Source organism: Canis aureus, chromosome 16, assembly GCF_053574225.1.
Source record: "Canis aureus isolate CA01 chromosome 16, VMU_Caureus_v.1.0, whole genome shotgun sequence".
In the NCBI taxonomy this organism is placed as follows: Eukaryota; Metazoa; Chordata; class Mammalia; order Carnivora; family Canidae; genus Canis; species Canis aureus.
The window spans coordinates 36,867,408-36,973,603 of NC_135626.1; the positions used below are offsets into that span (position 1 = coordinate 36,867,408).

Sequence of the window (106,196 nt, forward strand, 5' to 3'; positions counted from 1 at the left end):
GCGGGCTGCGGGGCCTCCGGGAGCGGGGGAGGGGAGGGGATCTGATTAGGAGCCCGGCCGTATGGCGAACGCCGCCGAGATGGAGGTAATCACTGAGCGGGCGAGACAGCGTGCTCGGCGACAGCAGGCGGCCCGGCCGTCGCCATGGCAACCGCGGCCTCCGGGGCGCGCGGCTCCGCGCAGCTCCGCGTCCGCGGCGGAACATCTGCTTTGCACGGGGCTGCTGGGAGCCGGGGGGCGCGGGCGCGGCTGCTCCCCCCACCCCGCAAAAAAGAAACAAATTAGGCCAACTGTCCAATGAGGGGCCGCAAATGTATTTATTAATGCGAGGGAAAGGTTGTTCCGGAGCGCAGTTTGATTAATGTTTGAGTCTTCAGCTTGTCAGTCTGGTTTTGTCTCCCGCGAAAGGGGGAAGGGGAGGGGGTGGGTGGGGGCTGGAAGGGGAGGGGGGAGGAGAGAGACAACAAAGCGGGAGGGGATGTTAATAGCCAAATAGGCTCTTTTTCATGTTTCCCTCAGCCTGCCACCCTTGATGGATGGCTCAGACAGAGACCGGAGCGCATCGGGGAGACGCGAGCCCCTCCAGAGAGCTGGGGGGGGGGGGGGGCGGATGGAGGAGAGGGGGGTGGCTGGAGCCTGGCTGGGGTCTGCGGGGAGGGAGCTCCCCGAGGGCGGCGGGGAAAGGAATGGCCCCCGGGAGGCCGGCGGCTCCCCGGGAAAGCAGAGGAGAATTGCACAAACTGTTCGCAAGCCTCCCCTGTCTGCGACCTCTGGGCCCGGAGACAGCACCGGCAGTCGGAGGGTGAGGGTCTGTGTCCCCTCTGGATGACAGGGAGGGGCAAGAGGCCCTCACCCGTGGGGTTAGGGATGAGGGAAGGGAGGTGGGCATAGGGCGATGGCTTCCAATTGTCCCTCTTTCTGTCCTCCACTATTCCCTTTGCTCTCACCCCTCTGCCCTTCACTCTTTGCTCCTCTTCCCTCCCTTCTCTTTGTCTTTTCTTCCATTGTTTCTTTCCTCCATCTTCCTCTCCTCTCTTGGTGACATCAGCTGGCTGTGCTAGGGTCTGCCTTGCTGAGATGTCTTCTGTGAACACAGGCTGAACACATGTAATGCTTCCTATTTTCGGTGTCTTCTTTTCTGGACTCATGGGAAATTGAGGGCTCCACTGGAACCCCAAACTTGACCTTCATGAGGAAAAAACACAACCTTACCCCTTTTCCACCATCCTCACCAAATTCGCCTAAGCCCCGGATAATGAGGAATTGGGAGAGGTGGTTGGTGGAGGCTGAATATGATAGATTTCTGGCCAGGCCTGGGATTCAGGAACACAGGAGAGGGTCTGTAAACTTAAACTGTTCCGAGGTTAGAGTCTTTCTCATTACTATCCCCTGTCAAAACACAAAGTAAAAAAGAAGAAAGTAGCCTTTAAAGACCAGGCAAAATTCTAATGTTACTTTGCAGCTCATTTTATCTTCTCAAACAAAAAAAGATCGAATTTGTAATTCCGAAGAGCTTTGTGAGAGCGAAGTCATTAAACACTGGATAAGCCACTTGAACAGATCAGAGCCCTACTTTCCTCGGAAAAAATTTATTTATTATCATCAGCATCACAATTATTATTATTTAAACTCTTGGGGGTGGGAGGATTGTCTTCTCCATTGGCATTTGGTTAAGAGCAGGGGCTCTGGAATCAGACCATTTGGGTGGAATCCTGGTTTTTCGACTCACTAGCTGGCTGATCATGGGCAAATTCCTTAGCCTTCCTGAGCCTCAGTTTCCTCATCAGTAAAATGGGGACTAAAATTATCCCTAGATCACTGGGTTGTGGGAGGAGCAAATGATATAGTCCACATAAAGTGTATGGCATTGTGTCTAATGGTTATGTGCTCAATACATGTTGTCTGTTATTGTTTCTCAGTTATAAACCCTTTTCAAAGAAATCCCATGGTCAGCAGCACTGGATGTGCATTGTGCTCCAACTCTATAAATTGCATTACATTAATATAAGATGGGAAGAGATACAAACATGATATCTGCTCTTGAAGGATTTATAGTCTTTCTTACAAGAAAGACTAGATGCATTAACATTACAAATTATCTAAGGAGTCATGCGCCAAGTGCCAAATAAGTAGTAGAGATGTCAAATGCTTTCAACACTCAGCTGGAAGGGAAGGGCTGCAGGACTTGGAGCTACGAGCCCCCCCAGAAGGAGCCCTGGGAACCAGATCTCTAAGGTAGTGAGAGATGGAGTGGGGTGGACAGGGGAAGGGTTAGGGCAAGAGCAAAGGCCCAGAAGGTAGCTTGCTTATGGATGAGTGACTGTGGCTGGATCTAAAATGGAAACTTAAGGAGAATATCAAACACAGACATGGAGAGAGTAGATAGCTAGATATAGATATTTTTAAAGGGAAACTTAATCTAGTGGTAGTACATAGAATGACTTGATAGAAGAAAGACCAGAGACCAGGGAGACAGTAAAGTAGGACGTGGACCAGAAAGGCGAGGAAAGAATAAGTGTGAGAAACATGAAAAGGTATGGTGACTCACGGATGTCAAGAAGAGGGAGAAAGGAGAGCAGTTAAGTACTGAGCACTAATCTAAGGCTTGGAACCTGGGGAGAGGAACGAGATCTACAGAAACATCGTTTGGTCATCACTAACTTGAGTTCTGGCTGGAGCCTGCATTGAGCAGATCACTGCACAGCCTGCTGCCATGTGCTTGCTGATGTGTTTTCGTGTTTTTTTTTGTGTGTCCATAATGGAATGAGTATGGTGGGAAGTCAATGTTATCCATCTTCCATCAGCCTGACACGTGTTGTGAGTTGTGGGAAACTTCTTGCCTTGTACATCTTCTCTTGCCCACCTCCCTCCCTCACGACTGATCTTAGAGGGGAAGGGTTCATTCTCTGGCAAGTAAGAATAGCCCTTGTGGGGGGCTAACCCTGGGGCTTAGCTCCAGCAGCCCAATACCTCAACAAACGAACTGAGAGGGATGCACCTGTCATACGGGCCCTGTTCTCCAGAAGCTGAGACTCTAAGATGGTGTGCAGTTTGATCATGATGAAATGAGGCAAATTTATAAGCAAATGCCCTGGGAGTCCTAGCTCTCTTTGAAGATATTCCCTCCACAGTGATCTCATCAGGCGGCAGCACTTGTTCTAGATGTTTCCATGGCTCAAAACATTGGCAAAAAGCTTCACAGGAAGTACCAACAGAGTCTGCACCACATTTTGTTTTATTGTTCTCAGAGGTACTGGATCTTCATCCTTGGAAGGTGCAATGGTTTCACCATTTTTCATTGGTTGGTGTTCTTCAAAAAAGTTTCCAAACTACTTTTAAGCCAAGTGTTGAAATAAAGCCATAACCTCCTACTAAAGAGCTTGACTACTGAATGCCGTGCATGATTCTGGATCAGAGCCCGGATCAGGGGCAGTGGGAAGTGGAGGGAGATGAGGATGGGAACAGCTATAAAGGACTTTCCTGGGAAAGTTGATGGAATTTGAACATGGACCATGAGGTACATAGTGATCTTACAGCAACATTAATTTGCTGGATTTTGATCATCATGCTGAGATTGTTTGCGTAAAAGAATGCCTTTGTTGTTTTTAGGAACTAAATACTAAAGGGACATTAGGTCTCCAACTTTCAGAAAGTTCAGGGAAAAAAAATACATATGTAAACATGTGGACAGAGAAGAATAAAGCAAATGGAGCTAACTGTAAACAGTGGATAAATTTGGGTAAAAGGCACATGGGAGTTCGTTGTACTGTTTTTGATATTCTTCTGTGTTAGAAATTTACCAAAATCAAAAGTTATTTAAAAACCCAACTACTGCCTCCATTTGAAGGAGAGAGACTCATTTAGACCTCAATTCTTACAAAATAGTCCTCTCAGAAGTACACAGTACCCTTCAACACCTTATGAGTGGTTGGATGAGGGCATCAGACCTGGGGATGGAACAGAGCTGGTTCATATTTGGGTGACGGGCTCAGGATCTAAGACCTTGGTAGGATGGGCACATTGGCCCAAATCAGACATGGCAAAACATACTGACGCTATATCAGTGTTAGTTAACTTGAGTTGAGCGAGATGAAATTGAAAAGAGTTAAATTATATGTTTGATATTTAGCATTAAAAGCATTAACTCGGGCAGCCCGGGTGGCTCAGCGGTTTAGCGCCGCCTTCAGTCCAGGGTGTGATCCTGGAGACCCCGGGTCAAGTCCCATGTCGGGCTCCCTGCATGGAGCCGGCTTCTCCCTCTGCCTGTGTCTCTGCCTCTCTCCCTCTCTCTGTGTCTCTCAAGAATAAATAAATTAAATCTTTAAAAAAAAAAAAAAAAAGCATTAACTCAGAAACACATGACCTAAAGGTGGCATATTCCCAAATAAGTTTGGTTGACTGTAACCTCAATGTGCCAATATATATAGAAGCTACTGTGATCTATGGTTGCCATAGAACAATGATAGATTCTGAGCTGCATTAATACAGATACAGTCTCTAGAACAGGGGAGGTGATAGTCTTTCTCTGTCCTCTACCTATCAGACTTAATCTAAAGCATTCATTTTAGGCCTGGGCAGTATTAACAAAGAAAGACATTGCTAATGAAAAGAGGCACAAAAAAGAGAATAGTGAGATTTTGAAATGAGAGCATTTGAGGAATGGCCGAAGGAACTAGGGATGGTTCAACTCTCCGGGATTCCTGTTGGTCACCGTCTAGACACTGGATTCACCTCTAAAACTAGAGAAAAGGTTTATACATTCTCCATCACTTCACAAGGTGAAAATAGGACAGAAGGATGGGAATTACAGGGAGATGATACGAGAAATAATTTTCTAATTATTAAACCAGTCTTAAAATAAAAAGGGGATACCTAGTGAGATAGTGAGTTCCCTGTCACTGGAAGAATTCAAAGAAGGATATTTTCAAGGCTACTGTAATAAGAATTCTTGCGTAAGAAAGACCCTGGGTTGAATAGACCTTGCTGGTCCCTTGAACTCTGAAGTTCTAGGCAATCATGTGTCTGCTTGGAAAAAAACAACCCGCCAGCCTCATTACTCTGTGGTCCTTATTATGTCATGTTTACAGAAACTTTCCACAAACCCACTGCTTTCATAAGTCTTGGGAAGCCTGAACCAGGAACCTTCTTTTGAGTATCCCCTGCTTCTCTGCCTTGCCCCTATTCCAATCTCCCATCTGGGTCTTGGTTGCCTCTGCTCAGAACTTTCTGCATATACCTGCAGGGTGGGACTTCTCTTGAGAGATTTCTGAGGATGAAAATTCTAGGTGATGTACTAGTCTTTCTATCCAAGCTGACTCGAGCCCATATTTGGAATTTTTTTTTTTAACAAACATTTTTTAAAAAGATTTTATTTATTTATTCATGAGAAACAGAGAGGCAGAGAGACAGAGACACAGGCAGAGGGAAAAGCAGGCTCCATGCAGGGAGCTGGACGTGGGACTCTATCCTGAGTCTCCAGGATCATGCCCTGGGCCGAAGGCGGCGCTAAACCGCTCAGCCACCCAGGCTGCCCCGTATTTGGAATTTCTTTCGGAGCACTACCTGCATTGGAGGAATTTAGCTGGGATCCCGGCATTCCAGCTGAAGCTGGCAGAAAGCAGGGTGGAGGTGGAGGGTGGGTGCTACCCCAAGTGAAACCAACCTCTGAGGAAGGACCACAAATCTTTTTATTTTAATTTTTTTTTTAATTTATTTATGATAGTCACAGAGAGAGAGAGAGGCAGAGACACAGGCAGAGGGAGAAGCAGGCTCCATGCACCGGGAGCCCGACGTGGGATTCGATCCCGGGTCTCCAGGATCGCGCCCTGGGCCAAAGGCAGGCGCCAAACCGCTGCGCCACCCAGGGATCCCAAGGACCACAAATCTTAAGTGCAGAGGAAGATAGAAAACAGAGATAAGAAATGGGCTCCCCTTCTTTGCTATAGTCTTCCCCCCAATTCTTTTCTGTTTTAATCACAGGAAGAATGATTAGTCAGCTGAGGAAGTACGGGGGAAGAAAGCAGATGAGTTTTATCTGGCTGGGGTCTGCCTGAACCGCAGCCATGTGACTACCTGGCTGACCTGGGGTCTCCATCATGTTCCTGCCTGTCCACAAGACGGATCAGGCTGCCCTTCTCCCCGCCCTCCCCCTCTCATTCCAGGGGAGGGTTGCTAGGATAATTATAGCCTACTTGTTTCTCTCCTTCTCTCCTACTCCTTGGGGTCCTAATTTTTTTTCTTTTTTTTTTTTTTCTTTTCTTTTTCTTTTTTTTTTTTAATGGCTCAGCAGACAGAGGAACTTCTTCAACACTCTTGCAAAGTAGAATCTGGAAGTTTCCCTCCAGCAGAATAGGGAGGTTAGATTCTCAAAAATCATCCCGGATTTCCATCCCCTGTTAACTGGGGACCTACTGCTTTGCGCTGCGTCTCGGCAATGCAGGGCCTTTCCCCAAACACTCAGGCCCTCTCTAGTATCTGCAGAGCTGCTCCCATCCTGTGATCTCACCCACGGTGCAGAATCTCTCAAAGTGTCAGTTATTCCACTTGGAAGATGGGGAGAATTATACCTACATCCCAGAATTTTGGTAAAGATTCAACAAAATAAAATGCGTGAAGTTCTTGGCCAGTGGCTGGCAAAAGACAGGCTCAAAACATGGCAGCTGTTATTTCCTTGGACTCCTATTTGTATCTTGTGGACGAAACTATAGGAGATGATGAAAGTTAGGGAGAGATAGCAGAGACTCAGAGGGCAGCCCCAGTGGCCCAGCGGTTTAGCGCCGCCTTCAGCCCAGGGTGTGATCCTGTGGACCAGGGATGAGTCCTGCGTCGGGCTCCCTGCATGGAGCCTGCTTCTTCCTCTGCCTGTGTCTCTGCCTCTGTGTGTGTGTGTCTCTCATGAATGGATAAATAAAAAATCTTAAAAAAAGAAAAAAAGAGGAGACTCAGAGAAGACGGTTGAAGGGGTATGTTTGGTTAAATGCAGAAGGGATGCATAGGGGTGCCTGGGGTGGGGGCTCAGTCGGTGGAGCATCCAACTCTTGGTTTTGGCTCAGGTCCTGATCTCAGGGTCAGGAAATTGAGCCTCATGTTGGGGCTCTGAGCTAGGTATGGAGGCTGCTTAGGATTCTCCCTCTCTCCTTCTCTAAAAGAAAGAAAGAAAGAAGGGCAGGAGGGATGCAGAGCAAGAGAAAGAAGACTGGAAGAAGAAGGGGAACAGGTGCACTCCTTGGAGACCAGCCTGCAGAAAGGACAGAGGCTGAAATGGACGGACGGAGCCAGAGCCAGGGCAAAGGGACAGACAGACAGCAGATGGGAAAGGAAGGTGGGATGGCAGAGCCAGGGGCAACCCCAGCTGGTGTGAGACAGACAAGAGGTGCTGGAGAAGACAGGCGGGAGGGAAAGAACAAAGTGATGGGGCGGGGGTGGGGTGGTCAAAACCGGAGGGGGAGCAGGGCGGGCCGGACAGACTGACAGGGAGCGGAGAAAGCATAGACGGACAGACAGATGGCAGGGACAAGAGGGTGCCCTGGGTTGCCTGCATTCTGCTGTGTTTACCAGCTAATTGAGTTAAATTGTTGTCAGAGATGTAATTAAAGGGTAGAGAGAGCTCTCTGGCAGGCCCGAAACAGATGGAGGGGGCTTTAATTGGTAATTAAATTCTTCCCTGGCAGCTGAGGAAGGAGCTCGTGCTTCAGCCTCACAAGGCCACGGGTGGCCTTCCCCCCTCTCTTGGCCCCTCTCAGGGGCTCTTTGGGGAGGGGGCTGGGCTCCGCGCACCAGCAGCCTGGCAGGCGGGGAGGCCTGGTAACTGCAGGAGAATGCCAAAGCAAGCCTTCCTCCCGCCTGGCTGGCTCAGCTCCCATGGGCTGATCCGAGCAAACCCACCCCCACCCCCGTGCCTGCCCCTTCCTGACCTCCCCGCTCCCACCCACCCCGCTAGCATTGACCAGTGAATTCCTTCGTGGACCTTATTACGTCACTTGGGATCCCAGGGAAGAATAATGGTTCCTGCCCCCCACCCCCACCCCACGGGCTGGCTGGGGAAGGGTTAGCTGGTTTAGTCAGGGACCCAGGCAGACCCATCTGTTGGCATGGCTCCCATGGGCCCCTCAGCATCTGCACCCTCCCCGCCGCCCTCCCCTCCAGGAGCCACTGTGCGCAGATTCCATTCTGCTTGGCCCATCACTGTCTGGCGCTGACTCTGCACTCGTCCTCCCTGCCCCCCGCCCCCCAGCAGCGAATAAGACAGGATGGGATCAGCAGCCTTGATGGGCAGATTAGTTAGACTCCTCTAAGATGTGAGCATTTACACTCATCAGCTTTCAACTCCAAATCTCGGTTTGACCTGCATTTCATTGCAGAAGGACCCCGGGGACAGCAGATTTCCCCGAAACCCGCACATTCTCCACTTGTTCCACTTCAGAAGGAGATGAGTACAAAGACAGCAAAGAGGCGAGGCTTTTAAAAAGAAAGCTGAAAGGGAAGTTAGGCAGAAATAAAATCCAAGACAGACGTTGTGGAATTATTGTCAAATGCACGGCTGCCTGTGAGCCAGTAATCCGGTGCTGCCCTTACAACAGCAAACTCCACGCTGGATGCATGAATAAGAGTCCCGGGGATCATTCTCTCATTATAGCTCAGCTGATCAGACAAAAGTTCTTTGTCTTGCTGTGGGCTCCATGGGGCCCAGAGAGTCATGGAGGCGCTTAGAGGGGTTTCTGGGAAGGGCCATAGGGATGATAGAAAGGTTCAGGAGGGACAATGCTCGGCTGTATGGATTTTCTTCCTCTTGGTTCTTGGAGGTTCGCTCTGCTGTTTCACTTCAGCGCCACATATGCTGTTCTATCTCCCAGAAACTGAGATCCCTGCCCTCCCATCCTCCTTCCCCAGACTATCCTGAGGCCACAGGCATGTCCTCCTCTCTTCAGGACGCTAACCCTCCCCCCACGTCCCCTGTCCCAGCATGCCCGGGTTGCTAGGTGAATTCTGACCCCCTCTCCTTCAGAGGCCAAGGACGTGTGCACTTCACTCACCACTGTCTCCCCAACACCTAATGTAGGACCTGGCAATTCGTAGGTCCCGAGTTCATATTTGTGACTGAAGTAATAAAACCCAGAACACTCAGCATGGAGGCCAACTCTGAAAGCCATCAATAAAGTTATGCAGATGAGACGGTTAGAAATGCAGCAGGGATTGGGGTTAGCTGCAGGGAAGAACTTCAAAAATTTTTTTCTATATTTGCTAAGGGAGAAGGAGGCAATCTCTTTTAGAAATAGAAGACAGGGGAGCCTGAGTGGCTCAGCAGTTTAGTGCCGCCTTCAGCTCGGGGTGTGATCCTGGAGACCTGGGATCGAGTCCCATGTCAGGCTCCCTGCATGGAGCCTGCTTCTCCTTCTGCCTGTGTCTCTGCCTCTCTCTCTCTCTCTCTCTCTCCCCCTCTCTCTCCCTCTCTGTATCTCTCATGAATAAATAAAATCTTAAAAAAAAAAAATAGAAGACAAAGCCAGGGGCGCCTGGGTGGCTTAGTGAGCAGAGTGTGCAACTCTTGATCTTGGGGTTGTGAATTTGAGCCCTCTGCTGGGCATGGAGATGACTTAAAAAAAGAGGAAAATAATTTTAAAAATTTTTTGAAAGGAAGAAGACAAAGTCGAATTAATGGCCTCCATCTCCACTGCGGGCAGCCCGGAGAGTGAATTTCATGGCTCCCAAACACCAGAACCCCTCCCCCACTGGAGATTTTTAAATCAGTAAATGTAGGGGCAGGGGCAAGAAATTGTATTTTTAAAATCCTCCTAGTGATCCTAAGGATTGGCAGATTTAGAAACCACTAGATTAAATGTCAGGATTCTCTCAGCTACAAACGTTTGTTTTTCTTTTCTTTTGCTTGGTGCACCACCTCCTCTCCACCCCTGCAAGAATGAATCAGTCTGGCTGATTCTAATAAACCTGAAAGCAAGCAAGCTTCGGGAATATTGACTTCTGTATTCTTCAGAGAACCTGGGCAAATGTAGGCGTGAAACATGCTTTGCTGAGTGGGTTCTTTCAACCCAAGCTGAAGAGGTTATGATCCCTGGTGACCATACTCTACTTTCCCTGTTAAAAAGACCAAATTGAAAATGAATATCATTTTGGGACACCTGGGTGGCTCAGTGGTTGAGTGTCTGCCTTTGGCCCAGGGCATGATGCCGGGGTCCCAGGATCAAGTCCCACATCAGGCTCCCTGCATTGAGCCTGCTTCTCTCTCTGCCTGTGTCTCTACCTCTCTCTCTCTCTGTCTCTCATGAATAAATAAGTAAAATCTTAAAAAAAAAAAAAAAAAGAAAGAAAATGAATACGATTTTAACCCTGGTTTAGCAGCCCCATCCCACAAAACATTACTGGAATACAAAAATTGTCAAGGTCAGAGGGCGCCTGGCTGACTCAGTCGGAGCAACAAACGACTCTTGATGTTGATGTTGTGAGTTGGAGCCTCATATTGACTATAGAGCTTACTTAACTAACTAACTAACTAACTAAATAAATAAATAAATAAATAAACAAAATTGTCCAGACGCCTGGGTAGCTCAGTCGGTGGGGTATCCAAAGCTCTTGATCTCAGCTTGGGTCATGATCTCGGGGTCATAGGATCAAGCCCTGCATTGGGCTCTGAGCTCTGCGAGGTGTCTGCTTGACGATTCTTTCTCTCTCTCTCCTGCTGCCCCTCAACCTTTCTAAAATAAATAAATAAATCTTTAAAAAAATAAAATAAGACAAAACAAAACAGAAATTGTCAAGGTCATGGAGTACTGAAGCTGAAGGCTGAGTCTTGCATTTGATTTCTGGTGTCTGCTATTTGGTATCTGCCCCACTACAGATGGATGAAGTCCACTGGGCTTCCCCCAGATGGCTCCGGCTCTCTCTCTGCCTAAGTCACATCCTTCACCCAGGAGGTTGGGGGACAGTTGTGGGTGGGGAGGCCAGGAGAGGAGATGAGTAGCATTCCTCTCCCCCAGCCCCCCACCCAGCAGCCCTGAGGAAGCTCATCCTCCTCCTGCCTCTCAGTGGAGAGCCCTCCTGGTGTGAGCCTGCTCTGAGGACTCTGCCTTCAGAGGCCACCCCAAGGCCCTGGGGCCTGCAGGGTTAAGCAACTGTCCTGGCTCATCAGAGCTGACTTGCTGCAAGACTAGGCTGAAAACAGTGGTAAAACCCAAGCCTCTTCACTGCTCTGTGTTTCCTTTCTTGTGGCCTGTGATTGAGACTCGCAGAATTTAGAGCTGGAACAAATCTCAGCCTTCTTCTGCTATGACAGTTTTCAAGTCCTGGATTTGGACAAAGCTTGGTGATGTGGTAGGGGCACTCCTGCTTCAACCAAAGAAGTTCTGCTTTTTTCTGTGTGTGTATTTTTTTTTTTTTTTTTTTTTTTAGGATTTATTTATGGGATCCCTGGGTGGCGCAGCGGTTTGGCGCCTGCCTTTGGCCCAGGGCGCCATCCTGGAGACCCGGGATCGAGTCCCGCATCGGGCTCCCGGTGCATGGAGCCTGCTTCTCCCTCTGCCTGTGTCTCTGCCTCTCTCTCCTCTCTCTCTGTGGCTATCATAAATAAATTTTAAAAAAAGAAAAAAAAGGATTTATTTATTTGAGAGAGGGGGTGGGGGAGGGACAGAGAGAGGGAGTCTTATTTTTTATTTATTTATTTTATTCATGAGAGATGCAGAGAGAGAGAATGAGAGAGAGAGAGAGAGAGAGAGAGAAAGGCAGAGACACAGGCAGAGGGAGAAGCAGGCTCCACGCAGGGAGCCTGATGCGGGACTCAATCCCGGGTCTCCAGGATCACGCCCTGGGCTGAAGGAAGCGCTAAAGGGCTGAGCCACCCAGGGATCCCCAAGGAGAGAGAGTCTTTTTTTTTTTTTTTTTTTTTTTAAGGGAGAGAGAGTCTTAAGCAGATTCTCCACTGAGCGCAGAGCCCCACACGGGGTTGGATCTCACAACCCATGAGATCATGACCTGAGCTGAAACCAAAAGTCAGATGCTTAAAAAAAGTATGAAGAAGGGTGCCTGGCTGGCTCAGTCAGTAGAACATGCAACTCTTGATCTTGGTGTCATGTGTTTGAGCCCCATGTTGGGCATAAAGTTTACTTTAGATAAAAGAAGTGTGAAGACCATTGTTGAGCACTGCTTTTAAATATAAGGCAATTGGGGCACCTGGGTGGCTCAGATGGGGAAGCATCTGCCTTCGGCTCAGGTTATGATCCCAGGATCCTGGGAGGGATTGAGCCCCATATTGGGCTCCATTCTCCATGGGGAACCTGCTTCTCCCTCTCCCCCCTGCTTATTCTCTTTCTCTTTCTCTCAAATTAAAAAAAAATGTATATTTTTGGGATCCCTGGGTGGCACAGCAGTTTAGCACCTGCTTTTGGCCCAGGGTGTGATCCTGGAGACCCGGGATCAAGTCCCACATCGGGCTCCCGATGCATGGAGTCTGCTTCTCCCTCTGCCTGTGTCTCTGCCTCTCTCTCTCTCTCTCTGTGTGTGTGTGTATGACTACCATAAATAAATAAATAAAATCCTTTAAAAGTGTATATTTTTAATAAAACAAACAAATAAATAGATAAATATAAGGCAACTGTGAGCCACCTGGGTGGCTCAGTCGGTTGAGCTGCTGACTCTTGATTTTGGCTCGGGTCAGGATCTCAGGGCTGTGGGATCAAGCCCCATGTTGAGCCTCTGGGGGCCCAGCGTGGAGTCTCTCCCTCTTCCTCTGCCTCTGCAAGCACATTCTCTCTCTTAAACAAACAAACTTAAATATAAGGTAACTGAGGCCCACTGAGGCCCCTTTAAACTGAGGCCCCTTTAAACTGAGGTTTAAAAGGATGGCTGAGGGTCACATAGCTAACCAGGACCAGAATCCTTCTGACCCTCCAACCTCTAGACACCACACTATGAATCCTCCTCAGCCTGCCCCAGGCAGCTGGGGGAGAAGGGAAACCAGAAATCATCACTGGGAGAGAGCCAAGGCCATGGCTCTGGGGATGGACTGGCAGTGGGTAATGTCCAAATAAAGCATCAAAGGGTCTTGCACCCAACCTTTGCTGGGCACCCACTTGGTGCTTATCCTTACTCTTCATGGAAGAAGAAGAAAAAACAAATCATAAAACTTCAAACTCAAACTCAAAGAGCCCTGTTTTCAACCAACCTCATTCACATGGTCAGGAGAGTGATGGTTCCTCAGTCTTAGCCCTATAGCTAGGATCTCATGAGCCCCCTCTCCTGCCCTCCCCTAGTCTGTCTCCCAGACCTGGTGGAAGCCCTGGGGCAAATGCACTCTCCCTTGTGGAGGGAGGCAGGAAGGAGGTGGGGAAGAAGAGCCCTTTCCGATGGAGTCCAAGAACAATGATTTCAGCAGTTGTTAAATTTTCTTCCTGGATAAGAAGCAAGAAGAGCCAAGTAAATGAGCTTGATCTTCTAGGACCCTGGATCCTGGCTCTGGCTCTGCCACTAATTGGGTAGGCCTCTTCCCCTCCCCAGGCATCAGTTTCTCCATCTGGACAATGAAAGGTTAGAATTGATGCTTTCCAGCATCTCTTCCTTTTAAAAGTCCACGGATCACCAAGACAGAACGTGTAGGTGACCATCCAATAACGTTTTCCCCTCACTCCTGCATCCCACTCTTTTTCCTCCTTCAAACAGACCCTTCCCTTGCTCTTCTGAAGATGCTCCCCACTCTATAGACCACACCCCACAACCCCCTCCCCCGATTTCTCTGCACATGGAGAGGAGATGCGAAGTCTCCCGGGACTGCCTTGAGGCTGCCCCTGGCCAGGCAGTGGTCCCCTCCTTCCTAGTGATTCTTTGTGTCTGTGTTTCTTCCCAAGGAGCTGGGGTCACAGTGCCAAGGAGAAGGAATGAAAGGTGGTGGTGGGGGTCATCTTTTTTCCCCTCGCCTCTGCCCATCTCTCCCTGCTCCAGTCTGGTTTGTCAGTAAAGGGGAGGGAGGATGGAGGGAGGTGGTCCCCGAGCCTGTCCCACAGCTCCTCACTCTACTGTCTGCCCCTCCACAGAAGCAAAATGGGTCATGCTCAACAAGGGCCGTTATTGCCAACCTGGCCCTGCTGCTGCCTGAGAGAGCCCAGCCCTCCCCCGCCAGATCTCATTAAGGGGTCGCCACTTATGCTTCCCAGCCGCCCCCCATCCATCTTTGGCCACGGATGACAGACTGGGCCCGGGGGCTGATGTCCGGCAGGTGACAGGGTTAATGGCAGAAGAGGGCAGAGGGCAGAGGCCAGCCAACTCACAGTGGCAGGAGGGCAGCCTGGGGAGGCCCCGGGTCCATTCCAGCTGGGCAGCGCCTCAAATTATAGCACCTGGGGGAGGGATGAGTCCTGGACCCATCCATCCCCAGGGAAGTAAGGTGGGCAATATCAGTCATCTTGGGAGCAGATGGTAGGATGTTAGCCTGGGAAGAAGAGGAGAGAAGAAGCTCCGGGGGGTGGGGAGGGGGTGGCGCACAGGCTGAAAAGAGAAGAGAAAAAAAATCCCTAGAGTATAAAGTATAAAGTATATAGTATATAAAAAGCCACTATGTATGTGGGCTCAGGGAAAACAATTACCTCTGGGATCCCCGGATGCTCTTTGGCAAGAAACACATATCTTGCTGATGTGTAGGAAGCCAGGTGAGTGTTTCGCAGTGTGTGCCCGTCAGTCACTCCTTTTGTTTTCCCTTCCAGCTGCCTGTTAACTGTGGCCTGGCACTGTGGTTAGGAGTAAGGGTCTAGAGTCAAACAGTGTGGGTCCAGATCCTGTTCAGATCCTCCCTGTGTGAGCCCAGGGAACTTACTTAACCTCTCTGAGCCTGATTTTCTCCCTCTGTGTAATAGAACTCCAGAAGCACTGGCTCCCAGGAGGCTGCAATTACACGATGCGTGGACACAGGTCTGCTGTGTGCATGCAGTAAAAGCTAGGAGCTCCTGGGAGGAGCAGGGGCTAGGTGCTCCTGGGAGGAGCAGCATTGTTGCACTATTGCATCACCTTTGCTGCTTCCCATCTAGCCCCAGGCTTTTCCCAGGCTTTCTGCCTCAGGACCTCCCCTCGTTTGACCTCCTACATGCTTATGATCACCTCCAGCCTGCTCTGCTCACTCCCAGGAAGCTGCTGAATGCTGCTTTGGGGGCAGCTGCCCCTCTCACTGCTCCAGAGAGAAGGCCCCACAGTGGCAAGGGTTAGTCCCTCTGGGCCTTTGAAGCCTGGAAAGGGGAGGGGCTGCCCTGTGCTCCTGACCTGGGGGACCAGGCTCAGCCCCCCACCTCCCACCGTGGGAGGAGAGCCAGGAACAATGGCAGTGGAGGGCTGGCTCTACCGCTGGCCAGCTGGCAGTCAGGCGAGGGGGTGGGGTGGAGGTGGGAGCATGTCTTCTCTGAAGCCAGCAGGAAGTCCTTGTGAGAGCAGATAGTGGCTGGGGTCTGTCCATGGGGGCCCCAGATATTGAGGGTATCCTATGGAGAGGAAGAGAGAGAACCTTACGAAGTCATCCAGAGGCCTCCCAGAGGGGTTGCAGGGAGTCACCTCTTTGGTCCCAAGGACCCCCTCTCAAAGTGCACCCTGATCTCAGGATAGGTAAAGGAGGCAACTAGCACTACCCTGCCCTCCCTCCCTGCCTGGTTGGAGTGGTTCCCCCGGGTGCTGATCACCTCCATTAGGTCCTCAATCTTGCGAGGATAATGCATGGCCCAGGCTGGGCTAAGGGAGGAGGCCCCACCGGCAGGGAGCCGGGAGGCAGGACACAGGGGCCTGAGCAGAATACCAAGCAGCCGGCCTGGGCCTGAGGCTGCCCCTTGTGCCCAGCAAACCTGGGCCAGGCCAGAAAAGACATGGGGGGGCCTGTCCCCACCATCCACAACTCCTGCCCACCTCTGTGCCCTCTTGCCAACTCTACCACTCCCTACTATGGCTGAGCTTGTCTTTAGAAGGTCTCCCCTCCCCAAGGGCATCAGCCCAGTGTGGTGCCAGGGTCCTGGGTAGCAGGAAAAAGCAGTATCTGATCTACCCAACTGGACCAAAGAGCCTCTGAGGATGACCCAGCAAGACCAAAAACAAAAAAACAAAAAAACAAAAAAACAAACCTTTGGTGGGAGTGGAAAGACCCAGAACATAAGAATGTTCTCCCTTTCATTGTCTGTCCACAAATGTCAAATGAAATCAACTATAATGCATTCTTCCAAAGTGAGTATTGCTATGATGTGGCCATGTTCATCGCTAAATCCAGTCCCCTTGGGGAGGTTGCTGTCTTTGGCAGCTCTGATCTCAGTTCACCCCAGCCCAACCTCTTCTTTTGCCTTCTGCTGGGAAAGCCTTTTATGCACCATGTGTGTGAGCGCCCTGGGTGGTTGACAGAGCCCCTGCACTCCTGTGGGCACATCTGACTGCCCCCACCCTGCCAGGTAGGAGGACAGGTGTTACTGCCCCTGGAAGGCAGTGTAGCCTAACAGCTGTGGGCTTGGACCCTGGAGTCAGACAACATCCCTGCCTACCAGCTGTGTGACCTTGGGCAAGCTTCTAAATTTCTGGCCTGAGATTCCTTATCTATTAAGTGGAAATTAAACTAGTAGTATCATATACATTGCTTAGGAGACTTTGTTAAATGAGAAAAGCATTTAGCACAATGCCTGGCACATCATAAATACTTAAAAATGGCAGAGGGGAAAAGAATTTTTAAAAATTTCTATTTCGGGGATCCCTGGGTGGCACAGCAGTTTGGCGCCTGCCTTTGGCCCAGGGCGTGATCCTGGAGACCCGAGATCGAATCCCACGTCGGGCTCCCGGTACATGGAGCCTGCTTCTCCCTCTGCCTGTGTCTCTGCCTCTCTCTCTCTGTGTGTGTGACTATCATTAAAAAAATAAATTAATTAATTAAAAAAAATTTCTATTTCGTAGGAGGAAAAAATGAGCTCCTGGAAGGTAAGAGGTTGGGCTGGGTTATGGAATTAGAGGCATGATCTAGCTCTTTCTCCACCAACACACCTGACGGGCAACCCCCTGCCCCACCTTCACTGGTTCTTTCTCACTCTCCTGCCTCATCTGTTAGCCTTGCTCCCCAGAGCTGGGGTAGCTGCCGGGGCTCCAGTCTCTGAGTTCCCCCCGAATGTGAAAGGCTGGTTCTCTCTTCCTGTCAGGACCGGGCAGAGATGTTTTCAGTAATGGGAACAGCAATCAGAATTCAAAGTTCATAACTCACCAGTGATCAGATAGATGTAGGGGAGGTGCTGGGACAGTAATATTAATAACTGTACCATTAAAAACTAGTAAGTGGGGACACCTGGGTGGCTCAGCGGTTGAGTGTCTGCCTTTGGTCCAGGGCGTGACCCTGGAGCCTCGGGATCAAGTCCCGCATCGGGCTCCCTGCACGGAGCCTGCTTCTCCCTCTGCCTGTGTCTCTGCCCCTCTCTCTGTGTCTCTCATGAATAAATAGATAATATCTTTAAACAAAACTAGTAAGTGATGTCTTCATAAAGCATGTGTTGTTTGGGGTGCTTGGGTTTGTTTATTTATTTTTCCCTTCAGGAGCACATAGGGCCACAGAGGGAGAACATTAAATTATCTCTTGAAATGATTCCAGTAATAAGTTGGGCAGGTTAGGAGAGCTGTTGGCAGCTCCTGCCAGACCTCCCTCGACCTTTCTGAACTCCTATCTTTCACTTGGCCCTGTTTTAGAAGAGGGCAATTACTCCCTTCTGGGTTAGCTGTGTCCCTTGTTTAGAGCTGCTGTCTATATGGACAAAATGTGTGGTTTTTCATCAGCCAACCAAGTAAGAGTGATCATATATTATTCCTTGCCAGAAATCAGAATGTGTTGCATGACATGGAAGAGAGGGGGCTTGTAGGAACAAAGCCTTTGAATATTTGAAATATGCCCTGTTGTGGAAACCAGGCCCACAGAGCCCCAACCACCATGACATCGATAATAATCACAACTGTTTATGTCATGTGGACAACAAGCCAGGTTCCCTTCTGAGCACTTCACGTGTTAACATACGAGATCTTCATAAGAACCTTTGCAGTGGATACTATCATCGTTCCCATTGTAGGTGGGAGGAAAGGGAGGTGTCATAGCCGGTAGGTGGTGAAGCTGGGATTGAGTCCCAGCCATTCTGACTTTCCAGTCTGGGTTCCCACCAGCTACCCTGCCTTGAATATTCTTCACTGGGGGTGGTGCCTTCCTTGTCTTTAACTCTGAGATAGGGATGCCCTGGCCTGAGCTAAGGAGCTGATTCCTGATGCCTGCGAATTCCCTCCTGCTAAAATGGTCACAGCTATGCTATCCTGAGTACTTTCCAGGAGCCAGGCGCTATGCGAAGAAACACGTTGCGTGCATGATCTCACTTGCTATGTTCCCCACCCGTGAGTTGGGTGCTATTACCATTCCCACTCTGCAGATGAGCATAGCAAGGCCCGGAGGTGTCTAGAAGCCGACCACAGCAAGCAAGTTACTGGAGTCTCAAAACCAGGGCTGACTGCCTGCCCTGCTGCCCTACAACAGCTTCGCCCACTTCCCACGCCAGGATTTTTTGTGGTTCTAATACTCTGGGATCAGGTTTGAGTGAGCCCCACTGCCAATTTAACCCATTTCTAAGACGCCCCAATTTCCAAGGGGGTCCGAGGCCAGGCGACCCAGCGGGGAGACTCGCACAGACAGGAAGGCACAGGGAGTCTTTCAATTTTACATTAAAAGAGAAAGTCCCCTCCCCCTCCCCCCTCCCCCTGCTGCAGCAACCTTCCAATCGCATCAGAGACCCGAGAAGGGGCTTGACCTCTGTCCCTGGGGGAGGTCAGCCGGGGTGACCCTGCCTGTGTGCAGGATCCCGTGAGAGAGGCCCAGCTGCAGGCCCCGGAGGGCTGGAAGCGCACCCGGAAGCGGGCCGGGGTCACGGAGGGCGGCCGGGCGGAGGGAGGGGCTTCCCTGGTCTTTTGTGAGCTGATGGGCAGAGGGAGATTAGTTCCACAGGCAGCCCCTGTGTCTCCAGAGAAAGGGGCTATTGTGGAGCGACTCAAAATACGGGGCACAGCCCACCCCACCTCCCCTTTTATCGCCATGGTGATGGGAGGGGGCGGTTGAGGGAGCAAAGGAGGGAGGGAAAATGCAGGGCAGGTGAAGGGTGGGGGGAGTGGGCAGGAGGGGGTGGCAGTGGAAGCCAGCCAGAGCAAGAGGGGGAGAGGAGAGCTCTGCGCCTTTCTCACCCAGAGGGGCTCTCGGCTTCCCTCTCTCCTCCTCTCTGCGTCCTGCCCGAGGGCTCCCAGAGCGAAGAAGGGCTGGCCCACTCCCCTGCAGCTGGCCCTGTGACCTCGGAGGGTGAGGGGTCTGACCATCTGGGAATAAACTGCAAGATGGCCACATGGAAGGCAGCTGGGGAACAGCTGCTAGGCCTTGTCCTGCTTCTGGATATACCAAGTGCCCCAAACCATTGAATCTCAGAATCACGGACCCAGTCTCCCAACCTCGGCAGCGGCCCCCCCAGATACTGATCCAGTGTCAGCCCGAGGTCCTCAGTGATGGTGACTTTCTCACCTGGGCCCTCTGGGGACCTCTAGTTGTCAGAAAGGGCTTCCTTATACTAGGTAGAAACCTGTCTTCCTCTTACGTCCACACACAGGCCTATTAGTTCTGCTCTCTGGGGCTGTACCACGAAATAAGGCAGGCTTTTAATAAATAGTGGGGTGGCGGGTGGAGATAACAATCTGACACTTCTTGACTTGAGATATTTGGAGAAAGCTGTCAAGAAGGTAATTCTGTTGGAAAGAACAGTCCATAGTTCAAAAGCTACTCAAAGCTAAGTGGAAGAACTGGATGGGAAGCAATTCTGGCCATTGCACGCTGTCTGGGAGACAGGACATCTCAAGATGCCAAGGTCCTGGGCGCCACCTTGATGCCAACAGAGGAGGTCACAGACAAGGCCTTCGGCGTGTTTCAGCAAACTACCCAGCCCAGCAGACAGAGGCCAGAGTCAGAATTTGCCAAGGGAATGTGCCTGGTCCTGGTGTGTATGGCTCTGCCGCAAGCTAGAAAAACCCCCACCATCAAACAGGATCCTCTTGAGGGGAAGGGTCCAGTCATGTGTTCTTATCAAATATATAGAGAGGAAGAGGCCGCCTCGTTTTGGGGCTAGCCCCCATAGTCTGGGGAGACTCAAGGGTTCAGGGCTGACTGGGCTCCTCCAATTAGCAAGGTTACAAGTTCCAGCCTACATTCTGGGAAGGCCACCAGGAAGGCCTCAGGGCTGCTTCTGGCCTTCCAGCATAGCTCTTCTTACCAAGGTGGGTCAGCCCCAAGGTTTCATAGGACAGGAAAGGTAAGAGACGGGTGGGAGGCAAACTCTACCACGGAGGAAGGAGGTAGAATTTAGGGCTCCCTTGCTACCCTGTTGTTCCTCCCACCACCACCCCGCCTGGGGAGGCCCAGGGGGCAGGCTGCTAGGGCAGGCACTTCGAACAGGTGCGGTTTAAGCACACCAGGCCCCAGAGATAAGCGGAGGCTTGCGGTCATGCTAATGAAGGCCACATCCTACGCTCAAGAGCAGTTGTTTCAAAATGCTGGGGCCCTGGCGAGTGTTGAAGAGGGCCTTGCTTCTTGTGTGGGAGAGAAAAGGGAGATTAGTCCAAGGCTCCCTGTTTGAACGGTGCCAAAGCCTCAGCTGTCAGGGAAGGCAGGCATACCTGCTGTTGTCTCTTCCCATTCAGCACCAGGGCTCCTGCCCAAATGCTCATGTCCAGATTGTATTTATGACTGTTTTAAGAAGGAGTGACAGAGCCTTTTAATATCCCTGACAGCCCGGGATGTTTTAATAGATGGTGGAGCTGGGCTGCAGGAGGTAAGGAAAAGGAGCCGAGTCGCTGAGCGAGCTGTCAGGCCTGGTTTCTATGACAGACCCGCTGATCCACTCTCCGACAAAATAAAATACGGGGCCGCGTCTCTCCTCGGCCCCGTCAAGTTGACAGACAGTCTGTCACCATTGTATGTCATCTTTCACCTTCTAATCACTTGGGCTTAGGGGACCTGCATTTAACGGGGAGTCCCTACAGGATTTCCAACCCACCCTGCCTCTGGAGCATCAAGGCCTCTGCTTCAACTGCCCCAGAGTTCCAGCTGGGGTTCTCCAATATTTTTCAATTTTGAGCACTACTTCCCTATCTTCAGAGTTCCGCTTCACTTGTTGCTGGTTGTTAGAGGTGATTATAGGTCTTACAGAAGACTCAATCACCTGTAAAAACAGATGGGATAGGTGGTAGGGATGATTGCACAACAATGTGGAAGTATTTAGTGCCGATGAATTGTATGCTCAGAAAGGGTTAAAGTGGTCAACTGTGTGTTATGAGCTGGGTCACATTATCTTTTTTTTTTTTAATAATTTATTTATTCATGACAGAGAGAGAGAGAGAGAGAGGCAGAGACACAGGCAGAGGGAGCAGCAGGCCCAACGCAGAGAGCCCGATGTGGGACTCGATCCCGGGACTCCAGGATCACTCCCTGGGCCACAGGCAGGAGCTAAACCCCTGAGCCACCCAGGGATCCCCACATTATCTTAACCACACACAGAGTAAGAAACAGATACTTTGGGGGCACCTAGGTGGTTCAGTGGTTGAGTGTCTGCCTTTGGTTCAGGGTGTGATTCCAGGATCCTGGGGTCAAGTCCTGCATCAAGCTCCCTGCCAGGGAGCCTGCTTCTCCCTCTGCCTGTGTGTCTGCCTCTCTGTGTGTCTCTCATGAATAAATAAATAATATCTTAAAAAAAAAAAAACAGATACTGTCGATCTCTGATGCCTTCTAATGTGGGTGTCCCACAGTGTATGCCTATAACCTGTATAACCTGTTGTCCGACTATTCCCAAGTTTCTATTCCCATGAAAATGCTCTGCCCCCACCTCCTGCTTCTTTACCTCTTCCCCCATTCTCTAGGGCTAATCAGCCTCAAGGTCAGTTTTGGAGTTGAACATCTGGAGGTTCCTTTTACATGCTTTTCTGGGACTAGGTTTGTGGCTAAAGCCTCTTTGGTCCTAACAGTATATCCTGACAGGTGAGGCCTAAGGGATTCTCTCGCCGCCCCCCCCTTTTTTTTTTGGTGGTGGCGGGGAAAGGACAGCAAATCTCAGTGTCACCACCTGTTCTTTCTGGAGTGGCTGAAAAAAAACTCCAGAGGGACCACAAAGTCCTCCTTCCTCACATATCATCTGCTCCCCCTCATCAGGGCTTCGTCCTTCCGGCCCCACCGACAAATGCCCACTGTGCCGAATGTTAAGGGGCAGCATTCCTGCTCCACTGTCCCAGTCCCGAGGGCTGCAGCTACAGAGCAGAGCCTCCCTCCAGCCTTGCCAGTCCCCGGCTCTGCGTTCGAGTCCTCTGCCAGGAGAGAGTTAAGGGCTTGGGTTTAATTTGCCCGTTAATCACAGTTAAAAGAAGTAATGAGCGTCTCCCCAAAGCCTGGGTGTTTCTCTGCAGATTAAGCAGCAATTTGCATAGCCCCTTTATTCATTCCCACCTTCCCCTGTGGGGCGGCTTGTCCTTTCAGACACAGCCAAGCGCAGCCCGCGGCGGGAGCGCTGTGACAAATGGCTTTGCTGCACGTGGTTTGGGCGAGAGGGAGGGAGGGGCAGGCTGGGAGGAGAGGGCAGCTCCCGACAGTAATGGATAGCTGGGCCGTTAAATAGTGCAGAACTTTTTATTAGACACACAGGAGAAGTTTAAATATTCAAACCGGTTTTCTTTGAAGCCTGGGGAATGAGGGGAGGGTGGCAGGCAGGATAAGTAAGAGTTTACTCAGGGCCAATTTACCCAGGGAGGCCGGGCTCATCAGCGCAGAGGAAGGGCACCTGGAGGACAGGCGTGGGTCTGCGGTCAGCTGGCACCCGGCCTCCGTGGCCCCAGAGCAGCCCTGACCCCCCCGATGGGCTGCGGGATCCTCCAGGCGGGACGGCAACCTGGGGCCTGATCCCACAGCACGCAGAGCAGTCTGCTCGGAGCCCAGCATCGGAGCGGCACTCCATCGTGGGGACTGACCTCAGCTTCAGAGCAGAAGCAACGGTGTCTCCCAAAGGATAGGACAACAGCCCTACTCCTCTGCTCTCCAGGAGAGTCCTCCACTAAACAGGGAGAGAGGACGGAGGGAGCCCGGGACACGTACAGGGCAGGTGCTCCCACTGGAAAGCATGTAGAAAGGATTTCAGGTTGACCACCGGTCCATCGTAAAAGCCTAGTTAAACCCAATTTCCTTCCCAACTTCCCGTGTTTGCGGGATTCTTCAATTTTGCTAACTCATGGGCCCCACGACAGTAATATTTTAGAGGTCAAAGTCACTTTAGAGATCATTAAGACAACTGAAGTTTGGAGAAGTTAATTTTGAGATTCCAAAGGGCACACAAAAGTGAGTGAGAGCCGGTTCCTATCCTCAGGCAGCTCAGGGTGGAGCACAGGTGCCAGGATTGCACTGTGACGCCGTGACAGACAGGTGAAGGGCATCTCCACATGGCTTCGGGATGCTGCTGAGGAAGAGGGGCTCATCCTGTCGAGGCCTGGAAATGTCCACAGAGATGTATTTGGGCCTTGTCTGAGGTGGGGCAGGAAGGCTAGGAGGGGGCCAGGAAGTTGGTTGGGGCTTGAGGACACATGTGGGTTTGGTGTCATGGGTGGATGCTGAGGCTGGAAAGGAGATAGAGATCCAATTACCAAGGCTGGCCTGCTACTCTAGGAGCTTAGGGAGCTAAGGGGGCGTCAGAGTGTCTAAGCAGGGGAATGATGAGGGTGAGAAAGCTGGGCCGGGAGCCTGCTGCTTGACCTATAGGAAATATCAGATAGGGATGAAGAGTGGAATGGAGAAAGCAATGGGTTTGGTTCAGGATATTTAGGGATACCTGGGACACACAGAGCCGATACCCAAACACAAGTTTCTGACTTTAAGTCCAGGTTCTTTCGGGTCCATCCCCTCTCACAACAGCTTACTATGGAGTCTTACTGGGCCAGTGGCCATCTAGGCACTGTACACTCTTGCCATGGCTCCCTACTCTGAGGCCAGTAGTATCATTTTATACGGGAAGGAAAGAAGGCCCAGAGAGGTCCAGAGACTTGCCCAAGATCACATGGTGGCAAGAAGAGAGCCAGGATTTGACCCAGGCGGTCCAGATCTAGAGAATGTGCTAATCATCATGATGCTTTGCCTGTTTCCTTCCTAACCTACTACAATTATCAGGTTTCGTATGTGCATGTACAGGAATGTGGAGAGAATGGGTGGCAATTAAATGAAATAAAAATTAGTGACAAGACAAGCAGATGCAGATGAGGAGTCAGGGAAGAGCCACAGGACCTGTGTTTCTAGGGGGGAGACTGAAGCAACATCTGGGAATTAAGGAGAGAGACAGAAAGGGGAGCAGGGAGGTACATGTGAGGGAACAAGCAGGACTGCAGCCCCCCCCTCCCCGCCATGGTGGGGGTGCTTTGCTTTGGTCCTTGGCTCTAGGCCATTCTCTCAGTGAGATTTCCCTTCTGCACGACAGAGAGAATCCCTGCCCACACTGGCCATGGGGAGCTAGTTTTAGATGGGTAGGACCCGATCTCCTCGGCAAGCCCTTAGTGGGCAGCCAGAAGCCAGATGAACAGCTGTCAGCACTCCGCTTAGCTCCTGGTCGTGGCCGCCATCACAAGCTGCGGTGCAAAGGAATCCTACTTCTGTGGACTCTGACAGAGCAGCACTTGGAGAAGACGTGGGAAGAAAGGCTTCACGTGAGCAGAGAGACGGTAATGGGGCTTGGGCAGCTGGATTTAGCAGGGAGAGAGGATCTAGGAAAACTGACTCTGCCCCATTGTCTGAAGGAAGGTGACAAGTGAGCTGAGTGGTGAGAGACTGAAATCTTCCCTGGAAAAAGGTGGCATAAAAGTGAACATGAGGGCAGGTGGCTCAGCGGTTTAGCACCACCTTCGGCCCAGGGCGTGATCCTAGGGACCCGGGATTGGGTCCCATGTCAGGCTCCCTGCCTGGAGTCTGCTTCTCCCTCTGCCTGTGTCTCTGCCTCTGTGTGTGTGTGTGTGTGTATCTTTCATGAATAAATAAATAAAATCTTAAAAAAAAAAAAGTGAACGTGAAAGTAGGATGTGCACTTGGCAATACGATTCACACCAAACTAAGGATAAATCTTGGCCCGCCTCCTCCTCCTCTCCCAGAATATTTTCTCGAAGCCCCAGAAATCTGACTGCTCAGAACTTGGTCTTCAAGCTCCACAAAGAACCTCCCACCATTCCCTTCCTGGAAGGCAAGTTAGACCGGGATGAAGAGTCCCTAACCACTGTTTCACAAACCAAAACTAAGAGCTCACATTTGTCCAGGAGTGCTTTCTCTGTGCCAGACAGCATTCTGAGAACTCTGTGTGTGTTAACTCGTTTAATCCTCACAATGAATTGTCAGGCAATTCAGAGAAAAGCAAGTGGGGACCCAACTGCAATCAGAGCAATGCTAAGGGGAATCTGGGAGCAGATCTGCAAGACACAGTGCTGTTCTCCCATGGGGTAAAGGAGCCGGGTGGGATCTCCAATGTCTCAGTGTGGCCGGGAAAGTGGGTTCCAGGAAGTGAAGCCCAGGCCAAAAGGCTAGGAGCTAAAGGTTCTGGACAAGACTAATGTTATAGGCTTAGAGACTTTTAAGAGACAATTGACATTGGGGTGCCTGGGTGGCTCAGTCGGTTGGGCACGTACCTTCAGCTCATGTCATGATCTTGGGGTCCTGGGATCGAGCCCCGTGTCGGGGCTCCCTGTTTGCTTCTCCCCCGACCCCGCCCTGCTCATGCATTCTCTTTTTCAGATGAATAAATATAATCTTTAAAAAACAAAACAAAACAAACCCAATTGACATCAGAGTAGAGTAGGCCTTCATTTTACCAGCTAAGCAGTGGACGAGGTCTGATCCCTGTGAGAGAGAACAGTCCCCTAACCACACCACTTAACAAGGTGCCCCAAATCTGCTGAGAGAACCTTATCTAAACCCACTTCCCCTCCTGTGAAGATGGCCACACCTCAGCCTGTATGACTCCCTGCCATCAACCCCAGGCAGAGCAGAGCAGGCAGGCAGGCAAGGTGCTCCTCCGACAGGGCAGGAGCAGGAAATTTTAAGGCCTGAAACTGGTCCACCGTGGTCACATGGTTCACAGGGCTTCTCCCTGCAGCTAGGTGCCTGGAAGCGACAGCATCCATCCATGTAGCAGCTGGTGATTGGACGAGAGACACTGACCAGGCGAGGGTAGCAATGCCTTGGTGAGCGGATGGCTGCCGCAAGAGGCAGGCCAGAAGGCCGGTGGAGCCAGCAGCCGAACAGGTGGGGCAGGAGGTAGCAGCCACCCTCTTAGAGGGAAAGGGCCTAAGAGATTCAGCTCCCTAGGCCGTACATGTCCACAACGACGGAGGGCAGGGTACAGCCCACCCGGTCCCTGTTACATCCTTCGATTCTAAGGACATTCTCAACATTCCGCACGGGTTGTTTTTCCTTTTCCAATTCCTAGAGTAATTTCAGCCCCCGATACCTCCAAAAGGAGGTGAACAGGCAAAGATTGGGGGGAAGCGATGGGCTGACATTAATTGATAGGAGCGGCTCTGAGCAGTTCATGCTGCCTTATCTCTCTCTCCTTTGGATAGCGTGTGTCCGCCGGAGTCCGCGGGGTCGGTGATTAATAGGGGCCATCACTCACTGTCCAGGACGGCTGAAAGGCAGCAGGGAGGGGGCGGCCCTCCCCAGAACTGAGATAACAAGCAGCAGGAATAATGAGTGGTGTCACTCCACTTTTCATTTTGATGGAAAGTCATTACGGGAGTCAACGCCAGCGACAAAGAGCCATGAATCAACTGCTCTGCTATGAAATTAAAATCGAATTGCCGGCCACCCCCAACCCCTACCCTTCCTGGGAAATGGGGATGGGTAGGTGGCTGGGGAGAGGGGTGCTATCCTGGGGTGGCCTCTACCCAATCACGGTGCTGGCAGTTATGGGGAGGAAGTGAACAGGCAGCTAGCTAGCAAAGGTGACAACTCCTGTCTCCACCTTGTTTATCAGACCCTTCCTCCCAAACCACATCTTCCCTCTGCCTGGAGGTAAACTGTGATTAAAAGGAAAATACAGCTTTGCTTGGCTCCAACAAGGCTGCCACTTGACTACTACCCTTGGGCTTCTGGCCTGAGCAGGGCAGTCTAGCCTGGCCACGGACAGAAAAAGGGGCCCAGCCAATGGAGATCCCCAAGAGCCCCCTGTGGAACCACTTGTAGATACTAATCTGGGGCCCTGCCTGTCACAAGCAAAGGGGGGGAAGCCCCTCCCCCCCTTGGGGCTCTGTAGGAACAGCCGGTGGCCTTGGGAGCCCACTGGATCAAGAGCCCAGGCAAACAGGTGCAAAGCTTTGATTCAAGGGCCAGAGAAGCACAAACTGTCAGTAGTGAAGCAAGAGCCTCTTCCTTTTTTATTAAGTCCAACTAGATGATGAGAAGCCCCAGAAACTGTGGTCTCAGACTGAGGGTCACAGGGCCAATCAAGATAGCTTCTTGCCAGAGAGTATACCAAGTGTCAAAGGTCACCATCGAGGAGATGGCTCCTTCACGTGGCTTTCCATCCTCCAATCCCCTGGTCTCTGGCTAGGAAGAGCCCTGCCACTTCAGCCCAGGCTGTCTTCCCCTCCTGCCAGAAGGCTGGGAAGACGGGCAGGTGGACCTGTGGAGGCTGTCACAGAGAAGTTCCCATCAGGTTCACGGGGCGCCCACCGTACCTCTTGGAAATGTCAGCTTCGATCTGAAAGACAGTGATACCAAGTGAGTAGAAGCAGAGAGGCAAAGGTGCCTCGTTCTGTATAATCTGGGGGTCTTCCCCCTGGGCAGGTTTGCCTTTCCTGTCTTACCAGCTTCTGAAGCTCCTTGGTCTTCTCTAGCAGTAGATCTAGCTTGGGCTCCAGGGCTGCCTGCTCCTGAAGCGCTTCCTGCTGCTTCTGCACCATCAGCTCTTTCTTCAAAGCCAGCAGCTGGGACTGCTTCAGCTTTTGCTGGAGAAACCCCGTCACTCGATCCACATACCTGTGCGGGGCACTCGGGTTAAGCGTCTGAGGCAGCTGAGTAGCCTGAGTATCCCCATTCATCTGCTGGGAAAGGCAAAGGCAACCAAATCCCTGCCCAGCAACTTGGCCTCCACCCGCTTCATTCCCTCCCTGCAAGGTTTATGGCTCCCACTTCTCCTGTCCTACTTGGGAAGCAGAGCCTGCCTGCATATGTCAAACCACCCCATCCTGCCCCAAGAGAACCCTGGATCCCAGCTGTGACAGAGCTGCCATGGGAGGCAGAGAAGAGCTCTGAGGAGTCATGGAGAAGGGGAACGCAAAGAGTCAGGACTGCTCAAGATGGCGGCACCCCACATCACGCTCCGGAAGAGCCCAGTGTCAACAGGAAAGCCAGACCTTGGGGAGGCCAGGATCATAAACAGGTGTTGCATTCGAAGACTGGTGAGCCGGCCAATCAGGTCCTGCAGTGTCGACACCATGGTAACCATCTTCTCCTTAGTCTGGCCCTGCAGGATGGCTGGAGCTAGTTGGAACTGGCTCACAGACAAAATGTCTGCCTCCTCACTCATCTCCACGGCTCTCTGGGACAAGAAGATCTCGAGCTGAGGGCAGAAGAGGATCTGGTTGACACCAAGAAGAGAATTCAGAGGCTAAGCCCTCAGACTGCTCAGAATGCAAGAATGAGATGTGAGGGCTAGACTCCTGGTGAGGAGGGATTATTTCTTCTGAACACTTTAATTGCTAGAAACTTACCAACTATGACGTGAGAGCCTGAAGCAGCCTCCACCGCTAATCTCCCGCCCCTCCTGCTATCTCACTCCCCACCACCCCCAGCCCTGGACACCTCTCCTTCTTCCCAACATGTGGCTCAGATAACTATAAACACAGAGATTTGATGGGTTCTCTCTGTCCCAGTGAAGGTATTTTCTCTCTGTGAGAGGAATGAGATTCAGGGAACAGGAATCCATATTTGAGAAGCCTGGACTAAGAGAGGGCTGGGAAGAATCTGGGAACCAGCCACATATCTTATCACTCTTATTCTAACCAGAGAAACTCCATCCTTTTGTCCTCCTTTGCCCTGGAGTCTAAGAGGAGCCTCTCTTAGCAAAAAGAAAAGGGAACAGGTGAGGACTATGAACGCAGATGAGGCCCTCACCAGCCAGCAGGTCACTGGGAGGGGAACAGATGGAGATGAACACAAGTGGGAAGGGTCCATCCACAGAGGATGAAGGTACCTCCATGAGCTCATCGATGAACTGATTCCGGGTCTCGGGGTATTCGAGAAGTGTCAGGGCGTCTGGGCCCCTAGCAACACCTTCTGGAGCTGCCAGGAAGAGAGTCAGACAAATGATAAAGTCACTGGAGACCAGAGAAAAAGACCCTCAACTTTGAGAAGTTCTGGTGGGCTAATATGGACAAAAACTCATTGCAGAAGCTACTTGATGTCTCACCCCAGGGTGGGGGGAAGGGTTACCTTTTCCCATTGTCTTAACTTGAATCAGACACTACTTCCAACTGCCAGTCTGGGAGGAGGACCACAGAGCTGGCTTTAGGGCCTGGAAAGGGCCCCTCAGCATTGTCTGCCACGAAGTTTCATCCTGCACCGCCCTCTAGTGGCTCAGATGGCCACTACATCCTCTCAGCTATTGGGCAGGAGGGTCAAGGTCAGACCTCCAAGCCCACCGCCCTTCTGGAACCTCCCATCAGAAAGGTGACCCACATTCGCTTTCCAAAAGTTAAGAGCTTCTAGACTTGATTTTGAGAACTTGGGGTACCTTGTGGCTCAGTGGCTGGGTGTTGGCCTTTGGCTCAGACTGTGATCCCAATGTCCTGGGATCGAGTCCCGCATCAGGCTCCCCATGGGGGAGCCTGCTTCTCCTTCTGACTACTGTCTCTTTCTCTCTCTCTCTCTGTCTCTCATGAATAAATAAATAAAATCTTTAAAAGACTTTTTTTAGAACTTCCGTTACTCTACTCTTACATCATCATCATGATTTTGAGAAAACAGTTAGATGTGTGAGCAGCCCAATCTTGGCAGTGCATTTTTTTGTTTCCAGAGACACAGGGACCTTTGAGCATCCACTCCTGCCAAAGCTACAGGGAGGAGGGCACTTACCCTGGGTTCCGGCTTCCAGCACTGTGATCTGCAAAGCGGCGTCGTCTCCCCAGTCAATCCCATCACCTCCAGCTTCCTGGGTGGAAAGCAAAGAACCTCAGCAAGGTTGCAAGAATCTTCCCCAGCAAAGGGAGCCAGAATAAACCAAACCCTTGATAAGCTCAATATGCCTGCACATTTCAACTGTATGAAGGACTTGCAGCCACATATGTTGCTACCCTCATCCCTGCTTAGAGTTACCACCTGCCAAGACCCTCACATACCAGGAGAAAAGGGGTCAAATGCTCCCCCCTTGGACTATACCTCGCCTGAGGTCTATGGGCAACATCTTTTTGTTTTTTAAGATTTTTTTTTTTTAACTTGAGAGGCGGGGGAGGGGCAGGGGGGGCGGGGGCAGAGGGAGAAGCAGGCTTCCTTCACGGAACCCGACGTGGGACTTCTTGATCCCGGGTCTCCAGGATCACACCCTGGGCTGAAGGCGGCACTAAACCGCTAAGCCACCAGGGCTGCCCACTTCAGGTAACATCTTTAAAGACAGACAACACTTCTCTCGACACCAAAGCAGAGATCACACAGCAAGTCCTCAGAGAGATGGGCTAAGAGGGCTTCCTAACCTTTGAGTCTGATTCCAGGGAGATGCCCCAGTCAATTCCAGCAGCCTGAGCAGAGATGCCAGAATCGGTCCCTTCGGCAGCCACTTCTACTCCAAAGTCGCCCCAGTCAATCTAGCAGGGGAAAAAAGTGTTAGCTTAGAGAAAGTGGGTGAAAAGAAAGGGGTGTGCCTCCCCAGAGGTCTCAGCTGCCCCTCTAGGGGGCGCCAGCACACTGTTGAAGGGCAATGGCTTGGGGGCTCCCTGAAGGACAGCACATCTTCAGAGAGTTCACAGGACAGGATTCCTAGTTCAAGGTCAACCAGCTTGCTGAGCCTCTACAACACTCATCTCTGCTCTGGCCTCAAGAAGCCTGGAAAAATAAGGGAGGGCCTTCCAGCTAGGGTCTCTCGCACCCAAATCCTACTTTCTTCCTTCTGGGACTCTGCACTCACGTAGAGGTGGAGCTGTGGGGCATGAGGACATGGCTCTCGCCAGGTTTGTCTTACCACATCTTCTTCCACCTGCTCAGGCAGCTCCTCGAGGTGGGGCCGCTCCACCACAGAGGGCTCTGTCCCCATTCTCCATTCGTACACTGTGGAGTTCCCCCGCCTCTGCACGAACCGCAGCATTGGCAGCACCTGCTCTGTAGGACTGAAACAGAGCACCGCCTGACGCTCCTGCTGCGCACATGTGAAGCCCACGCGGGGCTCCGGCCTGCGCCCCCAGGCCAGATGGGGGAGCTCCCACAGGCTCACGTGTTTAAACCAAAACTCAAACGTGAGGTGGGAAAAGCACAAGTAGAGGAGACAGAACAGCCGAGGAAAATAGGTCACTTGTGCCCCCCCGCGCTGGAGAGAAACTAAGGTCCTTTACCTTTCACACACAAACCCCACACAGGCCTGGTACAGATCGATGGCTTCACCCAGGGCCTGAGCCCCTGCCCCAATCTCAGCCAGCTGACTCGGCAGGTCTTTCACCAGGGCCAGCAGTTCTCTTCGGACGTTGTCTCCCTAGAGAGGATGGGAGAAGAGGGCTAAGACAGGAGCAGTGGGAAGCACAGTGCAGCAAGCTAAAAAGAACACCCAAAGATTGCAGATGGGTGAGACACTGGCTCAGAAGGGCACAACTGGCCGAGAAGGGAGCCTCTCCCAAAAGCGAAGGGGCTGGGTTCAGGCCAACAGAGGCGCCAGGTGCCCTCCAGCTCACCGTGATGCCATACTGCTTGCACGAGTGGTAGAACTGCTCCCGCATCTCGGCAGCCCCCGCCTGGCCCTCCTCCTCCTTGCGACTATATTCTTGCTGCAGCTGCTGGCACTTGGCGATCTGCTTCTTCAGTGAGGGGATCTCATAGTTGACATTCCGAACCAGGAGGCTGGAGAGTTCCACTGAAAGGGGCCCAGGAAATTTACCCCAGATGCCCACACCCCGAGGCAAACATGCCCCTGGGACACGTGCAAATACACCCCGTGGCAGCAGAGAGCGTGGCTTGGCCTCCCAGCTCCCCCCTCCCAGCCGTGGAACCTCACACAGTCATTCAAACTCGCTAATCCAATCCTGTTCTGTAACATAGGGACAATCATATTTACCATGAGGATTAAGAGAGAGAATCCACATAAAACATGAGTATAATTCCTTGCATTTAGTAGGTGCTTGGTAAGTATGAGCTATTATTATTAAGACTTTGAGGAAATATACCCCAAAGTACCATAAGCCCTGTAATTATGCTCTCAGGCACCCAATGTGGCCCCTCTTCTTCCCAGTGGAGACTAGGGGTGCAGAGGAGGTGGGTCAGTCACCAAGAGGTCAGTAATGAGGACCTACACATACCTGCCAGGCCCGGCCTGGCCAATACCTACTACCTGCCTGGTCTTCCTCCTCCTCCCAATACTCTTTGGGGAACTTCTTTGCCCACCTGGTAAACATCTATACCCCAGCTTCTTCCCCCAAAAGGACTGTGCCTCCTAGAAGCCTAGAGTCTCAGAACTCTTGGGAGTGGGCCGCCCCATGGACACCAGGCTTCCCAGGCTAGGCCACTTTACCTAGGTAGGTGTTGTCCTTCTCATACAGGGCTACAATCTCCTGCCAGTCCTGGGTGAGGATAGAAATAGGAAGTGAGCTGGAATGGCGCTCAGCAGCCACATACCAGCTCAAGCCCCAGGGGGGACACTCCCCTAGCCCTCATATCACATCAGACACAGACCTCTTCATAACACTGGCTGGACACCCCCACACACTTCCTTTTAAGAATGTGGCATCAACAAGCGCTCCCCAAAGCAGTAGGACTGAAAATGTAAACCCAGGCATAGGATCTACTTTGGAATAAACTTTGGGGGCAAAGAGAAAGCTCAGGAAACAGTCTACATAGGCATCTCCACTGGACCCTTAGCGAGACCAGAGACTCTGACCCTGCAGCTTTGCCCACACTTGCCTTCATTCGCTGTGAAGAGTACCGGCCAAAAATATTTTTTGTGGAGGCTTCAGTGCCTTTGAGAAGGTCCACAATCCTTAGGCAGTGGAAGTAGTGAATGTCTAAAAAGCAAGGAAAAACAAAGACTTTGGGAATTATAGTATCTTCCCCACCTACTCTGGGCACATGGCTAACTGATGAATATGCTGAGAACTTTAGCATGTATAGCTCTCCCCCTCAGCATTCTGTGTTGGAAGAAACTGGCATCTGTACCCCAAAAATAAATCTCTCTCTAGGGGTCAGCCCTACAGTTAAACAACAAGGGGGCAGCTCAGCTGATATCCAGTGCTCCAGGAAAGAGGGGCTCTGGTAATGTAGCCCAGAAGCACTCACAGGATCCAGAGAGCAGCTGGGCGATCTCCTCGCTCTCTGGCATGTCCTGGATGGCAGCATTGATCTTCTCTCGGATGGTCAACACCAGACTCTGCCATTTCAGACTGCAGTGCCTTCTGTCCACCAGCCAGTCTGTGTGAGAAGCACCCACATCACAGCATTCCCACTGACACAGCCAGAAGCCCACCACTAATTCAGGTGAAATATGCTAAGACACTGGCTAAAAGTTATATGTATATTGGTTAAGGTGCAAGCATCATGGGAATAAAGAGAGGCTCTGGAACGCCTGGGTGGCTCAGTGGTTGAGAGTCTGCCTTCAGCTCAGGATGTGATCCCGAGGTCCTGGGATTGAGTCCAGCATCAGGCTCCCGGCAGGGAGCCTACTTCTCCCTCTACCTGTGTCTCTGCCTCTTTCTTGGTCTCACGAATGAATAAATAAAATTTAAAAAAAAAGAGAGAGGCTCAAAGGCACCCTTGGGGTTAAACAGACCCCACCACAGCGTGACCCCAGGATCATGACCCGAGCCGAAGACAGATATGAGCCACCCAGGCGCCCCATTGTATGACTTTTATAGAGCAACTGCCTCCACACAGGGATAAAGAAAAACTTTAAATTGGTCCTGACATCAAAGTGCCACTTTTGACCACTCTAAATTCTCCATAATATTTTTGCTTCCATGGGTAATTATATCTTTCTTACTGACAGAGGATGCTTTCAACTTCCACTTCCTCAGGGCTGGGATTAACCATGACAATGGAAAATACAAGATGATTATGCCAAGTACCGGATGAATGAACAACTGTAAAGCCCCTAATACCTGCAGCGCCCTAAGGACTAGGTAACACTGGTACTCTCAACAGTGAAGAACTGCCTGGCACCACAAGAACACCAACGTGACTGACCTCCTGGACTCTGGGCCCAGATCTGTTTTTAGGAGAGGGTGTGGGTGGATGAGAGCCATGCATGTTTCCTCAGTAGGAGACAGCTAAGAGCTAGGTTTTGTGGTCAGATGGTCCTGGTTTCTAATTATTACCCCCACCCCCTTTTTTTAAGATTGATTTATTTGAGAGAGAGAAAGAGAGAGCATGTGAGCATGGGGGGGGGAGGTAGAAGGAGAGAGAACCTTAGGCAGACTCCCCACTGAGCACAGAGCCCAACATGGGGCTTAATCCCACCACCCAGAGACCATGACCTGAGCCGAAATCAAGACCCTTAACTGACTGAGCCACCGAGGCGCCCCTAATTATCAACTTTAAGTCTCTCAACCATTCTGTGCGTCAAGTTTCCCCACATATAAAATGGAGATAAGATATTGAACACAAGAGAGAATGGAGTACTGTGCCTGGCGTATGATAAGGACTCAATAAATCCAAGTAAAATATGCTCATTTTTGCAATGTCAAGTGCCTAAAACAGCACCTGGTAGAGCAAAGACTCAACGAATGGTTGTTGTTTTCCTGGTCCTTTTCACAGCCAATGACAAGTTCATGCACCAAGAGTGCACAAATGCTGAAGAACTGGGACAAATCTGAATTTTTCTCCGTTATGGGGACACTGGGTGGCTCAGTGGTTGAGCTTCTGCCTTTGGCTCAGGGCCTGATCCTGGGGTCCTGGGATTGCCTGCATCGGGCTTCCCACAAGGAGACTGCCTCTCTCTCTCTTGAATACATAAATAAATAAAAATATATTTAAAAAAAGAAGCTCCAGGGCAGCCTGGGTGGCTCAGCGGTTTAGTGCCTGCCTTTGGCTCAGGGCATGATCCTGGAATCCTGGGATTGAGTCCGAAGTCGGGCTTGCTGCATGGAGCTTACTTCTCCCTCTGCCTGTGTCTCTGCCTCTCTCTCTCTCTCTCTGTGTGTGTCTCTCATGAATAAATAAATCTTTTTAAAAATTAAAAAAAAAAGCTCTATTACGTGGCCACTGCATAGAACTCACTAAATAGTCCACAGTAGTGAACTGAGACCCCTGCCCTTGTTAACATACCTGCCAACTGATCAAACACTGTGCTCTCACACTAGTTTTCAGCTATATCCCCTCTGCTGTATTCCTCTGAAACCTTCAAAAAGAAAAACTCTGTAGATACAATAAAACTAGAAGGGGATGAGGTGGTCAGATGTCATTTTTTTTTTAAGGATTTTATTTATTCATGAGAGACAGAGAGGCAGAGAGACACAGGCAGAGGGAGAAGTAGGCTCCATGCAGGGATCCCGATGTGGGACTCGATCCCCGGACTCCAGGATCAGGCCCTGGGCTGAAGGCGGCGCTAAACCGCGGAGCCACCCAGGCTGTCCTAGTCAGATGTCACCTTAATGACAAAACTGACATCAAATCCATTAATGCAATTAGCATTTTACAATCCAGGAGTAGTGCACTTGCCTAGAAGGGTCATATATGAGGAGGTCCTTCCCTGGCTCTGAACTGAGGAGGTATTTAGATCAGATATAGACAGCAGGAAGGTGGCCTGGCCACTAAAAGGTCTTTGTTCCCAATTGGGTCTATGTCCCTCTTCCTCCTAAAATCAGGGGAAGATGGAAGCTTTTCTCTTTAAAAAAAAAGGGGGGGGGCGGTGTGCCTGGGTGGCTCAGTGGTTGAGCATCTGTCTTCAGCTCAGGACATGATCCTGGGGTCCTGGGATCGAGTCCCACATCCGGCTCCCTACCGGGAGCCTGCTTCTCCCTCTGCCTGTGTCTCCACGGCTCTCTGTGTCTCTCATGAATAAATAATTTATTTTAAAAGGAGGGAAGTTTTTTCTATACAAAAAGCATAGACATTGGAGTCCGACAGACTCGAACTCTAACTTCCTATCTGCCGCTTAGTAGCTGACCGTCTTTACAGTAAGCCACTAATCTGGGCCTGATGATTGACCGCACGTGTCATGATGCTATACGGTGGAAGCCGAAGGTTCAAGTACAGACTATGTACGGTTCCTTCCCGCTCCTCCGAGCGCGGCAGGCAGACGCGGCTGGGAGCAGATCACCGCGAGTGGTCAGCGCCTCAGCAGGGGCCTTGGGGCATCGGGGCTCCCAGCTGTTGGCGACAGGCAGCAAAGGGCAGGGCCTCCCCCTGGCAGCCGGTTGCGCGGGGCGTCCCCTCCTACCGAGCAGCTTGCTGGTCTGGATGTCGATGGGCACGTGCTGATGGTCCTGGAGGGAAACACGCCGGGGAACGGGGCGTGAGCGCGCCGAGGGGGCGTGCCCCCTGCGCGCTCGGTTCAGGGGCCCAACCGCCGCCCTGCGGGGCCAGAATGACGGGCCCGGGGTGGGGGGCGCGCCCGGGAGAGAGGCCGGCGACGCGGGCCAGGAACTGACGGGCCGAATTCAGCCCGGGTCCCCGGAGCAGCCCCCCACAGCCCCCAGCTCCAGGCCCCACACCTGCATCTTCCTCCACTTCCGCTTCCGGCTGGCGACCCACGCCAGCCCCACCTACAACCAATCGCGCGCGGGGCTAGCGGAGCCTCTGTCTAGGCCCGAACGCGCCTCCTCCGGCCACGTAGCCACCTTCCTCCGAGCCAATCGGGACGCGCGCTCCTCCCCTGGCCACAAGCCCCACCCACCTCGGGGCTCCGAATGGCTGAGCCCGGAGAGGCGGGAGGACGGGAGTCAGCCAATGGGAGACGCGAGGCGGGCTCAGGGCTGGAGAGGGGCGGGGCGCCGAGAAAAGGCTGCAGGGGCGGCGAGCTCGCGGCAGGGGGCGCCCGAGAGCTGACACCCGCCGCTTGCGGCTAGGTGGCCACCGAGCCTCCGGTGCTAGGATTACCTGGCTCGCCGAGAGGGTCCTAGCGCTGACCCTGGACACCCGGAGGCCGTTAGAAATGCCTCCTTCCCGCCTTGCCTGGCTTTACGTCCGTCGTCGTTTGTGGGTGGCACTTGTCACATTTTGCCTTCCCGCTGAGTTTCTCTGATGGACATGTGTTGAGTACCTGCTACCTGTTGGGTAGATTAGGGCGGGGAAGGGGAGGCATCCCCAAGATAACACCTACATCGAGTCTTCAAAAGAAGAGCTGGGGCAGCCCTGGTGGCTCAGCAGTTTAGCGCCGCCTTCGGCCCAGGGCCTGATCCTGGAGTCCCAGGATCGAGTCCCACGTCGAGTCCCACGTCGGGCTCCCTGCATGGAGCCTGCTTCTCCCTCTGCCTGTGTCTCTGCCTCTCTCTCTCTCTATCTCTCATGAATAAATAAATAAAATCTTTTAAAAAATAAATGAATTAATAAAATAAAAGAGCTGCAGGAGCACCCTGGTGGCTCTGTGGCTGAGCATCTGCCTTTGGCTCAGGGAGTGAACCTGGGGTCCTGGGCTCCTTCCTGCATCAGGCTCCCTGCAGGGAGCCTGCTTCTCCCTCTGCCTCTCTCTCTCTGTCTCTCATGAATAAATAATAAATAAAACCTTTAAATGAACGAATAAATAAATAAATAAATAATTTTTTATGATGGAAGAATTTCAAGAGGGCACCCCGACCGACGGGTCTCACGCTGATGATGCTGGTGGTGGCAGTGGCAGTGAAGGCAGGCCAGCATTTGTGCAGTAAAAAGTTTGGGGCAAGGAGTGGCCAGCCAGGAGACTGTAAAGGTGGAAAGGTCCTATCATAGGGAGGAGCCTCATGAAGGAACTTGGACTTCACCCCTGCAGACAGGGAGGAACCACTAGAGGAGGGTTTGAAGGGTTTGAAGCGGGGAAGGACCTGTGACCGCAGAGGATAGATTCGCGAGAGATAAGACTGGAGACAGGTAGACTGTCAGGAGGTTATTATTGCAGAGATTAGGGCCTGATGGAGGACAAGACAGGAGGAGGAGGGGAAGGGCTGGATTTGAGAGATGTTTTGGAGGGAATGGGACAGAACTTGGCCATCAAATGGCCATGTGGGTGGGGGAGATAGACAGCAAGAATGACACCTAGGTGGTTGGATGAGGAGTGCCATCATCTGAGACGGGGAATGCAGGATGCTGAACTGGTACTGGGGAGGGTGGGGATCTTGGGGATCTTGAACTTACCCAGTGAATGATGCTGGGAGGCCCCCATGTCAAAAGTGTGCAGGAGGCACTTGGGTCTACAGCTCTGGAGTTCAGGGGAGCCCTGGGACTGGGGATATAGCTTTTGGAGAGCCACAGGCTGACTGATCTGTAATCAATCCATGCAGTGGCTGAAGCTGAGGGAAGGCATGAGACTAGGAAAGCAATGGCTGGCGTGAGGAGACAGGGTGGTGAGACAGGTGATCACACAGGGCTGAGTATTGGGGCCATTTGGGGTCCCTCCCCTTCCAGGATGTTAGCTCCTCCCAGGGCTCTGCCCGGTTCTTTCTAACGGACCCCCCACCTCTGTGCCACCACAGCACTTGGGACCCAGTAAATTTGTTACTGAACTGCATGGTGTGATAGAACAGTGAGATGACCTAGATTTCTGCCCAGTGAGACCTTGGACTATTTCCATAACCCCCCTGCCAGCCAGTTTCCTCAATGTGGAGATAGCACCTATCCTGATTGTCTTGGTATTTCTGTTTATAGGCTTAAATAAATAAACATACTAGATGTACAACTCTGCAGTTTACAACATGCTTTAATATATCTCTCATGCTTTGTAGACTCTGTGCGTGTCTGTGTGTGCATGAAACATTAATCGCCAGTATTATAAAGTGGGTTGAAAGATTTCCCTTGAAATGGCTCTTAGGGCAGAACTAAAGGCCTCTTCAGGGTTCTCTCGTGGGAATTTGGCTCCCATCTCAGAGTCCTGACTCAGGCTATAAGAATTGCTGGGGCTCCCCTGTGATTAAACAAACACTTACTGGGCTCCAACTATGTGTTCCTGGCTCCCCAGGACATCCCAAGAAGCACGGCCCTGCCCCACCCTCGAGGCGCATCCCTCCTCCTTGAACCAACAGGTGGGGCAGAGCAGGGCAGGGTGAGTTGGTGGAGGCAGAGACCACCAGCACTTCACTCCACCCACAGCTCCCCGGGGTGACTCATGTGTAGCAGAAAGATGTTTGAGACTAGTTCTGTCTACCTGCTGGCCTCGGCTCAGGGTGACTGCCCCAGACAGCAGAGGAGTGTGGGCTTCCAGCAGCCGTTGGAAGGTGGCAGGTGGGGTGCTTCTGACTGTGATTCTCACAATTCTTTGCTGATTTAGCAGACGGAAAACTGGGCAAAGGGCAGCATGTGGAGGGAAGTAGAGAAGGACATAGCAGGCCTGTGCCAGCTTTGGATAGGAAAGCCCAGAGCCCCAGGGGGCTATGCAGGCAGGCGGCTTGACTATCCTGTGCTGTTGTTGTTAGCTACCTTAAGTGATAACCATGTGCCACGTGCCAGTGTAGACCTAAATGTTTTACAAGCCTTATCTAATTTGATCCTTCCAACAACCTTATTATGTGGGCACTATCATTAGCCAGATTTTAAAAGGTAAGGGAGCCAAAGCTAAGTTAAGTAACGCGGCCAAAATCACACAGCTGGTAGTTGGTGGGGCTGAGATTCAAACCCAGGCCTGTCTGGCTCTCCAGCCTGCATTCTTTGTTCTCTGTTGGATGTGGCTTCTCCCATAACCCTGCCTACCCCATTCACTCAGCCCCAGCCACCTTAGCCTGGTGGTTTCAGCTTGATTCCCACTTCCTCCCCAGTTGCTGCACCAGATACCTGGAACCCCTACTTTTGCAGTCCCTGTCCTGTTCCAAAGTTCTTTCTTACTACCCCTTATTCTGGGCAAGAACACCCATTATTTATCTTTCTACAATAGCCATAAAAAAAAAAAAGGCTTACCCTGGACATTCAAATAATCCATTTCTTTTATCTTCCATATGTTTATTACTTTATGGTCTGTGTTTTCTGTGTACTTGCTCACAGCCATACAGATTGTCGGGATATGTGTGTGTGCGTGTGCACATGTGTGTATGCATGTGCATGTGTGTGTGTGGTGTACTTGCCAACTGGGCTGAAAGCCCTGGAAACTGGGGTATCTTGGTGTTTATAGTGTAGTTTCTATGTAGCTTTTCCCCAGTCTGTCTCCGTACCTAGTCTGTGAGCATCTTGTTGGCAGGGAGTACCAGCTTGTCCATCTCTGTGACCCCAGTGCCTGGATGACACCGGATGTTGAATGTCAGGCACTTAATGGATGCTCCTAAAGGAAGGAATAAGAGGGCACCTGGGTGGCTCAGTGGTTGAGCGTCTGCCTTTGGCTCAGGTCGTGATCCTGGGGTTCTCGGATCAAGTCCCACATCAGGCTCCCTGCAGGGAGCCTGCTTCTCCCGCTGCCTTATGTCTCTCTCTGTGCCTCTCATGAATAAATAAAAAATAATAATAATAAAAAAGGAAGGAATAAAAAGTGTAGCATGTACAGGCGGGCATTTAGGAATGAGTGGGGACCAGGATCACTTGGTCTGAGAGGAGGGCTGCACATTCCCCAGCTCTTTTTTGCATCCCTCCTTCCTCAGCCCAGGACTTAGAACCAGCACCCCTGAACTGCTTGAAACTGTAATCCAATAGGACGCTGGGTCTTCTTGCCACAATAGAGCACTGAGACCCTTGGGGCTCCCTGGGTGTATTTTACTTGCCTCAGACAACAAAGATAAATTTCTGAGGATAGGCATGTTGTATGTTTGTCTGTGGAATATCATTTTTTAAAGATTATTTATTTATTTATTCATGAGAGATGCAGAGAAGGGCAGAGACATAGGCAGAGGGAGAAGCAGGCTCCCAGTGGGGAGCCTGACACAGGGAGCCCAATCTCGGTCGGGATCACAACCTGAACCAAAGGCAGACGCTCAACTACCGAGCTACCCAGGCGTCTCTGGAATATCATTCTTGAACCTAGTTTTAGGGAGGTGCATTTATTTAATTTATTTATTTTAAAGATTTTATCTATTTATTTTAGAGCAAGTGCAAACGGGGGAAGGGGAGGGCCTTGGGAGAGGGAGAGAGAAAGAATCTCAAGCTGATCCCAAATAGAGCCTTGAGCCAGACACAGGGGCCCAATCCCACGAACTCTCCCCTTGCTTGCACTTGCTGTCTCTCTCTTTTTCAAATAGGTAAAATTTATTTAGATGTCTACCTAAGCCAAAATCTAAAGTGGCTGGTTCAACTGACTGAGCCACCTGGGCACCCCCTAAGGAGGTGCATTTAAAAGTTTAAAAAAATTATAAAGCAATAAAGTGGCCTGTTTAAAAGATATTCATAGTTTATAGCCTTATCTCAAACTCCCCTCCCAATACTGCTCTTCCCAGAAATGAATCTCCTGAAGGCCAAGGGTTTGGCCTACTTCCCAGGCTGGTCCCTCTCAGAAAGATGGGCCAGAGCCTCCAAAGCTGGCACCTGATTCTGGTAGCGTTCTCCAGTGGCAGGCCACAGGTGGTTTTCAGCAAATCCTGCCCACTACAATTCTCACTGGGGCTCCTTCTCCAGTGTGCGGGTCAGAGAACAGCCTTATGCCCGCTCCCCCTAGGTCCCAGGCATCAAAAAGGCTTAGATTTTGGAGTCAAGGAGTGGGGGGATGAGTGTCTCCAGTAGGAGCCCTTCCAGTACAGATGGGATTGGTGCCATCGACCCTTGGTTACTGTACCCCAGGTTAGGGCCCATCCCACCATCCCTCCAGTTTCTTCCCAATACCTAGGCTGAGATGAGTGTTTAGTCTCTTCTGGTGTCTTCTAGACTGGTTGTCCACTCTAAGAGGACACTTTGGCTTTCAGACAAAGTGACAGATCTAGAAAGCTGTGGGCACCTTCCTGGGACAACCATGTATACTTCTTTATTTTTCTTTAAGATTTTATTTTTAAATAATCTTTACACCCAGTGTGGGACTCAAATCCACAACCCAGAGATCAAGAGTTGTATGTTCCACCAACTGAGCCAGCCAGACGCTCCAACTATGCACACTTCTTGCAGAGGCAGGAGGGCCTTGCGAAATAATTGGTTCATATAAACCCCTGGGAAGATGATAATTAAGAGGAGGCCTGCTATAGCTGAAATCACAACAGGTAAAATAGATGGGTTTTCTCTTACATTTACCTGACCCATTGAGAGTGGGACAAAGGCAATAGGAAAGATTAAGAATTTCTTAGGGTAAGTCTGGTGGATGCTGCGCCTCTCCGAGTGGAACATGAAGGTTCTCTTCACCGCCACCCTCGTCATGGGCTCCATCTTCTTGCTGTTGCCAGATCCCTCCACGGCGGGCGAGAAGAAGAAGGGGCCCAAAGTCACCGTCAAGGTGTACTTCGACCTTTGAATTGGAAATGAAGGGCAGCTCCGGTGGCTCAGCGTTTAGTGCCTACCTTCAGCCCAGGGTGTGATCCTGGAGACCTGGGATTGAGTCCCATGTCGGGCTCCCTGCATGGAGCCTGCTTCTCCCTCTGCCTGTGTTTCTGCTTCTCTCTCTCTCTCAATCTCTCTCTCTCTCTCTGTGTCTCTAATAAATAAATAAAATCTTTAAAAAAAATGAATTGGGTGGTCATTGGTCTCTTTGGAAAGACTGTTCCAAAAACAGTGGATAATTTTGTGGCCTTAGCCATGGGGGAGAAAGGATTTGGCTACAAAGACAGCAAATTCCATCGTGTGATCAAGGACTTCATGATCCAGAGTGGAGACTTTACCCGGGGAGATGGCGCTAGAGGAAAGAGCATCTATGGTGAATGCTTCCCTGATGAGAGCTTCAAGCTGAAACACTATGGGCCTGGCTGGGTGAGCATGGCCAATGCAGGCAAAGACACCAACGGCTCCTAGTTCTTTATCACGACGGTTAAGACCGCCTGGCTAGATGGCAAGCACGTGGCGTTGGCAAAGTTTTGGAAGGCATGGAGGTAGTACAGAAGGTGGAGAGCACGAAAACAGACAGGACAAGCCCCTGCAGGATGTGACGATTGCAGACGGTGGCAAGATTGAGGTGGAGAAGCCCTTCGCCAACGCCAAGGAATTGCGTCCAGGGACCGCTTCCCTTTGAGCCACCATCTGTGCGGCCCTGTCGCCTTCCCACAGGTGAGGACGGCCCGCCACAGGGCACCATGCTGCGGGGTCCTGGTGCTGGCATCTGACGGAGTGGACCCCTCCCCTCACATTCCATAGGCCAGTGGCCTGGTTTTGTAACAAACTCAAACTCCTACCAATGCTGACCAATTAAAAAACAACAACAGTGGTTTAAAAAAAAAAAAAAAAAAAAGAATCTCTTAGGATAAAGACAGGACTTCTTAACTCTCATTTGTTTTTTTGGTTTTGTTTTTTTGTTTTTTTAAAGATTTTATTTATTTATTCATGAGAGAAACAGAGAAAGAGAAGGAGACAGAGACACAGGCAGAGGGAGAAGCAGGCTCCATGCAGGGAGCCCGACGTGGGACTCAATCCCGGGTCTCCAGGATCAGGCCCTGGGCTGAAGGCAGCGCTAAACCGCTGAGCCAAAGACAGGACTTCTTAACTCTCATTTGTGTTATAAAGCTTGCATTAGGTCTCTAGTATGTCAGGTCTGTATCAGTGGTAGATAATTTACAACTCAAGGAGCTAAAATTCTCTAAGGGAGCCAAATATATGAATAGATCATTACGATACTATATATGTGTGTACATACATATATATAATCAATTGTGGTATATATCATGTTAAATAGAAGCATGTGAGCAAACTCTGTAGGAACAACACAGTTTCTGGTGGCATGGGAGGCATAATAAATAATTTGGGTCTTGAGGGATGAATAGGAGTTTGTCTTGGTTCACCCAGGAGGCTGTTCCTGACCAAGAGTACAGCATGCACTCCTTCCTAGACAGCTTCTGCACCCAGGGAAGTAGGCAGAGAAAGGGATTAATGAGAGTATTCATGAAGGGTTGGGAGAGACCTATCTTTAGAAGGCCAGGCCCAGTGGGTTCCACTGCAGGCCATGGGAGGACACTTTTGAAGGACCGTGGGCCTAGGGGCAGGGGTGCTGTTTAGGATGGAGGGCAATATGAACCCACAAGACCGTGAGAGGCTGAACCGAGTAGAAGCAGGGTTGGAAATGGTAGGACAGGTTTGAGAGTTGGTTTTCTGGGAGTTGGCTGAGGGGAGTAGGAGGGCAAAGGAAGACATGACATTGTCTCAGAGCCTGGCTTGTATGCACTCAGTCCTCAGAGGAAGGTGGCTGGGTGGGTGGATGGAGCATTAAAGCTTGGCAGCACTGGGACAGGCAGTTAGAGGGACAGTGGACCTGCAGCAAACACTTCTCACTCTCTGGGGGTGCCTGTCCTAGGGGAGAGAATGCCAATAGGAACAGGCCACCCAAGGGTGGCTGCAGAATAACCTTCTCTGATGGATGATCAGTGAGGGCACCATCCCCTGTGTGTACACACTGTCTCCATGCCTTTCCCTCTCTTCCCACTTCACCACAGCCCCCTCACCCTTCCTTCCCTGAGAGCTGGCCCCAGGTTTTGCCCCCCTTGTAATATCAAATAAGTCGGGTGCAGTGGACCTTCAGGTCCCGAGGGAACCTCAGCCCCCCAGCCCAGTACCAGCCTGAGCTGAGGAGTATTGAGCTTTGGGGTGGAGCGAACCGGTCTGCCAACCAGTTTAACCAGGGACTGGTTTCGACTTGGAGTTCAAAGGAGCTGGGGTGCACCCGGTCCCACATGGCCAATGGGAGCAGTGCTTAACCCTTTCCCGGCTGTGCCAGGGGCAAAGTCCAGGCAGGGTCTGTGCTGGAGAGGGTCTGAGCCTCTTCTGAGCATGAAATGGGTGAGGGTGACCTTGGCTACAGCTGGGGGGTGCAACCAGGCCCATGAGAGTGGGGAAACAGGAGAGAGGCTCCCTTGTTTCTCCTGCCCCAGACTTCCCTTGGGGTTTCCTCTTCCTGCTGAGGCGATCCCTGGAGGACCCTGGCTTCTGGGTGGGTGCAGGGGCACTGGGATTGGATTTCTGGGGTAATGAATATTCATCAGCCCGATCCGGCCTCTGCTTCTGTTTACTTAGCCGGGAGGGGCTGGGTTTCAGGTTCACCTTGACTCCAGGAGCCGCAGTGGAGCAGGTACCCGCTCCTGCACCTGTTTCTCTTGCACCTGCTGTGCAGCTGCTCCCACCCAGCTCTCCTGGCCTGAGCCTTGCCTGGTGTGGCACCCTGGGGGCACCCCTACCTCTCCCAGTCTCCTGCCCGGGCAGCTGCTACACTCAGCTCCTTCTCTAAGGAAGGTCTCGCCTCCAGCCGGGAGCAGTCAGGATTACAGGTACAGGCAGAGGGTGAGTGGGTGGGGAAACCAAGGCACAGAGCCCAGTCAAGGCACCTGGTTCTGCCTCCATGGCTGGCAAGCCTAACTGGGAAGGGGAACCCAGGCAGGCCGGTTCCCATCTCTCCTTGGTTGGGCAGGGAGAAGTCGGACTCATCCCACTGGCTCTTGGAGTCAATCCAGGCCTCCAGCAGAGCTCTTTCTGGGAAAGTTTCACTCTGAGCAGTTCTCTATTAACGCTTGCTAAGCTGGAGCCCACCCCCCAACCTGGAGGATGTTTCTGGCTATCTGGTGGGAACATCTCCCTGTTCCTATCCAGGGCACCCCAGTCTTATTCAGAATGGAGAAGTGCCATCAGGGGCCTGGCAGAGGGACATGGGCTGGCGGGGGGGGGGGGGGTCCTGGATATTGTCTTAAAGCCTAGAATCTGACTTGCTTCTACTCCCCTCTATCCCTCCATTTCCATCGCAATCGATGGTTAACTTGTCCCAGCTCAGAAGGGGCTCAGTGGGGGCGGTGGGACCTGTCCTGGGGTGACCACATAGGTGCCATAGAGCTGGCTGTCATAGGCAAGGGGTGGCAGGCTGTCCCATGAGGTCCTTTTGTGGATTCTAAAGCTGTGCAAACAGCAGAGATGTAGCTAGCATCCTCAGGGCTGATTTCTATCATCCCATGGATTGCAGGGCCCCAGGGCAAGGGCCCAGCCCTCCGCGTGGCCAGCTAAGGGCCCTGCACAAACAGCCTGCGTGGCCTGCCACCTGTCACTAAATGCTGGGTCTGCTTGCAGTCCCAATTACACCTCCTGCCCGCAGTTCCCTCCTGCCTTCTATGATCAGGTATGGGCATGTGGCTGAAGGTATATTGCTCTTTCCAACTTTTGATGTCACATCGCTTTATTTATTTATTTATTTATTTATTTATTTATTTATTTATGATTTTATTTATTTATTCATGAGAGACACAGAGAGAGGCAGAGACACAGGCAGAGGGAGAAGCAGGCTCCATGCAGGGAGCCCGACGTGGGACTCGATCCAAGGTCTCCAGGATCATGCCCTGGGCCGAAAGCAGGTGCTAAACCACTGAGCTACTCGGGCTACCCCGCTTTTTTGATTTAAAGCAAGTCAGGTTTTATACTATCTTGGGGTGGCTCACTACTTCAAAGAATCTTATAGTTTGGTTATTTTGTAAAACAAAGAACAGTCTTCTAATTTATCTGTTCTGTTCTGACTTCCATATGTCAGTCGTGGTGAAAGAGGCAAACGCTGCTTCCTGGTGCTTGTATGTCCTCTCAGACAGAAAGGATGGAAAAGGTATCTTAGACCAGAGTTCAAGGCCAACAGACAAGGGCGCCGATGCCTTCGTGCCATGGTGGAGGCCCCAGGGCAGGGTCCGAGGGCTATTCCCACTTCCCTATGGTGTTACGATAAGTTCCTTATGATCTATCACTTCCTTCATTCCAAGGGGAGTAAACCCCTGCAGATGCCAATTTGCGGCACCCTCTAAGGCAGGTGTGTTTTAGCTGGCGCGGACAGAAGCACTGCCTCTCAAGGAGGTGGGCAGTCAGGTGGTTACTGTCAGCTCAGAAGCTGTATCGTCCACTCCCTGAGTTCCTTGGCAACCCCGGATGGGCGTTGGTGGGGTCACGGGCCCTGCCCCAGACCAGGCGGCAACTGGGGCACCCACAGGCCAACCAAGTGCCCTCCCCACAACTTCCAGAAAACCCATTCTGGAACACCAAGTTCTGTGCAAGGTTGTGCTAAGCCCAGGTGGGGCAAGCTGCCAATGCAAACCTCTCAGGCTGTCCCCTTGTGCGCTCACCTCTCCAGGGTGCCCTGGAAGTATTTATCTGGCCACTCTCACCCCCTCCTTCACTTTCTAAGTGGGAGCTGCACAAGATCTCCCCTGGGCTTCTCCTGCTACTTGAACCCAGCTAAAGGGACAGAGCTGCCAGTGTGGGAGCTGCTTCCCAGACAAAGAGGTAGGAAGGAATCCATCAGGAATGTACTCTGGGCATGGGGCTGGGTAGATGGAGGGACAGGGGAAACAGCAACCAGGAGCCCATGGAGGCAGGCACTCAATCCTTCCCAAGCCTAAGTCAGCATCCTGCTTGCATCTTTCCCCAAATTTGATATGCTCCCTGTCAAAAAAAAAAAAAAGAAAAAAATCCATGCTCATTATGGAATATCCAGAAATCAGAAATACCGGGAGAAAACATCCCCTCTTCCTTCTCCATTAAGAAAACCACTGTTGGAATACCCACCATTTGCTTCAATGTGGATAGAACTGGAGGGTATTATGCTGAGTGAAGTAAGTCAAACAGAGAAGGACAAACATTATATGGTCTCATTCATTTGGGGAATATGAAAAATAGTGAAAGGGAATAAAGGGGAAAGGAGAGAGAAAATGAGTGGAAATATCAGAGAGGACAGAACAGGAGAGACTTCTAACTCTGGGGAACAAGAGGTAGTAGAAGGGGAGGTGATTTGGGGGGTTGGGGTGACTGGGTGACAGGCACTGAAGGGCGCACTTGGCGGGATGCACACTGAGTGATATGCTATGTGTTTGCAAATTGAACTCCAATTTAAAAAAAGAAAAAGAGGGCAGCCCCGGTGGCGCAGCGGTTTAGCGCCGCCTGCAGCCCAAGGTGTGATCCTGGAGACAGAGGATCGAGTCCCACCTCAGGCTCCTTGCATGGAGCCTGCTTCTCCCTCTGCCTGTGTCTCTGCATCTTTCTCTCTCTCTCTTTCTCTCTCTCTCTCTCTCTGTCTCTCATGAATAAATAAATAAAATCTTTAAACAAGAAAAAGAAAAAGAAAACCACTATTAGGCAGCCCGGCTGGCTCAGTAGTTTAGCGCCACCTTCAGTCCAGGGGCCTGATCCTGGAGACCTGGGAGTGAATGGAGCCTGATTCTCCCTCTGCCTGTGTCTCTCCCTCTCTCTGTGTTTTTCATGAATAAATAGATAAAATCTTAAAAAAAAAATTCTTACTGCTTTCTCAAAAAAAGAAACAAAGAAAACCACTGTTTAATAATTTGTCGTATTTCTTTCTGGTCTTTTAAGAAAATGTAGTTAAGGCCATCAGTTTTTAAAGGAAGTGATCTATTAGCCTGTGCTGGGGTGGCCTGACCACCTAGGTTTCTGGTGCATGATGGCTACTACCCGTTCGGCAGGACCCTTCCCAGTCACAGACAGAGTCCTGAGAACCAGACCACCACCCTCTCCAGGCCCAGAGATGCCTGGATTTCTCATCCCTTGTCCTGCCCTTCTGTTGCTCAGAATCTGTCAGCCTGCTGTGTCCATCCATCTTACACATCCTACCTGGCAACGATGTCCAGGCAATCTCATTTGCCAGAGCTCCCACTAGCTCAGACAGCACCTTTGTGGAAATGAGTTAAAGATGAGGCCACATCTGTGTCAGGACACATCACAGCAGGGCACATGGCTTGTCAGTGGAAAAGCCTGGATTTTGGCCCCCAAGCCCGTGATAACCATTTCTCATGTGGACCTTGTGGCCCCACCAAACCTCCTTCCAAATGTTCAGTTCCCGGGATGCCTGGGTGGCTCAGCAGTTGAGAGTCTGCCTTTGGCTCAGGGCATGATCCTGGGATCCGAGATCGAGTCCCACATTGGGCTCCTTGCAGGAAGCCTGCTTCTCCCTCTGTCTGTCTCTCTCTCTCTCGAATAAGTAAATAAAATTAAAAAACAATGTTCAATTCCCCTGCAAACTCCTGTCCTCATGGAAGCTAGATGGGGAAAGGAGCCATCCCTCAATAATTATTACTGTTACCATGTTTTACTTTGCAAAGGATGCCTCCCTCTGAAGGCAGGGGATGAGCATTAGAGCTAAATGTTAGGCTGGCAGGGACAGGTGAGGACACTGAGATCCAGAGAAGTAACTTCCTAGAGGTCGAGGCTGATACAGTCCCCAGGATTTCCCACTCCCAGCCTGCAGTTCCTCCCATAGGAAAAAAACCCCTCATCTCCTTCACTCCTGCTGGTACCCCCTGGGAAGCCCAAATTACTCTCAAAATCCTAAATCCTACTTATTTTGTAATGAATTCTAAGCAAAATTCACAGGTGTTTCTGTGCATCTGATACCAGCCAACCATCTCCCAGCTCCTGGTGGTAGGGTCTGGCGCCCCAGTGGGAAGAGCTTGGGAAGGATGTTGGTGGTCTGGGTGCTGGGCCACCTGGGCAAGCCAGTCACCTCCCTGCAGCCCTGAGGGGCCTGGAATCTCAAAGCTCCCCACCACCTGCATGGTAAGAGTGTGTGGTTGTCCCGCTGCCCCTCGGCCTGGGCTCAGTGGCTCTCCTGTTGGTGTCCATTCAGCTGCCCATTCCCCAGATCCCTCTCTTCTCATATTGTAGAGCTTTATCCCAATCCTCAGTTCATTCGGCCCCACGTGCAATTCTTTCATGCCCCGACTATTAAAATAGCCCATGATCAGGTGTTTAGAGAGGGCTGCTCCAGGCAACCCCCACTCACGCCTCACTTCTCCCCACTGACCCCTTTCTCTGTCCCACCCAGCTCCTGCAGAAAGTGCCACCCTCGGCTCCAGGGAACATCATGACTGAAGTGGGCTGGTGGAAGCTTACCTTCCTCCGGAAAAAGAAATCCACTCCCAAGGTGCTGTATGAGATCCCTGATACCTATGCTCAAACAGAAGGCAACGCAGAGTCCCCTCGGCCCGAGGGCGGGAACCCCCACGGCGATTTTAACACCCGCCTGGAGAAGATCGTGGACAAGAACACAAAGGGCAAGCACGTCAAAGTCTCCAATTCGGGTCGCTTCAAGGAGAAGAAGAAAGTCCGAGCCACACTGGCAGAGAACCCCAACCTCTTTGCTGATAAGGAGGGCAAAGGACAGTGAAGGGGGCCAAGGAGGATGCTCTTGCCTCCCTACTCCTGCCATCAGCTGGATCTGAGACAGGGGCCTGCCACGCTGGCCTCCTTGGCCACAGCTGACACCAGGGGTGGGGGGGTGGGGGGGTGGCGTTGACGCCTGCTGGCAGGAAACATGTGGGTTTAGCTTTTTATTTATGTGCCCCAGCTTTCTGGAAGGTCTGGGTTATTCCCGGGTCCTCCCACGTTCCCCAACACATACAGAGGCTGCAAAGTCCCACAGGAAGGACAGCCCTCCTGGAAGCGAGTGGCAGCCCAGCAGGGAAGTGGGCACGGCAAGGGATAGAGGGAGCAGACTTCACCTCCTCCAGGGGCACAGGCTCAAGGGTGAGTTTCAATTGCTGCTCCTTCTACTTGCTCTCCCTGGAACTGTTCCCTGGACCGATTCTGAGAGTGAATTTTCCAGAAGCCACCTGATGGGGTGGTTTTCTGGAGCTGGAGGAGGCAGAGACCCCAAACCTGAGCTCACCTCCTGCCAAAGAGGGAACCGTTCTGGAACTTTGCAGGGGAGAGGAGACCGGCTGGCATTCTGACACTCTCTGGGGGGGTGGGGTACTGCAGAAGGACCAGGCGAGGGGGGGGTGGGGTACTGCAGAAGGACCAGGCGAGGGACCCCACAGGTCCCTGCACACAACTTCAAAGGGACACTGCACTGGCTCATGGGTCCAAATTCTTCTCCCCTCCTCCTGGTATTTAAGAAGAACAAGCCCCAGGGATGAGTCCTGGAGCCCTGAATTTTGCTTAAAAAAAAAAAAAAAAGTAGGTTTCTCTCTTTGTAATAAACAGTGCTGCAAAAGCAGAGAACCTATTTATGCTTTCGTCTTCTATGTACTGAAGACTGTTTCTTCTGTCTTTACTCCCTGCATGGGAATAAAGTGGAACTCTGAGTGCTCAGGTGTTTCTTTTGAACATCAGGAAGGGTCCCCAGGGGCGGGAGCAGGGCGGGGGTGGGGAGGGCCTGGCTGGCTCAGTCAGTAGAGCACAGGACTCTTGATCTAGGAGGCCTGGGGTTAAGTTCGAGCCCCATGTTGGGTCTATAGATTACTTAAAAATAAGGTCTTTTTTATTAAAAAAAAAAAAAAAAAGAAGAAAGAAAGGAAAGAGTCCTGAGTATGCAAATCTAGCAAAGGAAGGGGCTGGTTTCAGTTCAGTGGTCAGTTCCTTTTGGTCAATGGAACTCTAAGAGAGTGGAGGGGACATTTGGTGACTAACCCCAAAGTCACAGGGGTTTGGTTTGGAATCAGGATTCAAATTCTCTTTCCACCGCTTCATAGCTGAGTGATTTGGGGAATATATGTTATTAAACGTTCTCTGAACCTCGAGTGCCTCTTTGGTAAAAAGGGCTGTAATAAGGTCTATTTCGTGGGAATGGTCAGCATGAAGTGTCCCACACATGGTCCTATGGTAGGTGCTCGGTTAGTATGGCCTTCCTCCTCTTGCTCTTATTAAGGAACTCCACTGTAGCCCACAACTTCTACTCTTAAGGAAGAGCAAAGAGTGTGCTCCCCTGTGTTATTAGGTCCAGATTTTTCTCAAGCCAGGAGCTGGGAGCTAGGAGCTAGGAAAAACTGGACAGATCTCTGGAGCTCTTGGTGCGAACAGGGAGAAAGCAAGGTGGCAACTAAACAATGTGGTCCTGTAGCTTCCAGGTCAGTTCTTTGTGGCTGTTGGGCCACTCCACCCCAGGGAGTGTTGCTCGGCAAATTTATTACCAAAACAAACAAACCCATACAAGGGGGCCTTTGTTGGGTGGCCTCACCCAGGCAAGCGGGAACTCTGAAGATGAGTGAGGGACAGAGGAGCTGGAGGGAGGGAAGGCAGGCTGGTTCAGGTGTGCTACCTTCTCCGAGGCCTCTGCCCCTATCCCTCCCACCCCATGGGACTTTCTAGAGTCTGTCTGATTACCCAATCCATCAAGTGTCCCGTGAAGGAGCTGCCTTCCCCCATATTCTAGCCCTGTCCACTGTGAATAGCCAATGTTTATAGGGAGCTTACAATGGGCCAGGCCCTGTGGCAAGTACTCCAGGAGATTCCTTGCTCAATCCGCTCATCACCCGAGACAGGTGTGGTCATTGTCCCTGTTTTCCTGCCGAGTTAGCTGAGGCTGAGAGAAGTGAAGACTTGCTTGCCATGGTGGAGCTGGGACTGAAGCCAGAGCTGGCTTGTGCACATGACTGCTGCATACAGCCCCCTGCACTCTTGATTTTCATCTGCCTGGGGGATGGGAGCAACGAAAGGAGTACAGTCACCTTCCGCAGAAGGCGAGGTAGGGTGGTAGAGGGTAATGCCTGCAGTTTAGGATTCTGATTCTGGCACCAGCTGGGGGAGAGCTAATCAGCCGTGAGGCGGAATACTCCGAGACACCACACCATAGGGACCTGCCACTTCTGCACATCCTGAGGTCCCTTGAGGGAGGCCAGGGCTGGGGCTGGGGCTGGGCCCTGGGCCACCAAGGCCTCCTTCTGCCCAATACTGGCACCACATTGCCACCATTACCCCTCTTAGGCGAGAGGATCTAAGGCCCTTCTGCCTTGTAAGGGAGAGCCTGCTCCAGCCTCAAAGTGATGTCTGCAGGAATCTTCCAGGGAATCCCCACAAATATCCTGAAGCTGGGGAAAAGGTGGTGGGTGCGTGCTAAAAGCCAAAGGGAAATCTGTCTGGCCAGGGAGTCGGAGAGAGGTAGCTGCACGCTTTCATGAGGCCAGAGGAGGAGGAACCGAGAGTGCAAATATACGCAGGAACTGTGAGAGGCTACGGGTTATCGACCACAGTTTCACTGGGCCAGGACCCAACCAGGTGGGGGAGGCAGGAGGGGCCAGCTGGAACCGGCTTGCACTGCCCAGGAGGGGCCTACCCTGGGCAGAGGGCTCCCCCTGCTGGCCGTCCAACCTCTAGTGAGAGGAGGAGGGAGGTTGCAGGGGTCGTTTAAATCCCCCAACCCTTCTCCTTCCTGGGCGGGAGAGGGGGTGGGTGGGGGGATGCGACCAGGCCAGGTTGAACATTAATCTTACACACGGCTGACGAGGTTTTATTACAGACTTGGCACAGTGATTGTCAAAAACAGGAAAGGAACAGCTGAAACCAGGCTCAGAGCTGGGGGTGAAGGGGGATACATAGCTCCCAATAACAAGACAAGGTAGAGAAGGGCACCCCAGCACCCTGCCTATGGTGTCCACAGGGTTAGCATCGTACCTTCCTACCCTCAGGATCATCACCTACAGGGCCACCCTTGCAGGAGCCAGTTAATGACAGACACTGAAGTACAGCACACACCCACGCAGTGGAATGGAACAGTTTACAGAGTTGGTGAGTTCCATGCCAGCGTGCACAAGTAAGAGTTCCCTGATTCTGGCTTAGTCACAGCAAACATTTACCCAGCCTGGCTCCCCTCCAGAGAGGCTGGAGGCCATTCATTCAAGTTGTCCTTTTTTTTTTTTTTTTAAGATTTTATTTATTCATGAGACACACAGGGGGAGAGAGAGAGAGAGAGAGGCAGAGACACAGGCAGAGGGAGAAGCAGGCTCCATGCAGGGAGCCCAACGTGGGACTCGATCCCGGGTCTCCAAGATCACGCCCTGAGCTGAAGGCGGCACTAAACCGCTGAGCCACCTGGGCTGCCCTCAAGTTGTCCTTGGTCACCAGACTTGCACTCAAGAAAAGCAAATACAGTTCAGCACAAGCATCAGCTTCATAAAGAATCCAATGGTGAGGGTGAATGGTCATACGTTTATGGAGGCTGGTGACACCGTTGGGGACATGGTATCTGGTCACCAGGTGAGGGGGAGTCTTGTTAAATGCAGAACAGGACACGTGGGTCTGAGGTGGGCTTTTAAGTGGTGTTGCTGCTGGTCTGTGGACTGTACTGAGTAGCAAGGATCTCAAACGGTGGGCGGTGGGGAGGGGGTTCTTTTGCCTGCACAGAATTCCCTAGGGAGCCTTTAAGTTTCCCCAAGCTCAGACCTCACTCAGCCTAGTTAAATCACATATGATTAAAGCTCCCTGGGTAATTCCAGCATGGATGAAAATCAGGGTCTGGGAGTCATCAGTAGAGGTGGGGAGTAGGTGAAGGATGTATGAGTGGTCAGAATGATGTAATCTCTATAACAATATATGTGTGTACACACACACACATACACACACAGTTCTCAGAAACAAACATGGAAAAGTAAAGCTTGATTGACGGTATCAGCACATGAATCCCTTCTATAAAACTCCTAGGGGCACCTGGGTGGCTCAGTTGGTTAAGCATCTGCCTCCAGCTCGGGTCATGATCCCAGGATCCTAGGATCAAGCCCTGCATCAGGCTCCCTGCTCAGTGGGGAGCCCGCTTCTTTCTCTCTCACTCCCCCTGCTTGGGTTCACTCTCAAGTAAACAAAATCTTAAAAATATACATATATATGTAAAACTCCTGATTACTTGAGATTGAATACTTCTAGAGACTTGCTACCTAACAGGTAGCCCACTCCCTCATAGGTAGTCCTGGTTGTTACAAGTCTCTCTTCATACCAAGAGGAAATCTACTTCGATGCAACTTCCACCTATGGGTCCTTTGGAGCTCCAGAGAATAAATTTAATCTCTTTTCCACATTGTTGTGCTTCAGATAATAGGAGGCAGTTATCAGTAAGGTATAATGCTATAAAAATATCCTATTAGTAAATACGTTTCCTTTAGTTGCAAGCAACAGAAAATTGATCCTGGCTAGTTTAAGCCAAAAACTTTTTTTTTTTTTTTTTTTTTTTAACAGGGATAATGGGTGTTTTGAGGCAGGAGGAGGTGTTATACACAGCCCAGACATGGGAAAGAAGGATCCAAGGTCACTAAGGGAATTACAAGAGCAGCAGCTGGAGGCTGTTGCTTCTTGGCTGCCATTAATGACTTGGCTACAGTGCCTCTCATACTCTGGGTCTCTCCATTTCAAATTTCAAATTGTTGACAAGAAAAAACAGATTGACTAGATTGGCTCAGGTGCTTATGTTGGAACCAGTCAGCTTTGGGTAGTATGACTCAGTGACAGGGTGGTAACAGAGCAGCCCCGGGCCCACCTAGTGTCACCAGAAGAGGGAATCACACCAGCTATTACCTCTAGAGGGAGCTAGTCCAATAAATCATATTCAAGGTCAAGAAAATAATTATGGGTTTGTTTGTTTTTTTTCCGTTTGTGATTCTCTATGCCACTGCTTATGCTTCACAAGACTACCTAACTGAGAATCAAGTGAAAATACAGAATTTGGAGTTTGAACTCTGAAGAGCCTTAAATGTAAGGGGTGAGGAGGGAAATAGGTTGAGTTTAGAAGGGCCAGCTCCCAATCCCATACCCTCTCTTAGCACCTGGCCCCAGATCCAGTTGGCGCCAGCAGGTTAGTCAGGGTGCAAGTCTCTCATACAGCCAGTCTTCCTCCCCACGGTGGGTCATGGGCCCCAAAGGGGAGTCTCCTGTTGGCAGGCCCCTCCGAAAGATGATCCGGTCATGCAGACGGTTGGTTTGGCCTTGCCAGAACTCCATCACTTGTGGGTACAGGATGTAGCCACCCCTTCAAGAGAAACAGTGGGTTTGGTGCTCTGTGCATTTTTCCAACAGGTTACCCCCCACCCTGTCTCCACCTCAGGACCCCTTGAGGGAAGTTGCTAATATGAATCTGACGAGGATTACCAGGGGGAGCAGATCTATAATTCCAGGGGGAGTTGTTTCAAGTTCTGGTGCCCCTTTCTGGACAACCACCAAGCATCACTCACCAGTACTTTGGCTTTGGCACCTCTTGTTCTTGGTAGAGCTGTTCCAATTCCTCATTCTTCTTTCTCAGATACTATCCAGGGGAAGGAAATTGAGGAAGGCCCAGACTGAGTCAGTGATTCACCTAATAACCATTTACTAAGCACGTGCTGTTTGCCAGCCACTGGAACACAGGTGAACGAGGGAGGCTGGCCTCTCTCCTCCAGAAGCACAGTCCAACCAGAGGGTCAGATAAAGGAAGCCCATTTCCCCATCTTTACTTCCCCAGGGAGACTATCCTTTCATTTTGCTGGAGAGAGGGCCTTGGCATCCCCCGGGGACAGCTGCTGGGGATGAGCTAAGGCCCCTGCCACCCAGAGGACTAAGAAGAAACTCGACTCACCTCCCGATTGGGGATTACAGAACTCTGGTGGCTGACCACAGCCCCAATTTGGCTGCTCTTGGGGCGGGAGTGGAAGTAACACTCAGCCTCCTCTTCAGGCAGCTTCTTCACAGAGCCCTCCACACGGACCTGCTCAAGGATGGCCCTGGCTAGACGGTCTGCAATGCCTCCTGCCCTCCCTACCAACACAGGCCCCCTTCCTCTCTTCCTACCCCTCTCCACTGCCCCACCACTGCTGGCTCCAACTAGACCAGTTCATTAAGAGCTGAGAGGCAGGTCGTTTTCCCAGCCTGAGGACCTCCACTGGGCTCATCGATAATGAGCCCCTGGTTGTCCTGGAACTGCTCACTCACCTGGCGGTTGAGGGGCTCCCAGTAGAAGACAAGGGAGGCAAAGGGATTGGAGTCCTGGAAATAAAAGAGGATTCGCCATCGGCCATCAAAACAGCAGGGAGAACACCTCCACCGTGCAGAAAGGAGGTAGGAAGTCTGCAGCATGCAGGCATACAGGGGATAACAAAACATCTCATTTAAACCCTCAAAGGTATGCCTACTTTTACGGGTGTAGGAGACAGACTCAGAGAGGTTAAGGAACCTGCCTAAGTTCACACAGTAAGTGCTAGAGCCGTGCTGAAAACCTAAGCCAGATGGATTCCAAAGTGAGGCTTGCCATTTCTCTCATCCATAGATTTGCAAGTCCTCAGAAATGCACCTGTGGCCAGTATGGATTCCGGGAGTCCTTTGGGTTCATGACTGAATGCACACAAAGTATCAACTCTGGGCTTGACCCCAGGAGAGGTGCTGGGGGAATGGGAGAGGTACAACGGATGCAGCCTCTGCCTCCACAGAGCTTACTGGGTATTTAGCAAGGGAGACAAGTATCAATCACATAAACATACCAACAAATGCAGTCACAAACTGAAAAGAAGGTAGAAAGTAAAGTGACACGTTAAGATGATGGTGAATGGCAGCTGAGGTAGCATAGGGATCAGGGATGACTTTCCCTAGAAGGTAGCACAGGGGCTGAAAGCCAAAGGGTTGGGAGTTACTTAGGTAAGTGGATGGCAGAGGCGGGGTGGTCAGAGCGAGCACTCATTCATGGCAAAGAAAAGGAAGAGTGCCAAGGCCCGCAGGCAGGACGGTGCCCAAACACAGCCAGCAAGTGGGCAGGGGTGGGGCTAGCACCAGAGGGAAGGAAGGACAGGCCCCTGCAGGCCCCTCACCAGCTCTCTTCCCTTCCGACTCTCGAAGTTAGTGAAGAAGCGGAAGCCATCCTTGCCAAAGCCCTTCAGCAGTACCATGCGGGCAGAAGGTTTTCCATCTCTGGGGCAAAGACCAGAGCAAGTGGTCAGAGCCCATGTCACTGTCCTTGCTGCCACCCCTCACCTGGGTGCTCCCCTGAGCTCCTGGCACCTGCACCCCCTTATTCTGTATTGTCCGGGCATGCAGGCTCCCCATTCCCACCTCCCCCTGGGGGCTTGTCCTAGAGGTGCAACTATGACATCACTGCCTGATGCCTGTTATAGCCTGGCGCCTGTTATAGCCTGGGGCCTGTTATAGACTGAACTGTGTCTCCTTAAAATTTTTTTTTTTTTTTAAGATTTTATTTAAGAGGGATCCCTGGGTGGCGCAGCGGTTTGGCGCCTGCCTTTGGCCCAGGGCGCGATCCTGGAGACCCGGGATCGAATCCCACATCGGGCTCCCGGTGCATGGAGCCTGCTTCTCTCTCTGCCTGAGTCTCTGCCTCTCTCTCTCTCTCTCTCTGTGACTATCATAAAAAAAAAAAAAAAAAAAAAAAAATTAAAAAAAAAAAAGATTTTATTTAAGAGACACACAGAGAGAGAGGCAGAAACATAGGCAGAGGGAGAAGCAGGCTTCCCGCAGGGAGCCCAATTCAGGACTCGATCCCAGGACCCTGGGATCACAACCTGAGCCAAAGGCAGATGCTCAATCACTGAGTCACCCAGGTGCCCTGTCTCCCTAAAATTCAGTGTTGAAGCCCTAACTGCCAATGTGGCTGTGTATGGAGATAGGGCTTTTAGGGAGGTAATTAAGTGAGACTCTAATCCAATAGGCCTGGTGTCCAGAAAGATATCTCTCTCTCTCCTTCTTCCCACTCTCTGCATGCACCATGGAACACAGTTTTAAGGGTGGTGACCAATTATAATGCAATCAGCCAATGCTTAGCCATCACAGAAAGGGTGGTTCCTTCAGGTCCTCCGCTCAGAGTTCTGGGGGATATCCAGGGGCACAATACCAGAGCCCTGCCTTCAAGGCCTTACACTTTATTTATTGATTTTATTTATTTATTTATTTATTTATTTATTTATTTATTCATTCATTCATTCATTCATTCATTCACGAGAGACAGAGAGAAAGAGAGAGACAGAGACACAGGCAGAGGGAAAAGCAGGCTCCACGCAGGGAGCCCGATGTGGGACTCGATCCCGGGACTCCAGGATCACGCCTGGGCCAAAGGCAGGCGCTAAACTGCTGAGCCTTACACTTTAATGGCCTTACACTTTAATGAGCAGGGACAAGAGTGGAATAACAGGCTAATGTCAGAGGTGTCTCAAGGAGTATACAATTGATTGTCAAATAAAGAATACAAGGAAGCACTGTGCTAGATTTCAGGAGAGGTTCCAGGAGTAGCTCTTAAGGAGCAGACGGGAATTGGGTAGATGGGGAGATTAGGGAGATAAGGGTGGTGTGGGTGGGCGCTTTAGGAACAGACATGAAGGAGGCACTACATTGTTATTACTGAAATGGAATTAAGTAGAGTGTGATCTTTGGTTTACAGGTAAGGACACCGAAGCCCAAAGAGGACAAATTACTTGCCAGAAGCCACAAAGCATGTTAATAACAGAACTATCCTCATAAATTTGCATTCCGCCAATTTGAGAGCTTCCTAAGTTTCTTACTTCACCTGTACCCACCCGCACTATGCCCACCTGGTGCAGGTAGCCAGACACATGGCATTGGCTTCCCCTATGTCAGGACACTGAACAGCCTCCTCAAACCAGGTAGCAAACTGCTTCATGGGGTCCAGGGAGGTCAGCTGAGTCTCCTCAAACGCCTGGGGAAGGAGAGTTTTATTTAACAAATACATACAATTCTCACTGCACACATGGTATTGTTCCAGGAACTTTTCCTAACAAAAAACAGTACCCAGGAAGTAGGTTCTGCTAGCTGTATTTTACAGGTGAGGACAGAGGCATAAAAACGTGGTAACTCGCCAACCCCCACAGTAGCGACGGATGAATCAGGGTTTCATCTCATGCGTGTCAAACCTATCACCTGAAGAGCATTAAAAAAAAAAAATAAAAAAAAAATAAATAAATAAATAAATAAATAAAAGCAAACCATATTTGTGGGCTCAACACCCACAAATTCTCAGTAGGTGTGAGGTTTAATGAAAAACTGCATGTTTAGCAAGTACTTCTGGAAATGCTCACACACAACGAGATCTAGAAACTGCGGCTCTGTTCTGTTGGTTCCTCCTCGGAGCAGGGAAAAGGGAAAGAACTCCTCCAAAGGCGAAGGGAAGGGGCTGAAGGCAGTGAGACCTAGGAGCTTTCTCCTCCCCGCTCTCTGTGAGTCATACCCCTCCCCCACGGGTTACTTATCAAATATTTAGAAGCTGATGGTCACTGCTGCAAGCGCTCTCCAAATATCAAAGTCCAAACGGCCCTGAGAGTTAGGCACTTACTCCCCAGGTGAGGAAACTGAGGCCCAGGGAGGCTCAGTGATTGCCCGAAACGATGCGCCCGCCCCGCGGGTGGCAGGGTCCCGGCCCAGCGCTCGCGCTCTCGCCCACCGCGACCCGCTGCCTCTCCGCATCCTCGTTTCCCCAGAGCCCCGCTTCCCCCCGCTGCTTGTCTGTGACCCTCCTCGTTCTATGGGGGTGACCCTCAAACCCACCCCGTGGGGTTCCTCCCCTCCCTGCGGGGGGGGGGCTGCCCCCGCGGCCGCCGCACCTCTCGGTCCCCGCGGTAGCTCTTCCGCATCGGGCCCAGGTCCATGACGACACCGCCACCGCACAGGTGGTGGAGGTAGCGGGGCCACCCGGCAGGTCGCCCAAACGTCACGGTGACGCCTCGCAGCCCGCACGTCATGAGGCCGCCAGTCACGTGACCCGGCGTCGCCCAGCGCTGGGTTCCGTTGGGTTCGGAACCAATTTCTCAGCTCGGGAGTTTACCCGGGGGACTGAAGAATTCGCCCGTCGCCAGGCCCTGCTAACAGGTCCTGAGTCCTCGGAGCCAATGGGAGCTCAGGGCCGGAGGAGGGAGACATGCGCGGAGAGGCCATTGGTTGGCGCTGTCCGGGAGCGCGGCCAATAAGAGCGAGAACAGAGGAACCCAGCGGCCAATGGGCGGCGCCTCCGGGGGCGGGAGCAGAGAGACAAGGAAATGCTGTCACCGCCGTTAGCACGCACGTGGAGGTTTGTTAAAGGTATAGGGCCCGCAGCCGCCCGGGGTGGGGGCGGGGAATGAGTCCCCGGGAGCTAGCCGGAGCGGTCGGTGGGGAGTGGCTGGCCCCCAGCAGGTGCCTAGAGGCGAGGCTAGTGCAGGAAGGACCCCCCCTCGGGGGAAGCTGGGGGCGGGCGCGGGGGGGGGGTTGCCTGGGAAAGGACAAATGGAAAACCAGAATTAGGGGCCAGACTCAGACGAGGTGATGGGGAGACACAGAGGAGGGGCGGTCTCTGGTTGAGGGAAGAAATCGGGGCTGGAGAGTGGGAGAGGTTGAGGCGAGTTGTGGATCACACAGGATAGGTCCTGTGGAGGGTGCATGAGGGTGCGGGTGGAGGGGGGTGTGGGGTCCTCTGGAGTGCGGGGAGAACGCGGTGGAGTGAGGAAGAGACTGTGGGATGGGAAGGAAGACTGCTGAATGGAAAGCGGGGGAAGGGAAATTTGGGATCAAGCCATCCCAGACCAGAGCCATCTTCCTTCCAGCTCTGAACTCTCTCTCTGCCTCATTTCTTTAACCCCAGGTCAGAGCATGCTGCTCCCTTTGCTCATGATTTCTCCTTTACTGGAGCAGTGGGAGTTCACACCAGGCAGTGTTCTGGTAGATGGAAACGTTGTCGCTGCCTCTACTGCTCCTGGGCCTTCCTCATCTTCGCAGGGTTTTCCACTTCTTCACATTTTGTCTTTCCTAGGTAGTTGGAGTCTAGTTCCTAGGGAATGCCAGCCATAGCTGGGGCACCGGGGAGCAGGTGGCTGTGCAAAGCCATTTCCAGGCTGTGGACCAAAAGGGCTGAGACATGGAAAACCTACCAGGGCCCATTCCAGCTTTGACCTGGCTGGGGCAGCCTTGGGTCAAGTCCTCTCTGTAGTCCAGGTTTCCACCAACATCAGGAAGGGGAGCTGCAGGAGCCATCTAGGCAGGCACCCCAGGACTGTGCCAGGTAAGGGGAACTTCCTGCCTTATCCAGGTGTCTGCATTACCAGGTGTTAAGCTTCATAAAGCCCTACATTAAATAACCTATCATCTTTTATTATATGGATGTGGCTTGAGCCAAATGGAATCTGGAAGACCCAATTTGCTGCAATGAAATAATACATATCTCAAGGCTTAATGATGTTGATCTGTGGATTCTCCACTGGTTGGACTTTTTTTTTTTTCTACATGGTTTTCTTCCATCAACATGACTGAGAGTTGACTGAACTATACTTTCTTGTTGAGGTTGTCTTTCCACATGTGAACACTGCTGTTCTCAGCTCCTCCCAGGCCCCTGCACTTGAACCTGTGTACGCGTAATTAATGCCCTTTAACACAGATGATTTTGTTCATGGCGCCGCACTGTTGGCACTCCTGGGCTGTGCTGCTCTGGACCTGGGATACTAGGAAATCAAGACTGGATCATTTGAATGGTTTGCTTAAAAGCCAAGAGCTCAGGATAGATATTTATTCATTCCATAGACATTTGTTAAAGACTTCTTTTGGACCAGGCGCTGAGCTAGGTCTGAGAATACTAAGATGAAGAGAGTGAGATGCTTCCTGCCCACAAGGGGTTTGTAGTCTCCCCAATAGGAGAAACAGATCTGAGGGCTGATGAGTTACAGGTCCTTTAGCAGATACTTCGTGAGGAAAAGCGAAGCAGAAAAGAGAGTGGTCTGCAGGGGTCAGACAGTCCGAAAGTCTTCGTAAAGGGCAGGCATTTGATTTGTCTTGTTGACTAAGTGTTCTCCAGACAGACAATGGACCAGGCATGCCAGGAAGAGGGGACAGTGTGCAGAAAGGCAGAGTGTGTTAGGGAAATTGTGGAAAACAGTGTGATTCTCCCAGAGCAAGAAAGACAGTAAGGAGCAGGCCAGACTAGTAGGGAGGCCTGATGATCAGACAGGTGGAAAGGGCCGGGCTTTTATTTATTTATTTTTTAAATCTTTTAAAAAGATTTTATTTGTTTATTCATGAGACACACACACACACACACACACACACACACAGAGGCAGAGACACAGGCAGAGGGAGAAGCAGGCTCCATGCAGGGAGCCTGATGTGGGACTCGATCCTAGAACTCCAGGATCACACCCTGGGCCGAAGACAGGCACCAAACCGCTGAGCCACCCAAGGATCCTTTTTTCTTTTAGGGCCAGGCTTTTAGACAACATTTTCTTTTCTTTCTTTTTTTTTCTTTTCTTTTTTTTTTTTTTTTTATCCTTGCTGTTATCAAACCAGAGTATCTAATTTCTGTTCTTTAAGACTGGATGAAGAGAAAAGGCACTAGATTCCAACAGCCTCTCGCATCCTCGGTGATTAGCAAGGAAGTTTGCAATTCGTTGCCTTTTAAGATTTTCCCTTCTGCTTTGAAAATAATAAGTAGGTTTGTGTTGTGCTTTTCTGCCTAGTGGGATTCGGTGTCTGGATCACAAAGCAGCCCTGCAGCGCAAAGGAGAGAGGGGCCGGCCTTGCTGCTACTGCTAAAATCCCAGCAGGGGTTTTGTCTGCGTGGGAGAAATGAATGTTTTATTGTTACTGCTTTTTTTTAAAACACTTTGCCACCCTCCTCCCATCCCCAACTTGTAAAATTATTAATCTTCTTGAAAGAAAGAGAGCCTTAAGTGAATAGAAAATGTGTTGTAATACTTTACTGTACAGAAGAGGCATACCGGTTTCTCAATATGAAGCAAAAGAGCTGCATGTGGTTTTAGGGACTGTGCCTTGCCTGTCTTCTTCCCATGTTTTTGCATTTATGTTCTTAAGTCACCTTTTCGTCTGATTGTTTGGTTGCATTCTATATTTCACTTGAATCTTAATGACTGTATTTGGGGACTTAGATCTGGTGACCGAGTGGCTGGTGGGTAAGGGAGGGCAAGGCAGGGGCAGGGAGACGTTGGGAGTCAGGGCAGAAGCTGGAAGCCAGGAGCCTGGAGCCGGAGTCTAGGATGGGGCTGGAGGTGAAGGAAGCCACTCACCGGGATAACTTTGGGTGATGTGGGTGGCACTGTTTGTTGAAGAGGGGCATGGTGAAGGAGGAGGTTTGGGGGGAAGATGAGGCCGATCAGACCTGTTGAGTATGAGGGTTTATAGGACACACATGTTTGGCCAGGTTTGATAATCACATCTGGGGCTTAGGGGAGAGGTTTAGGCCGTTGAGACTGGGCTAAGGGTCACGAGCCCCCGAGGCCATGGGGGAGGATGAGAATGAGAAGAGGGCCTGGGAGAATTAAGGAGGATGGGGGAGAGGGGAGAGGCCCAGGAAGATGGTAAGGATGCTAGTGAAATGCAGCCTCCCAGGAGGCCGGTGGCAGACCAGAGGAGGTGTGCTCGGGGCTTGAAGCTCAGGCACTCTTGAGCCCAGCCTGGGGTACACCCAGGACACACAGAGGAGTGGGTACTTGGTGCTCTGCCAGTAGCTACCTGAGCCCTGAGAGTATGGTTATTGGGAGGCCCAGATGGGAGCCGGTCCTCAAAGGCTTGCAGTGGGATATGGAGGAGGCTGACCCTTCCCTGGGTGGCCTGCCTGTGGTTTTGTTGTTAACCCCTCTCATGACCCTTGTGTGTGCTCACAGATCATTTCCCAAATGTGTCCTTTTGTTTTCAGCCCCAGCCTTCATTAGAAGTGCCTTCCAGGGAGGGGGCACATCCCTTACTGTCTCTGGCTCCTTCTCAAAATCCCAGCCAGGGAATGCTCTTCTGTAATGTTTATGCATAAACTGCCTTCATTAAGCTTCTTTGTACCTGGGTGCCAGCCATGGTGAGTAGGCCTTGGGGCCTGGTGGGGGCAGGGCCGAGTGTTTTTGCAACCTGGAGGGATGTTAAGCTTTCCAGGGTGAGTGAGGTATTAGGGCATCGGTCTCAGTCCCAGCCCTGGCTGCCTTGGTAATTGGGGCCACAGGCAGAGGGAGGGGGCCTGATGGTGGGTTCCCAGGCAGGACCCTAGGAATATGACCTAGTGGCTTCTTAGTTTCCTTTGAGAAATCCTGGTTGGTCCTTGGTTTGGGCCTGTCCCATGGTCACTTCTCATTTCCTCTCACCCGGGACTGCGATGAGCAAGTGTTAGACTCTTCCTCAAGCCTTGATTCTCTGCCCTAACCCACCCTGGTTTGCTTTCTTTCCCCCCAGCCCCGTCCTATAGTCCATCTTTTCAGGCTCACTTCTTGCCTCTTCCTCTTTCTCTTCCACTCTTTGACTAGGCAATCCAGCTAGCTGCCACCAGTCCCAATAAGACTGCAATCCCTTTAGTGACTTTTTCCCAATGCTAAAGACCTTGGCCAGATCACTAGAGGTCTCCCAAAACAGTGAATCACCAAGTGAGGGTCCCTGGAATCCATCACCATGTAGAGCTCAGCCAATTTCCATCAGCCATGAGCCCCTGATGGGTCCAGGGAGCTGAGAGGCTGTGAGTGCCTCTTGGTCAGACTTAAGTGTGGGGCCTCACAAGGCCCTCAGAGGTGATTGTAAAGATGGACCAAGGAATTTGAAGGAAGTCTGACCTCTATTTGCTGGCTTAGTTTTTGTTTGTTTTTTTTAAAGGCATTTTGCCTGGACTTGCCTTCAGGAGGGAGGATCTCAGAAACAATGGACCCAAGCCCCTTTCCTTCTGGGTTGTAATCCTAGTGTCTGGGGCCAAAGAGCTACAGTGTTGAGCATCACTGAGCAGACAGGAGGGTGCAGTGAGGGGATGCGCTGCTCCCAAATTTTCAACCAGGGCCTACCAGGTACCCCAGGAGGCCTGTGGCCTTGGGTGATCTGGGGCTGCATGACGCCATCAACAGCCTCCACCCCCAGCAACTCTCCAGTGAACGAGGGCTGGATTAAGGCAGATGAGGGCCTAGCTTGCCACCAAGCCTCTGTATTCTTTGCCCATGCCATCACCCACAGCGGGCAGAATGTCCTCTCCCGCTGCCTGACTCAGGCACCCCATGGGAGGCAGAGCTAGTCAGGCCTGGCTTTTGAGCCTGCTTGCTGGGGGCTGGCACCCTCATTACCAAAGGTTGGGTCAGTTCCCACACATGAAGCATAAAGCACATGACTTGGAATCAGCTCTCAGGAAAGGATTATTCTTTGTGCCGCAGAGCAAAGCTAAGGGGGGGGGGGGGTGTGTGTGTGTGGCAGAAATTGGTCAATGTGTTGACATTCTCCTTCTCTCCACCAATCTCCATTCAGAACACAGCGAAGAAGTCTCGTAACCTACACTGGAGGAAGGGAGGAGGAACACGCCTCTCATCTTCCCCCTGCTAGGGCAGCAATGAGATAGAGGATTGATGGAAGCTGGTCGAGAGGCTTCTGTGCCAGGGTAGATGCAGCTGTTGGTCTGGTTTCACTCAAAGGGCTTATGTGTAGAGATCAGGGGCAGAGGACCTGTGATCTATCTGAGATCATATCCTTTTTATTTCTTTAGATTCAAGGGTGTGGGCTGGCTCTGAGGAAAAGCTGTTTGCTTGCAGATGCAGGCTGCCAGTTACAAAGGAAACAGAGGGAGCATAGAGTGCAAAACCAGGCCTCCCCACTCCTGCACAGATGAGCAACCCTGGGGTGGCCCCTTGAGGTGAAGAGGCACATACTGTTCTGTGTGTGACTCACCTCTCCCTTCAGCAGATGTTCTTCTGGCCCCCAGCTGGGTTTGAACACATGCACAGACATCCTCCTCATAGCTCTGCCTGCCGCTCCAAGATACCCACCAAAGTTTCAGAGCTTGTGCTACCCTCTCTGGAGTGCCGGGATCGGGGACAAAAGGAAAACAGAAATCTGTGACTGGGATCCCAGCCCTCTACCCTGGGAAAGTATATTGGCCTTAGGGAACTACTTTTTCTCCAGACTCTCTAGCCTCTGGGAGGTGACTAAGCCAAGGTTCCTCTGGCTCTCTTCCCTATAGTTCTTACAAACAGGTTCTCAGGCCAAAGCCTTCCTCCAGGGACTGGGGAGTTGAGCAGAGGGACTCACTCGCTTGGAAGGAAGGCATCGCTGTGACCTGAGTCTGCAGGCAGAGTGTGCACCAGCAAAACTGGCTCAGAGAAGCAGGAACACCCATGCTAGGCCCTGCCCGGAGGTCCCATCCTGGTGCTCTGGGGGCTTGTGCCAACACCAGGAGGTCTGTGTGGCTGCTGCCCTTTTTGGGCTGAGGCCAGGAGGGCAAGGTCCTGCCTTGGTCCCCATGTGGATTGCTGGGAGAGGCTAGGGCTCCCTCTTCCGGAGTCCTCCTCTCCAAGTTCTCCCAGGTAAAAGATAAAAGAAGCTGTACTGCCGGTTGCAGATTTGCCTCAGGCAACTAAATTTATTAGCAAGAAAAAATTTTTGTCAGCCCACTGCTGACCAACAAAGTACATCGTTAATAAAGGATAACAAATCTGTCACTTAATTCATAAAACATACCTCAAGCAGTTACAACTAAAAATAAAGTTGGATTTTTGTTTAATTTAAAAGCCTCAAAAATAACAAGCAATATGTTTTTAAACATGTAGTAGACACAATAGTCTATTATACAATATACACTGTACACAAGTAGGGCTGGGGCCAGCTGGGGTGGGATGAGGGGGAGAGGGAAGAGGATCAAGAGGTGAAGGCGTTTTTATCTGAATCCAGATTCGAGTGAAATGCTGTGTCATTGAGAAAAGAGAATTGGTAGAGTGAGAAAAAAAAATCCATATGCTCATCACTGCCCCCCAAACCCTAAACTGAAGCAGGTGTGGGGGAGGTGAGTAACAAGGACAGGAAGGGAGCAATTAAATAAAACCGTAAAGCACACACAATACACAGTGTTCATCATCTGAAGTAGAATATAAGGCAACGTTCTCCATAGAAAAAGAGGGCATCAGTGGGGAGCTTGACTTTTTAAATAGAAAGTTGGAATGTGCTGGAGGAGAGCTGTGGCAGGGCTGGGCATGTGGAGTGGAGGCAGCCCCGTGAGCCTCTCCGGAAGTGGATGCCAATGGCACCCTGGGCGCAGGGGCCCAGGGTGGCCGAGGTGGCTGGCGGGGCCTGGGAGGGGCAGGGGAGAGAAAGACATGGCACGATGCAACTCCGGCAGTGTTGGGGGGGAGAAGACTGAGGGGGGCTCACTTTGCTCCTCGACGGAGTGAAATTCATGTTTTTCCTTTGGAAATAAGGGTTCCCACTCGTCCTGGTTTAGAACGTCTCATTGGGCGCGGCCAACGTCCATGGTCTGGGCAGGCCGGGAGCTCGAGGTGAGAGGGAAGGGCCAGGGTGGAGCCAAGGGGCTGGAGGAAGAGGCCAGTGTGGGGCAGCAGAGCCCCTTCCTGTGGGGACAGTCGCAGAACAGAAGGGAGGGGCGGAGGGTGGCCCAGGGCAGCCCGGGCAGGGGAAGGAGAGGGGGCTCCTTTCCACCAGGGGCCCAGGCAGGATGCAGATGGGGGACTGTATCTTCGGGGCCGCCCGCCTCAGTTGGCCTTACAAGTTCTTCGTGACCAGGTGGGTCTTGTAATGCTTGGTGAGATGGTCACTCCTCATGAAGCGCTTCTGACACTGGGCACATTCGAAGCGTTTGTCCCCTGAGAAGACAAGATGTACATCATTGTCATCCTGTCCTGCCCATCTGATCAGGCATTTGCTCCCTGTGGTCTCACCTAGAGCCTCTGGCGGTTCTCCCTTCTCCACACCCCCATGTGGTGTCACTTCCCAGTCTACCCTGTCCCTTGCCTGAAAAGCCCTACTCGTGCCCAGTACCTGCACCCAGGGCTCTTCCCATGTAGGGCTGTCACCTGCTTCCTTCCTATCTCTGTCCCTATTACTAACCCTGGCTCCATGTCTTCCCCGTCCTAGGAAAGCCCCTTCCTGGCAGACCTGCCAGCTGCCGTTCTGAGTATTTACTCTTTAGCCTCTGAGGGGGAGGTTTCGATCTGGCCCCCACCAGCCCCATCCTTGTCCCAGGATAAGGGTCTGCTCACAGAGGCCCTCTTGCTCTAGCAACAGTTCTCAAAGCGTGTGCTGTGGCCCGAGGGAGAAACCCGCAGCAGTGTTAGATGGTAGATGGACAAACATTTTTCTATCTAGAGTTCTGTATTTATTTGCCAGTGCATTAAAAAACCTGTAACTCTGATATCATGCCTGCAGGGTCAAACACATGGCACTGGCCACAAATGAGTGAAAAGAGTGAAATGATGTGAGGAAAGTCAGTTGGTAAACACTAGGAGGGAAGGCAATGTGGGAAAGTGTGATTAAGAGCGTGGACCTGGGAACCAGAGGACCCAGGGTTGAACCCAGCTCCATCAGTCACTAGCTGGGTGACCCGGCCCCCTCTCCATGCCTTGGTAAAATGGGCACCACCAAGAGCCCTCCCCACAGTGTCGTTCCGTGGATTAAATTAGCTCATGGCTAGAACACATGGTGCAGTGCCCGGCACTCTACGTCAGGGCTTCTTGGAGAGAAAACCATGTGGCTAGGGCAGAAGTCATGAAGGCTGTGGCAGGTAAATGCCATCCCTTCAGAAAGCACTGCACTAAAGGGCTGGCTTGAAAGAATTTGCTGGGTAGTCCTGGACCTCCTGAGAATGGTGTGTAGCTCCCGCTCAGTGTGGTAGCTCTGTCATGGCAGGGCCGGGGAGACGGATGCCGCGGGGGAAGGCCAGCAGACCTGTGTGGGTGCGGGCGTGCCGCTGGAGCTCGTCGCTCCGGGTGAACCTCTTTCCACAGAAGAACCAGTTGCAGACAAAGGGCCGCTCGCCGGTGTGCAGGCGCACATGGGCCCGTAGCAAGGATGTCTTCCGGAAAGTCTTGCCGCAGTCAGGGATGTGGCACACGTGTTTCTTCTTGCCCTGCTCTCCAGACCTGGGAATGGGAAGCCGAGAAAGGGAGGAGGTAGAAAATGCGAGGCGGGGCAGGATGGAGAGAGGACTCGAGGACAGGTCAGAGGGCACAGGAAAAAGTGAGGAGGACAGGTGGTAGGGAGCTGCTACCTCATCCCCTTCCTGTCTGTGTTCCAGAGAAGGGCTGGGGCAACAGGACATGTGCCAGGCTGGTGGGCTGGGCCCTCCCCCTCACCCCCCATTACCTCTTGTCCCCATCCTTGCAGTTGGGACATGTGCAGGCCATGCGGCGCCGCTTCTCCCCAGGCTGGGCCTCTCCAGCCAGGGCCTGCTCCATCTGCAGCTGGATCTGGGTGGGGCTCAGCCCACTGATGGTCAGGTTGTTTCCAGAGACATTCTGCACTGTCAGCTGCTGCTGCCCTGTGGGCCAGAGGAGGGCACAGTTGAGGGTGTGGGAGCCAGATAACCTTTCTGAGGCTTCAGATGTCTTAACTTGCTTAGCCTTAATAACTCCGTGAATCAGATACTATTTTCCCACTTTTACACTTGAGGAACCTGAGGCCCAACAACGTATGTCAAGGTCACAGCTAATCGATGGTAGGACCTGGATTTGAACCCAGGCAGTCAATGTCACACTCAGTGTCCTGAGTCGGGACACTGCCCATGTGACCTCAGTGGGGAAGGCTCCTGTCTTGGCTTGTCTTGGAGTATTTCTTTGGAAACTCTTCCAACCTGAGGCCCTCGTGAGATACCAACTCTGCTATCAGGAAGGTCTCCAGGGATTTTTGGTACTAAGAGTGAGAAAACAGGACAAAACCAAGTCCTCTATGACTTACATAAAGCTATTCTGAAGCAGGGGCAGTGTCACTGACCCAACACTGTGTCTCTCTGAATGGATTCATCCCATGCCCTTAAACCAAATGCATGATGCATAAGTGCCATAAACTCATTTAAGGATGAAGAGAAGAGATTCAGAGGGCTCCCACTACCTTGAAAAGTGCTCTTTACTCAGTTAAAGAACACCCAGCTGAAACGCAAGGAACCATTTTTGCTAGGTGGCTACAATATTCCTTTGATTTGGTGCAAGGCACTTTCGTGCACTAAATACTACCAAATATTAGCGCTGAACTGAGTGCAGGACCAGCCATTCCTTCTGCCACAGGCTCCCTCCTCTCCTTCCCACCTTAACTCAAGGCTGTCTCCTTCTAAAAGCCTTATTTTCAAGTCCCTTTACTGGAACCTCCCTTGAACAGCTCTCTAGTCTGTCCCAGACTAATTTGCATGTGTATATTAGTTGGAGAGTTTTCCTGAGTACATCTTACTTCTCCATCTTACTTAAGATCTTTGGCTGTCAGGTGGGGCCAACATAGATCTTAAATGATCTCGTAGGGCAACTGTAAGGACTAAGTGGACATACTCTTAAGCTAGAAGGGATCAGGCAAATGATGAGCAGTTATCCTCGCTGTGGTTACTGGAAATCCCAGGCTGGCCCATAGTTCCCTTGGGTAGGGCAAACAGGCTTGCTGCCCATACCCTGGCCGAGGGGCCCTCCCTCACCGCCGGTGTTGGTGATGGTGACAGGCACACCCTGGACCTGAACACCGTTGATGTTGATGGTCTGCATGGCCTGGGCCGCTGCTGCCAGCTGGGCAGCATTCAGACTGATGATGCTTCCAGCGGGGGCGATCTTTGGCAGGGGGCGCTCTTTCCGGAGAATTGCGGCCGAGTGTTTTTTGCTGGTCCCGCTCAGATGGGGAACACGGGACGCAGGGCTGCTACAGGTGGTGGTAGAGGTGGCTGCAGCTGTTGTTGGGGGGCTGTCCTGGACGAGGACCGTCTGCACCTCACCTGAAGGCGTACGGATGTAGACCTGGGAAGGGCCAGAGAAAAAAGGTCAGTGTCCCAGGAGAGACTGGGATACTCACCCCTACCCCCCACCCCTGCACATGTTTGAATGCAGTGTCACCACCCTCACTGCCCAAGTGAGAAGTTTTTGGGGGATGCCTTCTGATCCATCCACGTCTTCTCCAACTGGCCCAGACCTATATTCACACACTGCCAATGGCATTCCTGTACTAAGGTGGCAAATGCTGATTGTTGACTGGAAACCAAACACTGGATTTACTTAATGCAGAAAAATATAACACCAGCCCTCAGAATTAGAAGGCAACTAAATGGTGACGTCACAGAAGATGCACCATGAATGACTATCAAACAAATGAAAAAAGCTCTTAGGAGGCACGATCAAGGAGTCCTCTGCCTCAGATTGGCAAAGATGGAAAAATAAAATATAATGCTCACTGCTGGTGAGACAGCAGGGAAACAGGTACTCACATTAAGAGGAGTGTAGGTGGTCTGGGCTTGCTGGAGGGAAATTTGGGAATGTGTCTCAAAAGTCTTAAAGATAAAAAAAAAAGTCTTAAAGATATGCATGCTGGAGCCTGAGTAGGATGAGGAGGGCATCTGTGGAGCAGTGAGGACAGTGGCCAGGCACGGCTGTCCCCACCCCAGCAGGCTGAGGAGTGTGTCCACATGGGAGAACTGAGATCCAGAAAGGAAAATGTTAAGGCTAAAGGAAGTGAGGATTCCCACAAGAGAGTTACAAATACAGAGAGGGAGAAGCTAGAATGAAGTGCGTGGCACTGGACAGGAATCAGACATTGGTGGAAACTCTGGGGTTTTGCTATAAAGAGAGGAACATAGATATAAATGTGTATATATATGTAGGTGTATGTGTGTGTCTATATCCATTTCTATCTACTCAGCCATTATGTATGTGTACATATGTGTGTGTGTGTGTGTGTGTCTATATATATATAGTTCTTGGCTGTGTCTACTGAGAAGCGCTGGGAGCAACACTCCCGGGCCACCGAGCTTACCTAGCACCCTGGTCTTTGCTTCTAAATATCATGCTCAACTAAAAGGAACCAGAGCTCCTTAGAGAAAAAGAGCTGATTCCAAGTTTGGGGGCAGGGAAAGTACAAGTAGAGTGTGGAACACCTGTGGTACCAGAAAGTAAGAAGGTACGCAAGGAACACGGATAATGTAGGAAAAGGGCACAGGAGCCTGCTTGTGTGTGTATGTGGGGGGAGGCAGCTCCCCCTGTCCAAAGGGGGATAACCTGAACATAAAAAACATTAATACTAATGGATTATAACCCACTGAAGAAAATGGGAACCTAATAGTCCTTATTGACATAAATAAACAAATGGAGAAAAGAATGGCAGAACTAAACACCTGTTACACACTCTCCAATGAGAAGAACGGTTGATCCCAGGGCTGGAGCTAAGAAATACACAGAAAAAAAGCATTGACATCTGCTACAACATGGATGAACTTTGAAACCGTTATTACTAAGTAAAAGAAGTCAGCTGCAAAAGATCACCTGTTGTAAGATTACATTTAAATTAAATGTCCAGAACAGGCAAATCCACAGAAACAAAATGGATTTGTGGCTGCCAGGGCAGGTTGGGGGAAAGGGGACATGAAGAGTGACTACTAAAGGTCTCTTTTGGGGTGATGGAAATGTTCTCAAATTAGACCATAGGGATGGGTGTACAGCTCTGTGAATATACTAAAACTCACTGAGTTGTACACTTTAAGAGAGTAAATTTCACAGTATGTGAATATCTCAAAGTTGGGGGGTGGGGGAGGTGGGAGTATGCCAGGGGGTATATACTCAAGGAAGTATGTATCCTTGAACTCATGGAGCTCCAAACGGCCAAAGCTGGAACAATGTGAGCAACAAAATAAGTAACATGATCCTGGATTATAACCCAAAGTATAAGATAAATATACATCAGCCCTTATTGGGATAAATGATAAAATAAGTAAACTGAACAAAGAAGAAAAAGGTTTTCCTTCTAGAAGAATTCCAAATAATATTACGTAGATACTTTCTCATCCAAGATGTAGACCGTAATTTCCACCCCTGAAGATGAGAAATATAGCAGCTCCCTTCCAAAGAACAGAGAAAGGTAAGAGTAGCAACTTACAATGAAGAGACCTGGCAAACACGGTCTTAACCAGAGATATAGATTAACATCATGACTGCCAAAATGTCCTATGGACGTCACGTATTCCTCATATAACACGAGAGGGCCATTTTGACCTCTGTATTCTTTCCAAAAGCCCATAACCCCAGAGTTGGGGACATCCTGTAGGATACTTGACCATGTAGGATACTTGACCAATACACCTTACGACTGCCAAGATCATGGAAAACAAGGACCAAGAAGTTGTCCCCTGACGGGCCTGAGGAGACATGCCCACTAAGTGCAATATAGTATGTGGACTGGATCTTGGAACAGAAAAAGGGCACAAATGGAAAACCTGGTGACTTCCAAATGTGCCAATTTCAGTTTCATTGTTTTGACAAACTTAGCTGGTAATGTACAATGTTTCAAAAAGGGGAAAATCAAGGGAGAGGATGGAGGGAACCAGACACCATCTGTACTACCTTTGCAACCTTTCTGTGAATATAAAGTTCTTTTAAAATGAAACATTAGGAACTCCTGGGGGGCTCCCCGCTTGGGCATCTGCCTTCGGTTTAGGCTGTGATCTTGGGATCTGGGATTGAGTCCCGCTTCGGGCTCCTTATGGAGAACCTGTTTCTGTCTGTGCCTATGTCTCTGCCTCTCTCTCTCTCTCTGTGTATCTCTCATGAATAAATAAGATCTATAAATGAATGAACGAATGATTGAAATATTAGCTTTAAGAAAATCTCTTTAGTAAAAAAAGTGGAGGGAAAAGTCTGATGAGGAATGGGATATTTACATAATCTCAAAGTATCTCCCTACAAAATACTAACTTGTTACACAGAAAACAAGGTGCAGAAATCTGGTGAACATCACTTTAATCACCATCAATACTGAGACAAATTGAAATGACACACCCCTTTTAGGATACAGTGAGAATGAACCCAGCATCTCACCTGTGATAGTTCTACAAAAAAAAAAAAAAAAGAAAGCACAATCCGCACATTATGAGGAAACATCACACAAACCTAAAGTGAGGAACATTCTCCAAATAATTGGCCTGAAGCCTTCGAAAGTGTCAAGGTCATGCACATCAAGTAAAGATTGGGGAATGAACGATATTAGCATGTTTCATTGCCAATTTCCTAGGCTTGATGGTTATATTATTATGCAGAATGTCCTTGCAGGTAATAATGAGACTCTTTCTATAAAACATTTGGAAGCAGGGACTATGGTGGCAGCTTACACTCAAATGATCCAGGAGCAAAAAGTTATTTGTTAAAAAAAAAAAAAAAAAATCCTGCTGTGATTTTGATTAGGTTTATTTTTAATTCCTGGGCTATTTGGGGCCGTGTTTCTCAGTTAAAAGCAAAGAAATAAGCCTCCTGTCATCTCTTAATGAAGAAACAAATCTCACCGTGCTCCTTTTGCATATTACTGCTATTTCCTGTGTACCTGAAATTTCTGTTACTGGAACATTTTGTGTTCCTAATATAGAGCAGGGGTCAGCAAACTTCTTCTGTAAGGGCAGATAGTAAATGTTTTAAACTGTGCAGGTCACTGATGAGGTCTCTGCCTTGTAGTGCAAATGCAGCACACATGAGCATTCCAATGTCTGTATTCTAATTCAACTTTATTTACAAAAACAGAAGGGTGGGCCAGATTTGACCTCAGGCTGTGGACTGCCCATCTCTGACAGTGAATAGAATACCTTTGTGGGGAGGGGAGGGATGTGCATATCCTTTGCCCCACTTTTAGGAATTTATTTAGCTATAAGATTGTAAACTGCCTACATCTACAGTTAATAGAGTATTAGTTGTGTAATATACAGCACCTCAGGATATTGGAAAAATATGTCACCTTTAAAAAATAATGTTGTAGCTAAAACTTTCTGCATATGTATGATTATTTCCTTAGGAAGACCTGGGTTTAAGCCCTGCCTCCATCAATCTCAAGATATGGGACCTCAGGGAAGGGAGGGGAGGTTTCTGCCAAGGATGTGTGTACCTGAGCAGCTATCACTCCAGTTCCTCATCTATAAGGTAAGTCTGGTAATGGAACCTGATAGGTTTAAATAACTTAAAGAAAATCACTTGGCAATACATGATATGCCAAGGAGGGAGGATTCCAGGGCAGGCTTCAGATTTCCTTCTGTGTGACTTCCATGTCCATAACTCAATCTCAAGGGCACTCCTTGTCCACCTGGAAAGAACACAACTCCCTACTGTCACTCACTGTGATGCCTCAGTTCTCTCTCCCCAGACAACTGGATTATAAATTCCTCAATGGCAGGAACTACTTTCTTATATTAAAAAAGATCCTTAAAAACAACAACCACCTTGTCCTCAATTTTAATGGTAGCACCTGCCATACCAAGACGTAGCAAGTCAAGGTGAAAAGCAGAAAAGAGCATGGGGTTTAAAGTCAGAAATTTGGGTTGAATCCTGCCTCTTGTCACCTGTGCCCCATGAGCTCTTGGAAACTTCTTAACTCCTCTGAGTTCCAGGCTCTCCATCTGCAACATGGGCATAATCTCTGGCATTTACTAGGCATACACAAAGAATAAAACCACCTCACAGAGTCAAATAGATTCCAGAGTAGTATGGCACCTTAATATAAGTCCCAAATAACATTCTTATTGAATTATTAACATCCCAGATGGATCTAGCCTAAGTGTTCCTGCCATCAAGCTGGGCTGTGTCTTCCTACTTTTTTTCTTGCCATTAACAATGACCAAAATTTTCTTATTAATTTTCTTACTTTACATCAAATTCTATGGTTCTGAGATTTCATTCTTGCTGCTGTATGTGATTCTATAGTAAAAAATAAACTTTATTATTAAAAAATACGTATCTGTCCTCTAACCACCCTCCAAAAAACTCTCCAAAAAGAAAAAGTGGACAATATAGGTATATAGGGATGTCTTATCCGATTTCTAAGGATGAGCAGTACATAACCACCTGAACCAAAGAGAGCCCACATGTCAGCAGAAATGGCCACTTACTACTGACCCCAGATGATGCTGACTCCTAGCACTCAGGTCAAATCAGCAGCTGCCTCAGTATCATCTTCTAAAGCAAGCCAGGGGGAACAGAGTGTCAGCCATTCAGTGCGAAGGAGAGGGAGGCGGGTGTAGAGGGTGAGTGTGGTACCTGAGTAGGCGTCGGCTCAGCCGCCTGGATCTGAAAGTTCTGGGAGGGCTTCTGGGGGACGGTGGGGAGGGTAGCAGATGCCGCCTGCACCACCCGCAGAGCCTGCTGGGGGATCTGTACCACCTGCTGCTGCTCGGCCTTGGGGGGCACCACCTGGACCTGCTGGACCACAGCTGGCTGGCCCCCACCAGGGCTCTGAACAATGAGCAGGTTGTTTCCTGCCTGGATGATGTTGTCCGCGGTGGTCTCAATCAGCACCGTCTCCACTTGCTCCGCCACAGCCACAGGGGGCTGGGAGGCAGGGAGACTCTTCTTCCTGGCTTTCTTGTTAGTCTTAGACAGAGGGGTGGGGGGGCTCTCCGTGAGGAGCTGAGTGGTGGCCCCAGAGTCGCTGGTGTTCACAAGGTTGTTGACGGGCAGAGTGAGTGTCACATTGCCGCCCCCACCCGTCAGCTTCACCACGTTGGCCCCACTCTGCACAGGGGTGGTAGTTGTACTTGACTTCTGGACCGGGGCTGGCTTGATGGGGACAGGCTTGTGACTGGATGGTGAGGGGGTGATGATGGCTTGGCTGGTGCCAGGGATAATCTGGATCTGGTTGGTGAGACTGGGCTGTACCTGGATGGTCTGGGAACTGCTCGCCTGTATCTGAGGGACCGCCTGGTACTGGATATTGGCATTTGATCGGGTCCCTTTGTTGATCACAGTGGGATTCTGAATAGCGAACACGAGCTGCCCCCCAGGATAGGATGCACTCAGTTGTGACCCCTGAATCTGAAGGATGTTTCCTTTGGAGGACAGGATTCCGAAGCTATTCTTGCCAGGACTGAGAGGGAGAGGGGCAGGTTTGATGGGGACGAGTTTCCGTGGTGTGGGCTGGGGGGGAGCAGGCGGCGTCACCGCAGCTTCAACAGCTGGAGGGCCAATTTTGCTACATGTTGCGGCAAGCAGGGCTAGAGGAGATGGCTGGGAATCCTGCGAGAGAACGAGCGGAGGAAAAGTGAGACATGAACCTGCTGCCCAGCCACCCTCTACCCTTCGTGGTCTCCTCCTCTTGGCAGGCTCTTTGGCACCTCTGTGGTAGGCAGGGTGCTAGCATCTTCCCTCTCCCTGCTATCTCCTCTTTCTCTGAGGGAGAAAGGGTAGGCAGTGCCTTTCTCGGGGGGAACTCTCTAGAAGCCCCCATAACAAGGTGAACAAACACCTTTCCCACTACCCGTGTTTCTCAAGGGGTCACAGAATCATCCTCAGCTTTTAGGCAGAAGTCCATTGGCCCATCACGAGGGCTGAGAGGCCCCTGATTCCTCAGCTGAGGAAGGAAGGGAGGAAGAATAAACACTCAGGTAAAGTGGGGAGGGTGCTCTTTCGAAGCTACAAGGACAGAGCCTCTGGACTGTAGGGACACAGCCTCTATTTCCCTTTTATGGTCAGTGGGTCTGGTGGAAGGGACCTGGAGTTTAATCCTGCTTTTCCCCCAACTCAACTGTGCCACCTCAGGTAAGTGGCCCTGGCTTCTTCATTGAGAGAAAATGAACCACCGAATCTTCCCAGGGGTCATGTCCCAGGGTGTTTACAGAGAAGCCAGTACAGTTTTCAGCTGTGGTTTAATGTCAGCTTCAGAGAATGCCTCCAGGCTGATGCAGCACTGCCTCCCCCCCCAAACCCACTGCTCACTCACCTGGGTGCTGGGGGCGGCGGGCTGCAGGTAGTCGCTGGGGCTGACAGCGGCAGTGGCAGCCATGCTGGTCTGTGGATCTGCTGGAAGAAAAGAGACTGAATAAGTCACCAGAGGCCCAAACAGAACCCAAGCCCATTGGCCTCAGGTACTCCTTTTGCCTCTCTCTGCTTCTCCAAGAGGTCAACCTTTTCTAATGCCTCCCCACTCAAGGTTAGCAACCCTACATCTTGTTCGGTGGTGGCCTTCTCTCCTCTCCTCCGATCTGTCCATCCTGGGCTGGGAGGGCAGCTGGTTTTGTCTCTAGGCATCATAAAGCCTGGGACAACAGGAAGACACAAGACTTTGCTGAGACCAGCTTCAGTCATCCAATGGAGGAATCTCTACAGGGTACTGCTAACTCTAACTAGGTTGATGGAATCCCTATTTGGTGGGCAGGAGAGCCGCCCTCATCCCAGCCCTGCACCTCTGGTTAATCCTCTAGATCTAACCCAAGCTCCTTGCTCACTCCTTCTATAGCCAAATGCCAGGCTGACAGTCGCTTCTCTCCTAGGATCCCTGACAAAGACACACCTGCTCCACGAGAAAGGAGATCTAAGGTGTTTTATGCTCAGCCTTCACCACAAAGGTACCAGAGCCCAGGTAATGATCTTGAGCATGTGGATAACCACTTTCAGTGACTTTACATAGGCTAACAGGTATGGCCCCAAAGGCATCACCAAGACTAGAACTAATGACTAAATATAATGAGAATGAAAACAGAGTAAATTCTATTTTTGTTAAATGTGTACATATTTCTATATGTGAACACAGCAGGAAATGTCTTTGAAAATGCTGAAACGTTAAGACCCATTATTATCTCCTGGCAGTAGAATTTTGCTTGACTTCAAGAATTTTTCTTGTTTTTCTGGATTTTCTCATTTTCCCACAATGAATATACCCTATTGTGCCCCCCCCCCCCCCTTTAAGAAAGAACAATAAGGAACGTTGAGGAAGTAATGAAGGGAATCTCTACTCTGAACTTAAATCAGATTTAAAGAATTAAAGTAAAATGGAAATCATGAGAATTTGGGGGTCGGGTGGGGAAGAATCTATGCCATCTTGTAGTTCATAAATCACTAAGGAAAAGGACACTAGGCAGTGAGACTCGCATCCTTAACCTTTGGAAAGTAGCTCTTGGGAAGTACAGAAACAAGGTTATTATTTCAGAGAAATAAACTGTGTGAGAAGCCAAAAGCACAGCTCTAGACAAAATCGTATAGGGAGATCTTGAAATATTACAGACACTGATCCTTGGCAAAATCCTAGAAACAAGACTGAATGGCACGTTATAATTACTGAAGACAACAATGACCCTAAGGAAGAAGGCACAGGGTTGCAAAAACTGAATCATGCTGTTTTCATGAGGTTTTGCATGGATACATCAAGGAAAGGGTATACACTCTGTATTTTATTTCAACAAGGCATCTGACCGAAATTTTCATAATATTCTTATGAATAAGAAGGGAAAAAAAACTGCAGGCAGGAGAGTATGGTTTGGAGGCCAAGCCAAATGTGCCTCCTCCTAAAAGTGCGGAGATCCACACATCCTGAGTGGTTTGCTGCTGCAAGGTCAATCAGGGTTGTCTCAAACTAGGGGTGGCTCCCAAGACAAGGGTCCTAAGGAGGCTAATGCTTTTTCTGCCCAGCATGTTTTATTCTTGTGTACGTTGTGATGGTTATCCTTTCAAAATGAACATACACTGACTGGGTGACCGTTGCTTTGCCAAGCTTTGCCTGTTTCAGGGCCTGTGTGTATGTTTACAGCTGTACTGTTGCCAAGTGGCACCACTCTAACTGCGTGGGCTAATTAAGACAACTTAATTCTGTACATTTAATTCATGATACATCTGTGCAAAGTGAAGGAGAACAGCTCTTCAGAAGCGTGGGAGGACTGTGTTGCTTGGCACTAGACACTGCAGGGTAGAGGCATGGGAAACTCAAGGAGCCTGAGGTGTCAAGTCTACCGTGCCTCATGCTAACAGTAGTGACACGGGTTCGATCAAATGTCAATCTCCCAGAATGAGGTTGCTGATGTGACTTTTACTGGCTTTTTGGTAGTTAATTAATTTTATAGGAGCTAGATCAGTGAGTTGATAAACAGATTTATGTGCGTAATTAAGTTGCAGCATTATAATGAAAACAATCTAAGATGACTCAAAAACATTTTTCCTTTAGAGCAGTAGTGTTCAAACTATTTAGACCATGAACCACAGTTATAAAAACAATTTACATCAAGACCCAGTATGCATGCACCCACACACTTCTCTGTTCTATGCTCATGCAGTGAGTTTCCTGAAATAAAATCTGCTCTTACTACGTGTGATGGACTTGGATATTTTTCTACTCTATTTCATTTTTTTCAATGCTGGTTGTGACTCACTAAAATTGGTTCTGTGCCCTAGAGGTTGGAAAATGTGCCTATAGAATACTCGATCCACCACCGAAGTTTGGAAAACCATGCAAAGACCAAGCAGGCAGCTGTCACAAACCAAGGATTATAAATAAAATGGGTGTTGGTATTAGGGTTCAAAGAGATCTTTAAAAACTAGCATGTGCTGTGCTTGAGAGCATAAGGCTCCAGACTTAAATGAGGGTTGGAGTCATGCCATCATCAGTGGGGTGGCTGGAGCTTCCCTCTCAGGCTCACTGTGCCATCGGGAAGACAGAGGGAACAGCATCCTCCTGGGGTTCTGGGAGGCGTCAATAATTACTATGGAGAGCCGTGAGCACATTGGATCATCAATAAATAGTGGTTTAAACTTTGAAGTTGAGTACATCCTGCACTTGGGTTAAAAAAAAAAAAAAAAAAAAAACAAAAAAAAACGTGCATACAGGACAGAACAATAGAGCTTAATAGCAGTCCTCCCGTGAAAAAGCCCCAGTGGGTTTGACTCAAAGCTAAATGAGAGGTAATAGAATCTAGATGTGGTTGCCAAAAATCTACTGCAATCTAGGTCTGAATTTTCAAAAGTTCAATCATAGAGGAATAAAAATAATCATCCTGGTGTGTTCTGCACATTTGAGCCACATCTGGAGTGTCAGGTTTTGTTCTGAGGGATATTTTGCAAGGGGCATTTTCAATTGGAGCTTGTTCAGAGGACAGCAGTGATGGTGTGGCCAGGATGCTGGACTGGTGATATCCACCAGGACATTTATCCCATATGTGGTTCAAAGACTTCGGGGTGGAAACATCAAGAAAGCAGACTTTGAGGTGCCTGGCTGGCTCAGTAGGCAGAGCCTGTGAACTCTTGATCTCAGGGCTATGAATCTGAGCCCTATGTTGGGTATAGAGTTTACTTTAAAAAAAAAAAAAAAAAAAAAGGCAGATTTCAGATTAATAGAAGGGAGAACTTTAAAAAAATGGGATCAGTTGCCATTTGAGGTAATGTTCTCCCTTTTCTGGAATCATTTAGACAGAGGCAGGATGTGTGTCTCTGTTGGAAATGAGATGTCTAGATGGTGTAGGAAGCTGGACTGAATCTTTAACATTTTTTTAAATCCTCAGACCACGCTGCCATTAAGAACACAAGCTGAGTTACTTACAGCCACTGCTGGGAAGGGAAGGCAGGGGTTCTCCCAGGAGGCTCCCCTTGGGCTCAAGTTCACTTAGCTAAAATTGGTGACTGACTCTCCTGCAGACATCTTCTGCTAAGGAAATGGAAGGACCCTAGAACAGGACAGAGTGTAAATGAAATGAAAACGGATCTTGTGTTCCTTACTCATCTCCCTTTCCTATTTGCTTTCTCCCTTTGCAGGCGTTGTTACCCGAGACTCAAACGGTATGGAGATCGGACTAGGTTCAGAGCGATTCTTCAGTGAGGAACTTAAGAGTACGATTTACTGAAGCAAGCTGCACAACTGCTGGTGCCTGACATTCTACCATTTCAGTTGGTTTCATTTTCCTACCTAGCTGGCTCTTGAAATAACCCTCTGGGTTTCAAATCAACGTAAGTATCTCCTAGTGTCTCTCAGAGCTTTGTGGCCTGGGGCTGCAGGCCTGGGCAACCAGAAAAGGGACTGATCTCCCTGCCATTGCAGCATTATATTCTGGGATTAACCATGAAAGGGAAAAGAGAAGCATTGCCAGTTGGGTGTTTGGAAATGAAAAGTGGTTCAGAAGTAATGTAGATACATAGCTGCAAGACTCTGATCAAAGGTACTTTGAACCTCATTAATTTGGAACCTTATATTTTAAAACGTGTAATTTGGACATAAATTGTGCTTAAATTTGTCTTCATGGTACTCAAAGTGAGGCTAACTAGTGTAAGAAGACTCAAAGGGACTCTTGGGCATAATCATGTAATTGTTTTATACCACTTCTACCATTTTAATCGTACCATTTGCTTTTAACAGTTTACATCCGGTCACTGAAACCGACATTTAGCAACACTGGTAAGTGGGATTTACTGAGTATTTTCAGTAAAGAAAGAAAAGCTGCATTCCTTTCAGAGTTCAGTCATTCAGACTTTTCATTAATTCAGATTGGCTAAAACTTTCCCAGCAGTCCCCTGGCTCATGAAGTTTTATGGTGATTTATTACACAAGCAACAGTAGCTCTCTTAGGCTCCGCGGAAAACTTCGAATTGCATCAAGCAAGGCTTTCAGACTGGGGGTTGGGGGTGGGGTCTAGGGCCTGATGGCACCACCTGGACTTTCCTTTCCCCATACCGGAAGCCAGTTTAGTTCCAACACCCGCAGAAAGGGCATCCTCTGAGTCTCTGGCTTTTTACAAACAGATCATCCATCTCCACCGCCATCCCCTCCAGCTACAGTCTTCCCTTCTTGTCTTCCTTCCCTGGCCAAACTTGGTGGAAAAGCTGCCAGCACTTTACTGCTCCCCTCTTTTCTCATTTGCTTATTTCCCTGAGCAGCAGCTCTCTGCTGACACTGCTCCTGCCAGGGTCACCAAGGACCTCCTCATTGCTAGATCCAACAGACCCTCTTCAGCAGATCTTGACCCTTTGACTATGCCCTCCTCTTCAAAATTCCCACAGATCTTCTCCTACTTCTCTGCCTCTTCTTCCTTTTGCCACCCTTCAATCCTACTGTTCCTTAACACCCTCCTTCTCACCCAACACCCGTTCCACCAGTGACCATGCCCGCCCACGTGGCTTCAGGTAATCTCCACAGACTGACAATTCCTGGTCTCCTGGGTGGCAGAAGGTCCATCCAGGCCTTCCACTTGGGGAGCCACAGGACTGCCCACACTGAGTTGTCACCTTTGCCCATTCTTCCCCCAGCTTTCTCACTCCCAGCCTCGCCTCTACAGGGCCTCTTCCAGATCCTTGAAGTTTTCATTTCTGCCACTGCCCTTTCCTTGATCAGAGCTCTTTCTTCTCTCATCACTAGCTAACACTTACCCTTCCGGTCTCAGCCCAGTTTTTTCCCAGCAAAACTTACTGAGAGCCCACTATGGATCCGGCCCGTTAGTTACTCAGACCCCTGAAAGGAGGTTAACCCCTCTGGTAATGCTCACCACCCAATAAATAATCATGGGCTTAATGTCTGTGGATATTCACAGGAGGATTCCCAGGGTAGGTCAGGTCAGTCTGTACTGCACTGCACTGCCATGCCCAGCACATAGCCCAGGGGCCCTTCAGTGCCTGCAGGTTGGATGGGTAATGAGTCTTGGGTTCAACCAGCCTCTCTGCTATTTCTAATCACAAGGAAACCTGAACATCATCCTCATCGCCAATGACTTGAGTCCTCATGATTCTACCACCTGAATATAAACCTCTTTCCAATCCACTCACCGCTCTCCATCCCCTTCGCCATTCACTACCCTGGCACTGATCACCTTCCGCTCAGCCTGGAATATGGCCCAAACCCTTCAAAATGGCTCTCCAGGCCTCTGGCCTTGCCAGCTCTTCTCCAGCCTCCACTATCAGGGTCAAAAGAATTTTTAAAATGCAAATCCCATCCAGCCACTCCTCTGATTATACCCTTCAAGAGCTTCCAGATGATCTTATGATAAACTTGTAAAAGCCAAAACGTTTTGCCCCTCCCCTCTCTACCTCTCCTTTATCTCTCTTCCAACTTTTCCTACAAGCAGGTCAGTGTTTTCCATTTCAGTGTTTTCCACTTCTGGAACTTTGACTTGCTCTCTCTCACTGGGAGCCTAAGTTTACACACTCGTGCATGCACATGTGCCTGCTCTCTCTCTCATTTATCTAACCGAGGTTCTTAAGTTCAGTTTATGACTTACTCAGGGCAAACCCTTCCTGACCTCTTTCCTCCCAGCTCCCCAAGTCTGGGGCAAGTGTCCCTACTATGTGCCAGTGCATAGGCCCCACACCCCCTTCCCAGCACTTAGCCCTGTCACAGAGCAAGGAGGGGTGTCTGTCCTAGGGGTCCTTCCATCAGCTGGCTCAGGGAGCACCGGTAACAGGAAGAGGCCTCAACAGGACCCCAAAGCCCTAGCCGTCAGACTGAGGGCCATTCCACTGGTCTTTTGCTTGAGAACACTGCTTTTGAGACACAGGGAATGAGAGAAGTCCTAAGAAATACCACAATAGGCTTTAAGAAGCTCTTTTCACTCTGGAGAGAACTTGGGTCAAACTCCTTAGCCAGACCTTGAGGGTATTTGGCTTTTTTTTCTTTTTCTTTCTTTCTTTCTTTCTTTCTTTTTTTTTTTTTTTTTTTCTTCCTCCTGGGTTCCTACCATGGCTTTCTTGGCAATACACTATGGTATTTCCCCTGGAGGAATTTCACTCTGCACAAACAGCCTTGCTGGCTATTTTGGTCAGCTCAGCTGGGCCGGAAGCCAACAAAACAGTTTCTAAGCCCAGTCTCTCCCAGTTGCCTGGCCTGGAAGAATTTAGAGCTGGTAAGGGAAAAGCAAGCCATGGCTGGTTTAAGAGAACAAAGTTGGACCTCAAAGGGAGTTCGTGAATGAGCTAAGAGAACTGGCTTGCTTAGAGGGAGCAGCAGCAACACTGGTAGTTAAAAGACTCCAAACCGCTGAGAAGCAAGTCTCCAGCACCATAATAACCATACAGAAGAGAAGGGTGCAAAGAACTTCACCAATTTCTAATACAGGAAGACAGCTGTGGGTGGTGGCTTGCTAATGCCTCAGGCCAAAGGAGGGGGGTGCACAAGATCTTGTCTCTACCCAGACACCTCAGGAGCCATCCTATCTTCCCTGTGCCCACCTTTGACCCCAACCTCAGCCCAGGACTCTTATGTGGGCCCACGATTCCATCAGGAAGTTAAAATTCCGTTCATCAGCTAAGATCTTCTTTTCAAGCAAAATCCCTAGCAAGAGCGACCCATAATTGCTGCCTCTGATTCCCCTCTTGCCACCCCTTCTTGAACTGCTCCAGGGTTTTGCCCATGCCACAAAAACTGCTTGTGCTCTGCGTTGCTGAGTCTCACAGTTGACTCTTCGGCCTCGGTCTATGTGTGGATTTGACAGCAGACCCCTCTTTCTCCTTGAAACAGTTTCCGTCACTTGGCTTCTCAGACACACTTGCTAGGCTGGCCTACCTCTCTATCTCCTTCTTCGAAGATTCCTTTGCTGGGTCCTCCTCTCCTCTCAAATTCTAATTAGTTGGTAGGCCCCAGGGTGCCGGCTCAGCATTTACCTTTCCTCTGTCTACACTTGTTTCCTGGGTGATTTCATCTTGCCTCACAGCTTTAAAAACCAACAATATATAGGTTCTACATAATGACGACTTCCAAATTTCTATCTGCGGACTTGTATATCCAGCTGCCTACTGACGTCTCCACTTGGGTATGTTAACGAGCGTCTCAAGTCTAACTCACCCCTGATATTGTCCTAATTCCATGTCCCCTTCAAGCTTCCCCGCACAGTGAGGCATTGGGCAAAGGCATTGGAATTCTGTCCTTCTAGTGGCTTGGTGCTAAAAATTCTGCAAGTCATCCTTGCCCCTTCTTTTTTTCTGTACTCTACATCTGACAGTCAGCAAACACTTTTGGTTCTACTTTCCAAATATATTCAGAACCTGATTGCTTTCACCACCACCTCTTATTATCAAACAGATTCAGATCTGCATCATCTCTCCCCTGGTTAAGTGCAAAAACCTCTTAGCTGGGCTTCTGACCTTGTTCCCCATCAAGTCTATTCTTGACATGCATCCAGAATGAGACCTATCACACTTAAGTGAGATCATGGTATTCCTCTGCTCAGAGCCCTACAGCAGCATCCCCTCTCCCATTCAAAGTTAGAACCAAAGTTCCCAGCAGGACACATAAGAGCTCTATGTGACCTGTCTTTTGTGACCCCTCTGACCTATCTTGTTACTCCCCTTCACTGCTTCAGCCACAATCGCCTCCCTGCTGTTTTCCAACATGCCAGGTTTGGCCCCTTCTCAGGGCCTCTGCATTTGCTGTTGTCCTTGCTTGAGTTCTCGCCCTCTGCCTCCAACCCTAGACTGAGTGGCTGACTCTTTCCCCTCCAGCTGGTTTCACTCAGCTTCTCACTGAAACCTTCCCTGACCACCCGATATATCGCACCCTTTCACATTCTTCTATCTTCTGTTTTGTTTTTCTCCTTAGCATTTCCCATCATCTAATACCGAGTAGTTACTTATTTATCATCACCCACTAAGCCATAGGCTTCCTAAAGCAGGGACTTCCCCTTGCCTTACCTACAGCTATATCCTTCCTACCTGGCACATAGTAGGTGGTTAGTATATATATATTTTTTTTGAATGGATGAATCAATGAATCCTGGAGACTGCAGAGCAGAATAGCCTAAATGGAGTTTAAGAAAACCCACAGATGTGCATGTCCTGTCATGAGGCTGGGATCCACTTGTCAGGTCAGCTCAGCTGATGCAGTCCCAGATGGAACTCTCAAGCCTACCCATCACCTCATGAGGGGACAAGTGCCTGTGTGTGGACCAGCACAGTCCAGTCCTGCTCCTGGGCAAGTATCTCCAAGCCCATACCTCATAACCACATGCCAGGCACCACATTTCAATGCTTCTTTCAATTAATATATATTGGGATGGGGGAGGACTTCTTTTCTGAATGAGTTCAGATAAAGAGGGCACCTGCTATGTGAATACCTCTCCTCAAAATGTTACTGTCATTTGCTAGTTTCATCCTGCCTGGGTCACACCTAGTAGTCCCAGAAAGGACTCTGGAGAAATGAGTGGCAACCCAGGGCAGCAGTGGTGATGGTGAAAGCTGCACGTTGACAGAGCAGTCCCAGGAAATGGTACAAAGAATACCTGGCCTCAGAGCTGTCTTGGAGAACAGAAGAAAATAAGAAAGCAAGATATATTGCCCCCCCCCCCCCCAAGAAAGGCATTCTGTACAAACAAGTGTTTTCTCTGCTTTGGCACAATTATTTGAGTCACCCCAGCTGTGGACTGGTTCTGAAATGAGTGCTGACTTCATTTCCCCAGGGGGAAGAGAGGGCAGCCTTACCATTTACTGTTCTGAAAGCTGGAAAATGTTTTGGTCGTTTTTAGGCTAATCTGAGAAGACTTCAGTTAGACACTTACCAGGGGCAGAAATATTCCACTTCCAATCACACAGCCCTTCCTGCTGGTCACACTCTCTGAGAAGCTGCTTTGTGATTCCACTGAGCCCCACAGGAGAAGTAACAAATACCCCAAAGAGGAAGCTCTAGAAAGAGGACATTTGGCAGTGTGCAGGCCAGTGCCTGCTGCTGGCTCCCGGGGCCATTTCCACCCCATGGCTGAGATGAAAGAAGCCATCTAACAGCCGAAGTCATGGCATAAGGACAAAATGGCATCTCAGAGCCCTTAGTAGCAAAAACAAGTCACCCAAGCTAAACCTCAGCACTGTGACATGGTGAGGCTTCTGGCCAGGTACAGCACGCCATTCTGAAGCTGAAATAAACTGTAGCTAAGGGAACGAGGTGTCCAAAGGAAGCATTCAAACAGCTGGGCCTGCACACGTGCTCTTCCTGTGACAAAAACAGCTTGACATCTCAACACTGCTCAGAGCAGCTCATGGGGACAGACTGAGCAGCACCCCAACTGGACACTCAGCCTTTTCACACTCCTTTGGTCCTGAGCAGAGCTCATCTCGCCAAAGCACACCAGCCCAGAGCCACCTGATGAGAAGCATGGTAACCCACTCAGAAAGAGCACTTCCTAGACACAAAGTGGAAGCCATGGCTTCCCCCAAGCACTGAGGGCTGACTGAGCTTTACTCATGGGTTCTCTTTTCCAGCAGCCCGTGAGGCAGCAGAAAAATCCGTTTTCCATTTTGGAATCCTGTCAACTAGAACAAATCTACCAGTGCCACCTGAGAGCATCTCTTCCTGGGTGATCTCTAATTCCTTCTCTCTTTTTTTTTAATATTTATTTATTTATTTATTTATTTATTTATTTATTTTTATTTATTTATTTATGAGAGAGGCAGAGACACAGGCAGAGGGAGAAGCAGGCTCCACACAAGGAGCCCGATGCAGGACTTGATCCCAGGTCTCCAGGATCACGCCCTGGGCTGGAGATAGCGCTAAACCGCTGCGCCACCAGGGCTACCCCTCTAATTCCTTCTCTACTTAGGCTGACAATGCCCTTGAGTTGGTAATGTCCCATGTTATTACCCTCTTAATTACAGCAAAAAGCAAATAAGCAAAAACGTCAGCAAATGCATTCCGTAATGATGTCCATTTCCTAGTCTGGTTTGTACTGACGTGGTCCAGCATGTAGGCCAAGTTTTCCTAGTTTATGAACTCACTAGAAGTCCCTTAATCCAGTTAAGCTACCCAAAGGATAGCTTCATCCAAGTGCATCACCCAATAAACTCCTAAGAAAGTACTGGAGCTTCTCCAAATAGATTTTACTTCAAATCTTTAGCCCATAAGGTTTCAACTGGACCACAAAATCACTTAAACTCAGAAGTGTTCACATCTCTACACCTTCTTATACTACATACGTACTTTAAAGCAGTGTTCCTCTGCATATTTCATTCTGTGGTCATTGCCCACCCCCCGCTCCAAAAGAATCACTCTATTTTTCAATCCTTGGAGGCAAAGCTTCCAGTTTGTGTGTAAACAGAATGAAGAAGGTGAAGACAAGTCATAAAAGAATGTGCTACACTCACATCATAGAAATGAGGTGACAAAGGTTTAGAGATTGCTGAACTCAAGCCAATACCAGGGTCTACTAGATGACAGCACCAAGTTTAGAATGTCTTCATAAGGGCCCTGGTTGGGCAATAGTTGCTTAAAGCAGACTCAGGAATTATCACATGCCTATGGCAAAGGACTGTCAGGCTACAGGGACCCTGCAAATTCTCCAGAGGGCTGCTATTAATCAACAGAAGAATGAGGAAGCTCAAGGCCAAGATATCCAAATGAACTACCCTATCTGCTGTTACGCCCTAAAGCTCCTTTACCCAGATATTTGCCAAAATCTTACAGCTTCTTCTCAGGCCTCCAGAGGCCCAAACTTTAATATAAGAAAAACAAAACAAAGCAAAACACCCCCCACACACACCCCCCCCCCCCCAAACTGGCCAGTCTATGTGCTGTCAACACTAATGCTAAACTCTTCCTCCTAGAGTCAGGTCTCCTTGCACAGCAGTCAGGTGAGGATCTGATTATGAACTGACTCCACTTGGGTCTCCTTGGCAAGACACTGTGTCTTCAGCTCAGGGGGGGTCACAATCAAGTCAGACCAGCTTTTTTTTCTTCTTGTTGCTGCTGCTTTCAAATGAAGAGGTTAAGCCTCTACACAACCAAGTGGAAGAACCAGAATTAGAAAACTTACCAATGGCCCCAGCCAATGAGAATTCATTTCCAACAGGTATTAATGCCTGTTAGAAGCCACTAGAATAATGACATCACCAGCCCAACGCTAGGTTGTCTGACAGATTCACCCCCTTCATTGCACACAAGAATTTAAGACAAAACAAGACACTGCAATTACACTCATTATTGCAGACAACAGGTTTGTGTTATTAATCAAAATGACTTCTATGGTGTGGACTCCACCACTGTTCCTTTAACAGCCTCTCTGTGAACTGGTCAACACCCTAAACGTTCTAGCCCTAAAAAATCTTATCCAAAATACCAACTCAACACCTAGTCCTCCATTATGATACTTAATGCCTTCTGGGTTAGAGCATATCAATTTTAGATAATGCAGTCTAGTGTGCCTTGAAACAATCCTCACCCATAAAGCATCCCTTAAAATCAGTGTCATGGGGGACCATGAACCAATTCATTGCTTAAAGCAGATCTACTAGCTCCTCCCTCCCTTTCTCTAGGAAACAGGTGAGCAAGAAGTAACCTCAAGAAAAACTTTGGGAGAATGTGCCTTGAGAAAAGCCAGAGGAAGTTCCACTGAATCAAGTTAATTAAGAATCAAAACCAAGGAATGCAGTGAAGACAGGTTTTTCAATTGCCCAGAGAAGACACAGTTCCTTTTCAACTAAAATTAGAAAGCCACTGGGAACATAAGCCAAGAAGCACGGGTAGGAGGCTGAAAACCCTAAGTCAGCAATGGGAATGGAAGTGGGGTGGAGGAAGAAAGTAAGTATCCGTTTTGTTTTATTTCCTCTGTCACTCCTTAGGTTTGCGCCTGGCTTTTGGGATTCAGCAGTTCCCCCCCTCCCCCCCCGACAGAGCATCAGCAAACAGTTTGGGAATTCTTGTCAGCAAGTTCTTAAATGGCTCACAATTCTGGTAAGAACTTGCATGTACGTAGCTGGTGCTCAAGGACCCAAGTGAAAACATTAAACGGAGGTTTTTGCCCACTTTGCAGTCTAAGGCGAGAAGTCACCTGCCCTACGAGGTGCCCTCGTGTCCTGACACCATCTCTCCACTGGGAGATATCGGGAACCAGGTTGGGTTCTATGCCCGGCAGTGCCCATGTGGTTGGCGCCGCCTGCACTTCAAGCATTCCCTTGCCCCTCTCTGCACTCGGGAGGGCCCTGAATCGCCGGGGGGCACCTAGAGTCAGAGTGCAGGAGGGTCCCCCGAACACAGGGCAAGCGCGAGGGGCGTCGGCCGCCTCCTCGGAGCAGACCCAGGCTACGTCCACGGGCCGGACAGCACTGGGGCGGGTCGGCAACCGGGCAGAGGGGGTGCCAGGCCCGCCCGGGTGCCCGCACCTCTCGCCAGCCCCCGGAAGCGCCACCCTCCCGCCCAGCGGGCTCCGAGGGGGCGGGGAGTCGAACGCCCCCTTCCGGGTGCCTCCGCCCGGCTGGCCAGCCCCGCTCCTCCTCCGGGCGGGAATCCTCCCTCCCCCGCCCCTCCCGGAGCCGGGCCCCGGCGCCAGGCCCGGCCCCAGGGGGGAACCCCCGGCCCCGGCTCCCCGTCCCTGCGGCCTCTGCCCGTCTTCCCGACCCTTGGGGGCCGGGAAGACCCCGCCGGCAGCGGCCAGGACCCACCGCTCATTACGACATCTTCCTCCCTGGCCTCCGCCGCCTCCGCCGCCACCGAGAGCCTGACACCGCCCGCCCAGCACCCGCCAATCCCGGAGCCCGCCACCGCCCGAGCGACGGCAGCGTTCACCAATAAGAGCCCAGAACATTGGGGACCGACAGCACTAACAACCAATCAAAGAGAGGCATCTAGAGCGACGTTGGTTTGGCCAATAGGCCTGTGAAATGTCACTGATGGACGGTAGAGGGCACCAACCGGAAACCTACTGAAGAGTGATCGACGTGTTCGCCAGCCAGTTGGCGGGAGGCAAAGTCCCGCCCGCGAGGTGGTTGATGGACAGCAACAGGAAGCTAGATAAGGAGGGGCTTAGCTGAGGAGTGGTTTTGTATTGGTTGTGGTTGACCTTCCACCCACCTCGAACCCAAAAGATGAGTGATAGATCTACCCTGAAGCCAATCAGAAGTCCTTAGGGTGAGGCCCAGAAATGCCCTATAAATAGTACCTACATTACACCTCAACCCGGTGTCGCCCTGGTGCGGTAGGGGCCTCCTGCTCTGCGGCCACGCGAGCCCCGTGCCCGGTGAGTGGAAAGCCACCCGCCTCAAGGAGTCCCGCGCCCTGCAGCGCCTCCGGGCTGGGAAGTGAGCCCCCGGGCGACTTTGTGCCGCCAGGCACCGGAGCCCCCGCACAATAGCGGCGAGTTGCGGCGACGCGACACTCCTGCGAGAAGGCGTCGGGCCTCGCCTGGTCGTTGCGGCGACGCCCCCATCCTCGGGCGGGCCCCCGCCATCACCCGAAGCGCTCTGGAGGGAGGTTCCCGGGACCGCCGCTCGTCCTCGGATGCGGTGCGTCTGGAGGGCACCCCTGGCATACGCGCTCCGACCAGCGCCTCGGGTGGGCGGAATCGGCCCTGCCCCACCTCCCTCGGTGGGTGACGTGCGTGGGAGTCCGCACGGCCCTCGGCGGGAAGGAGGCGGCTCCGGTTCCGCAGTCCACGCCTTCCGCTTACGGACCGCCAGGCGACTGCTCCAGGGCAGCGGCTTCTCTTTCTTTTTTTTTTGTTTAAAAAAAATTTTTTTTTTTAATTCATTCGTGAGAGACACAGAAGCAGGCTCCATGCAGGGAGCCCGACGTGGGACTTGAACCCGGGACTCCAGGATCACGCCCTGGGCCCAAGGCGGCGCTAAACCGCTGGGCCACCAGGGCTACCCTCTTTCTTTCTTTTTTCCTTTTTTTAAACCATAAATCACAGCGAGAAGTACATTTGAATCCTGATACAGTACACTTACCCTCCCACGAGAATGTCTAACAAAGTTTCCGCAAACAATACTAAACCTTCCTACCCGTGACACGGTGGTATTTTTCTATCCTGTTCTCCTTCCTCCCTCCACCTCCCCTCCCCCCACCTTCCTTTCTGCCTTCCTTCCTTTTCATGACTGGCAGTTTGAAAAACGCTATCATAAAGGGTTGGAGGCATAAAATACAGAGCCAATGCCTCGTACATAGGAATTGATGAATAAATGCCAATATTCTCTTGCTGTCTACCCTCCTGGCCTTAGCCTTTGAAAAACAAGACTTTATTTTATGTTATTTTTAAACAAGACTTTAGAAGCTGTCACTCCTCTCGTTAAGATCCTTCATTGACTCACTATGCTGGCTATAAAGCCCCAAACTCCTAGGAGGCGAACAATATCCTTCACAGCCACTTGTGTTATCTTTCCTCCCCCACCCTATTCTCTTCCTACAAATCGTACCCTTTTGCCTCAAGTTTCCACATTTCTTAAAAACTTACTCTTCTATTAACTGTCCTACTTTATCCTGGTAAACTCCTATACATCCTTCAAGACCCTGCTCAAAGCCTGAACACGTAACTCCGCCTGAGCCATAGCTTTTTCCTCCTCTAGACTGCAGAGCGCTTCATTCGCTACCACTGCATTTTTACATGCCCTTCTGACTCCCGTGCTACGCGCTCTGAGCTGCGGTGGAAGGTTGGCAGGAAGGTTGGCAGGTTGGCGGGGCGGTACAAGAGGACTGGCAGGAAATGTATGCTGAGTTAAAGAATGAATATTTGCATACAACTATTATCTATATAGGACTTGTTTATGTAGACCATACATTCTGTTCCCATGCCATTTTTCAAGTTAAGATTGCTTCACTGTCAAGCTAAGGACTCCACCCGGGTTCAGTGACTCAGCTATATTAGGGTGCAGGGAGGTTTTTTTGGGGGGGAGGTGAGGTTGAATATCCTGCTGGGCCACTGCCAAATCTTTTGTGGGCCGAAAGCTGGGGCAGCTGTGCTTCTCTCACCCCAGAGGCCCCATCATGAAGGTAGCAGAAGTTGGGGGGAGGGAGTGTGCATGTGTGTGGGTGGGGGAACAGGGTGCAGAGAACTTGGCAACAGTTTTGAGTTACTTGAATTGTTCTTCCCTTTTAAAGACCGCCAAGGCCTCGTTTTTTTTCTTTCTTTCTAGGTTCTCTTGCTCCTGTCTTACCAGAGGCACAGCGGAGGAAGGGGGCACTTTTCTTTTTAAAGATATTATTTATTTATTCATGAGAGACGCAGCGAGAGAGAGAGAGAGAGAGAGAGAGAGAGGCAGAGACACAGGCAGAGGGAGAAGCAGGCTCCACGCAGGGAGCCCCACCCAGGACTCGATCCGGGTCCCCAGGATCACACCCTGGGCTGAAGGTGGCGCTAAACCACCGAGCCATCGCGGCTGCCCAAGGGGGCTGCCCAAGGGGGCACTTTCTAAGGATAGAAATCCCTTAGACTTTTGTCAGGACTTTGGAGCCTTTGAGCCTCATTTACAACCCCCTAAGACCACCATACAACTTCTCTTCCCATGTGTTGCTGCTTTCAAGATGGCCCTCTATTGTCACCAGAGTGGAAGGAGACCAGGCAGGCAGCCTCTAATGTCTGCTTCCTCCCTGGCTGCACTTTAGACTCACTAGAGAGCTAATAGTAAATTCGGAAGTCCAGGTCCCATCCCAGGTGGAGAACATTAGAATCTCAGGGGATGGGACCCCCGTGATGGGACGGACGAGTTCCTCAGGTGACTCCAATAGGCAGCCAAATGTCGACAACCACTCAGCAGCCCAAAGACATTTTCCCACTGAAGGTGCCCAAGTGGAAAACTGTGAACAATCTCCCCCTCCTTCCTCCGCCTCCCCCACTCCTGTCCCTCTCCTTCCTGAATTTCTCCCCTGAACACCCCCCCTCTCCCTGCCCTGCCTCTGTCTCTGTCCTCTGTCTTCAGGGAGCCAGAGCTGACAGGTGGTTCCGGCTGTGTCTCACCCGCAGGTGGGCCTGGGGGCAGGTTCTCTCATATTTCCCTTCTCATTTCCAACTACTCTCACCCTCTTCTTGTTCTAAGTGGTCCATTTCTCCCCATTTCTCATTTGTGCCACCTCTGAAAGCCCTGTGTTTGTCTTGTTCACCCCTGCACCTTCCCCTCATAGCACACTGCTTGCTATATGGTAGGTGCACAGTTGATGTTTGTTGACTGACTAAATGACTGCATCCTTTTAGCGCTTTTCTTGGACTTCCCTTCCATGCCAGGCTTCCTCCACCTCCATTTCACCTCTTCTCCCTGTCACCCTCTTCATCTTCTTCCCTCTTGATTCTCCCCTGCTTTTCCTGCTTCCTAACATCCTTGTTGGCCTTCTCTTTTGCATGTAGCTGCCCCCATCTAATTCATTAGTACCTCTGTCCCCAGGGATGGGCAAGAACACCAGAGGGAGGGAGGGAGGCAGAATTGCAGTTTTTCTGTCCTCAGTTTTTTCTGTCCTTGGGAAGCTCCAGATTCCTTCTGGGGCCTTCTATGAAAGAGATGGCACAGTGGGTGTAGGCTGTCCAGAAGCTAGAAGACAGTCACTGTCCTGCCCATAACTATCTGTGGTCCTCACTCATTACTACAACCCAAGTTTTGTTGTTGTTTATTTTAAATTTTAAGAGTTACAACCAACTGAGCCTCTGAAAGCTTGCTCATTCTCCCTAAGGATCTTCCCAGTAGCTCTGCTTCTCCCATTTCCCTCCTCTGGTTTTCTACATTCTCATCCCTTTTCTTTCCACCTACAGAGAAATCAAAGTTGAAGATTTGTTGAATTGCCCCTGACACCCTTACATCCCTAGAGAATGTGGGACAAACACCTAGTTTAAATGATCTTGATTCCTTTTTTTTTCTCCCTGGCCCATCTATGATTTCAATGATCTAAGTTTCCTTAGTCTTTTATGAGCACAAAACATTGACAGAGGCTATGAAGTGTATCCCCCCTATTATGCTTTGGCAACTACCCCACCCTGCCTCCCCCCAGGTGCACACACTTGGCCACCCCCCTTTTTCCACTGCCCAGGGATGCCACTCCTGACCCATGCCCTGACTTGTCAACTCCCTCTGTCCCCTACTAGTTCCCCTGCAAGACCTATGGCTGTCACCAACTGCCATGGAATCTTCCAGCAAGAACATTCCATCCATCCTTCCCCACAGGGTTCTTCCTTTTTTTTTTTTTTTTTTTTTTTAAGATTTTATTTATTCATGAGAGACAGAGACACAGGCAGAGGGAGAAGCAGGCTCCATGCAGGGAGCCCTACGTGGGACTCGATCCCGGGTGTCCAGGATCACACCCCAGGCTGCAGGCGGCGCTAAACCGCTGTGTCACCAGGGCTGCCCGGGTTCTTCCTTCTTACCTGGTTTCTTCTACCCCCTTGTCCTCTTGGGATGAGGTCTGTGGAGCCTCAGGGAGAAAGGGCAGTCCCCTCCCCTCTCCCTTCCCAGGAAGAAGCCCTTTAGGGTAGAAGGCACCTGTGCCCTCTCAGCCTTTGTCGCCACTAGGGGGCATCCAAGGCATTTCGAAAAGTAAATGGGTTTTTAACCTTATTGGAAAGGAAAGGCAAACATAGAAATTGAGAAAAGCATGCATTGAGTGACTACTGTTTGCCAGGCCCATGCCCTGCTTCACCTGGGTATGTCCTAGCTGCTACAAAGACTCCTTGAAGAACCGTTTGCCTACCAACCAGCTCATCTCATGTCTGGTAGCATTCTCTCTGCTTCAGCCTCACAACTGCACTCAGCCTCTCTCCATCCGACCTCGAGGCTTCCCATGGCAGGCTGGAAATGTTCCTAGGGACAAAGTGGATTTCCCTGGGTGGGCATTGTCTCCCTCTTTCTTCTGGGTCCCTGAACCTCTCCTGTCATTGCCCCATCTTGGGGACCATCACTACCTTCCTGCGGGTTCCCCAGATACCCTGAGTGAGGAGGATGTGGATTCGGTGAGGCCATTGGCTGGGTTACTGGGCTCAGGAGCATCACTTCTTCACCTGACATTGCCGACCCAGCTGGCAGAGACTCAGGAAGTGGATGATGGTGGCAATGACAGTAACAATGATAATGGTAATAATACATTGGAGCCCACAAAATGGCTGCAAAATACCCTCTAATGATCACTTGTATTTATAGATCTACTTCCCTTCCTAGACACTTCAGAGCCATTGCCCAATTAACCCTCCTAGCTTCCCTGGGAGGGACAATTAACCCCATATTTTATGGCCAGGGGAAACTGAGGCTCCAAGAAGGTGATGGAGTTGGATGAGGTCACACGGTGCATCAGCGGGAGCAGAATTTGTAGAGTGGCACTCTCTCCTTGTTTCTGCTCTATATCCAGGCCCATCTAGGTGTGTGTGCCCGTGTACACACTCATGCACACACACTGTCCATCCTTCTGCCTTGTCACGGACCTCAACATCTGGGAGCAACTGGAACTGGGGCAAAGGATTGTTGCCTGGGGTGACAAGGAGGGCATCCATGTAACCTTGGAGGGCTTCTCAGGGCCAGCCAAGGCTCCGGGGAAATGTCTGTCTGTTCTGTTGGATACACCTTGGGTGCCAGTCAGGACCAAGACTCTTCAGATTCAGGACTCAGGGGGGAAGAGATGAGGGGGTGTCTGGGTGCCCACACAACATGTCCCCAGCGATGGTGCCAGACACACATTCACCCTGAGAACCAGTTTGAGTGAGGAATCCTACTCACCCCTTCCAGCTAGGATAAGGGGGATGGCACTGTGATTTCAGAAAGAAGAGAGGAGGAAGGCCTCCCTGAACCAGAATGGCAATTTGACCTGCACAAAGAAGACACTGCAGACAGGAGCAAGGGGACTCAGAGAGAGACAGTGCTGGGCACACGGGACTGAATGAGTTTCAAGTTCTCACCAAGAAAGTATAAAAGAAATAAGAAGATGCTTTTCTTCTTGTTTCAAGTCAGGCATGGAAAGGGGGAATGTGCTTTTTTTTTTTCAGCAGGAGGGAACATGGTTATCTAATCTCAAAGCTTCCTGACTACACAAAATAATGCCCCGGAGCAGGTGATGGAAAAGTGCAGTGAAGTAAAAGTGGGATGACATTTGGCTGATCTGAACACCGTTCCAGTTGGCTTGGACGCTGGGATTGGGAGCTATACGTACGTGGGTGGGTCCCCGGTTGGAGAGAGTGGCCGTGGAAACCAAGCTGACCGCAGTCACAGCCTCGGCGGGGTTCTTCAAGTCACTAGTCCTTGACAGGCTTCGACCTCCCAGCTCCAGTCCTGACTCCTGTCTCGCCCCTGCCCCCTGCCGCCAGGGCCTGGGCCCGTCCCTCCCACAGCTCCTGGTTCCCTAGGCTGAAACTCTGAAGGCTCCACATTGCTGAGATTTTACTAGGGCTCCCAGCTGGGTCCCACCTTTGATCTGGCTTCAAAAAATAAAAAGCAGTACCAGGAGAGTAATTTCCCCCGACCTGCTGGGGAGGAAGGCAGGCTGGAGGCAGGTCCTGACCAGCCCGGCCCACTCCTCCTTGAGCCTGTAGTGTGAAGCTGGTGGCCAGGGGAGTGGGGGTGGCGGTGGGGGGTTGAGGAACGAGGGAGCAAAGCCACTTTTCTCTGACTGCCTCTCAGCCCCTGGAAGGCTGACCTCAAGTTGGTCTTCCTTCCCTTCCCTTCCCTGCTTGCCAATCAGCGGGAGAAAGGACAGAAGGAGACGCTAGTAGCTACTCTTCCTACCCACCTTCTACCCCAACCACTTTCCCGTTGGGCTGTCCCCTCCCCGCTGGTGCCCCGGGCCTGTTCCTGGGGAGCACTGGCAGGCCGACCACTCAGGGTGGGGCCTGGCACTGGGCAAGTCTGTGCCCACCTGGCTGGGCACCAGAGACATTACTCAGTTGGCTGTCTCAGCGCCAGCTCTAGTCTTGGGAGGCTGGACTTAGGAGTAGGGAGGGGAAGGCCAGACTGCAGAGAGGGTGGGTCAGCCTTCCCCGAGCTGCCTCCCCGTTCTCCCTATGGTACCTCTGCCTATGGTACCGCAGGCCCCAGGCCCAGAGCTTCCAGCTTCCAGCAGCCCCCACCCTCCCGCCCAGCTCAGACTCTAGCTCCTCACCTGTCCCAGGATGCTTACCCCAGGCCCTTTTAAGTGGTTAGCAGGGCACTCCTCCTCCACCCAGCTGAGTTTCAGGGCTTCTCCATGAAGGTGCAGGGGATGTGGGGGGTGGCTAGGGTGATGGGGTGTCGGGTCCAGAGCCTGTAAGGAAGCAGAAACACACCCTTAAACCAGTTGAGCTGCCCCCCAGTGATGTCAAGCCCGAGACACAGGGCCGTTGATTATGAGACAATTCTCTCCTGGGCCGGGAAAGGAGCCCCGGTGTCAGGCCTGAGGGAAAATTGGCAGCTGAGTCTGGTGGACAAGAACTGAGGGTAGGGTTGGCCTGGGCACCTTCTGCTCATGAGAGCCCCCACTCAGCCTCTGGTTCATTGGCTTAAAGGAAAGATGGTCACCAAGCACAGGGGCACTGGGCTTTCTGTGTTTTTGTGTCCTAATTGTGCCATTCTTTTTCTGCCTTCAGGGAAGGCTGCTACCCCTCAAACATACTCTGAAAGTGGTCCTTAAATCTTGGGGCTCTTCCAGAATGGGCTGGAACCTGCCATCCCCTCCTGCCCCCACTTCCTGGGACAAGGGGCCATGGGAACCCTAGTGTCCCTACCTGCAGGAGGAGGCGCCTTCTGGAAGTCACCCCCCTTGCTCCCCCCACCTGGCCCCAGGCACCTCTCCCTGACCTGGGGGCAGAAAGGAGAGTCGGGGTGGGGGAGGAAGTTGGGAGTCACCTAGTCTCCAGGTGGGGCGGGGTCCCCACAGCGATAACCATCGTTCTGGCAGCTCCAACCTGTTCTATTGGTGAGTAATTTTTTTTCCTAGAGGAGAAAGGTGAAGGCCTTGGTGGGGAATTATTCTGGCTCTGAAGTGTCCTAGCAGCTCCCCAGGCCCCCTCCAGGCCTTGTGCAAGAGCTGTAAATCTCTCACCACCCACAGGCCTGGGGGTGCCTGCTACTCAGCTTTCAAGTCCAGAGGTTTTTATTCCTTTGCTCCTCTGTTGGGCTCCACAGCTCCTGCCTGGGGCCTCTCCCCAGCCTGTAAAAATCCAGTCCCATAAATCTCAGCTGCCCCCCTAGGGGCCAAGCAGTGCTCCTCCCCCCACCCCCCACCCATAAGCAACTCACACACACACACACACACACACACACACTTAAGGGATGGCAGACAGCAGAACGGGGGCAGGAAAGAGACTAAAGGAGTTCCGAGGGCAGCAGTTGGGTGAGGGGTTTTCTGGAGTGTCCCACTTTGCTCCTCAGCATCAGCCACTGCCTGGCTGGGTTTGGACCTGGTAACCAAATGGTCTGTTCTGACAGCATCCAGCCCTGGAGGGGTTTCTATGGTCTCTGGTGGGGAGGCCTCTTGGGCTCCACTGCCTGCTGGCATTCACCTGAGCCTCCTAAGACAGGTGGCTGTCTGTCTGCCAAGCCCCCGGGTACAGTCAGAGTGGCAGGCAGCCCAGTGACTGTGCCACTTTCCTGGATTGAAATGGGGAGCCGGAGGAATGGGCAAAGGAGTAATAGTGCCTGAGACATGGAGGGCCACACATGATTTGCATGATCCAGTAGATTCAGTGGTAAAACACAGTTCTTAACTTCCCAGTCTAATGGGGGACCCTGGACACTCAGCTAGATGGGGCAGAGAGAAGGGCCTCAGGTTACAGGGTTCTAGGGTGTCCCAGGGCTGGGGCAACTAGAGGAAGGATGGGCTGGAGCCTGGGAATTGGTGGCTGGGGAAAGAGGACAAGGTGAGAGCTACAGAGGAAGTAGGGTGGCTGGTTCCAGCGGAAGGGACAATCTGGTGGAAGGCTCCCTGGGGAAAAGGATGCAGGGGACAGAGCAGGTTGGCCAGGAAGGTGAGGACCCTGTGGTTGGCTCTGCCCTTCCTAGACTCAGAGCTGGAAAGGGAAGAATGGCTTTCCCTCCTGCTGAAGATCGGGAGAGGCAAGGTGGGAGGTAGAGAGGGGGCTCTGCTAGGGGCAGAGAACTTTCCACTCCAGGGTCTCACGGGCCCTCCTGGCTGGCTTGCAGGGATTCTCACTGCCAGAAGAGAAGACATCAAGAGACCAGATTCTTGGCCCCGGAAGTCATCTCACCACCCTCTTCCCCGATTCCCACCATGTCCAGATTCAGTCTGACTTGTCTACCATCTCCCCACGTCCATCGCCAGGCCAAGATCGAGCTCCTGGCTGCCCTTTTCATTGAGCACTCACTACATGCCAGGCACTTCTCTAAGCACTCCCTGTGTACTTAGCCCCACTTTACAGATGAGAAAGCTGAGGCGTAGCCAGTTTAAGGAATTTGCCCAGGATCATCCGGCTGGATAATGGGCCCAGTCAGGATCCCAACCTAAGTCGTCTGGCCCCAGAGCCAGTGCTCTGCATCTAATGCCCTCTCATGCAGAAGTAGAGTAGAGCACAGAGGGCATCCTCCGCACCTCCTCCAGACTCCCACGGAGGCCCATAGGAGTGTGTCCACTTTGCTCAGGGCAAGAGCAGCCCTGGTCCTCTCTGGGGGCCCTCTGCCTCCTGGGGCACACCCACCTGGAAGCAGCATCAGGGACTAGCTACTGGCAACCACTGGGTGCCCTGCTTCCGCTAGCACCCAGCAACCATCAGGAAGCTGGGCACTAGCAAAAGTGAAACTGACTCGGCCGGTTTCCCGCCCCCGCGGAGCAGCCTCGGCTGGACAACAACCAATTAGGCACTTTTTATTGCCCACACTGCCATAATCCTCGGAGCTTGGCCGGGATAAAGAGGAAATGGGATAGCAAGGAATTCCAAGATGCTGTCAGAGTTCATGCCAGCCATCCCCCTACTTCTGGCTGGGGGAGCCCCAATGCCATCAGGAGAATTTCCCTCCCAGGGAGGTCCTCAGCCCTGGAAGTCAGCAGGCCTTTAGGTTCAACAAGAGTCCTTCAGCCTCAGAAAGGGGTCTTCTTTTTTTTTCTTTTTTAAAGATTTTATTTATTTATTTGCGAGGAGAGAGATCACAAGCAGGGGGAGCAGCAGGCAGAGGGACAAGCAGGGAGACTGATACAGGGCTTGATCCCAGGACCCCGGGATGGAGACCTGAGCCAAAGGCAAATGCTTAACCGACTGATCCACCAGGTGTCCTGGCAAGGGGTTTTTCTCTTGTCCTTTGCTCCAGCAACTCAGAGAAGAGGAATCCCATCACTGTTTCTTCCCAGGACAGGGTCAGCAGGAGCTAGGCTCCTACTTAGGATACAGATGTGGTCGTGGAGACCTCTGGTGGTGCCACTCAGGATGTTGGCATGGAGGGTCAGGGGAATTGCTGATTTTTACTTAGTACCAATCACACACCTCTCTCAGCCTGGCAGGCAGCTCCAGAGGTGGGGACAGTGGTCTTGCCTCTTCCATCAGACTGAAAACTCCTCCAGAAGCTGTCTTTTCAAGAGAAAGACACACCTCATTTGTGCTCTGGCCCTTTCCCTCAGTTGCCCAGAGCAGAGCTTTATCCACAGTAGGTCACTGCTGCTGTCCAGACAACAGAGACTGTGGCTCTAGGCCAAAGTATGCTGCCTTCTGGGCAGGAAGCACAGCACTCTGTCATGGCCTTCATTTTCCCATCTGTAAAGTGGGGGTAATAATAGGACCCACCTCAGCGGTTATGTGAAGATTATAAAGAAAATGGGGGCACCTGGGTGGCCCAGTCAGTTAAGCATCTGTTTTTGGCTCAGGTCATGATCTCAGGGTCCCTAGGATTGAGCCCCACATCGGGGTCTCTGCTCAGTGGGGAGTCTGCTTTGCTTCTCCTCCCTCTGCCTTCTGCTCCACCTGCTTGTGCTCTCTCTTTTTCTCTGTCAGGTAAATAAATAAAACCTTAAAGAAAGAAGAAAGGAAGGATGGGAGGGAGGAAGAAAGGAAGAAAAGAAGAAAGGAAGGAAGGGAGATGTGCAAGCCTGGCCCATACTAAACAAGAGCTCTTCTTAGCAGCTGGGGCAGCTGCACGAGGGAAGACAGCAGCTTTCCACCCATCAGAAATCAGAATGGAATTCCAGCATCTCTCCCAGACCCTGGGTCCCCAAATCACCTGAGGGAGGGGAGAGGACAGGAGAAGGTGAAAACATACCCAGGCTGAGCACACATTCATCTTTCCTGTCACGGGTAGAGACACACTCCTGAATTCAGAGTGGTCCACAAGCCACTTTGCATATCGACACCACCTGTCCTCAGGGAGAAGGGGGTCTCGGGTTTGGCAGCTGCTTTGAGGAAGAGGAGGCACTGCCTCCTCAGCTGGTTCTGCCCTGAGTAAGGACCCTGGGTGGGGCTGAGCAGGCTGACATTTGACAGGTAGCCAGGGCCCTCGGCCAGGCCAGTGGGAGGAGGAGGGAGCGCCATGCAATTACGGAAGCGATGGGACAGACCCTACTGTCCTGTCCTCTGTCTTGGGCCTCAAGGGGGGAAGCAAGTGGACTAGGGGGGTGAGGCTGGAGGAAGGCTCTGAAGCTCTTGGGAGAACCTTGGGGAAAAACACTCTCTTCTTCCTCTCTTCTTTTCAGTTTCAACTTACAAGTTGCCAAAGTAGGAAGATTTCCCCTGGTGCTCCCTTTGCTCCCTGGGCTCACCTTTGCAGTGACCTGTTTAAGGAGTGGAGAACTGAATGTGCCTTCCTTCCTCTCCACCATGACCCCCCACCAGCAGGCAGAGGCCTGTGCCCTGTGCTGGAAGTAGATCCAGAAGGCGACCCCTTCAAGGAGCTGTTGGTCAGATAGGGGAGACACGGTTCTTGAGCACAAAGATCTCCCAGACCAACAGGGGAGAAAGAGCAGGTCCCTGGTTCATCAAGAGTCCAGAAACAAGAGCAGACAACAGCAAATGGATGGAATGCTTGAGGTGGGGCTCAGAGACTGGGAGGGCCCTCTAGGGTGCAGGCTGAGTGCAGTCAGTGGGGAGAAGCTCCCAGAAGAGAACATGAAGTAGATTTAGGGGGAAGAGTCCAGTGAATGCCATTTATCCTTAAGCCATACCTATTTATCCAAAAAAGAAACTGCCTGGGACTTCACAGTAAATAAGTACCTCTGAGGTAGGATCCCAAGTCGCCCTTTTTCCCCAGGGGGAGGAGGATGCTAGCAGGACATGGGGAGGGCTGGAAGACAGGCAGGAAACCAGGGAACCAGCTGAAATGGAAGGGGGAGGGGAAACGTGTCATTTTGGTGAAATTCCTCCCTGGCCCACGGATGAACCAAAGTCACTTAAATGAAAAAGAGAGAGAGGCAAGTTGAACGAGTCCCTGTCTGGCCTCTGTGAGTCAGGGAGCCAGCCCTCTGATGCTATGAGCCAAATCCCTGAACTTCTGGGGCTTTAAAGTCTCCTTGTGTCCAACCTCAAAGCCATCGCCAGGTAGGGATTTGACCCCTCCCTGACCTCCCTCTTTTCCTGCCCTTTCGCTGCTCTCTGACCTCTGACCTGGGAGCCTCCCTGGAAGGCTGGGTTACTTCTCCCCCCTACCCAGATTTGGGGTAGACCTAGATAAAAGGGACAGAACGAAGGGGCCGTGTAGCTGGGCACAGGGCAGGGAGTTGGAGAAATCCAGGTTTCTCAGCTGATGGGAGGCCTGGCCACTGCTGGATCCCACTCTGATAGCCACAGTGGAATGAACTCTTCGTAAGAGGATGCCAGGGTGTGTGCGTCAGGGTGGGTGGGGAGAAGGCAAAAGTGGCGAGAAGGAGGAATTAACATGGGTCCTCAGAACCCCCTCTGTGTGGGTGCTAACTGCCATGAGCGGGAATTCCTTAGAGGGAAGCACTGCAGGGGCAAGGAGCCTTCAGCTCTGGGTCTGACCCAACAGGGACCTCAGGGAACGCCCAACAGCCCCTGCTCTGGATAGGCCCACGTGGAGCCAGCCCAGAGGTTCTCCTCAGGCACGTCCCAAGTCAAGACACTTGAACTGTCCAACCTCTTGGTGGGAAGGACCCTCTGAGGTGGCACCTAGCCCATCCTTCTGTCCCCAGGCACCTTCATGGGGGTGGGTCTTCTTGCAGAGCCAAGGGCTCCTGATGGCCCGTGTAGACACAGTGGGACGTGGTGGGGGGGGCAAGGAGTGGGATGTGTGTTCTCTGTATTGTGGAGGGCGAGCCCCTGGATACCCTCTCCCAGCCCCCAGGAGCTGGCACACAGGCCTGTGCCTGACTGGCGGGGGAAGGCTCGGAGCCTGGCTGAGCCCCAGTCTCAGGAGGGAGGGAAGAGGGTAGTGAGGGGGTGGGATGCCTCTTCCGCCCGGTAGATTAGGGACTCTGAGACAGGAGAGGGCCTGTCACCAGGCCCATAAATAAAGCAGCTGAGTCTCTCCCTCCATCTGTGTTTATCTGTCTGGCCTCGGTTTCCGGGAGAGGAGATGTCTCAGCACCCCCGGCATCAAACGCAGGCACTGGGGGGGAGGGGGTGGGACAGCCTCCTTCCCTTCGCCTTGCTCTCACCCTGTGTTTCCCTTCCTCCAATCCCTACCTCTTGGCCCCTCGCTCTATAGCCTGGACACTGAGTCCAGGAGCCCCTCTGAGACCAAGCAGGCAGCGTGGGGAGCGTGGCCGAAGGGGTCTCTGCCTCCCCTCCCCACTGGTGCTCACCCTTTATGGACTGGGAGGTGAGGGGTAGGCCTCAAGGAGGTGCTGGGGGGCCTGAGTGTGTGGACTTCTAGTCTGTGAGAGGAGGCATCAGAAGAGGGAGGCAGGCCTGCTCCACAGTGATGAGGGGAGACCCTGC

General features: G+C 50.9%; 4 protein-coding genes, 2 long non-coding RNA genes and 1 pseudogene across 17 annotated transcripts; 3 read left to right on the forward strand and 4 right to left on the reverse strand.

Annotated features, from left to right (window-relative positions):
* Positions 1-12,545: 12,545 nt before the first annotated feature.
* LOC144285329 (uncharacterized) lies at positions 12,546-14,959 on the reverse strand. Its single transcript, XR_013353633.1, has 4 exons — positions 14,813-14,959; positions 14,586-14,726; positions 14,271-14,487; positions 12,546-13,397 (listed from the first exon to the last, which is right to left on the reverse strand). It is a non-coding gene; the product is annotated as an uncharacterized LOC144285329 (long non-coding RNA).
* A 12,453-nt stretch (positions 14,960-27,412) lies between these two features.
* CDK5RAP3 (CDK5 regulatory subunit associated protein 3) lies at positions 27,413-37,029 on the reverse strand. The gene is made up of 14 exons (XM_077852952.1): positions 36,910-37,029; positions 36,636-36,681; positions 33,539-33,670; positions 33,167-33,267; positions 32,778-32,826; positions 31,945-32,123; positions 31,612-31,748; positions 31,245-31,389; positions 30,760-30,870; positions 30,146-30,221; positions 29,265-29,353; positions 28,426-28,631; positions 27,877-28,048; positions 27,413-27,770 (listed from the first exon to the last, which is right to left on the reverse strand). The coding sequence occupies exons 1-14, from the start codon at positions 36,913-36,915 to the stop codon at positions 27,705-27,707; spliced, it is 1,515 nt and encodes a 504-aa protein (XP_077709078.1). The 5' UTR covers positions 36,916-37,029; the 3' UTR covers positions 27,413-27,704.
* Positions 37,030-42,569: 5,540 nt separating this feature from the next.
* Positions 42,570-43,632, forward strand: LOC144286471 (peptidyl-prolyl cis-trans isomerase B-like; annotated as a pseudogene).
* A 1,798-nt stretch (positions 43,633-45,430) lies between these two features.
* On the forward strand, positions 45,431-51,477 carry PRR15L (proline rich 15 like). Of its 2 annotated transcripts, none has more exons than XM_077852960.1 (3): positions 45,431-45,684; positions 50,214-51,157; positions 51,192-51,477. In XM_077852960.1, the coding sequence occupies exon 2, from the start codon at positions 50,253-50,255 to the stop codon at positions 50,553-50,555; it is 303 nt and encodes a 100-aa protein (XP_077709086.1). In that variant the 5' UTR covers positions 45,431-45,684; positions 50,214-50,252; the 3' UTR covers positions 50,556-51,157; positions 51,192-51,477. The 2 variants fall into 2 exon arrangements, with proteins under 2 accessions (XP_077709086.1, XP_077709087.1); XM_077852961.1 differs by lacking the exon at positions 45,431-45,684 and adding an exon at positions 47,505-47,662.
* Positions 51,478-55,146: 3,669 nt separating this feature from the next.
* PNPO (pyridoxamine 5'-phosphate oxidase) lies at positions 55,147-60,967 on the reverse strand. Of its 2 annotated transcripts, XM_077852957.1 has the most exons (7): positions 60,679-60,963; positions 59,653-59,777; positions 57,925-58,024; positions 57,056-57,109; positions 56,703-56,831; positions 56,323-56,393; positions 55,147-56,120 (listed from the first exon to the last, which is right to left on the reverse strand). In XM_077852957.1, exons 1-7 carry the CDS (start codon positions 60,814-60,816, stop codon positions 55,952-55,954), a joined length of 786 nt encoding a protein of 261 aa, XP_077709083.1. In that variant the 5' UTR covers positions 60,817-60,963; the 3' UTR covers positions 55,147-55,951. The 2 variants fall into 2 exon arrangements, with proteins under 2 accessions (XP_077709083.1, XP_077709084.1); XM_077852958.1 differs by lacking the exon at positions 56,703-56,831 and having other exon boundaries at positions 60,679-60,967.
* On the forward strand, positions 60,811-93,886 carry LOC144286472 (uncharacterized). Of its 7 annotated transcripts, XR_013354523.1 has the most exons (10): positions 60,813-61,153; positions 61,860-62,108; positions 75,803-75,927; positions 79,266-79,354; positions 82,510-82,701; positions 83,108-83,146; positions 88,194-88,819; positions 88,924-89,018; positions 90,970-91,176; positions 91,276-93,886. It is a non-coding gene; the product is annotated as an uncharacterized LOC144286472 (long non-coding RNA). The 7 variants fall into 7 exon arrangements; XR_013354526.1 differs by having other exon boundaries at positions 60,811-61,142; positions 88,194-89,018; XR_013354522.1 differs by having other exon boundaries at positions 60,812-61,153; positions 88,194-89,018.
* On the reverse strand, positions 67,395-92,611 carry SP2 (Sp2 transcription factor). 4 transcript variants are annotated; one of them, XM_077852953.1, is made up of 9 exons: positions 92,095-92,192; positions 82,298-82,421; positions 78,716-78,792; positions 77,038-78,012; positions 72,243-72,305; positions 71,466-71,778; positions 70,154-70,328; positions 69,737-69,930; positions 67,395-68,655 (listed from the first exon to the last, which is right to left on the reverse strand). In XM_077852953.1, exons 3-9 carry the CDS (start codon positions 78,776-78,778, stop codon positions 68,555-68,557), a joined length of 1,884 nt encoding a protein of 627 aa, XP_077709079.1. In that variant the 5' UTR covers positions 78,779-78,792; positions 82,298-82,421; positions 92,095-92,192; the 3' UTR covers positions 67,395-68,554. The 4 variants fall into 4 exon arrangements, with proteins under 4 accessions (XP_077709079.1, XP_077709080.1, XP_077709081.1 ...); XM_077852954.1 differs by having other exon boundaries at positions 78,716-78,795; XM_077852955.1 differs by lacking the exons at positions 82,298-82,421; positions 92,095-92,192 and adding an exon at positions 92,596-92,611 and having other exon boundaries at positions 78,716-78,795.
* Positions 93,887-106,196: the final 12,310 nt, after the last annotated feature.

Excerpts from the sequence above, each read along its gene's own strand:
- CDK5RAP3 (XM_077852952.1), bottom strand. Across the intron at positions 28,632-29,264 it reads TCATCGATGAGCTCATGGAG|CTCGAGATCTTCTTGTCCCA; the intron begins GTACCTTCATCC and ends TTCTGCCCTCAG. Across the intron at positions 28,049-28,425 it reads ATGATCCTGGCCTCCCCAAG|GTATGTGGATCGAGTGACGG; the intron begins GTCTGGCTTTCC and ends TGCCCCGCACAG.
- SP2 (XM_077852955.1), bottom strand. The coding sequence starts at position 78,778 with ATGGCTGCCACTGCCGCTGTCAGCCCCAGCGACTACCTGCAGCCCGCC. Across the intron at positions 72,306-77,037 it reads CTGAGCCGACGCCTACTCAG|ACTTTTGAGACACATTCCCA; the intron begins GTACCACACTCA and ends TTTATCTTTAAG. Across the intron at positions 70,329-71,465 it reads CACCATCACCAACACCGGCG|GGCAGCAGCAGCTGACAGTG; the intron begins GTGAGGGAGGGC and ends TCTGGCCCACAG.
- PRR15L (XM_077852960.1), top strand. The coding sequence starts at position 50,253 with ATGACTGAAGTGGGCTGGTGGAAGCTTACCTTCCTCCGGAAAAAGAAA.
- PNPO (XM_077852957.1), bottom strand. The coding sequence starts at position 60,816 with ATGACGTGCGGGCTGCGAGGCGTCACCGTGACGTTTGGGCGACCTGCC. Across the intron at positions 59,778-60,678 it reads GCTACCGCGGGGACCGAGAG|GCGTTTGAGGAGACTCAGCT; the intron begins GTGCGGCGGCCG and ends CTCCTTCCCCAG. Across the intron at positions 56,121-56,322 it reads GTGCCAAAGCCAAAGTACTG|GGGTGGCTACATCCTGTACC; the intron begins GTGAGTGATGCT and ends TTTCTCTTGAAG.